Raw genomic sequence first — 144,179 nt, 5'->3', positions numbered from 1 at the left:
ACCCAACAAGTAGTGAAAGTAATCATATCACCAAGTTGAAATTACTAACAACAACATTAAAAGTGGTGGGAATTTGACCCTGCCGGGGGGGCAGATGAATCTCGCAGGTCAAGACACCACACAATTTGGGCACTATCACAGAGAAATATGCCCCCTCAGTCCCTACCCTGCCTGCCTGACTTTTGATTCGTCTTTCTGCTCATTGGCTGGGCATCTCTCCATTTGGGGACCTCCCATCCATTTCTCCGCAGTGTTAAGAGGCCCACAACTGTACAAGAATTCCCATCTTTCGATGAGTTGCACAAAAGGAAGAATTTTGTGCAACTTAGGTACAGCTTTTCCCATCACAGTGTCAGAAGCCAGCACCTGACTGAATTTTCCATTCTGTGTGACCTGTAAAGGTTTCGGACCCTCGCTATGATCTGGGACCAGACTGTCCATCCTCTGTTCCACCCCGGAAAGTAAATCTAATGCCGTTCTGACTATAGTATTTGCCGAGGCTCCAATTCGTAAACCTGAAACCAACCTTTACAAAAGAAAACATTTCAATTGAGACATATGTCAACTCAGAAATAAGCCCAGTTGATTGGCTCCCAGGTAAGTGGGTATAGGGTTACAGTCTTAATATCTCTCTCTTTGGACATGCTAGCCTTAATTGAATTGTGGCTTCTGTCTTGTCAAGCTTGGACTTGCTTCTCTCGCTATGCAGTCCTAAGCTAAAAGCTCCATTGAGCTCAGTTGGGCTTACTCGTGGTAAGGAGTGGAGCCTAAAGAAACTTGCCAAGGGGTTACACTCATGCAAAGTGTTCTAGTTTGATATTGCAGTTCAGTTCTTGCAAAGATTACCTTGCTTCTCCTAGTTGCAAATAAATAATAGTTCATGGAATTGGCGAATCAACACTTGCTAGCACTGGAAGAAAGCTCTAGAACAGGTTCTCAATTCATGCGGAAGCCGTGATTGGCAGATGTCCTACCTGAACAGAAAGTGTGCACCTTAAGGCATGGCACTTACAGTCCTCTGCAATACTTAGGAATTCCATGGCTGGCTTGAACAAAGTTCCCTGGAGGTTGAACATTTTAAATAGTGCCTTTGGAATGCTATTATGAAAGACCCCGAATCATGCCAGAGGAAGCATTATCTTTATTTCATAGATGTGCAGCAGACGTACAGAGATTTGGAAATGACACCGGAAGCCTTTCGGAGAGCCAGAAAGTAATGAAGGAAAAGATCTGGCAGCTATCCCAATGCATGAGTACCATATGGCCGCCATCTTGCGTAAACTTTTACAAGCCTGCCTCTCCCCACCTCATCTGTCTTCTATTCCTGTTCCATATCCCTGTTTATACCCCGGATCCATGTTTATGTGCCTTGGTACCATCTGGCTTGTGCTCCTGTTTGAGATTTACAACTTTGCAGAGACTTAAAAACTAGGCTTTTACAGGAAAACTGGATGCCTTTTGCCAGTGATGACCACAGAACGACGCCCTGCAATTTGGAGGTGCTTCTATTTGATTGAAACTCTGTTAACGCTGGAGAACAGCAACCCTCCTAAAGTCAGGAACAGCCAATTGCCCCAATGTTTATTTCTCTCGCATTACTCACTGTTCCCTGGAGTAGAATCTCCAGTTGTTTGTCCATTGATAGCCATTCGAAGCTTGCTTTGGCCTCCTACTGCAGCTTTTCCTTTTGGTGTTGCTACCTTCCTCCCACCCTAAAGTAGCAAGATGGCTTCAGTCCGTTTATCACTGCTTCTAATACTTTGAGTAATCCCGCCCCCCCCCGCCCCCATCCTGGGCTGGTAGGTTTGCCAGGACGTAGGAAGTCATCTTCTCGAGGAAGACACATTGGTTCATTTATTTTGATACCAGCTACACAAGCTTTTCTCAAACTGGCAGCTTGCAGATGTGATGGACATCAGGAAAAACTTCCTGACTGTTAGAGCAGTACAGCAATGGAACCAGTTACCTAGGGAGGTTGTGGGCTCTCCCACACTAGAGGCCTTCAAGAGGCAGCTGGACAGCCATCTGTCAGGGATGCATTACGGAGGATTCCTGCATTGAGCAGGCTCGATGGCCTTGTAGGTCCCTTCCAACTCTACTATTCTGTGATTCTATGATAACTCCCATGAAGGAAGGTGTAGTCCTACCACATCTGCAGGCTGCCAGGTTGGAGGAGGCTAGTTTACAGTATCTGGTAGGGTTACAGGCAGGAGCTTTCCCCCGCCTTACCTGCAGATACCAGGGATTGAACCTGGGTCCTTCTGCTTGCAAAATAAGTGCCCTGCCACTGTGCTAGGGCCCTTCCTGTAGATCCTTCCCTGGAGTGTCTGCCTGCATCTTTAAGTTCTCCCGAGTCAATGGGTGAGGCTTTCCTGGTATTCATATCTGTGCCGCTTTGGTGACTCAAATGGAATAATAGGCCCAGCATGTGTGCGTCTTCTCTTCCCATCCCCCCCCCGACCCCATCCCATGCCCGGGGGCTCCTTTGGCAGAGCTGTGCAGAAGGCAACCACCCACTCGCTGAAGTGCTTGCCTCCAGCGAGGAACATGTTCTGCCCGTGCTTTCTGCTCTTGCCAAGGATAATTTGCCAGCTGGAGTTGAAGGAGTTGAGTGTCTCCTGCCTAGCTGTGGACAGGTTAGAAGCTGGGAAGAATTTTCAGTGTTCCCCCTGGTTCGCCATCCAGCCGGCCAGCGTAAACTGTGCTTGTTCATCTGGCCCAGGGATAGACAACCTGGGACCCTCCAAATGTTTTGGACTGCCATTCTCATAATCTCTGGTTGTTGGCCGTGCTGGCTGGGGACTGTACTCTAAAACATCTGGAGGTTGCCACCTGTCTCTGATACAGCACGTAGCTGATCTGATGTGGGTAGGAATTCTTTGATTCAGTGAGAGCTCCACACGTGCAGGAAGTACTCTTTGGCATTGAAGGGGATGGGATCCACATCAAGCGAGGCTTCAAAGAGGATCCAGATGGTCTCTGTGCAGCGGTGGAATGTTAACCTGATTGTCACTATGGAGAAGGCAGCCTAGAGGTTTGTCTGGTGCCTACTCTCTGGTCTTTTCGTTGCAAGGTTAAGACTCCCAGGCATTTAGCCTTTAATTTTTATTTTTGATTGATTGATTAGCCCTCTTTCAGAGCAGGAGACCTCCCAAGGTGGCGTACAGCAATAAAATGCATAATAAAAACTGATGCTATAATAAGAACAGTAAAAAAAAACACCCAACAACAATAAAGGCAACAACAGCGGCAAATATCCCCCCCCCCCAAAAAAAAATCAAACACCAGCATAAGATGAAACTTACAACAGACAACTGCAACTGCAACCTGGTTCAATAGCACATAATCTGGGAAGGCCAGAGTAAAGTAGTGAGTTTTCAGGGCCTTCTTAAAAGCCTACAACAATATGGCCTGATGGACCACTGATGGCAACTTAAGAACATAAGAAATGCCATGCTGGGTCAGACCAAGGGTCCATCTAGCCCAGCACTCTTTTCACACACTGGTCAACCAGCTGTTGGCCAGGGACCAACAAAGCAGGACATGGTGCAACAGCACCCTCCCACCCATGTTCCCCAGCAACTGGTGCACACAGGCTTACTGCTTCGAATACTGGAGATAGCACACAAGGGCTAGTAGCCATGGATAGCCTTCTCCTCCTGGAATTTATCCAACCCCCTTTTAAAGCCATCCAAATTGGTGGCCATCACTACATCTTGTGGTGGTGAGTTCCATAATTTAACGATGTGCTATGTGAAGAAGTCCTTCCTTTTATCTGTCCTGAATCTTATTCCGGAGGTGTGGGGCCACTACAGAAAATGCCCTCTTCTCATGTCAATGCTGTATAACATTTTAGTTGTTGTTTTAAAAAATGTTAGTGTGTGTTAAGATCCTTGCCCAGAGAGCTTTGTGAACCGCCCAGAGAGCTTCGGCTATTGGGCGGTATAAAAATGTAATAAATAAATAAATAAATAAATAGCATACCTGTTGGGGTTCCCCTCCCCACTTTTTTTCTCTAGTTGTATTCTGTTTTAAACACTTTAATGTTTTATCTTATGTTTTATTTTATTATGCTGTTTTATTTTATAGTTTTAAGTTGTGTTTTGTGAACTAGCCAGAGAGCTTGAGCCATTGGGCAGTATAGAAATTTAATAAACAAACATAGAACACCAGAGTTGGAAGGGGCCTATAAGGCCATTGAGTCCAACTCCCTGCTCAATGCAGGAACCCACCTTAAAGCATCCCTGATGGCAGTCCAGCACTGATCTGTGAAGTTGCTCCAAAGTATGCCTCGTTTTCGCTGAGCTGGTAACCTTTGTATAAATGAAACAAAAAAAAGTCTTGTAGCAACTTAAAAGACCAACCGATTTATTTTGCCTTTCATAGACTGTCCATTGCATCAGATGCATGAAGTGTATGAAATTGCACGAAACTGGTAGATTTATATGCACATACTGGAGTGGAGTGGGGGGATGTAAACGGGGGCAGCATCTTAAGCTGCCCATACACCAGTGGGACCCACTGCTAGCACAATGGGAAGCTAGTGGCTTTAAAGGCAACCTGAAACGAGCAGAAATGCTCATTCCCAGAACAGCTCAGGTCAGCAGAGTTTGCAGAAGAGAGCTCTGCTTACTTGTCCAGATTCCAGAAACAACCATTTATTTATTTATTTATTTATTTATTTCCTTATACTCCACCTTTTTTCCTCTGAGGAAAGCCAAGCAGTCGTACCTCCTCTATTATTATTATTTACATTTATAGCTTGCCTTTTTCCCTCCAAGGAACCCAAGACGGTGTACATAATCATCCTACGCTCCATTTTATCTTCACAACAACAACCCTGTGAGGTAGGTTGGGCTGAGAGTCTGTGATTGGCCCAAAGTCACCCAGTGGGTTTCCATGGCCGAATGGGGACTAGAACCCAGATCTCCTGACTCCCATTCCAACACTTTAGCCACTTCACCACACTGGCTCATGTTATCCTCACAAAGGCCCTGTTCGGAAGACAGCTTAAACCACAGTGGTTAAGGCTTTTTTGGTTAATAAAGCCTTAATCACCGTAGTTTAAAGTGTCTTCTGAACAGGGCCAATAACCCTGTGAGGTAAGCTGGGCTGAGAGTCTGTGACTGGCCCAAAGTCACCCAGTGAGCTTCCATGGCTGAGTGGGGACTAGAACCCGGATCTCCCGACTCCTAATCCAACACTCTAGCCGCTACACCACACTGGTTCTCACATGTTTCCACTCCTATCCAGGGTTGTGTTTAAAACTGCCAGCTCCTGGTGGTTGCCACTGGCATGGTGGAATCAGCAGTAGTAGCAGACCCGTTGGCTACTGTTTTGTGTTGTCAGAGGGAATTGAAATGCAAATTGTGCAGGACTGTAACACTTCAGCCTGCAGTGGAGGGTGGGGGGGAGAGGGGGATACCTGCATGTGGAAATCCAACATGTTAAGAGCAAGAATTCTAGTCAGTGGAGGCTTTGATGTCAGTGGGGCGGTGAATCTGTTCCGGGTTTCAGTCAGAACTCCAAAGCCGCTCTCCGTGGTGCTTCGCCACTGGCCTCCACTGATTCTAGTGTAGCTTTCTCCATTACACATTTTCTGTTTACAGGGAAACTTACACAAACACATGTGCACCCACATATGACGGAGCATTTTATTCAAGCAACCCACAACTGCAGATTGAAGTGATATTGTGCCAGTTGGAATTTTCCCACCTCCATTAAAACGGAGCTCTTTATTTCAGGCTCAGTTCAAAGTGCCAATGTTGAACTTTTAAAAAAAGAAAGAAAGAAAAACTTAAACATTAGCCTCCTCCCATATAGATTTGACTTTCTGACGCGCTCTGGTCTGAAGGCTGCATGCAGAGTGCTCTGGCCTTCAGAAGTCAGCTCACTGGGATGACTAGTGAAGTTTTCCCAACGGTCCTATCTGCTCTGTGAAACTCTTGGTCTGCTCACATACGGCTTTTAGGAAAATGGTGAAAGCCTTTTTATCCCTAAGTGCTTTTACTGCGGCTGAGTGTTTGGCCTTTTTTTTATTCCGCTCTTTCATATCTTGCTGCTATCTTGCTATTTTATATATTAAAGATGTTTGCAATATGGTCTTAATTTTCTGCAAAAAATTTGTATGATGGGTGGGGTTTAGATTTTTAAATGAAATTAAATGATGTATTTGGGCACTGAGAGGTGTTTGATTTTTAATGGTGCTGGCCCGTATGAATGGCATACTGGAACATGAGTGTGCTCTGCAACAAAATGTTGCAGTGTCTGCCCCCTCTCCTAACCAGTGATGCAGCTAGAAATATTTAGACTCTAGACTTAATAGTCTTGGTAGGTGGGTGGGGCTTTAGCCAGCCACGTGTATTGCATCAGTTATGTGCACAGCTGTCATTTCTCTTTTCTTCCCCCCCTCCATGCTTTACAAATTTATTTATTTATTTATTTATTACATTTTTATACCGCCCAATAGCCGAAGCTCTCTGGGCGGTTCACAAAAATTAAAACCACAAAAAACATCCAACAGGTTAAAAACACAATTACGAAATACAGTATAAAAAGCGCAACCAGGATAAAACCACACAGCAAAGTTGATTATAAGATTAAAATACAGAGTTAAAACAGTAAAATTTAAATTTAAGTTAAAATTAAGTGTTAAAATACTGAGTGAATAAAAAGGTCTTCAGCTGGCGACGAAAGCAGTACAGTGTAGGCGCCAGGCGGACCTCTCTGGGGAGCTCGTTCCACAACCGGGGTGCCACAGCGGAGAAATTTTATTATTTATTTTATTTATTACATTTTTATACCGCCCAATAGCCAAAGCTCTCTGGGCGGTTACAAGTGCTTCCATGTTCCTCATATATATTAGAGCAAAATAAACAAGCAAAACTCTTTGCCAACCAGGATTTAAAATAAAGAAATACTCTGAGCGTGTGCAGTTTTTCATTTTAAACCCAAATTACAACACCATCGTGATTCCAGGAATAAAATGGAGTTGTATTTAACATCAGGACAGCAAAACCAATCTATTTGGAGAACATGCCCCATATTGTAGAAAAGGGTAATAAAGTTTTAAAAATAATCAGGTGAGTATCTGTCACCATGTACTTGCCTGGCTGGCCATTCCCTGACTATTGGTTACCAGGCAGATAGTTGTTTATTCGTTCAGTCGCTTCTGACTCTTCGTGACTTCATGGACCAGCCCACGCCAGAGCTTTCTGTCAGCCGTCGCCACCCCCAGCTCCCCCAAGGTCAAGTCTGTCACCTCCAGAATATCATCCATCCATCTTCCCCTTGGTCGGCCCCTCTTCCTTTTGCCTTCTACTTTCCCTAGCATCAGCCTCTTCTCCAGGGTATCCTTGCCTTCCCCAAAACAAGACCTGTGCGAGCGTTAAGATCATCACAGGAGGTCTTGCTGGTTGTACAATGACATGCAGATCACGATCTTGCAGTAACCAGGAAGCGGGCCTTCTTTGTGGTGGCACCTAATTTATGGAATGACCTCCCTCCTGGTATTTAGGAGCCACCAGTTGTAGCATACTCTAGACACCAACTAATGGCCCATTTCTTTACCCAGGGCCCATAAGTTTGTAAGTATGTGTTGTGGTTTTAATTTAGTTTTAATTATATTATTAATGTTTTTCCATAAAAGCTTTAGTAATTATGTATTTTAATTATATTATAAGTTAATGTTTTTAATTTTCTTGTAAACTGCTCAGAGATTTTCATATCGTAGAATAGTAGAGTTGGAAGGGGCCTATAAGGCCATTGAGTCCAACCCCCTGCTCAGTGCAGGAATCCACCCTAAAGCATACTTGACAGATGGTTGTCCAGCTGCCTTTTAAATGCCTCAAGTGTGGGAGAACCCACGACCTCCCTAGGTCATGGGTCCCATTGTCGTACTGCTCTAACAGTCAGGAAGTTTTTAAAGATGGACGGTGTTATATAAATCTAATCAGGGCACAATCCTATAACGTCCCATTTTGGTTCACTTCTGTTGTCACCCACCACCTGAATTCACTATTAGAGGGAGTGATTATCCAGGATACTCTGGAATGTACAGGAATTGCATGCAGATATTCAGGGGGTTTCTTTCTTGACCAATTGACATGGAAAGGGGTGTCTCAGTGCAGAATGTTTCGTAAACCACTTATTTTGCCCAGTGGAAGCATACACACCCTTTAGTGTCCAACGAGGCGTTCAGATGGGGCATGGAGGAAGAGTTGAACCCATGTTGTGATTTCAGAACATTGTGGTCGTATTGGAAACTCTTTTTATTTGTGAAGGATTTGACTTGTTTAATTTTAAAAGATACCTGTACGTTAGAGCTAAAGGCAGACAAAAGACCAGGGTTTCCGCCTAACAAATTAGAGAGAGAAGGCCCAAACCTGTAAAGATTTTTTAAGGCCCTGCTCCAAGCTTGTCTAAGAACATGAAAGGGAAAGGGGGATGCAAATGGCTCATAAGAGATCTTTGAGGATCAAAGCTGCCACTGAGTTTGGCCAATGGAGGGGAGGAAACATTTCATCTGATCTTATTCTGGGCTTAAAGTAGGGCAGAATGTTGGAACCTCGTCATGATTTCCATGTTAAAAAATAATTACTGGAGGGAGGCGGATCCTTCTGACTGTTCTTTTATCTGCCAGTCATACTGTGTCCTTCATGCAAAAGGCCAGGCCAGGATTTGAAATGAAGAGAGGTCAGCCTGTGAGCAGAGGGCTCATTAGTGTTCCTTTCATAGACCGGAACAATGGACCCTGGCGTTGTCTTCTCCCACCAGCTGACGTGCTTAAATCAGAACAGAATCAGTTGGATTCCTCTCTTGCACATAGTTTGGAACCTAGTTTCCACTAGGAAGGGGCGGAGCACCGATTTCCAGCTCCGAGGTCAGATTGCTGCCTCCAACTTTGGATGTGGGAATCCAAAGCATCCTATGGCCTCTCAGACACTGTTTGGGGGTGGGGGTGGGGCAGTAGGATTGCCCCCTGTGGGGGGGGGTGGAAAGAAAAAAAGACATAGGAAACAGGATGGGAAAACACAGGATGTTTACAAATGGAATCATAGCATAGTTGGAAGGGGCCTATAAGGCCATCGAGTCCAACCCTCTGCTCATTGCAGGAATCTACCTTAAAGCATACCTGACAGGTGGTTGTCCAGCTGCCTCTTGAATGCCTCTAGTGTGGGAGAGCCCACAACCCCCCTAGGTAACTGGTTCCATTGTCGTACTGCTCTAACAATCAGGAAGTTTTTCCTGATGTCCATCTGGAATCTGGCTTCCTGTAACTTGAGCCCATTATTCCATGTCCTGCACTGTGGGATGATCGAGAAGAGATCCTGGCCCTCCTCTGTGTGACAACCTTTTAAGTATTTGAAGATGTCATCTTCCCCCATAAAATTGAGGCAAGAGTGGTTTTACGATAAAAGCCTCGTCTAGAAGCACCCCAAGTGAAGAGCAACACAGGACATCACTGTCAAATTAGGCTTTGTTTGCTGAAACTTGTCTTTCACCTGCATTTCCAGGAAAAGAGAAAGAAGGAAGAGTGAAAGGCCCTTTACTGGGTTGCAATTTGTTCACATCTTTGGATGGAGCTGAAGTGTTCTAACTCCGACTCAGCTGTTTTCCCCTGGCACGGTTCACATTCCTGGCTGTTCTCAAACAACATTCAGAAGCGCCTTGCCAAAAAGCAGCATTTAATACAGGTTCTGAACAGTGTGGGAGAAGCAGAAAGACAACATCTGGCATATATTTTTTTCCATTGTAAATGACAAAATCCTAACCTATTCGTGTGTTTAGAACACACTGTGATTTTGCACCATTGATACTACGAGCTTTTTCCACACAAGGCATTTGTAGTGCACTTGTCATTCGAGACACACGGTTGTTTACGGGTTCTTTAGATGACACTGTGACCCTCCTGTTTAAAAAGAGAAGTGAAAGAACACTTTCTGCAAGTTCTTTTTAGAGCAGGGAAAATGCGGTAATTATTTCTGGCATTCCGCTATATCATCATGCCATCTAGAGGTTATAGAGTGACCATATTTGGGAAACTGAAAAAGAGGACACCTAGTGTGTGTGTGGGGAAGCAGCTTTCTGAGTCCTGCAGAAAGTACGTTATTCCCCCGCCACCTTAAAGAACCCGATTGGAGTGGAGGAGGGGAAAGGATTTCATTCTGCACCACCACCATCCACTCCAATTGGGCCCTTTTCTATAATGTCCACGAATGACCCACTTTCCCCTTTAAGACCTCAATTGGAGCTCGGGGTGGGGGAATGATGTGCCTCAAGAAAGCATGTCATTCCCTCCTGCCATGCTAATGGCAGCCTTAAAGGGGAAGGTGTGTCACTCCAGGACATTATTGAAAATTATAGAAAATCCCCCCTGACACCATGGAAAGAACAAAAACCAGGACAAATCCGGGGAAACCCTGACAGTTGGTCACCCTAAGAGGTTATGTAGTAGGAAAGGAAACACTCTTTGTGTAGTGTTCAGATCTCAATTCTGCAACAAACCCAAAAGTTGATAACAGCGGATTAACAGCCTCGTGCAGGAAAGCCCAACGGCTCAATTAGTTTTTTCAGTGCCTCTCTCATTATATAGAGTGGGATGCCCGCCCCAGCTGTATTTATTTGCCAGGTGGCTACCTGTTGGGTAGCAATGAAGAACTACGGTTGTGCATTGGTTTCAAAAAAATGAATGAAAAATGAAACAGCCACCATTCATTCCTTTTCATAGTTAAAATGAATTCAAATTTAACACCTGAAAACAAAACAAACCTGCCCATTTTTAGCTGCTTTGCGACAAAAGGCATTGCTTTGCATTTATTTATTTATTACATTTTTATACCGCCCAATAGCCGAAGCTCTCTGGGCGGTTCACAAAAATTAAAACCATAATAAAACAACCAACATGTTAAAAGCACAAATACAAAATACAGTATAAAAAGCACAACCAGGATAAAAACCACGCAGCAAAATTGATATAAAATTAAAATACAGAGTTAGAACAGTAAAATTTAAATTTAAGTTAAAATTAAGTGTTAAAATACTGAGAGAATAAAAAGGTCTTCAACTGGCGACGGAATGAGTACAGTGTAGGCGCCAGGCGGACCTCTCTGGGGAGCTCATTCCACAACCGGGGTGCCACAGCAGAGAAAGCCCTCCTCCTAGTAGCCATGTGCCTCACTTCCTTTGGCAGGGGCTCACAGAGAAGGGCCCCTGTAGATGATCTTAAGGTCTGGGCAGGTACATATGGGAGGAGGCTTGCATTGACAAAATAGGCCAGAACTCTGTATCTCCCCAAAACTAAAACTGGCATGGAATCTGCAGCTTAGATTCATAGAAAAGATACCAATACAAATAAAGGGGTGGTGGAGGAGAGAGACCAATTACTCATTGGTTGCTAGGCAATGCCTACTGCCTCCACTCTAGCCACTGGTGGAGTCAGGCTGGCACTACCATTAGGCCAACTGGGCAGCTGCCTAGGGCGCAGACCTCAGAGGGGCGCAGTACTGCCCTTTAAGGGTCACATTTTTATACAAATTAGCTGTTTTAAGAAAAAATAAAATAAAAGGAAAATATAATAGTTCAGACACTCTTCTTGAAGAGTTGAATCAAAGTTGGCAATTTGGGTGTGTGCGTGCAAGTAGCTCGCCTTGCCTAGGGTGCAAAATAGTCTGGCACCAGCCTTGGGTGGAGTGGTTCATTCCATTAAACCCTGACCTCCCAGAGATACCCGAGAAGGCTTAACATGCTTAACCCTTATACGCACATGCATCTCTACCCCAAATGCCTCCCTCCAGAGTTGTTCTTCTGTCGTTCTTCCAACAGCTTTCAATAGATCATCAAGAGTCCGGGGCTCACAGTTGTTTAAATAATAGCAGCACCATCACAATTTCCCCATCTAAATTAGCCCGCTCAATTTCCCATGCACAATTACCTGTAAGCCCCATTGAACGCTGTGCAACTTACTTCTGAGTAAACCTGCATGAGATTGGGCTATGTCGCTTGTGAAAGGGGATCATGTTTTAATGATTCTGCGAGATAAATGCATCTGATACTATTACCACCATTATCCAAGGAACTCGTCAGAGTCCTGCTATGGAATGACACTCTGCTCTGATTGGCTGAAGCCTTGCGTGACTGACACCTTTTGATTTCATGAGCTTATTCTCAATTGGTGTTTCATGGAATATTTGGCCTTACATTTTCTCTGTCTTCCTTTCTCCACATTCTTAAACTTTTTATTATTCCAGTGTGATGGAAATGGCTAAAAGTCAAAGGATCTTAGAGGGAATCTGCTTAAAGAGGAGAGAAGGTATCAAACCATGATACAATGCCCCACTTTTAGAAACTTTTTTCTTTCTTCTATGCTCTCCCAAGGGTGTTCCGCAACCATTTTTAATGAAAAGAATGGTTGCTTAAAAGCACGATCAAGACATTTTCACTGGCTGTGCTAATGCTAAGAACGCGTACGATCGGGGTGTGTGTGTGTCTTTCTCTCAGCTCCCTTTTCCGAGGGGAAGCAGCTTTACATCTTTCATTCTTCATGACATGCAATTTGCCTGAAGATATTTAAAAAATACGAAGTTGAGGAGGAGGGATCATGAGGCTTAGGAGGGCTGAGAGGTTAAAAGCCCGGTTTACTGGCCTAGGAGCTGTGGAAAAGGATCCGTAGAAATTGTGTGTGCCACCAACAGAATTATTTACTCAAACACATATAAATGCAGGAAAATGATAAAGAAAGGCCCATCCCTCTTTCTTCCCTAGTCAGTGATAATAAAGGCTTGCATTCCTGTTCAGAAATAAAGTAGGGGAGGAATATAACAGGCCACGGAAACGCTGCTCATCACAACACAGAAAGTGTGAGCCTTCGCTTTGCATTGCTGTGATCACGTCCGACCTACTTTCCCAGTCTCCGTTGCTTTGCACCCTCCCGGATCTTTCTAGCACTTAAAATGACCAGAAAAGAGCCATTCTTGGGTGTGGGGGTGTTTTGTCAGCCTTTCCCCCGCTTTGGGTGCATCACATTCTCCCTCCCATGCCCATCAGATGTACCCACATAATTCCCCTTTTCTTTTCCTGAGCTTCCCCCCACAACCTGAACTCTCGTATTTTACTTGCAAAAACGAAGAACGCAGGTATTTAAGCTGTGCCTGGAACTGGTACCTCTCCACTTAGCAGCTTGTGGGGTGAGTGGGAAGGGAGGGGTTTTGGTGCAATTGTGTAAATCACAGTGGCCAAAAATAAGAGCCCACGTGCGCAGGTTCAGATTCTCACAAGTGGCACCTACACACACACACACACACACACATATGGTTGGCTTTTTAATTTTTTTACAAAACCCCAGGTCCCAAAGATGGGGCCACGGATGTGGTCAGGAGAAGGCAGAGGCGGAACAGGACCTGGGGTATCAATTGGGGTGGTTGTGGAGTCGGTATAGAATCTGGTGGGAAGCGATGGGTGAGACGTATCAGAATCTGGACTGGACTCATTTTTTTTTCCAGGACCCAGTTCCATTTTATGCTTGTGTGTATATTTCCCTCCTCCTTTGATATTTGATATTCCTCATATGAATCAATAAACAATAAGCTCCAAATAACTATTATTATTTTATGACAAGAGTTAGGGAACAAAGGCCCGGTAGACCCTCTTGCTATGTGAACTTCTGTTAAGCTACTGAAGATAACTCTCACCTGGTACCTATGTTTACCTGGGTTCCCATAGCAACTACAGATCACAGATGGGACTAGTCGTTCCTTAGCAACCATCCTTTGGTGACGACTCATAGTTCCACCTCTTTGTCTCCACTTCTAGGACCTGCTTGATTCACAAGAACGACTTTGGAACCTCAGTGGAGACCATGGAAGAGGGGTATATTTATGAGGAGGCAGGAGGCAGGCAGCCACACACAAACATAGGCACAAACATAGGCTCTATAACCAACACAAAGCATCTTGGCTTTTAGGCACAAGTCCGTACCGGGAGGCTTGCTGCATCCTTGATGCTAGTCCAGGCCACATACGGCAGGCCTGTGGGGCTCTTCTTGTCCACCTCTGGCAATTGATCTGGAGCTACTTCTGTCTGGTGACTCTTGGACAGGCCTGAATATATATATATATATATATATATATATATATATATATATATATATATATATCTCGCTTAGGTATGTTTCCATAAAGGCTTCAGCTGATACAGGTTGCTAAGCAACAGTAACAACATGTAATGTCAGCTGATACAGGTTGCTAAGCCCCTCGCCCGACTCCTCCGGGCTTTCCAAGGTAATTCTACCCTCCTTTCTGCCTCTTCGATCCCCACCCCCATGAAGGGGGCAGCGCCATGGTCCGGAGCATGAGCGAGGCATGGCTGGGGCCCTTGGTGGCCGGGTGGGAGGCCGCTCGCCTGCTGCGAGCCCAGGCCCCAGCCTAATCTCATGTGAGCTAGGCAAGCGGCCCAAGGCTGATATGCTACAATGGCGTATGTTACGCCGGGTACAGCTAGTGTGTATGTCTATCTATCTGTCTATCTATCTGTCTATCTATCTGTCTATCTATCTATCTATCTATCTATCTATCTCCATTCTTTATAATCATAGCCATGCTTTACCCAGCCAGACATTTTGTGAACCTGGCCAGGCAATATCTCTACCAGCCTAAGAGGCCAGTGGCTTGCTTCAGTGCCAGGAAAAGCTTGAGGGGGTTATTTTTATATGTTATTTATTACATTTATATGGTGTCCCATAGCCAAAGCTCTCTGGTTTACCAAGATTAAAAAGATTGGATAAAAAAGACTGAACATTAAAAATCAATATACAAAATTTAAAAACATAAAAAAAGTTAACATTTAAGACAAATTTTAAACGCTCAGCTAGGCCAAAGCTATTGTAGTCAGTTAAAACTCAGTATATGCTGTTGAATGCCTGGGAGAAAAGGAAAGTCTTGACCTGGCGCCGAAAAGATAACCATGTTGGCGCCAGGTGGGCCTCATCGGGGAGATTGTTCCATAATGGAGTGCCAACAGGAGCCAGAGATGGCTCATCCCTTGATCCAATCGATACAGGAACCAGAGGAGATGAGCCCCATTCTACGATACCTGAAGTACCCCGAAGAATTTCCTATCTTGCACCAACAACTACTGTTGTTATTGTTTGGGGTTAGTGATGGTCGTCTACCCTAAGGATGTTTGTCAGTTGGGTGGTATATAAAATAAATAAATAATTCCTCTACACCAACGTACAGACTTCATAGAATCGTAGAATAGCAGAGTTGGAAGGGGCCTACAAGGCCATCGAGTTCAACCCCCTGCTCAATGCAGGAATCCACCCTAAAGCATCCCTGACAGATGGTTGTCCCTCTGTCAGGGATGGATCAATGGAAACCAATACGACTGCTCAACTAAGATGTCTTCACTTGAGTGACAGACTTAGGAGGCGTTTCACCATTCGGTAAGACATAAGCAGGGCTGGCTCCCAAGTTTTGATGTGTCTTGGGCAAGAAAACCTCCATAGGCTTCTCACCGCCATTGTCACTGGCTGCTTTTGTTCCTCACCCTCTTCCCCATCATGGCTGCCACTTGCTTGCTTGGCAGGCAGAGACGCAGTGAGTAAGAGGCAGTGCCATCTCCTGCTCCTCACCACTACCATTGCCTGGTCCAGATCAAGAGGCAGGTGAACACACAAGTTTTGATGGTGGAGCAACTCTGGTCAATGGGGCCTTCAGGGCTGTGGACCGTTGCCAGGTGCCCCGCCAAGCCTACCCTTGATGCTGGCCATGGGCACAAGAGATCTTGAACCAGGAACTTCTGCAGCCAGCTCTTTCTCTGAATACACCTTCGGCGTTCATGCAGTTCTGAAAGTTTTGTAGTCAGGACAACAGATCCCTCCTTTGAACGGATGGCATTGATGGCCTGAGGAGAGCTGCAGCCCAGCACGCCTGCAGAGCACCAGGTTGGGACAGGCTGGCCTAGGGCATGATTGACTTGCTGAAGTGACCCTCTGAGAGAACTCTAAAACAGTGGAGGCTGGTGGCTCCAATTGTGGTGGGGCTATGAATCCATTCTGGGTTTATTATTTATTTATTTATTTAGAATATTTATATACCACTCCCCATTGAAAAAATTTTGGAGCGGTGTACAAGGTAAAATGAAAATAAAAACAGAATAAAGACAGTTAAAACAAAATTTAAAAGAAGCAATAACAGTAATCCAAGGCTGCATGTTAAAGAAAGGCTTCTTGGGATAAAGATGTTTTCAGGAGGCGCCGAAAGGAGTACAAGGTTGGCGCCTGCCTGACCTCCAGAGGCAGGGAATTCCACAGGAGGGGGCCACCACGCTGAAGGCTCTTCCCCTGGTGGATTCCAATCGGAGGATGGATCTATGTGGAACCACCAGGAGCAGGCCCTCAGATGACCTCAGTGACCGGGCAGGTTGGTAAAGGAGAAGGCGCTCTCTCAGGTATCCTGGTCCCAAGTTGTTTAGGGCTTTGTACACAAGTACAAGAACCTTCAACCTGGCCCGGTAGCGAATAGGCAGCCAGTGCAGTTCCCTCAGCAGAGGAGTTACATGCTGGAAAGGGCAGCTCCAGACAACAGCCGAGCTGCAGCATTCTGCACTAGCTCCAGCTTCCGGAGCAGCTTCAAGGGCAGCCCCACATGGAGCGCGTTGCAGTAATCCAATCTTGAGGTTACCAATGCCTGTACCACCGTGGCCAAGCTATCCCTGTCCAGGAGAGGCCGTAGTTGGCGAACCAACTGACCAACCAACCTTTTCACTCAGAACCAGCCAAAGCGCTAAAGGACCTATTCAAGGTGCTGATCCATAGCTTCAGAATAGGCTCAGCGCCTTGGATACCTCGTTTAGAGTTCTGACTGAAACCCTGGGTGGATTCACAGCCCCGCCAAAGTCGAAGCCACTAGCCACCACTGACCTAAAGAACTGTCTGTACGTGACACCGTTATGTCATCTCTCTGCGTGCGCGTGTGTCTAGAAAGCAAGGAGCACAGCTGTGAAACACGAAGCAGCGTTCTGCAAACTCCTGCTCCTAAGGGTACATGTACAAACCAATCCAAATAGCAGTAAAGAAATAATTTCTGGCAGCCCCCGACGAACCCTTGATTGTGCTGAAACAACGAGGACACTGTGGGGAAAGAAACGGAGATTGTCATGTAAATCGTTACGGAAAGGATACGAACAGCTTGGCCACCTGCTTAATTTTGGGGGTGGGTGGGAGCGGTGAATGAGTCATTTTTTTAAATAAAACACAATACCTCCACGTAGCGCTTCTCCGCCTTCCGGTTCAAGGCACTTGAAACATCCTGCTTCCTGTGGTTTCGTGCCATGTGCCCAGAGCCATCGGTCGGGATCAAAGGGCGGGTTTCCTGGTGGCTTGGATTCTGTTTCCTCTCCATCCGTGGTTTTGTTTTCGGTCTGTCTGCCCACCCCGAAAACACGGAGAGTATCTTGTGCGGCCCACAACTTGCCTTGCATCCTGCCTGAGTTAATGCTTCCACTTGCGGATTTCACAGCCTGTGGCCAGGCAGCTTCCTCTGTGGCTGATTGAGCGCTGAAGGACTCAACTAGAAGAGGAGGAACAGTATTGCAAAGAAAAAGTACCAAGCAGAATGGTGGGCTGGGAGGCTTGCGCTGAAGTTGCTGTTCTGGGCTGGCCATTTATGCTGTTTCTATTACACCTGGCCCACAGAGAGCATCTCTGTTGTGGAAGTTAGTACTGCGTAGCTCATGGCCTTCCAGTTTCATCATATAGAATGACCAGGCTGTTTTACTTTACAGAGGACACTCCTGTATCGGATGGTCTATCCGAGGATTTAAGGGCATAATCTACCTGATGGAATGTCCAGACCAAATCCGGTTGAAAGATCAGCAAAGAACCAATGGAAGAAGGAGAGCAGGTGCTTTGAAGTTGCCCTTCAACAGTGTGGACAATGGACTGAAAAGGTGCACAGCTAACTGGGCACAGTCTTCCCCACTATGGCGAGATGTATTGTTTTTCTATGTCAATTATAGTAATTGTTTCTTAATTTGCATCAGTACATATCAATTAGCATATGGAAGTTTAGTTCAACCCCGTGTCCTCTTTTTGGCCTCTATTTTCAGTAGTGTGTAACTGGCCACCCTAAACTCCCACAATCCCTCCCTATTAGCTATGCTGGCTAGGCTGATGGGAGTTGTGGTCCTCCAGATGTTTTGCCTTACAAGTTGCCGACCGCTGTCATAAAGCCCGCACGGCATCAAAAGAAGAGATGGCAGCCATACTCCCTTTAGGGCAGCGGTTCTCAACCTGTGGGTCGGGACCCCTTTGGGGGTCGAATGACCCTTTCACAGGGGTCGCCTAAGGCCATCGGAAAACACATATTTCCGATGGTCTTACGAAACTGTATTGACTGAACTATGTCATGTATCATCTTTTGTATTATTAAAGCTATTGTTATGTATTATTTTCATTAGCAAACTATCCCATGACAATGGATCGTGTAGAGAAGAACGAAAATAATTTTATGGTTGGGGGTCACCACAACATGAGGAACTGTATTAAAGGGTCGCGGCATTAGGAAGGTTGAGAACCACTGCTTTAGGGGCTCAGCTGGGACCAGTGGCCATTTTGCTGCCAATCCTCCCAGAGCAATGTCATGCAATGGCCGTAGACCTGGAATGTGGTTGTTTTTCTCTTCCTTCCCTGGCCTTTTCTTCTCCTGCTTCATGTCTATAAATGTGTAAGCCCAGGGTGACAGTGCGAACAATCTTTTTGGCCCACCCATGCACACACACAGGAACATAGGACGTTGCTTTATACTGAGTCAGACCCATGGTCCAGCTAGCCCAGTATTGTCAACACTGACTGGCAGCAGCATTCCAGGCAGGGGGGAATCCACACGTCGTACTCAGGGTGCTTCCATGCGGCCCCAGTGCACCCTGAAAACGATCGTGTAGCTTGCCTGTAAAAGAGACGAGAAAGAGGCATCCTTGCCGCCGCCGCCGCCACCCACCTCCCTCCTCGCCGGCTGGCTCGGAGAGCTCGGCAGAAGAAGGCGGGGTGGAGAGCTTCTTCCGCTCTCCACCCCGCCTTCTTCCGCCAAGCTCTCCTTGCCGACCGGCGAGGAGGGAGGTGGGTGGCGGCGGCAAGGACACCTCTTCCTCGTCTCTTTTACAGGCAAGCTACACGATCGTTTTCAGGGTGCACTGGGGCCGCATGGAAGCACCCTGAGTACGACGTGTGGATTCCCCCCAGGATTTCTTTCAGCCCTACCTCGCAGTGCTGGGGATTGAACTTTCTGCTTGCAAAGCTCCCACTGAACCTTGGCCCCTCCTCCACACAAGAAGTTATCTGCTTGAGTAGAAACTTGGTTTTCAGAGCATATGCAGATTTCAGTGCAGAGAGGATGGTCTGAGAGAGAACATATTTGGCCTCTTGATTAGATGTTCTTGGGAAGGCAAAGTTACAAATTTAATGGCAGTTTGAGATCAGTAAAAGCCAACCTCTTATAGACTGACTTTGGTTTTATCTAATGAGATGATATCTCCATTTCTGATGTCAGTGATCTCGCCAGCAAATCAGAAGACTCATTAGCAGGTGAACACGGAACTTACATCTCAAAAGAGCTAGACAGTTTCAACCAGGTAGGTTATTATAAAAAGTGCTTAGAGTGCGAAGGGTCATCATAGAACAATACATAAGATCTGGCTTATTCAGGCTTCCAAGCAAGGTGTTGAAACATAGACACTCTAGAAGGCACTGTTGAGCTACATCAGCATATAAAGGCTTGTCACGATTCCCCTTTAAAAAAATGTTTTAGGCTGCAGCCCTTTGCACAATTATTTGGAAGAAAGTCCCACTGAAAGCCATGGGGCTTCTACTTAACACATATTGGTTGGGGCTGCCGCTTTGATTTTATGCATATCCAAACCATTTATCTATTTCTTGACCAGGGCCAGCCTTAGCCTTGCTCCTCCCAGTTGAGTTGACTTCTTTCTTGGTTTAGCTTCCCCATTTCTGGTCAACAGCTACCTCGAGAAGCACTTTGAAGCTGGCGTTGGGCATTCGTATAGCACACTTCATGGCTCTACAGCGGCTGCGTTCAGACAAAACATAGTCAGCGGCGGGGTAATAATCAACTCGGTGGTTGTTTATCTAGGAGGCACTCCCCACACAACGTGGATTAGGTTCAGCACTGAGTTGACTATTAGTCCATGCTGAGTTGACTCATTCATCCGCCACTCAGTCCTCCCACTAGTATCCCATCAGCCACTGCTGCCAAAAATCTATCCCGCCAGCTGGACTAGAGCGGCAGCTGCCACTTTGACCACTCTTGCCTTGCAACTCTGTGGTTGACGAAATAACCATCGGTGTCCTTCACATAACACAATAACCAATGGTGGCTTAAATAGCTAACTCTGCACAGCGTTGGTTATTTGTGTTGGTTATTTTGGCCAAATAACCAATCACTGGTTAAAAAAACTCCCTCCACACAACACAGTAACCCATGGTGGGTTTTTTTTTATATAATTTTTTTTAAATGTTGAATACATATGTATTGAGTAAATATTAACTATAAAATATCATACTACAACATAATCATTCTTAACATAAAAGTGCACCCCCCACCTCGGGATCTATTCCTGATTCCAAAATCTTATCGTTTCTTCTGCTGGCGGTTTCCCACTTCCCTTAGTAAACACAAATATTAGGAACTGTTTCCAGATTCCTTCAAACTCATTTATTTTAGTTATGCCTTTTCTCCACTTAATATTACAAGTCAGTTTATCATTAACAGCTATATCCCATACTTCTTTATACCATTCTTCAATAAGGTATTCCCCTTGAATCTTCCAGTTCCTAGCTACCATCAATCGTGCTGCAGTCAGCAAACTCGATATCAACTCTTTAGTTTCTTTTCCACATTTTATATCTTCAAATAGTGACAGTAATGCAATCTTTGGTGTTTGTTCTATTTTCATTCCCACTATTTCTTCAATTTCAAAAAACACCATCTTCCATAATCTTTGTACATATTTGCATTCCCACCACATATGTAAATACGTTCCTTTCTCCCCACAACCTCTCCAACAATTTGCTGAATGCTGATCATTTATCTTATTCAATCTAATCGGGGTTAGGTACCAACGCCACAAAATTTTAAAATAATTCTCTTTTATTCTCACTGACATACTTCTCAACACTCTTTGTTTCCACAGTCCCTCCCAGCTCTGTCGCCCTATTTGTACCTTCAAATCTGTCTCCCATACCATTTTCCCTGAACTATCCCCTAACTCCTTTTCTAACAATATTTTATATATTTCACTCATTAACCCTTTTAAAACTATACTTCCTCCTTTACCTTTTTCCTTATTTACTATTAACTCTTCAAACTTCGTCATTTCTCTACAAACCCATGGTGGGTTAAATAACCAACCGTCAGCTATTTAAACCACCATTGGTTATCGTATTGTCTGAACCCAGTCAGTAGTACCATCTTGTCCAAGGTATTACCACCATAGAGCAGTGTCTTCAGGAACCCTGTAGGTGATGTGTGGGCTCAGCTCCAACTTAGGAGTGTTCCACAAACATCCTTTTTCCTGCTGGCCTTAAAGGCATCCCAGGTCTTACCTATGGCCGATTCGAAATCTCAAAGATGTCTCTAAAGGCCTCCTCTCCCATTTCTCTATTCAAAAAGAATGCCCCCCTCCCCTTAGACGTGTATTGCCGTAATCTGTGTGCCTATTTAGCATTTTAAAAAGAAAACCGAAGCCTGGCCGAAAGGAACGTCCCGCAGTCCTAAGATACGGAATTGCAGCAGCACAGGAAATGCTTGAAGAACAGTTGCAGGGTGTCAAAGAAGATAAATCAAAAGTCAACAATCAGAACTGCAACAAAGGAGCTGATATGAAAAATTAAAGGCTTTGAGGTTTTCCGTGGAAGAGCTTTCACTGCAAATGCACAGCACTGACATAATCTCCTCCTAGTTCCTCTTAAACCATTTGCCTGTGATTAGGAATCTGAGGGGGAAAACTAAGGCAAAATGTATATTCTTCTACACTGCTAGGGTTCGTTCTTCAGTTTTTACTTTTGCATGTTGGGATAATAGTTCCTAAGCGTATGAAACATATCAATGCAGCATAATAAGAGGCAGTGATGTGAAACCTAATAAGCCTTGCAGCTATTATGGGTTTCTTGGTTTAGCTTTCTTCCTCCTCCTCCTCCTCCTCCTCCGTCTTCAGAATGCACAGTGTGGAATCTGACATGTACGTACGTACGTACGTACGTGTGCGTGTGTGTGTGTGTGAGAGAGAGAGAGACCCAGAACCTAAATACATTATTTATGAGCCAACGACAAGGCCTGGATGTTAACAAGGGCAAAGTTATTTCAAGGAGAAAATGGCTCCCGTTATGTGCCATCAGCCGAGCTCTTTCGGAAAGAAATTGGTATTTCCATGACACTTTTAGACAGTGCAAAACCAGCCCAAGTTATCATCAAGCCCCTGAGGCTAAACGCCGCGCTTATCTGGGCTGCTACTGCTGCCTGTGAGAAGAAGCAAACGGGCAGAGGGTCCTCGCCTAGTTTTAGGGGATTTTTTTTCCTGCTCAAGCAGCCACTCTGGTTTATTGAATGAATCTGTGAAGCTGCCTTCCAGTGAACTGGGCTAGGATTGCTTCCAATTAGGATGGCCACTTACAAATCAAAAAAGAGGACATGCATCACTCAAAAAGAGAATACGGATCACCCCCCCAAAAAAGGACAAAAGAGGACACTGAACTGCATAAAATCTGCATTTGCTCATTTATATGTATTGATGGAAACGTTGAAATTATAATTTAAATACAAATATAGTACATCGTGTCCTAAGTGTGGAAGTGTATAAGGGAGGGGCCATAGTTCAGTGTGACAGAGCACAGGCTTTGCTTGCAGAAGGTCACAAGTTCGCTGACTGGCTTCTCCAGGTAGGGCAAGGAAAGAATCCTGGCTGAAATCCTGGAGAGCTGCTGCCAGACAGTGTCGACAATACCAGGCTAGATGATCTGACTCTGTATAAGGCAGTTTCCTAAGTTCCTATGTGACCAGATGCCCTGTGCCCCTTGCTCAATTTGCTGTCCAGCTGACCTGTGGGTGGGCAGCTTCAAGGCTGATTTTGCCCTTAAGAACATGAGAAGAGCCCTGCTGGATCAGACCAAGGGTCCATGTAGTCCAGCACTCTGTTCACACAGTGTCCAACCAGCCATCGGTAGGGATGAACAAGGAGGACATTGGTGCAGCAGCACCCGTCCACCCATGTTCCCCAGCGACTGGTGGACACAGGCTTACTGCCTCAAATACTGGAGATAGCCCTTCCTTCTGATGTTCCTTTATCTTTAAACCAGACTAGAACTGGACAGACCTTCAAACCAGATCTGGGGGGAGTCTACACACCGTTCCGAAGGCGCCCCGAAGCCACTTGAGGGCGCCCCGAAAACGCTCGTGTACTATGCACCTTAATCGTCCCCAGAAGAGGAGGAGGAGGAGGCGTGCTTTGGCGTTCCGAAGGGCGAGGAAAGGGGGTGGACGGCGGCGGCTTCTTCCGTAGTTTGCCTCTCCAAGGAGTTTGCCTCTCCAAGGAGCGCGCGCGGGGGAGATCCCCAGCCACAGCAAGTGGCTGCGTGGAAGGGGGTGGCGGAGGAAGCAGGCTGGAGACACACACACGGACACACGAGGCAAACTGTTGCTGGCAGCAGAGGGCGAAGGGGAGGAAGAGGCGGCGGCGGCGCGCGCTGCATCCCAGCCTTTCCCGCGGGGAGGGATTCTTCTCTCTCTCTCTCTCTCTCTCCTGTCTTCCTTTGAATTCCGCGATCCATTGTCCTCCTTGCTCTCACTCAGGGCTGCTCAGGCGACACCGACACCGACACCGACACACACACACACACACACACACCTCCTCCTCCGCCTCTTCTGGGGATGATTAAGGTACATACTACACGAGCGTTTTCGGGGCGCCCTCAAGTGGCTTCGGGGCGCCTTCGGAACGGTGTGTAGCCTCCCCCTTGGACTGCTCTCTGTAAAAGACGACACGGGGCCAGCCACCTCCATTGTGACCAGCCTTGCACCTCTGCATTTTACAGCCCAGAGAAATTTAAAAAGGAAAGCTTTAGCCACCACGCTGCTCCCCACCAGCAAAAGCTCAGAACAAACTCTCGCAACAAAGCAGACCAGCAACAAACCTAGTTTGAATCTGGTGTGACTTGATGGGGAATGTTTTGTCCTCGTCAGCACCGTTCTGGATATACTCTGGATTTACTCAGAGCTTCGAACCATTTCATTAGGACTGATTGGAAAGAAACATCCTCTGTGTCTTGTTCCTGCCTCTCCCCCTTGGCGCAGTCAGTTTGACACTGGCTCATTGATTCCACCTCAGGCTTCATTAATAGTTATTGCTTTCCCTTAATTCTGATTTTACAGTTCTTTAGTGAAGATGGCTGTTAACGCAGAGAGACCCCATGAGGGCTAGCAGGAGACGTTTTACAAATAAGGATGAGGAAGTGGTCGAGATCCTACTTGCAGGCAATGCCCAGCTCCAGGTCTTTGAGGGTCCTTGGGCAAGAGTTTCCCAATGACCCCCCTTTCTCGTCAGTCTAGGTTCTTACTGCCATGTTCACCAGCTGCTCTTCCTCTTCCTCCTCCTCCTCCTCATTGCTACCACTAGCTTGCTTGATGGGTCAAAAGCCAGTGAGCAGCTGGATCGCCTGCTTTTCCTTCATACTACCACCTTTGTCTGGTCCAGAGCAAGAGGCAGGTGAATTTAGTCTAGGATGAAGTAGGCACAAACCTGAACTCCAAATAAACATGCGTCAGGGAAGCTCGGAGGACGGCAACAAGGGAGAGGGCCTTTTCAGTGGTGCCCACCCCCACCCCCAATTATGGAATGATCTCCCCGATGAGGCTCGCCTGGCACCAACACTGTTATCTTTTCAGCGCCAGGTCAAGGAAACAAAGCCCTATGAAGAGAGACTGAAAGAACTGGGCATGTTTAGCCTGGAGAAGAGAAGATTGAGGGGAGACATGAGTGCACTCTTGAAATACTTGAAAGGTTGTCACACAGAGGAGGGCCAGGATCTCTTCTCGATCCTCCCAGACTGCAGGACACGGAATAACGGGCTCAAGTTAAAGGAAGCCAGATCCCAGCTAGACATCAGGAAAAACTTCCTGACTGTTAGAGCAGTACGACAATGGAATCAGATACCTAGGGAGGTTGTGGGCTCTCCCACACTAGAGGCATTCAAGAGGCAGCTGGACGACCCTCTGTCAGGGATGCTTTAGGGTGGATTCCTGCATTGAGCAGGGGGTTGGACTCGATGGCCTTGTAGGCCCCTTCCAACTCTGCTATTCTATGATTCTATGATTCTATAAGACTTTTCTCTTCTCCAAGGCAGTTAACAACATATGCTGTGCTTTTAACTGACCCCAGAATAGTTTGTTTTAAATGGATATTGTTGTTTTTATGCTTTTGATGGTCTTAAGTTTTTATATTTGTTTTTAACGTTCCCTGGTTTTAACTGTTGTAAACCACCCAGAGGGCTTCGGCTATGGGGCGGTATATAATAGGGTGACCAACTGTCAGGATTTTCCCGGATTTGTCCTGGTTTTTGTTCTTTCCATGGTGTCAGGGGGATTTTCTATAATTTACAATAATGTCCTGGAATGACACACCTTCCTCTTTAAGGCTGCCATTAACATGGCAGGAGGGAGTGACATGCTTTCTTGAGGCACATCATTCCCCCACCCCGAGCTCCAGTTGAGGTCTTAAAGGGGAAAGTGGGTCATTCGTGGACATTATAGAAAAGGGCCCAATTGGAGTGGATGGTGGTGGTGCAGAATGAAATCCTTTCCCCTCCTTCACTCCAATCGGGCTCTTTAAGGTGGCGGGGGAATAACGTACTTCCTGCAGGACTCTGAAAGCGGCTTCCCCCCCACACACACTAGGTGTCCTCTTTTTTGGTTTCCCAAATATGGTCACCCTAGTATATAAATGTAATAAACAAACAAACAAACAAATAAACAAATTGCAATGAAGAGAAGGAGCAAGTCCGGGAAGCTCTTGTCAGTGGGCCCCAGCTGGAGTGTGGGCCCTTGACAGGTGCCCAATCATGCCTACCTTTGACGCTTGCAGGGGACAGCCAACAGGGCCAGCATGAGTCGCAACATCTTCAGATAGCTGCTGGGGTCCAAGTGTAGCCCAGTGCCTCTTCTAAACACACACACACATCCATAGCCCTGAAGATTATTCGTGGCTGCTGCTTGTAGTGACGTCTGCCACAAACACCAGTAGCTGGGGAACATGGGTGGGAGGGTGCTGTTGCACCATGTCCTGCTCTGGGTCCCTGTTCGACTGTGTGAACAGAGTGCTGAACAAGATGGACCCTTGGCCTGATCCAGCATGGCTCTTCTTATGTTCTCATGACCCCTGTGAACCCATTGTAGGGGCGGGGCTATCAGGTGTCCTCTTTTACAGAAGACTGTCCTCTATTTGAAGGCATGTTCTAATATCCAGTTTAAAGATAAAGAATCTTAAGAGCGTTTGCCCATCAGCAGTGAACACCTAGCTCGAAGGCAGAACCAGCAGGTACACAATTTCACCAGGTCAGTCTTCCACAGTATGGTGAGATGTGCTGTCTTTCTATTTAAATTGCAATAATTGCTTCTCAATTTACATCTGTACATGTCAATTAACATACGGAAATGTTATGCAAATCACTAAGTTCTTTTATCCTTTTTTTTGGGGGGGGGAGGTGAGGCATTTCTTTTTTGGTGATTCATAAGTGGTACCCAGCACCATGTGTTGAACCCATGACAAGCTTCTGTAGGCCTTTAGAGTTTCGAGAACGCAATTTGTAAACAACATGGCTGTAAAAATATTTATTTATTTCATATCTGTACTGCCCAATAGCTGAAGCTCTCTGGGAGATTCACAAAAATTAGAACCATAAAGTACAACGTAAAATATAAAATAGGGAAGGTTAAAAAAAAAAAAAGCTTAAAATTAATCCCATATCTTTATAGCTTCTTTGGAGATGGGATCATATAGATTTGTGACTCTTTGTCTAGTGTTTTTTTAAAGTGGAAGGGAACCCTCTGAACAAAAAGTCTAAAATTATTCCATTTAACATTTTGTATCTTGGTTCACCATGATGTGAGAGAAAGAGCTATTGCCTGACAGAGAAATATAAAGGGTCATGATGAGAACTGTGGTGTCATCTCCCAGGTGATATAGCTGCAGGTGAACTTTGATGTTACATGCTGTAACTTCCAAGGTACAGCTGATTGTACTGTTTGATCAGAACGTGGGAGTTTGATGGCGGAATCATTCTAGAGCGTCTGGTTGTCTTTCTTTTCATTGCTTTTTTTTCAGAGGAGCGGAGACAAGGCTGATATTAAAGACATTTGTCTTCGCCACTGTTAAAACCGTGTGTAGAGTCACAACGCTGCTCAACACATCTGTACGTTGCTTGCAACCTCACTTCCATATGGGAGGACATGGAAATATAATCTGTGCAATCGGAGATAAATCTTTCAAAAACCGAAGTAATGGGCCTTTGAAAATGATGCTTTTATTATTTCAGCTTTAGATTTCAAGTGATGAGCAGGAACAGGATGTATCAGAACACAGTGCTTTCTGTTCCTCTACAGCAAGTCCAGCCTATAACCCTTGCATCTCACCTGCCCAGGAGATGTGCTAATTATTCCAGAAGGGAGAGATGCAAAGGCCATAGTTCAGATGTGACATTGCTACGTAGGAACAGGAAGTGCTAAAAATTCATGCAACTGGAACCAGAAGTAATGGCAAGATAACACCCAGAGCCCTCTGAGACAAATGCCTGAAAGCATGTGTGATCGTATGCATACATCAATGAAGCACAGGAATGGGGAATATGTGGTTCTCTAGAAGTTGTTGGACTGCAATTCCCATCAACCAGTGCCTGGTTTTAAAGGAGAACCTAGATAGAGTGGTCATTATGGAAACCTAGTGGAATGGAGAGAACCTGTGGGATACGGTCATCTCTGGATATAAACTCTAGAGGAAGGACAGAGAAGGGCGTACTGAAGGAGATGTTGCTCTGTACATCAAAGAGGGAACAGTATCGAGCAGAATAGAAACCCTAAAAGGGGCAGACTTGGGGAGTGATGGGGGTGACAAAACTAATTTAGTGATAGGAACATGCTATCATAGGGTGACCCTATGAAAAGGAGGACAGGACTCCTGTATCTTTAACAGTTGTATTGAAAAGGGAATTTCAGCAGGGGTCATTTGTATATACGGGGAACCTATTGAAATTCCCTCTTCATCACAACAGTTAAAGCTGCAGGAGCCCTGCCCTCTTTTAAATCTGGTCACTCTAGTATAGCTCCTGCAGCTTTAACTGTGGTGATGAAGAGGGAATTTCACCAGGTTCGCCTCGTGTGGCGCAGAGTGGTAAGCGGCAGTTACTGCAGCCGAAACGCTCCCCACGGCCTGAGTTCGATCCCAGCGGAAGCTGGTTCTCAGGCAGCCGGCTCAGGTCGACTCAGCCTTCCATCCTTCCGAGGTTGATAAAATGAGTACCCAGCTAGCTGGGGGAAAGGTAACTGTGACTGGGGAAGGCAATGGCAAACCACCCCGCTCCAAAAGTCTGCCAAGAAAACGTCAGCGAAAGCAGGCGTCCCTCTAGGAGTCAGCAATGACTCAAGTGCTTGCACGAGAGGTTCCTTTCCTTTCTCCATATATATGACACCTGCTGAAATTCCCTTTTCTACGCAACTGTTAAAGATACAGGAGCCCTGTCCTCCTTTTCATAGGGTCACCCTATGCTATCATCCCCCAGACCGAAAGGCTCAGGGTGACCTTGAGATGCAAAATGAAATCAGGGAGGCCTCCAAACGAGGAAGTATTTTAATAATGGGTAACTTCAATTACCCCCGTATTGACTGAAAAAATGCAGATTACAGCCTTGACAAAGAGGTGTTGCCCAGGACCTAGTAAGACCTGTAAATGTTGTTGAACTAATTGGGAACAGTGACCACAGTGCTACCCTGCATGCCACCTCCTCCCTCCCTCTGTACCCACCATGCCATCCAGAGACACCCCTCTTCCCACAATGCCTGGTTCTAGAAGGACTCCTCCCCGCTTTTTTGGGGGATCAAGAATATACAAGCAGGTCCTGTCAGCTGAGTACTTCAACCAGACAGCCTTTCTGCCCGGCAAAAATGGAACGACCCTTTAGTCTGGCACTTTGGGGCCATTGAGGGAGTACAATCCTGTCTCTGCAGAGATTTGGGCATTGTGCCATTTTTAAAAAATGGTTTCGAGCCTGGGATGCAAGGTTTGGGTTTTCTATTGAGGCATGGAGCCAGCTGCTGGGAGAGATTGTTTTTTCCCTGCCAGGACCTGATGCAATCCATTCAAGCCAACAGCAAGGCTCCGATCACAGCACATGCCCCCAACAAAGGAAAACATGAGTACAGCACTACACGGAGGCTTAAGGGCGCATTAAACGCGCTTAGGGAAATAATCCAGACTTTTGCCGTTCTAGGGCCCTTTCTACAACTAGGGATTATCCCAGGAAAATGGAGGGATCGTCCCTGCCTGCTCCTGGGATCCCCTGTGTGTCATTTGGATGCACAGGATCGATCATGGGACGATCCCGGGATAAATGGCTGGTGTAGACATGCTCAAGGGAAGAGGCGGGGTGTCAGCAGGACAGGCACGGCGTCATGTGAGTACCTTGCTGCAAATCCGCACACCAGGCATGGCAAAAGTGCACTAAATCGCTGGTGTGATGGAGCTCTCTGCCTAAAGAGCTGGACCAACTACTTTTCCGGCCAACACAGCTCTTCAGACCTTCCACCTTGACAGGAGCCACAGCAACGGCAGTGGCAGCAATGGTGTAGGTAAGTAACTGGGTAGGGAGACAGATGCGGTGGGCAGACAGAGACAGATAAGGGGGTGATTGGGCAGGGACACATACAGGGGGAGGGGGGAGACATGGCGGGCAGAGGGGAAGGGGTAGGGGAGACAGAGAAGGTGGGTGGGTGGGTAGGCAGGGGGCAGGGGAGACAGACACAGGTGAGCAGGGGGAAGGGAGGGGTGGAGTGGCAATGGTAGCAGAAATGGGGTGGGTGGGTGGCAGCATGTGTGCTTTCTCACCCCAGGCAGCAAGATAGCTTGGGTTGGCATTGCTATTGGTGATGACCTCTAAAACCCCTATATGCTCAGGACTGGGCTACTTGAAAGCTGTCCTGCTCACATACAAGCCTGCCTGGGTTTTAAGATCGTTGGGGGTGGGACTTTGCTCAATACCACTGACTTCAGGGGCGTATTTGGTGGTGATGCAAAACCGGGCCTTCTCAGTGCTTGCTCCCTGGCTACAAAACTCTGTGCTTAAGGAGGCTCGGTTGGGTCCGTCCCCGCTGTTCTTCTGCCCACATACAAAGCCCTTTTTATTCAAAATGGCCTTTGGCACGAAAGCTGGTCTGTTGGGTTTAGGTGTCATTTTTATTCTGTTCTTGTGTTTTTAATTGTGTTTTAATATATTTGTCTTATGACTGTTTCATTTATTTATTAATTTATCCATCCCACGTACCTGCTTCCCTTGGATTATCCCTGTAGCGCTAAGCTTTCGCGGTTTTTGTTGTTTTTGCTACCGGGCGACAGTGATCCTTTGCATCCCAGGAAGTGAGTTTAAGGGAGGAAATGTAAAAAATTAACGGATGACCCAATTCAATTCAAATTTGGTATGCTTAAAGCTCTCCCTAACATCTATTACTGTGCCAATTTTGGTGTCTTTATCTTTAAAGCTTACGCAGATGTAAGCATTTCTTTAAAATCCTGCTCCTGCGCCCCAGCGGCGGCTCGGAAGATATGCTCAAAATGTAGGGGCTAAATACGGCAAATCTTTTGGCTTTATGGCACAATTAAGGCAGGATGCATGGGAGTACTTCACAATCAAAGCAGATTATAAGGTGGAAAACTTCTGAGTCCTTTGCATGCAATTCGCAGTGATTGCACAGTATAATGCTGGTGTGATCAAGCTCTTTAGCACATGCTCATGATTGGCCACTCACAGATTTTCACGAGTCCTTTTCACAACACCATCCGCCTCCTGCGTGCCTCCTGCTCCTTCTGCTTGGTTTTCCATCACAAAAAAAGACCTGGATAATCCGATTCTTTTGGCTGTGGCGAAACGTGCTGCCATTTCGTGCTGTGTGCAGGAGAAGCAGGGCCACATCGGCGTTGCTTGCTTCGTCTTTCTTCCCTGTGTGAAGAAAGAGGAAGTTGTTTGTTCCTATTGCGGGACAGGAGCAAGAGGCAAAGTGTCGGAAGGGAAACACGATTCCCCCCCCCCGCCCCTGTCTGATGACGCTCAAGGTCTGACGCAGGGCAATTCGGCTCCCAATGTCATTCCTTAGCTTGTACACGACATTAGCTCAAACTTCACTAGTGCAACCCGACGCATATTTCCCCTCCTTCTGCTAAAAACAAAACAGTCACTTCAAGTCAATTTGTTGTTTGAAGCTTTTAAAAAGGACGTCAGCTACACTTAGCGTGAAGTTGGGGCTGAAGTGAAAGCTGGATGGGTGCCCAGTCCAGTCAGCTGGAAATTACATCTTGCATAGGAACCTAAATGTCAGCATCAACAGTCCCGTTTAACAGCTGGAACTGTGTTAACGCCCTTTATCCCTGCCACCTCTTCCGTGATGCTTCTTCATTTTCCTACAGATATGACCGTACTTTCCTTCAGATACGATTAATCATTTCTGGGAGCGCCACTATCTAGGGCACGGTCAGCTATCATTTGGAATTTCAGATGACACTTAAAAAGTATAATAACAAGTAAACAAAGCCCCGGGAGAAAAAATGTATCTTGAAATGTGCAGTTATGGTTAGTAGCGCTGAGTAATTAACAAGCCAAAGCAGCGAGGAAGGAGGCGAAGGGTTTCTAGTTCTTTTAAAGATGCTAAAAAGAAAATGGGCCAACATATTTAGAACATGGGAATCACTGGGATAAAATCAGCCTTCACTTGCATTTACTCTATCCTGATGGAAGTAACGGCGTTTGTTTGAGTTTGCATTTAGACTTAACAGAACCGCACTACATTGACATGCATGGTGCAGTTGTTCCTTTAATTGCCAACAGGTGGTGCTATTTTTTTTAACTCTGCTATATAGAGCACTTCAATTAAAGGAACAAGGTAGAATAGAACATTCCGCTGGGCTAGAAATGGGGGAGTGAGGCTAAAATGTTGAAGGAATGGAGAGAATGATTGGGGGGTTGGATTTTATTTTATTTTTACTGAAGATGGTCAATCCAAGGTAGATATTATGGTTAACCTCTCAAGTTTAGAGAATTGGATGTTCTATAACTGTTTCTATCTCTGGCACTTAAACTCTTTAATCCAAATTTACTCCTGATTACCACTGTTGATTTCAGTCACTTTATAAAAGAAATAGCTGACATTGTCATACGAATGTGAGGACTCCGTAGGAGCTGTTGCCCAAAATGCATGAGATTCTGTCAGCGACTGTGAACATAAGTGACTTTTTACGCTGTTTACTGTGTCAACATCAAGCGGCGTGTTGAAAGCTTTGCGCATATTCTCTGTGATATAAAATGCCATTATTTTTGCCACAAGCAGGCAAAAGGGAGGCTTGTTCTCGTTGGTTAATGCTGAGCACCGAATGTGAAATGCAGGAGCTCATTTGTTCGTGTTTTTGAAGTACCGCTCCTTCATCTTTGAGAAGACAAAGTTGGCGTGGACGCAGGTCACCTGTTTTCTGCCGTCACTGGATGATAAATAGCTTAGCAGAACGTAGCTGCTGTGCCTAGGACAAAACTTTTCAGATGGCACCAAGGTAACGCATGTGGACAAATATCATTGGAAGCGAGAATGTGAGTTTGTCTCCAAAGCAGGGCAAGCTGTGCTGAGGACAGACGGGGAGAGAGAGAGAGAGAGAGAGAGAGAGAGGAAGAGGGAGAAATTTTCTCCGGCTCTCTTGCACAGACGGTGCGGAGGTGGTGGTGGTGGATGTCACCAGATTGAGAATGTCCACCTTCAACTGCATGCATTTTGCAAAAATGTTTGATGCTGTAACTCTCTAGCGAATCAGTCATTTTGGAAATTCTTGTGTAGTGGCATCACTGCTTGTGGACTTTGTCGGTTTGACATAGCCGCTCTCAAAACATCTTCCAACGAGACACACAACGGCACTTCAATTATTTTGCTTTACTTTTATTTCATTATATCTATACTTGCTTTTCTAGGTGAAGCATTCAAAGCGTCGTGTTCTCTCCTGTTCCCTCTGCCATTCACACGTGTTGGCAAGCTGGCATGAGACACTCACATCAGTGAGATTCCTTTTATTGAGGACATCACCCCGTAGACAGGCTTAATGGTTGCAGAGTTTCCAAAACACTCTTATTTATTTATTTATTTATTTATTACATTTATATACCGCTCCCATAGCCGGGGCTCTCTGGGCGGTTTACAGAAATTCTAAAATTGAGGTAAAAACAAGTATACAACATTTAAAACTCTAAAACACAGAACATACACACATAAAGCATTAAAAACTGATTAAAAACTAAACATGTGGGTAATTAGGATGTGCCACCATATGCCTGGGCAAAGAGGAAAGATAGCAGCGTTGGTGCCAGGCGAGCCTCATCAGGGAAATCATTCCACAGTCTGGGGGCCATCACTGAAAAGGCCCTGTCCCTCGTTGCCACACTCCGAGCCTCTCTCGGAGTAGGCACCCGGAGGAGGACCTTAGATGTTGAAGGTGAAGGATGGTTAGAAAGCTTTAGGCTCTTTTTTCTGAAGCGATCCTTAAGGCAAACACTTGGAGAGGGTGTGTGTGAATAGGGTACGCCAGTAACAGCTTTGAGTTTCTCAAGACGCCGCATACGCTGGCACCTCAAAGGGACATGGCCAATCTCCTAAAACAAAGTCCCAGGAAAGGTTGCTCTGAGCCACCAGAGCCGGGCAGAGAGATCTGTCACGCATTTTTCAGTCTCAGCCTGCCACTACTGAGCTGACCCCGTTACCATGACTTTAGGAAAGGTTAAGCCTCATGCCCAGGAGTCCCATCTTTCTGCTAAGGACTGGGAACTCCTTGCCACCTGAGTCTGGGCATGAACACAGAATCCACAGCATATGCAAGTCCAAGACTATGAAAAGCCTCACTACTTTTCATGGCACAGTTCTTAGAAATCCAAAGTCCAAATAGCAAAGCATCCATGTGCAGAGTGCTTTCAAAGATCCAAGCAGAGATGGAATCCAAAGCAGGCGTTGCATCAAGATATGAAACCTAGCAAATCTTTGTCAGCTTGCACCAGCATATAAGCCACTTGACAGACAGGCCCTCTGACCTGTAAACCATGCCCACGTGCTAAGAGGGCGGGATGTTACAACCCACTTCGAAGAGCGGCCCCCACCTTTTCCAAAACACTCTGAAGTTCCCAGAGAACTAGCTGCTTCAAGGCAGAGATAAAGGAGTGAACAAGCTACTTCTATGGGAACTTCTAACAGAGATAAGCTTGCAAGAAAACATCTGGCATTGTCAAACTATTTCCCAATAAATCTAACCACTAGGTACAAGGCCGGGCTTGTACCTATACCTGGCACAAAGTGACTAACAAATTTCAAACATCCACATATAAAACATAAAACTTGTGGAAGGCACGTTCCTATGCGCTTTTAGATCAAAAAAGGGCCTACAGCTGCTAGTATCTGTCCAACCAGCCATGCTGGCTGGGGAATGCTGAGAGCTGTAGGACTTTTTTTCTCTCTGTCCAAACATGTATAGGATTGCAACTTAAGACAGTTAAAATAATGTCAAACATACAAACAGTATCAGAAACAGAGAGCAGCAGCTTTAAGAGGAAAAACAAGAAAGCAACAGAATTTAAATACAACCATCAGGGCTGCTGAAATAAGTGAGCTTAAACTGTCTTCAAAAGGCAAATAAAGAATGGAGCCTGGAGTTAGTTTTAGATGCTACCACTGAAAAGGCCCAGGTTTTTTTTTCATCCATCGGCTGTACATCTAATGGAGAGGTGAGCAACTTGTGGCCCTCCAGATGTTTTACTCGAAAAAAGCAGGTGGGTTGTCAAGCTAGGGTGACCTTATGAAAAGGAGGACAGGGCTCCTGTATCTGTAACAGTTGTATTGAAAAGGGAATTTCAGCAGGGGTCATTTGTATATATGGAGAACCTGGTGAAACTTCCTCTTCTTCACAACAGTTAAAGCTGCAGGTGCCCTGCCCTCTTTTAAATCTGGTCACAGTATAGTTGCAGTATAGCTCCTGCAGCTTTAACTGTTGCGATGAAGAGGGAATTTCACCAGGTGCAACATGCATACAAAGGACGCCTGCTGAAATTCCCTTTTCTATGCAACTGTTAAAGATACAGGAGACCTGTCCTCTTTTTCATAGGGTCACCCTATGCCAAACACTTGGCAGGCTGCCACGTAAGGAGCGACCATAGCTCAGTGAAAGAACACATGCTTTGCAGACAGAATCGCCAGCATTTCCAGATTGGGTTGGAAAAACACCTGCCTGGAAGCCTGGAGAACCCCTGAGAGTCAGTGTTGACAATACTGAGCTAGATGGACAGATGGTCTGGCTCAGGCCATGGCTAGACCTACCGGGTCTAGTGTGACAGAGGGGGAAGGATCTCGTAATTTTATGATCACGAGAGCTCCCCCTCTGTCTACATGCGGTACGTGACGTCCTGGGAGGAAGAGGACGTTGTGGTTGCCATTTTGTTTTTTTCTTAAAGGGGAAGGAGCAGTCGAGCGCAAAAGGTAAGTGTTATTGTTTATTTACCAAAAAAAAACTCCTGCTCACCCCACCCCACCCCCGATGGGCACAGAGCTTCTGAGGAGCTCTGCACCCCATGCACGGTTCCCAGCTCCTCGCGGTTACTCACGAGGAGCCAGAATGAAACTGTGATGCCCGCCCACACATCCCGCGGTCTTGGGATCATCCCAAAACTATGGGAAAAAGTGGGATTAAAGGCTATGCTGATATCCCGGGGCAAGGGAGGGATCATCCCTCCCTGCTCCTGGGATCCCCTGTGCGTCATGTGGATGCACAGGGACAATCCTGGGGCAATCCACGGGCTATCAGCAGGTCTAGCCATGGCCTCAGTATAAGGCAGATTCTGATGAGCCTATGTTCAGATCAGGTTGGTGAGCTGCTATCCATCCATTTAACAGAGGGATCACTCAATTAATTTAGGTTGCTCTCACTTTTTCATTGTTCCAATCTTAAGTTCAATTGTCTTGAACTTTTAGAATTTCCTCAGTCTTAAGTTCAGTTTGTTTGTTTTTTCAGTTTGCGTGAAAATTCATTCACATTCTTGTGGACATTTCTCTGAATGCATGCATTTTTGTATTGACTTTTGCCTAATATATGCCTTTTTGCCTACAATCTACTGTAATGCATTTTTGGACATCATTTCCCCCTTTATATGTGCGCTTTTGTACCTATTTTTCCATTGGAGAACTCTGTTGCAAAATTCAGAGAAGTGCGAATTTTGAAGAAGAATGGGCGCTTCAGTTTGCATACTGGTTTGAAAGTGTGAAATCAGGCAAATGCAAACGGATCGAATTTCTCCCCAGACCCTATGACCTCCATCCAGCTTGGTGGATCAGAAGTTGTGTTGAACAAACCGGCTAATTTTAATAGGTGGCTGAGCTTATAACTCCATGTTACTTCAGTGAAGTTTGCATACATGTGTGTAAGCACACTCAAAATATATGAGCATCAAGGCTGTGTCTAGTGCTAAATTTGATCCAGGGCTCAGTCTGAAGCCAGTTTTAAACAGCAGCACAGAGGTCTAGAACATGTAAAGCCGCAATAAATAAAAGTGCCCCTGAGTGTGTGCAGAGTGCCTTTCTTTCACCACTAGGGTGGACACTTGTGAATCATTAATAAGGAGGACACACATGACCAAAAAAGGAAAGGGGAAAAAAAAGAAGATACCAATTTGCATAAATTTTGCATATACTAATTTATATGTATAAATGCAAATTTAGAAGGAATTATTATAATTTAAATAAAAATATATAGTGTGGAAGACTGAGTAGTTGGCCCGTTTTTCTTGCCCAGACTGTTGCCCATGAGCTAAGTTTTGATGGACAACTTTAAAGCCCTTTTACTCTTCCTTCTGTTATTTCTTTAAACCAGACGTGAACTGAACAGTCCTTCAAATTAGAGGACGCCTTCAAAACAGAGGACAGTTCCCTGGCAGCCTTTCAAAGAGAGGACTGTCGGCTCCAGCATTTCTTTTTCATAAATCTAAGCAGTGGTAACTCACAAATAACCCCTACAATACATCGATCATTGCTTGCTATTTGTTCGCTTGAATTAAGCCTCCATCTGGCAAGTTCTTAGATGTGAAATCTGGCTCTGCCTTCTGGTATGAAATGTTTAAACAGGTTCCCCACCAACATATTGTGTTGGGAAATATAACGATATCATTATGGGGTGGGGGTGTAATATTTTAAAACCAAATAGCAAGGGGATGGGAATGTGAATTTAAACACAGCTTTTAAAGGGGCAAAATGCTCTTAACATTGCATGATTCCCCTCCTTGCCTTTTTGTAAATATGTAAGTCATACGATGAATATAAATATATATATTTAGAAATACCAAAGTTACAATCCAGTAGAGTTAGGGAGAAATACTAGGAAGTAAACCACATTGGGTGGGAATTATGTCTGAGCAAACATGCTTAGGATAAGGTTATAAATCCATAATACTTTTTTGTGCTGAATTTTAAAGTTATGTTTTTCACTCATTCCCCTCTTTTTTCTCCTCCATTGGTTTTTATGAGCATTTCTCACTTCTATCCCGGGGTTATTTAAAAATACCTTCTCAGTGTGAGGCAGGAAATGACTTGTCCACGCAATGAAAGGTTTCTCTCTACCCTTTTTATATTTATCTATCGCCTCCTCCACCAACCTTCTTTTCCAGCCACTGCGTTCCATTCCCCCTCCCACACAGCTTTTAGGATTTTTTCCTTCTTTAGGTACTGGTCATACTTCATCCTCACTGGACTATTTTGGATCCCCCACCCTGATCCCTCCTAAAGATTTTTTGTGTGTTTCTGCAAACTTTGTGATTACCTTGTTTATGCTGATTCCTCTCACTTGTGCTTAGTTGCCGCCATTTTAATGACTCAAAAAACTGAGTCAGAATTAGAATATGGGACAGCTTTCCACAAACTGGTACCCTACACATAGATATTGGACTGTGTGATGTTTTACTGTTTAGAGTTAAGTTGTAAAGTATAAAGTATTAAGAATGGTATTTATTTATTTATTTATTTATTACATTTTTATACTGCCCAATAGCCGAAGCTCTCTGGGCGGTTCACAAAAATTAAAACCATCATAAAACAACCAACAGGTTAAAAACACAAATACAAAATACAAAGCACAACCAGGATAAAACCATGCAGCAAAATTGATATAAGGTTAAAATACAGAATTAAAACAGTATAATTTAAATTTAAGTTAAAATTAAGTGTTAAAATACTGAGTGAATAAAAAGGTCTTCAGCTGGCGACGAAAGGAGTACAGTGTAGGCGCCAGGCGGACCTCTCTGGGGAGCTCATTCCACAACCGGGGTGCCACAGTGGAGAAAGCCCTCCTCCTAGTAGCCACCTGCCTCACTTCCTTTGGTAGTGAAGGGTAGAGTTTAAAAGGTAGTACTTACAGTGTGTATGTTGCAGGTTGGTAAGTATGAGTCATGAAAGGGTTAATGAGTGCTGGATGGAGGTGAGTGTTGATTAGATGTTGGTGGGGAGTGCCTGGATTGGCTGTGTGTGAGAGGGGGAGGAGTCAGAAGACTGAGCTGAATAAAAGAGGACTGCTTCTGAGGCAAGGTGTGGAGAGAGAAAGCTTTGAGTTAAGAAGGGTCTGCATGTTTTGGGTAGGGTGACCATATGAAAAGGAGGACAGGGCTCCTGTATCTTTAACAGTTGCTCAGAAAAGGGAATTTCAGCAGGCATCATTTGTATATATGGAGAACCTGGTGAAATTCCCTCTTCATCACAACAGCTAAAGCTGCAGGTGTCCAGCCCTCTTTTAAATCTGGTCACTCTAGTATAGCTCCTGCAGCTTTAGCTGTTGTGATGAAGAGTGAATTTCACCAGGTTCTCCATATATACAAATGATGCCTGCTGAAATTCCCCCTTCTGTGCAACTGTTAAAGATACAGGAGCCCTGTCCTCCTTTTCATATGGTCACCCTAGTTTTGGGGGATTAGAGTGTGGGAAGAGGATAGTGTAGTTAGAGTGAGAAGAGTAGGCAGGAGGACTACTGAAAGTTATATTGTGAAACATTTAAGTGAATGAACCAAAGAAACCATTACGCTCTGTGCTTGTAACCATACGCTTGTAACTGAAGGAAACCAGGATCTACACTACAGCTTATAATGGTTTATAATGGTTATGACAACTGTTCAGGCCCAGGACACATTACAAATACCATGTTCATACCGTTTTTAAAGTGTTATATCCTGCTTGGTGTAGATTGGCCCTTCCTGTTAAATAAATATCAGTTAATTAATCCTGGTGAGGACAGTGAAGTACGTAGGAAAAGGTCCGGGTGAAATCTATGGTGGCAGCGGAAGGGAGAAGGTTTGGGTAAAGGTGTTGATCTGGGCTGCTGTGGGGCCTAAGCTGAAGCAGGAGTGCCACAGAGACAGACTTGGCATCTATAGCCCTAACTTGTGCACCTGAGCTGGGTCCTTTGGAGTTGCAAAAGTAGTGAAGTGATCCAGGAGGATACCCAGTGGAGAGTGGACGTCTCTCCCATGGCAGCAAGTGGATCAAGAAGGGTCCTAGGGCCAAGGGAGGCCGTCACAGACTGCAACTCCCATAATTCCCTGCCAGCAAGTTGCGAAAGGCTGTGATATAGCACAACTCTACTTTATATAGAGAGCCTTTACGCTGGCATTTTTAAAAACCAGTGCTTTCGGTGCCTATGTTGCTGCTACAGTTCCAGGGAAGAAACATTGCTAAAACATCTTGCGCTCAATGTGACCATGAATTAGGCATTGGTCGGGTCTCCACCCCAGAAGGCAGATCAATGCCAGGTTGTATTGTAAAACCAGGAGACTGAGTAATACATTTCACATAAAGGGAACATTAAACTTTAATTACAGCTTATCTAAAGCTACGCTTAGGCGGTTGGCTTCTTTCTTTTCCTTTTCTTTTTCCTGTGTAATATCCCAAGCTGTATAATTTGCGTATGTACACACTTCTCTCTATAAATATACACAGTCATCACACACTTCTAAAAGGAGTGTATGTGTGCTAAGAAAATACAGCCGACAATATAGTTCCGAAGAACTAAAGTCTGGGTGGATTTTTTTTCTTCTGTTCCTGGTTATTTAAAAGGCGGTGGGCAAGCTCTCTGAAGGATATGAAAATTAAAAATCATTTGAAGGAAACTTGTGAAAAGCTCTGGTTAAGGTTGCATCCCAAAAATCCCAGCTATGTTATGTCAGAACGTTTAATTTGCAAGCTGCAGTTTAATGAATGGAAAGATATGGCATAAGCAGGAAGCAGAGGGAGCCTGTGAAAATAAAATTCCAATTGCCGGGTTGGAAACTGAAACCTCCACTAATATCCCAGTGCGTCCAGTATATAGTGTTACAAGGAGGCATTCAGAGGATCAAATTCCCCAGCCATGAACCAGTTACCACTTCATACCAGTGATTAACTTCTAAAATCAGACAATCCAAGGCTGAAGTCTGCCTAGCATGCACACTCTAAGCACTGTTCTAGGAGTGTGGTTATGCCAATGTATATTATGTTTTAATTCAGTTTTATGTATTTTGCCGTTTGCTGTTGTTCCCCGTCTCGATCAGAATGGAGAGGCGGGTAAGAATTATTATTATTATTATTATTATTATTGACGTTTTCATCTCCACCAGGCCTTTTGTAAAGCTAATGGGCCTTTATCGCCCAGTCAGGAGCAAGCTACCCCAAAGAAAGTAAGGTGGGTAGCTAATAAGTAGAGGGCCTTTTCTGTTGTGGCACCCCAGTTGTGGAATGAGTTTCCCAGAAAGGTTCCTCTGGTACCTACGACGGACTCTTTTCCGTGAAGATCTCTCCCCCACCCCACCAGGTATTTTAGTTTTTCAGTTTCTGATTTAAATCTGGTACTGTATTTTAAATCTTTGCACTGCTGCTAGGGTTCTATTTGTCTTTGGTTTGTTTGTTTTATACTGTAGTTTAAGATTTTTATATTGCATTTTATCGCATTGTATTTTATTATGTTAATTGTTGTGAACTGGGCAGAGAGCTTCGACTGTTGGGCAGCATAGAAATGTAATAAATAATTAAATAATACTTTGCATTACAACAGGGAACAATATATTGTTGCTGGGAAACCCCCCACCCCTCCCCCACTGCTAAGTACAGAGGGAAAAGGGAAGTCTAAGGGAAATGGGAGATGACATCAGTGTCCCGTCTGATTAAAAAGAAAAGAAAATAGTTGCTGGAACTGCAACTCCGTGAGTCTTGGCTTCACTGAAACACTGCCAGACAGTCTCCCGTCCAAGAATTGACCAGACCCAGGCGTTCTTAGAACAAGATCCCTGTTCATTTGCTTTCAGATCATGCCCTGGCCTGCTATATACAACTTAATAAACATCAGCTTTCACTCATTGTTCGCGGGGAAAGCTGTCTAATATTTTATTTTTCGTTTCCAGTCACAGCGACACACCGCAACCAAAACTTCCTTAAAAATAATAAACCAGACATCTTCTCTTAACATCACCAATTCAAATTTGCCCTAACCTTTTGCAATTGCCCCCCATTTAGTTTTTGCTGGTTCCAGTTTCCGAAGCTACTTTTACTATCGTTTAACCATCCTGAACGAAACTCGCTGTTAAAGCATGTTAAGGATTCATTTGGCCCGAAGTGTGAGATAGTAATTGCAAAAAGGGGACAATCATGCTTGTTTATACTGGATTAACTGTTCTGGAATAAAAAGGTAACTAGTGAATGTTTCCATCCTCTTAAAATATAGTAAATTAAAGTAAAGAGACATGGGGACGAAGGACTATTTGAGGTCTGAATTTCATCTACTCAGGTGGCCTTTGTGATTCTTAGGGGTATTTGCAAACGTACAATTTCTAGGAAGGCAATTATTATTTTATTTCTTGAGGTTTTATAAAAAGCCAGTTGCTATTTATATCATGTATTTTGAACTCAGCTGTTGGTTTATGTCAACATGCAGCATGGCGTGAAAATTCCCAAAGATGAGTGTGAATCCCAATGAGATCTCTGTTCTTTTCTTCCTTCCTTTCTTTTTTCTTTCTTTCCCACATAAAATAGAACAAGCTTTGCTTGAATGTAGGCCAGGATGTAATGTAGGTGATGTAGGGAGTACAGCTATTTCGCTGACATTTAATAGCGGGAGACTAAGAAGAAGAAAACAAATAAAAAAACCTCATATGTAGCAGCTGATTATGAAGAACAATTCTGCGATCTGCACTTGGAAGTCTTTGAAAGAGTTTTTCCTTTTCATTTCTTGGTGTGTTTTTTACCTGCAACATCAGTCTGGCAAATGAACCCTCCGCCCACATTACAACATTCTTATACAAGCTGTGTCTGATCTAATCTTATGTACTTTGGCCACATGTCTTAGAAAAGCAAATATTCCCAAGGCAATTGAAATATTGAATGCACTATATGACTGTGTAGAAGCATTAACTAGTTCATAAAGGGGAGTTTGTGAAGTTTAGCTTATATTTTGTTGGCGTTATAATGGAGAAAAGCAGGCAACGTTTTTATTGCAGTGGCTTAATATGGTAGTAAAACAGAAAAGAAAGTCCCCAATAACTGTTCAAAACAAAGACTCCAAGTGCAAGAGACGTTACAGAACTACCCTGGACCAGTAAAATAATTTTATACAACACTTCTAAAGTATTTGATAGCACAATCCTACTAATTCATTTTATACAATGTTTGTAAGTAAATCAATAGCACACAAACAATCATTCCAATGTCATAACAACCAGTTATATCAGTATATGGAACACCGGTGTATTCCTGTTTCGACTATACATAGTCTTCATCAGAAACTCCTGTAAGGGATGGGTGAATGGAACTGGGGCTGGTCTGTCTTTTAACGTGTTAATTTTATTATTATGGTTCATAGGAAGAGGGAGATAAGAGGCCCAGCTGCATGGGGGAGAATGTTGCAACCAGGAACCGCCTGAGGCATGTCCGCTTGGCCTTGAGAGACATTAACATCTCAGGCGGAGGTGTGAAAGATCTACGTATGAAAAGACAAGGGGAGGGGGGAAGGAGTTGGAGAAAAGAAACTATAAAGTGTACTTTGTGGGGGGAGTTCAGTGCGACTGGCTGACTCCAAGGCTGGGTGATGTATGAACTGTAGTTTTTAGGCTTGCTTTTTCTGGGTTCTTATATATATGCATGTTTTAATAGTTTTTAGTATGCTAATCCCATGTAACCTACCCATTTCCAAATAAATGGTCCTAAACCTCAAAATTGTGAGCTGTGAGCGTTTGTTCTGGGGATCTGTGCTAAATCCAGTCTAAGGGCCGGCTTTTGCTGGTGCGTGCTTCCTTTACAACTCCTATAGACATAACACACTGTAATAACTAATTATAGTAACTGATAGTGTTGAAAAATTGTTTCACTTCCTGAATAGGCAAGGTGTGCGGTGTTTGTGTTTACCCAATCTTACCTGTTTTAAAATATTATTTTATTGAAGGTAATTTAAATCTCTTCACTTAAGGTGGCTGGTAACAAAGTAATCAAATCAGAAATAGAACAAGATACAAAAAATTGAAAATAAAAAGTTAAGGGGTCATATGAACTCCCATGGAAAAGAATTCCACAGCTCTGCTGCTGTCACAGAAAAGATCCTCACACATAAAAGCCAATTTTGCATTACCTTTTGTTGGAACGCAGAGATGCAGGATCCTTGCCAATGGAGCACAGCTAGGTCAACTCAAGAAACATTAGGCTGGGTTTCCCTTGAGTCAAGTTAATCTGCTTTATTAATTAGTTTTTTTTAAGGATTTCTTCCCATGCTTTTAGTTTAGGATTGAAGTGCAAAAGGAGGACCTCAGCAGAGAGGCATCAGAGCAGTTTTCCATTCCTTGCCCTCTTAAAATATTATTTTTAATTAAAAAAGCTTGAAAAAAGTTAGGACGCCAGGTTTTCCTTCCTTAATCTGCCGCTGATCAGTAGTTCGGTGGGCAGTAGGAGGGTGGGGGGGAAGAATTGATTCCTGACCTTGCCCAATCTTCTTCTCCTTGCACAGAACTTTACCCTTTCCTCTCTCTTCACTGCGAGCCATTTGCCTCGCTTTTTCTCTCCCTTTTACCCTCCTGCCTTGCTATTTCTCCCTCACTCCCAACCTTTAACTTCGCTCTTTCTCTCTCTTCCCACCTCTTTACTTTGCTGTTTCTCCCCCACTCCTAGCCTTGCTCTTTCTCTCACTATTAGGGTGACCTTATGGAAAAGAGGACTGGGCTCCTGTATCTTTAACAGTTTGATTGAAAAGGGAATTTCCGCAGGTGTCATTGATATGCATGCAGCACCTGGTGAAATGCCTTCTTCATCACAACAGTTAAAGCTGCAGGAGCCCTGTCCTCCTTTTCATATGGTCACCCTGCTCACTATTTCCACCTCTCTCTCAGTCCCTAGCCTTTCTCTTTTTCTCTCCCTTCCCTGCCCCTTCTCTCATTCTCACATGTATGCATGCGCGCACGCACACACACACACACACATACACACACAGAGAGAGACCACCTTCCCAGCTGGGGCTCTGATGGCAGTGGAAGGAAGTAGGATTGTCAGGTGGGGGAACAGAGTGATAGGTAGTCAAGGTAGGAAAAACTTTCTTTCTTTCTTTTGGGGATGGGGTCATTTTCCTTTCCTTGGGGGCTGTATGTAGATAGGATGAGAAGAGCAATGCTATATGTAGGTCTACTCAAAAGTAATTCCGATTGCGTTCCATGTAAACACGCATAGGATTGCAACCTGCCCTGGGGTCAAGTATGTGGGGAGAGCCAGTGTGGTGTAGTAGCTGAAGTGTTGGACTGGGAGTTGGGAGATCCGGGTTCTAGTCCTCACTTGGCCCTGGAAACCCACTGGGTGACTTTGGGCCAGTCACAGACTCTCGGCCCAACCTACCTCACAGGGCTGTTGTGAGGATAACATGAAGAGGAGGATTATGTACGCCACCTTGGGTTCCTTGGAGGAAAAAAGACGGGATATACGTAAATACAACAACAACATAATAATAAAGTATGTGGATTGGCTCTGGAATTCAGCCATCATGTGACTAACTACATCCTTTGTGGGAGCCATTTTGTGGTGGTGCCCACAGCAGTTTCTCAAATTGTCAAATATACCTATGGGGATCTCTCTGTTACAATTATTGCACAATGCTAAAATACAGAGTGGAAACACCCTGCACATTAAATATTCGTTGAGGCTGGGCATTCTGTACACTGAGGATGACTCAGAAAAACCTAGCGCTTCTTCCAATTTGAGTGGAATGGGAAATACCCTGATTTAAACATTGCCAGGAGCTGTTGTCAGAGACTGCTAAAATACTTTACATATGGTAGAGATCCAAACAATAAGTGGCAATCTATGAAGCTATCCAGGTACCAGTGGAACTGCCAGTACTATACAAGGTCAAGCTAACTGTTGACTCTCTGAACATTATGCACAGTACCTTGAAAAATGTTTCCCGTAATTCTGGTCATTGAGAGGCCCAGAATATAACCTGGATTCCCAGGTTGTGTATCCTGACTCTTCTACAAGGTTGAAAGCTGAGATTCATATTTGTTCACCATCATGGAGCATCATATTGAAAGAATGCTATGGCTAATTTGCATAATATTTGCATACTTATGCTGGAGGCAACTGCAATATGACACATGAGCCATGTACATTTGACTCTGCTCTGTGTCAGAAAACAATTTGAAGCAATTGAAATGACATGTGTTCAGAAGCGTGACAAGTACCCTCCTCAACTGCTGAATCTTCCAACCGAGAGCTTTTGTATTGCTAATACTTAATAGGCAAAGTCATACAGTAGCTAATCAAAATCTTGAGAAGTTTAGGAATCGTTTTATTCACGTTTTTAAAAGATGTTGACGGCTAGTTTTAAAATTGATTAGAAAGAGTAAAAAAGAGTTAGTGATGTGATTTATACTTTTAAAACAATGATATTTAAGGTTTTCGGTATTTCATGGTTAGTCTCTTGGCCAGCTACTGTGGTCAGAGTTTGCATAAGGCTCAAAAATAATTTTGAAAGATTAATGTAGTATGCCTTTTTACCAATATGAGCAATGTTCAAAAGTACATGACAACTCCATGTACTTTATATTTTGCAATATTTGCCAGTTTGACCATGTGATAAAAGCTTTGGCCATTCATTAAAGTTCAATGTTTGCATTTTTTAGAGGAATGGGGGGAAATGTGAAAGTTTTTAGCAAATTTTTTATCTAAGAGACAAATTATTCTAGGATGTAAAAATCTTCAGTTCAAGAACAGAATTAAGTTGCTTATAAATCTACTCATGCGCCCAAACACCTGGAAATTAGAACCTAAGGCACTTTACTGCACAATGTAAGCCATAAACACATTCTACAGTTTCACATAGTGTACTCACAACTTAATCTCCATTAATCACCCACACTTTCCTTTGGTCTTTCAGCCAGAACTCTCCTCCTCTGCAAATTGGAGCAACCCTGAAGCTCAGCATTTACGACAGTGGCTACTTAGCTGCTCAACTTTCTGTATATGTTTTTAGTTGGATTAAAACGAATGACATGCAATAGTAGGGACAAACCACACAGGAGGGTGAAATAGCTTATGTCAGGGGTCCCCAACCCCCGGGCCACGGACCGGTACCAGTCCGTGGCCTGTTAGGAACTGGGCCGCGCAGGTGAGCTGTTTTCACCCCCCACCTCCACCCCAGCGTACCTGGGCGCGGGGCGCCATCTTGCCTGCCCAGCCGAAGCGAAGCCAGGACGCTGGAGTGGGGGGCGGGGGGGGGCTTCCCAAAACCATCCCCTCAACCCACCCACCCCGGTCCGTGGAAAAATGATCTTCCATGAAACCGGTCCATGGTGCCGAAAAGGTTGGGGACCGCTGGCTTATGGCACTCGGAACACATATACTCCATGCCTAATTTCAGAAAGCTTAGTCACATATAACTATCAGGCCATATCATGGAGAATACAGTTTGCCTTATCTGGCTTATCTGTACAGGCACTCCTGTCTATCATACAAAGCTATTAGTCCGTTCATGCATGTGTCGGAACACCTGAGAGCTAATACAGAGGAACGGGGTTCACACACATAACTGACCCTCAGTGTCCCCTTCTGACCTTTGCTCATTCAGTGAAAAGGTCTGAGGAGAGTTTCTAAGGCTGCAATGCTACAAATCATTGGAGTTGGAGGGCTTTTTCTGTCTAAAAATGCATAGGATTGCACCCCGTGTGGTGATGATAATTATAATAATAATAATTTATTTCTTACCCGCCTCTCCCTCTGGATCGAGGTGGGCGACAACACGAAATACAAAACACCATAAAATACATTAAAAAAACATATAAAACTAATAAATTATTTCCTAATGTCCCCATTACTTCAGAGCTCAGACAATTCAATCACTGAGAAAGTGGCCAAGTTTTTGAACTTGGCCATTTCTATTACATCCTCTATGATTACTTGTCCTTTTAATAGTTAAATGTACGCTCAGTCCTTTTGTTTGTAACTTTTATTGGAATGGTCTATTGACTGCAAGAAAATTGTTGTTGTAATACTAGGGTGATCCTATGAAAAGGAGGACAGGGCTCCTGTATCTTTAACAGTTGCATAGAAAAGGGAATTTCAGCAGGGGTCATTTGTATATATGGAGAACCTGGTGAAATTTCCTCTTCATCGCCACAGTTAAAGCTGCAGGAGCTATACTAGAGTGACCAGATTTAAAAGAGGGAAGGGCACCTGCAGCTTTAACTGGTGTGATGAAGAGGGAATTTCACCAGGTTCCCCATATATACAAATGACACCTGCTGAAATTCCCTTTTCTATGCGACTGTTAAAGGTACAGGAGCCCTGTCCTCCGTTTCATATGGTCACCCTACTTCATCGCCACAGTTAAAAGTGCAGGAGCTATACTAGAGTGACCAGATTTAAAAGAGGGCAGGGCTCCTGCAGCTTTAACTGTTGTGATGAAGAGGGAATTTCACCAGGTTCCCCATATATACAAATGACACCTGCTGAAATTCCCTTTTCTATGCGACTGTTAAAGGTACAGGAGCCCTGTCCTCCGTTTCATATGGTCACCCTACTTCATCGCCACAGTTAAAAGTGCAGGAGCTATACTAGAGTGACCAGATTTAAAAGAGGGCAGGGCTCCTGCAGCTTTAACTGTTGTGATGAAGAGGGAATTTCACCAGGTTCCCCATATATACAAATGACACCTACTGAAATTTCCTTTTCTATGCGACTGTTAAAGGTACAGGAGCCCTGTCCTCCTTTTCATAGGGTCATTCTATGTAATACATTATTAAAAGGCATTTTAAAATTCAACTGGGTAGGCTTGTTGGAAGAGATCAGTCTTTATGGCTTTCTTGCAGCCACACTTCTAAATGTAAAATAGGGCAAAATACTGTTGAGGCGAGTAAACTTCATGTATCAGACTTGACTGATATATGGGTTGTTTACAGTTGTTTTGTTGTTTATTTTTTATTCTTTTTGTAGTTTGTAAACCCCTGTGAATGTTGTTTGGGTTGAAGATGTAAGTAGATAAATAAATGTTACATAAATAAACAAAGTGGGGATAAACACGCTAAAAGTTGTGGTAAAATTATCCTCGCGCATTAAAAAGGACAAAAAAAAAAAAAGGCTATTTCTGAATTAAACTGGAAATCGTGTGTGTGTGTGGAAATGTTTGCCCTTGTGAGAGGAGCTACGTGATTGGCTGGCGTCGGGCTGACAGCGTCTCCCTCGCACAATTTCCAACCAATCCCCCTTCTCCTGTCACATTAGGACACCCTCCGTGTTTCGAGGAGGTTTGCGGCTTGCGATCGTGTGAAAAGGTTACGCGTTGGGTATTATCAAGGGTGTTTTGGGGTCACTGAATGAAAAATCTTCCAAGCTAATCGCACCCAGGGAGGGTAGCTGGAAGTCGAGCCCGACCAATCCTCACCGAGGAACTCCTGAGGGAGAAGATAATTCTCACTGCGCATGCGCTCCTTTCCCCTTGACTGTGCGTCACTCGCTCCCTAGAGGAAAAACACAACGCAGCAAGCGCGCTCTGGGCGCATGCGCGCGCCCCTTTACACTCTCAAGACCCTGTCAAGGACTGTTCGGAACAGCTCCACACCGCTCTCCAGTTCCGATTGGTCATTTGTTATCCGGTGTACGCCGCTCTGATTGGGGCTGCTGCCCTGTCAAGCAAAAGCACAGGGATCCGCCTACTAACATTTCGCTGATTGGTTGGCAGCTTCCTCGCCTTCGGGTTGGATCGTAAACGCCTGAACTCCCGCCTTCCGCCCTATCAGCTCGTGGCATCGCGGTCTGACGGCGTGAAGAACGTAACAGGCCGAGCCGCTCCCCTACTGTTAAGTAAAATATAGTCCCGTGGCTGGCGGCGCTTCGAGAGGAACAGAAGTACATAGAAGAGCGCCCGAGGAGGCGCGCGGGGCTCTCACGTATCCTTTTCCCACCCGGCCTGCCGTTGACTGTTCCCGGGAAGCGGTGGCGGTAGAGCGGCGGAAGAGCGGCGGAAGAATACGAGAACGCGGGGTTGTGAAGCACATTGCCCGCTTGAAGAGACGTGAGGGGAAGGGGGGGGGTAGTGGAAGTAGTTCCGGCCGCGCCTTGGTCGTGTCGCCTAAAAATAGCGCCCCGTGGATATCCGTGCGCCGGTGTCAGTGTCTTCGGAGGAGCCTCAGTCGGGAGGCGGCGGCGGCAGCAGCAGCAGCTGCGGAGGAGGGGAGGGTGCTGACGGGTGAGTAAACTACGGGGTCTGAGGGCTTCTCTGTGAGGGAGGGGTTTGTTTTTAATTAAAAAAACGGGGGGGGGGGACGGAGGAGGAGGAGAAGAAGCCAGAGGTGGTTAAGGACTGGCGGGGGGGGGGGGGGGAGAACCGTCTCCCCCCCTCATTTCCCTCAGTCTTTCCCCCCAAGTTAGGACGGTGATGGAGTTAAAAGAGTGGTTATTTTTTTTAAAAGGTGGGGGTTGTAGAAGAAGGTCGCCCCCCCTCTTTTCCTTTTCCTCCTCCTCCCCCCAACTTCTAGCCCAGACAGTTAGAATTTTGGATAACAATGTGGATCTAGGAAGTGGAAAAAATATATATATTTATACATAATATCTATATATAAAACAGTTTAAAATTGCACGTGCATACGTGTGTATCTGTATACACGTGTTTGTGTGTCTGTTATGTTTATATATAAGTTGGCGTAAACAGATTTTTATGGGGGGGGTGTATGTGTGTGTGTGTGTGTACACAACATAATTCTTTGAAGTGGTGCACATCTGTGCCAGGATTGGGTTGTCACTTTTTGGCTAGCAGAGTTTGGGTTTGCAAGAAGAGAAAACAATGGCTGAAGTAGGATGTGGTGCCTTCCTTCCAAGGATTGTGCTTCTTTCTCTCCCTCTCCCTCCCCTACACTCCTGGCTTCTTTTCCCATTGAATTTATTGGGTGGTTCGGAGAACTGGGTTTTTTTGTTTTTAATTTATTTCCTGCTTTCCTCTCCAGAATTGGACTCATAATGCGTTCGGAAGGCAGCTTACGGACGCATTAAGATATCAAAAAGATACTCTTATTTTCCAATCTCTCTTCTTCTCTCTCTCTCTATCTTTCCTCCACTACTGCCTGGTTTGGTGGAGCTTGTTTTTCTTTTCTTTTTAAACGTGGTGAGGTTGTGGAGTAAAAGAGACTTTAGGGAAATGAGTCTGTGTAACAGAGAATCCTCTCTGTGATGGATCTTGAAGGCAAGAAACATTTGGGGATGGTGGCAGGGGGGGGGGAGAGGAAGGAAGGATGTAGGCAGCATTCTTGTTGACAGAATCATGTTCCCTCTCATAGACTGTTAATTCCCTCACATGCTGTCCTGAAAATATTCTTTCTTCTTTCTCCTCCTCCTTCCTCCCCCAGTACAGCATTAGTGTGTGAGGTTGAAAAGAGTTAGTTATGCATTGAGAAGGTAAATTATGGGAATATGTGGTTTTAGAAACCTTGCTTAACTCCATTATTATTTTGATAGCTGTGGAGTGGAACCCTTGGATGCTGAGAGTAAAGGTAGTGGATAAGAATAGGGAAAGGAGGAGTTTAAGTTGGGCCAATTTTCATTGTGGAGCGAAACCTTGAATTTCTTGTACCCTTAGAGTGTGTGTGAGTGTGTGTGTGTGAGAGAGAGAGAGATATGGTTAGGCGGGCATCTGTAAATCTTGCACAGGAACAGAATGAAGTGGAGGAAATGAGCAGCAAATTAGGGAAGACACTTTTTGTGTGTGTTTAGGATCCAGCTAACAGCTAACTTCATTATTAGAAATCTAATGGAAGGCATGTCTGTCTCATCTGTGATGGGTAGAGAAGGGTTACATTGCTTCTTTTGATTTTGTTTAAAGTTACGAGAGACCAATGGCAGGTTTTGGCTGGAAATATTTATCCACATTCTGTAAGATCAGTACATATACCTGTTTTAGAAGGAGCTGTTGGGAAGACTACCATGGAAACAGTTTCTCATGCTTGCCAGACAACGCTGTATTTCAGTTTCACTGCTGTAAAATTTTTGGCTACTGTTGGCAAACTTCAAAGGAAAGATTAAACTTCAAAAAGGCAAACTGTGTTTAAGCTTTATTTTGACTGCCACGGAAGGAATAGAGTTTACGAAGAAACCGAGTTATTTCTATCTTAGTGCAAAACAGCAGTACCTGAGGTCCGTACTGAGGTTAGCTCTGCCTATAAAGTTAGACTTTTCCAATGCACTTTTCCTGTTTATAGATTCACGCTGCTGATGATAAGGGAACCCAAGCATTTTAGTTCTACTGATATATTAGTAGGCATTCTTCTCTTTGTGTGTGACATATTGTGATTGTTTTTGTTGTTTACTATAAAAATCGGTGTGGGAGACCTGCAAGGCGTTGCCATGGATGGTCTAACTAAGCATTTTTTCGGTAAATTTCTTAGGGCAAGTTATAGGAAGTGCATAAAAGGGAAAATACTTTTTCAGTCATTGTAACAATATTCTTTTCCAAAAAACCTGTCCTGTCAAAGCAGAAAGCTGTTGTACATCATGTTTAGTCCAAAATCTTAAGCAGCTAAACTGTATGATCTATGGCTTTCCTAAAACCCATCAGGAGTGATGTGAAGCACAAAAATTCAAGTACGTGGCTTTGGCATTTAAGTATTCCAGTGTAATTTTTATTAATGAAATCTTGAGAGGTATCTTGCTATGCTTTCTAAGACTGCTAAGGGCACAATCTATGCATGTTTTGATAGAAAAAAGTCCTACAACTCCCAGCATTCCCCAGTCAGCCATGTTGAGGAATGCAGGAAATTGTAGGACTTTCTTCTGTCGAAACATGTGTAGGATTCCACCTTAAGAGTGTGCTTTTTCCATCTTAGTGGCAGCTGGTTTTTAATACGACGCTTAAAGTAATAGCAGCATTTATTTTTATTGGCCAGTTGTGGCTTACAATATTCTTGTTTGTTCTTTGTCTGGGTGAGAACTATAGGATTTCTTTTTCAGTAGTAAGTTTGCTCATTTTGAAGTTAGTTACTGATATGCAGACTACTGATGCAGGCAAACTATTTTAACGTGGAATTTTTAACCACTCTAGAATGGGTCGACACTTATTTAAAATGATGGTTCCAGTAGAATCTAAGCAACAGTAATTGGATGACTAACTTAGATTTGGTGCTGTAAATCATTTGAAAACTCAGATAAGATGTTGAGGGGTAAGACTAAATGGTGAGAGTACACCTAGAGGGCTCTAAGCTCAATTTCAAATATATTCATTTTACAATGCTAATACAGATTCTATTGCAACGTTCGGAAAATGTGTTTAAGGATTGGTTATCATGGGTTGTATCTGTTGGTCCTACTTAGAGTAGTCCCATTGAAATGGATGCATGATTGCCTAACTGCTGTTGGCTCAGTGTTCATGATTTAGGTATAAATGATGCAAGGAAAACGGTGTCTGAAAGAGGGGGAAAGTGGCAACAGGAAATGTAAAGAAGTGAGGTGGCATGAGAAAGTATGCTCAAAAACATTTTTAATTTGGACTGTACAGAAGATGTACATTTAAAAGGTGGCTGTGATTTTGTAAAGCTTGAGACTTTGGTCTGAGGACCATATTAAATTAACACTGCTTTTATTGGTGCCTCCCTTTTTCTATCAGCCATAGTTTTTATTAGTACTCTTAACTGTTCAGGAGACTTAATCTGAAGATTTAGTTTAAGGTTCGTCAGTCAATGGTTTAATGGGGCTTTTTGAGGAATCACATTTGTATATTCACATGCACAGAATAATGCTATGAGAAAGACTTTTCCCCCTTCTGCAGTGCAACACTTGTGTCTCCAGTTCTGTGTCTCCTTAATTGCCACTTTCCATTGTATCTCTGAAAGAATTGGTTTTGAAATGTATATTATTAATTGTTAAATGTTGGCATGCTAAATAGACTAAACATTCACACTTCCTATATTTAAAACTCTTGAAAGATTAGTATGCATGTTGCTATTGATTATATTTGATTCACATTTCCATATCTTTCTGTAGCTGTTTAGCCAAAACTGTACATATCTAATCAGACAACTAATTTGGGTACGTGAGGAATCAGCTATCTTGAGCTGCAGGGCCACTATTTAATTGTTTATAACAAATGCCTATAACTTTTCTGAATGTGGTAGATGCTAAACTCCAAATGGATGGATTGCAATTAATTTACACTACTTGTGTTTTAAAACAGCCACACTCATTGTTTCCATATCTGTCATAGGGCATGTTCAGATGGCATGCTAAACCATAGTTCTTTGTTCCCTCTGCCTTTGGAACGTATGATTGTGAGGTGGAACTCAGAACCTTTCACTTCCATTTCATCTGAACCTGACAAACTGTGGTTAGTAGAAACAAGCCAACTTCAAACTTTTATGTAGCTGACTTGTTTCCACTAACCATAATTAAAATTAACCTCATCTCTTCATGGCACAGCTCGAGGAGGAACAAGGAGGTAGCATGCAAGGTCAAGACTTGCAGTTCATGGAACTGTAGTTCGTTGAGACATCTGAATGCAACCATGTAGTGCCATCAGTGTGACAAAAAAGTGTTAATGCTTGCTAAGGTAAATGGAATTTTGAGGCTAGTAGGAAATACCAGAAAAATCTCAAAGCGACCTGAGTGATTTAAGCAAATAGCCAAATTTTGATCCCAGTTTCCATCACTTAAGATGTAAGGAATGAAATTGTCAGTAAGTCAGTTAGTTTTATCTTAATTTCTCTGGGTTAGCATTTATTGAACATAAATCATTATAACCCGTTCTTCAAGCAGAAAGGCTCCCAGAATGCTTTAAAGATTACTAAAAACTAGACAGTCTTTGCCCTCTGGTTTACAATCTAAAAAGATAAAAGGAAAATGGGATGGGGTGGGAAAAGGAAAACAAGAAAACTTGGGCACTAATTCTTAATGTTCTATCATTCTTATAATGGCCGGCTCTGATGGAAAGAGGCTACCCACAGTTTAAAAACAAGCCTTGGCAGGACTCCAAGTAATATCCTGTGATCTTGGGGCTTGCTGGAATCTTGTGGTATCTTGTTACACCCTCCTGTGGAAAAGGCTCAGGGAGCCCAGGTGATACTACCAACAACAACCCTAGAGTTGGTGGTCATATTGTTCTTCCTCACAGGGTTGTTGGTTGTGATGGCCTCTTTGAGGAGCAGGAAGGGCCCAGCCCAGTTAGTAAAAGCAGCAGCAAGTAGAGATGGTAGTTCTTCTCTGCTGCTTCACTTCCTCCATTGTTTATTTATAAAACAAGTTAGAAATCCTCCCAAGTTTGAAGAATAATTTATTATTTCACAAGATTTTTCCTTAATGTGTTGTGATTTTATCTGCATCACAGTTGTCCTGAAAATACTATAGTTCATATAGGGCTTGTTCAGACAACATGCTAAGCTATGGTTAGGCTGCTAAGCCTGTTGCAGCAAATGGTTAGTGAGCATGTTTAAACCGTAGTTACGTGGTTAGGAATGGTTCACACGACATGGTAAACCACGATGTTTAGTTCAAAATGCTTAAACACTTGGCTTAGTGTGTCATCTGAACAGGGTCAGTGAAAATAGTTTGGATGATCTCCATAGACCTTTCTCTTTCCTCAAATCCTAATCCTTTACCCTAGTTCTCTATGCCAATTCACCTCACAGCCTGTCCCTTTAGTTCATAGTCATATAACATTTTCCTTGCATATCTTTGTACAGATGACATTGAAAGGGAACTAAATTTATGTTTCGCATTATGGCACATATCTGTATCAAAATGGCTGAAATTAGTGAGACTTTCCACAACATAAGACTTAAACTTGAAGACTTAGATGACTTAGATGACTTAGAAGACTTAGAAGCCCCCATTATTATTTTTATTATTTTGAAGCTTAATTACATTTCAAACTTGTTGCTAGCTCACATATAAAAAACAGCACCACAACGAACTGCGTTGTCCAGCAAATATCTGTCTTAAAGTGCAAACCTAGGCATGTTTTGATAGAAAAAGGTCCTACAGCTCCATGCATGCTCTAGCCAGCTATGACCGGGGCATGCTTGGAGCTGGACATTTTTCTGCCTAAACATGCATAGGATTGTGCTCTTAACTTCTTAATTTAAAGCCATTTGAATGTGTTGACTGACCTCAGGTATAGCAATGAAAACAGACCGAATTTCTCACCTAAAGATTTTCTGTTAAAATAAGTCCAGTGATTCTGAAATGTACACTTTTGATCTGTTAGATTGTAACTTGGTGACTGTGAGGAAATAATAGATATGTTTAGCTTTGTGAATGCTTGAATATAAATTATTGAGTAGAATAATTTTAACATTAATGGATATTGGATGCCTACTTCTTTGGTCTTGTCTGCTGGAAATGTTGCTAAAGGACAGTTTGTATTCATATGAACATTCATAAGTGACAATCTGCTGTTGAACCAGTTGTTGGGATTATATTACCAAGTGGAAGAAGTTTGTTCCTCTAACTGTCAAAGTGTTGTGTCATCATAATTGCTGCCTGACCTTTTGGCTTTGAGAATGAGTGTGGGAGTTCCCAGTGTTTGGGGATTAGTGGGATGAAGGAGGAGGCAGAACCCTGCGCTCTGGGGATCAAACTTGTGTTGAAGAGCAAATTACTTGGAGCTAATTAGTCATATTCATGAACATTGCTGCCTTCATGTGCACTCCAGACTCTGCTTTGGCGGAAGAAGTTCGCTGTGCACATATGTAAACTTTTCTTGAAATGAATGGTGATATAGTGCAGCTATATTAACGTTCCCTCCTGCTGGTTCAGGGAAGTGCATGAAACTATTCGTTTGGATAGATTTGCTGAATGTATTGCGGAAAAATACTGCTTAGATTGAAACTATAATAAATTTTTCCTATGTGAAGTCTGAAAGAATATGAAACTGCCATTCAGTAGATAGCATATTTTATCCTTTGTGAGGACTCTTAATTCACTTGTGATTTTATCTGAAAGACTTGGTCATAGTTAACTATGTTCTATACTCACTCTGTCTTCCTCACACCATCTTCAACCCTGTACACTATTATAACCAGTTTGTTATAAGATATTACTACTTCCTAAGTTTTCCTTAAATAAGATTTCCTGAAATGTAGTACTTGTGGATGACTGTCTAATTTAGAACTGTGTCTGGCATAGTATCCAATGAATGAGTAAAATATAGCAACAGTTGAAAACAAATGCTGCATCATAGCAATCTTATTCCTACGCCTACTGCGTAGAGAAATTACTATTGGTGTTCCCACAATATTCTTGAGCACATGCTTCATTTCCTTTTCATCTGTATTTTTTTTTAATGAAGTCTCTTCTTGAGATGCCAGATTTACTTTAGCAGTGGTAATCCTACTATTTGGATTTTGTCCATCTGCTTATGTTTGGAGTTGAAAAAGCTTTGTAATGATTATACTTAGCAGGAACATTTCTCATACAGGCCTTGTTTATGCCCATCTCTTTGCGCTTTGATATAAACAAGGTGCAATAAAATATGGATTTTCTTAGTTGGGTATCATAAAGTGAAATATCGACTTGTGAGGTTCAGCCTATAGAGGCTGACAATTCTGGTAAATCTGACAGCTGAAAGCCAGCCCTACTGCCTTCATTGGTTTCATTTTCGGTCATGTTACATTGCTGAGACACTAATAGAAGGTGTGGCACAATGTGTATAAAACACTTCTTTAAATAGTGTCATTCAGTTGCACTTGTTTGGAATTCCATACTGGTTGCACATAATAGTGTTTACTTTGATCATTGAAACCTGCAATGGGGGATCCACCCTCTTTGTGAAGTATATATCACAGAATTGCATACTTAACCACAGTGGTCTCAATGTTACTATATTGTTTACCTGTGGATCATTAGGGGTACCCTTTCTTGTCAAATTTGAACTGGGCTGGTTTCTGAACCTGGAGAACAGAAGATAGGGCTCTGCTCCTTCAATAACCTTGGCAACAAGAAAATTATATAGGTCTGAAGTGAGGCTCCTGTTGCTGTGTTTGTAATTTATTTGCATACTTGAGCTCATGGGATTGGGTTTCTAGATTTCTTCATCCAGCACTGGCTTTTCCTGGACTCGTACAGCTCAGTACCATCACTTTTACTCAGAAACCAATCCCACTGTGTTCAAAGGGGCTTAATCCCAGATAAGTGTGCACATGATGGCAGTGTCAGATACTGCTTTGCACACTTGTTTCTGCTCTCACGTCACAATACAGATGGTGTTTAAAAATAAAAAATAAATCTCTGTGTATGTTGTGAACTGCCCTGAGCTCACAGAACACTGTATCTGTAAGCACATGCTTCATAGTAAGCTTTCTTCTGAGTTTGGCTGACATTGCTGCAGCATCATTCCTGATTAATGGATTTAGTACCTTCACAATTGATGTACTAGTGCAAGACAGACTTGTGTAGAGCTCTGTGGTTTCTTTGGATTGAGGTGGGGGTAATTTACCTAGTCTTCCCATAGGTGCACATGGTTTTAGATGGCCTTGTTTGTTTGTCCAGCACGATTGTGGGATGACTCCTGCTTTTTCTCACCAGCTCCAGGCATGGAGCTGGGACCTGTTTGGCACTGTGCAGTTGAGTTGTGATGGGCGGCAGAGATACCCCCTGAATGTTGAACAATATGTGTACATTGAAAATGTGCATTAAAGTGCATACTTTTGAAAAATGTGCACAAAGACACTTCAATTGTAGAAGAATGTATACATTTCAAAGATGAATATATTTGGAAAAATATGCATGGAAATACAGAGAAAACACCCAAAGATCACAATCTGATACAGACAGGAAACAAATCAAGTTTTGAGATGGAATTTGGAGATCTTCAATGAAATTAGGTGTTGCTTGTATGCACATCTCTAGAGCAGGATTGTGGACTGTGACTATCTAATGATGTGAGTGGTTGTAGTGATATTTTGGAAACGAACAGATTGGACGTACTTGAAAGTTTGAGCAAAAAGTAACCGATCTAATTTCTATGAGATTTACATCATTTTGCCCCAACATAGCTGAAGTCACTGCTTTCAGATGAAGAAGCCTGCACCACAAAGAGGAACCCATCAGAGCAGTTCTAATATTCTTGCATTAAAAATGCAAAAAAAAATGTGCTTGATCAGGACCTATGAAGAACAGTGTCCTGTTTCTGGCAATTTTCTAAATACTTGTGTAAGGATTACCCTTCTCTCAACCTTTTATATCTATGCTAAGATGCCAGAGTTACTCCAAAGCCATAAAGTGGATAAACTGAGTTGTCTATTTTTGAGAACTCATCTCAGTTTTTAAAAGGGAAGCCCCTGCCATTGTCAGTTTTGGTAGAAAACACTTTGATGGGTCAACTGAGTTTGCATGGCAAAAATGGTTTAATCTGATGACAATGTTCTACTGTGGTGTCAAAAAGGTAACTGTTCCCTGTTAACTTTATGGAGTTAACACTTAATTTCATTCTGTCATATCCCCTCCTAGCTATGTTTTATAAATTTGGTCCTGACTGATAGTGTTTTAGCCTGTCTTCATGGATGTGTTTATCATATAAATGCATTTCTACTTCCTGTATCAAGAGATAAAGATGTGAAAAAATCAAGCTGAACTGACCATCAGAAATCAACTAAATGCAAGGTTGATACCAGTAATTTAAACATAGGCATACACTGAGGAAGTTTGCATTGGCTACAATGCATATGTTATATCTTGCTAAGCAGTGCACTTAGGACTGTACCTATGGGAAAGACAGCAAGTTGTTAGTCTTGCAATCTCATTTGGGTCCTGAATTGCTTCCAAAACTGAGCACCCTTCTGAAGAAAGTTGGAGGCCAATGCCCACAACTGTGCTGAGCTCTGAAAGCACTCCAGATGCCTTTGTAGTTTGGGATGGTATCATTTAAGACCATCCCCCTCCCTTTATGGGAGGGGCATAGTCTTTAGTGGGCACAAACTTTGGCAATGAAGATCATCAAAACATGAGTACTCTTGCATTTCTCTAATACATATGGTTTCAAAAGGAGTCAGTGTAATCATGTTCCATTGCAATTTAGAGTTGCTTGCGTATAAATGTAGTTTGAATCAGGATGTGACTATGTATGTATTAAAAGAAATTAGTGTTAGTAGGCAGGTAAGTTTATACTAAATAGGATTAAGTAATATTGGGCCATTTCCATGGCTGCATGAACTAAAAGCTCAATCATGTAAGATGTAGTTTTTCAGTATCTGAATAATAGCCAAATTTCTTAGCATCCTTTCATAGATTCAGTAATATTTTGTCTGTGCAAAGTAACTGCGAAGAGTATGTTAATATTGCACTTTGAATATAATTTTTGGTGTTTAATGAAAACGACCACAATGAAATGCTTACAATTTTGTATTAATTTGTTCAGAATGGACCTGTACTAACTGGTGCATTGGGAATAAAAAAAGTTTCTTAACATCTATTGAAACAAGATTGTTGATATTGTATGTAATTAAGTGATGAAAATATTCCTATTGGTTTGGAAAAATACTGACATTCTAACGTTTGCTTTTCTGATTCAAGCAGAGCATTAGTATGTATTTTGATGTGTGTATGTGTGTGTCTGCTTCGCTACATGAATGAATGTCTGATCATTTGGGTATATTTGTATCATCTCTTTCATTTAGCTATCATCTGCTTATATCTGCCACTGTTTACTAATTTTTTATAGTACAGTATGCTTCATTTAAGATTGTTCTTCAATAGTGTCTTTTCTGTTTCCTCACACATACTTCATGGTGGATCTCTGGATTCCATCATTGCGGGATCTCACATGTGCATTCTTTTTTTCTTTTCTTTTTTACAAAAATACTTGTCCAGAAATACTTCTGAAATTATATTGAAATGAGGGCAGTACTACACAGATGTACTACTGTTAGATGCTTGGGCTATGGGAAAAATGGGGCTGTTGAGAAAGGGAGTGGAACAGGAAAAGGAAGCCACTTGGATCTTGAAGGAACATGTGGCTGGTTTAGTGGGGTTCACACATGGTAGGGTAGTGCAGTGTCACCCTTACTTCCTCGAGAACTTCCAAGAAGGACTAGTTGGACGAGTCTCATAATGCAGTGTGAATCTGACAAATAGTAGATCGTATAAAATGGCCATCATGAACACACCCTGACAAGATATATCCTGTGAGAACAGTAGGCCAAATAAGTTTTCCAAGGCCAGAAAGCACTTGGTTTTAGGCAAGGATCCAGAATTGTTAGGAGCCTTTCAAGTTAAGTTATGCATCCTTTAAGAAGAAGAGATAAATATTTGATTTTGTGTTGTAAATGTCTATAATCTCTTCCTAACACCCTGCTTCTAATATCGCCTGCCTGTAGTGCTCAAACTGTCGCCACATTTGCATGCAATGATAAGCCACAATTCCAGAGAATGCAGCTTCTCCTGCTAGTGGGTGCAGCTCAGCTACTTGGAATCAGAAAGCTTAGCATGTTGTCTGAACTGGGGCTCCTGAATTATTCCTCCTAAACAAAACAAGCCTAAGAACAAAAGCAAATCCTGATTTGTGGTTCTGGTTGTAAGGCTAGTTTTACTGCATTAGTGTGAAGAAGTTTCCAGAACTGAGCAGAGCAATATTACCCCAATTTTTTAATTGCAGAATATACAAAACTAGACATATGAATAGCTTTTCAATGTGTAATGATGTAATATTGCTTGCTACTTCGTGTTTTGTGAAAAGGAGGGAATATGCATGTTCCAACCTACAGTTTTAAACACAGTTGCAGCTGGGACTGCACCTGCATCTTGGACAGAGCATTACTTACCACATACTGTCGTGTGGTTTTAAGTTGTCAATTCCTGTTTGAATTTTTGCTCTTTCAAGAGAATAAATTAGAGAAATGTTTTGAGGTATTCCAGTAAAGGATAACATCAAACTCACCTTGTGAAACTAGGGTTTTCTGTACATATACATGGACTTCAAAGTGAAGTAGTTTACAAACAACTACTTTAAACATTTAAAGAAAATAATCTTAGTAGCAATTGTTCTAACTAATAATGCAGTAAGCACAACAATCCTTCATAATCAGTGTGGTATAAAAATCATTCAGTATCTTAGTGTTTGTTTCAGTTTTTTGCTTTACTTTCCCCACACATCCATCTGTGTTAATATTTCCAAGAATGTCGTCTAGGGAAAAGTACCTGCAAATGTCAGAGTAAGGCTTTTTTTGATAGAGTAGGTTTTTGAAAACTTCCTAAATGAATCTCTTGTTAGCTTGAAAGCTATTTTAAAAAACTCCTTTCTTACAGTCTAATCCCATGCATGTCTATTCAGAGCAAGCTTATTCCCAGGTGATAGTGGGTAAAGAATTGCACACTTAGTAAAATTTCCTTACTAGCTAAGATGAGAGATATTTTCCAGTACTTGAGATCTGCAACGCCAGTGCAATCATAAGATGATGCCATGAGCCCTCCATTTTAGGATTTGGTATAGCCTGTTAATTGTGGTGGTACAGTGGACCCTAATGAGCATTTTAACTTTTTTTTGGTCTAGTCACCTTATCATGGTGCTGTCATGTCAATCTGCAGGCTGAGAGGGGGCTGCAGATTTTGTTTGGTGACCAAACATTACTTTTATGATTGGTCATAATTCAGTTTGAAGTGTAAACTGTAACATTGTTTTCTTAGGGTTACGTTTTAAGCCAGGTTATTTTTAAAATGATACTTCATATAAATTGATTCAGAGTTGGGGGGAAAAAAAGATTTCTATAAAAACAAAATCACATTGTTTGGTATCTATCCTGAAAGTAAAGTGTATATATTTATGTTTGAATGCAATTTATTGAGTTTAGTCATGGACCTTTGTGTCATATAAGTGAATTCTCAAACATGTGTTGTCAGTATTGGTATTGTATGTCCTCTAGTTTTTTGGGTTTTTTTTGGCGTTACAGACCTCCAAAGCCTGTTTGTCACGCATCCTGAAAACATGTCATGGAGATCCATGGTGGTACTCCCCTTCTTCTTTGCTGTTCTTTTTTCTCCCCCACCTCCTTATTCCTGCTTTCAGGCCTGAAGATAAATGAATATCATGAACCAGAAAAAGTCATCTCATTTTTCATTTGGGAGTGCTTTAACTATCTATTTGATTTGCAGATACATGTTAGGGCTTTAGGAATCATTGCTCTAAAGCAAATTGTGTGGGAAAGCAAATTATGTAGGGAAATTGTGTGTATTGAATGGATACCTTTCTTGAGATATTATGGGGGATGGCTGGTGTTTGTAGAATTGCCTGTGCTCCTCAAATGTGGATTTATTAACCACAATTTTCTGAACTACTATTGATATTTATTATCAAAATGGAAGCTAATTCAAATAGACTCCAGCTAAAACTAATATGGAATTGCTTTCACATGGCTGGAAGAATATTTATTCAACATCTCTCTCCATGTGCTTCAAACAAGCCTTAGACCAGCTAAGAACTAAACCATAAAATCTAAACAAATAAAACTGAAAAAGCATAAGTAGTAGATTCACAATAGCAGCAGATTCCAATAAAATATCACTTGAGTCTACAACAAAGCTAAATTTCCCCCAAAATGCTCACGGGAACAATATAGTCTAAACTGATGTCCTAAAACCAAAGTAGATCTGTCAAGCTTCGCTAGCGAGTTCTGTAATGAGGGCACCACTATTGAGAACACAATGTCCAACGTTTGACTGGTTCAAGAGGCAAGACTAAGATTTTGAGCAGGGCACCATCTGATCACCTACATGCGCATGGAAGTTCATATGGGAGGAAGTGTTCTCTGAGAACCTGGCCCCAGTCCCGTTTGGGCTTAAAAATTCAAAACCAACATGTTGAATTGTGCATAGAAACAAATTGGGAGCCAAGTAGATCTTTCAGCACAGGATTGTACAGTCGTAGTTGACCCACAGCAATAAATGGTCCATTCCATTCTGAAGCAGTTAGAGTTTCTAGGCCGTCTTCAAAGGCAGTCTCATATAAAACATGTTACAGTAGTCCAGTCTGGAAACTTAAAGGTACACAACAATAAAAACTGCATATTTTACAAATGAGATGTCTTAGTTTACAGTTTCCAAACTAATTAATACTAAAGCAACTGTGGTTGAGGTCAGTGATACATGTATTTATGGGTTTTTTTAAAGTGTGCAACTTTGCAGTAGCTAAAAATTATCAGGATATGATTTACCACATTTATTTGACTTACATTTAGTAGACACATGTCATCTTAATTTTGCATGCTGTATAAATATCTCTGATTTTTTTTAAATGGAAAATAATACTTGAAGACACTCTCCCTCTAACTTCCAAAAGTTCAGTGAGAGGTGAAAATGGACTCTTCTTACATAGAACCCTTCTTGCCTTCCACTGTTCATGCAGAGGTTTGCGGCAGGGGCATTGGCCATGATCCTGCTCCCCCAGCACACACCGACAGAATGTGAGAATGAATTACAACTTTATAACTGCCTAGTTTACTGTTATTGGATGCATTCATCATGTACTAGTTAATTGTATGAAATAATGTTTCTCCTTTTTTTAAAAAAAATAATAATTATAATCTTCTACAACGAAGTACAGAAGAGCAAAATTTTCTACTCCACATTAGTTAAGTGTAAGTGTGGCAGCAGATCCATGTTAGAAGTGATTAACTGATACAAAAGAGAGACTGCTAAAATTAAAGTCATTGACATTTAATGGAAAGAATAAATCTTAACCATTTCAAAACAGATAAGACTTAAAAGTAGTGTGCTCCTATTCAGTTATTTATTTATAATACTTTTATATCACTTCATATACTAAAATCTCTTAGCAGTACGCTTTAAAATGCAACATAGCAATATGGAAACAAGATAAAATCAATAATTTAAAACTTTAAGAACATTTAAAAACATTTCATCGTCATTATGATAAAATGGCAGGGCGGTGTCACAGGTCAGGAAAAGCCAATGCAACTGGGTGTGTTTTCAAGAGGCATTTAAAGCTTGCCACCATTTCTGTCTCTTGAACCACTTATGTTACTTGCTTTTGTTCATTTTAAGTTATACTTGCATTCTCTAGCCCCCATTTTTTTTGCTGATGCAGATTGAAATAGTAGACCAGTGCAACTGGCAGCTGTTGCCAGCCAGTCATTAATAGTCACTGCTTCAGCTGCTGTAGCTCGTCAAACAAACAGTGCCAGCCTTGGATCCCTTGGCAGTGGCTCTTCCTCCGTTAGGGTCAGTTTGGCAAAAGCCTCCCACCTGCAGTATAGCCCCACTATCATCTGTTTCTAGTGTCCGCTCATAAAACAAGATGTTGGGAAATGCAGGTATTTTTACCTCTTACATTTTAATGCATTTGTATAAAGGTTAATACTGCTACAAGTGACATGTTGAGCTCAGGCTACAAAATTCAGTTCCTGGAAACATCCATTTAAAAACCCTGGCAAATTCTTTTTGACAACCAGAGTGATGCAAGTTTTGAAAAAACATTAGCACTTCTAGCATTAAGCTTCTAAACACTAGTTTCTGGGGAGCATGGATGGAAGGGTGATGTGGCACTCTTTTCCTGCTTGTGGGTACCTCGTTGACAGCTGGTTGGCCACCATGTGGACAGAATGCTGGACTTGATTGACCCTTGGTCTGATCCAACATGGCTGCTCTTACATTCGCATAAAAGGTGCACAAGTAATTTCGTGTAGGATGGCACAGGGAGAGGCAGGGAGCCGGATGATGCTGTAGGAGACATTCACAGACCCACTGTGCTGTGTATTTGAATAGGTAGGAGACTTTGGGATGGGGATTGGAAGAGTGCCCTGTTGGTACCTTTGATGAGCATTTGTTGCACCTCTTCTATGAGTAGATAATTTCACAGTAGCCTAAAGAGTTGGAAGAAGGACAGGTTTAAATGGCTAGGCTGACTAAATTGCAAGTATATAATCTGGGTTGGTTTGTAGATCAGTCCATTTTTAATGCTTAGTATCTGCTGTCAGGGAAAAAAAATTTCCAACCCAATCCTATGATGGTTTACTATACATCCCACATAAGTGTGTGTAAGGCTGCAGTTTTAATAGATATAGATGCCTCCTTACAAAGGTGAGCTAATTTCTTACCGTACTAAGCACAGTTCTAAAATTGTTTGTGTAAGTATTGCCCTCTCTTCTCCCACTGCAAGTCCTTTACAGGTGACTGAGGAATTGAGTTATCTAATTTTGTATTTAGAATTTAGGAATTGAAACATATCCTCAGGAATTGCCTTCATATCCAAGGTTAGGCAGTGAAATGTGCACATTGCTGTTACTGTGATCCAATTTCTTCTAAAGGTGTAATACCATCCTTTCCTGTTTACTGAGAACATAAATGTTTTTTTCAAAACTTGTATAACTCTGGTGGTTAAGCATGCTGTCCTGTCATTGCGAAACAGAAGAGCTTTTTGCCAGTGCTGTATCTGAGAATCTTAAAGACAGATCTTATCCTAAGAGCAAAATTTATTTTGGATGTTGTTTTTATCAGCTGTCAGAGGTTGATCACATTGATGAAATGCTCGCAAGGCTTGAAGCTGGCAGGCTAATGCTCCTGCTGGACTTATGGGAAAATGCTTTTCACATTTGCAGTTTACTGTCTCAATGTTAAAATCAATTTTCAACACATCCAAAAGGGAAAAAGACTTGTCTGATAACTTAATAGTAAATATGCTTTCACTTAAGAATAGCATATTTTGAACAAATGTCATTTCATACATAATTGCTTCAATCAATGCTACATTTAGTTTAAAAACAACAAGACCAATATGTTTATGGAATTCTAGACTGAGCAGTAAGCCACAGCAAAAATCTTTAAACTTATGGCTGTCTTGCTGAGATCTTTGTTAGTTTAAAAACATAGGAACATAGGAAGAAGCCTTATTCTTAGTCAGACAAGTGGTTATTGTTGACACTGACTGGCAGCGTCTCTCTAGGGTTTCAGGCAGGTTTTTCCCCAGCCCTACCTGGAGATGCTGAGGATCGAACCTGAGACCTTCTTCATGCAAAGCATACATGAAATGCATGAGCTGTATCGCTGAGCTACGGCTCCCTGCCTTGATGATTTTACTCTTTAAAATCTGAGAAGACTTAGCTAGTGATATGTTGAACTGTACTAAAGAAAGTTGGGTGAAGTGAGGCACAATAATGAAATTAGCATTATTTTTGCTGTAATGTCTGATTTTAAAGTGTCAAAAGTTTAAATGACTGTACTGTGAACTCTTTCAAAAAGTCAAATAGGTAATATTAGAGAATTTAAACTCCTTGAGACTCTGTTTGGATGCCACGATAACACATGATGGGTTAAAGTAGCCATGATTGCTTATTTAACTTATCATGGGCTACTGTGTCGTCTGTTGGGAGTTTTTTTTTAAATCCACAATGGCTTATGTGGCCAAAATAACCCACTCTGACAACCCACAGTCTGCAGAATGGGTTGTTTAACCCATCATGGGTTATCTTGTGTGGCAATCACAGTGGGTTGTTTTGGTCTCCTACAGAGTTACTGCCAGTCTCCTTCAGTTTCCATGATCTGCCTAGCAACTGATTGTGCTTGCAGCCCCGCCCTAGCCCTTCCCGTGTTTTGGTTGGGTGGTGGCAGCTGTGCAGGGTTGTCATTTTGCCTTGTGTATATCTTTGCCTGGGGATGCTGTGTATGAAGTTTTGTCTCGCGCCTGCAAACTTTCATGAAGTTATGGCCACCCCCCCCCCTTTTGGCAAAAAAGTGCTTTTGGTTATGTGGCTTTGTCAGTGCACAGGGTTTTGAATGGGCCTTGTATGCATCCCTGCTAGGAGAGGCTGTGTAAGAAATTTGGTCATGATTTTGCAAACTTCCAAGTGTTTATTTGCACCATACCCTTTTTAGTGCACCCATGGTTTTCATTCCATTCTGCACAATTGAGCAGGGTTTTGGTGGTGCATCAAATGCCTCCCAACTAGGGGAGGCTGTGTATGAAGTTTGGTCTCAATCCTGCATACTTCCAGCACTTCAGAGCAACCATCTCCTTGTCGGGGTGATGCTGGAAGCACTGAATTAACCTTTCCCCGCTCATTGAGATATTGTGGAAGGTTAAAACAGGCTGCTGTGATGTTGACAATGGGTGAAACGGTGCCACTGCTGGGGCAGGAAGACTGGGGGCAAGGGGCTTATTTCTCTGTGTGTGTAAACAATAGTTTATTTTCAACATCATGGACGTTACAGCTTAAAGTGATGTCCGAACACAATCTAGAGATTGTGCATGGAGAATCTATGTTTACCAGCTTGATAATAAGTTTGAAGTTTGTTTAAGATTCCAGCTTGATACGACTTTATATTATTTACAAGTCAAGGGCATATGCAGCAGAACTTGTCACAGCCCTTTTTGAAACTATGGAAGAGAGACTAATTATAATGTACAGCTATAAAGAATTACACAATATCCAATTAATTAATAGATTCTACTCCTAACTACACCTGTAAAGAAATAGATAAAATATGCTAAATGTACTACCTTCTGCCAGCAGTCAACAATGAAAATTCTTTGTATGTTTTTGTTGGTCTATGTATTTTGTAAATTAATAATAATAATAATAATAATAAGATTCTGGCTTGAACCGAAACTGGTAAACATAGCTTCCCAATTGGGATATTAAGAGGAAATTACAGTTGTCTGAATACTTCCTGGTTTATCATAGTGCATGTAAAGGGAGGACAGAAGGGATGATATGTAAATGGAGCACATGGGCAAGAGGATTGTGCATATCTTGGCTTAATAAGCTCAGAAGCAAGAGTCAAAATGCAGCCATGGTGTGCTTTGTTTTGAGTGGTGTTGGACTAACTGATATGTCCTTAGTTTCTTCTCTGCAACCCAGGAGGAAAAGTATTAATTTATAGTCTTTGTGGCATTTTACACATGCAGGTAATGTTTGTCTTTAATATGTAATTTTGAGGTAATAATTAAATCTTTGGAGTTGAGCCGTTTTACAGCTTGAAATCAGGCAGGTAGTCCAATTCTGTGTGCTTACTCAGAAGTAAGTCCCACAGTTCAATGGGTTATAAAGGTAAGTGTGGCGAAAACTGCAGCCTATTTAGCTTACAAATTCTATTAATTTAGTATAAATAGGCTGTGAACCGAGTGCTCTCAGCTGAATTTATGAAAATTTTCATGCTGTTGCCATGAGGGCTATATGACTAATAATCTCGATTGCTGTTTTGAGGAGGCAGTGGAAGGTAGGGAGATTCAATCTCCCTGTGGCCTTTAATATTCCCTTTGCCACAGATGTCCCAATTCCTCTTCTCTTCCTTTCACCTGGAGGAGAGGGAACTGATGTGAAGTCATTACCTAGCAACAGCCCTGTGGTTCTTCCTACTGTTTCTAGATGTAACAAGCAGGAGTCCATTTTCTGTCTCCTTTGTATAATATGCTTCCTTGCTCTCCTCCTTGCTCTCAGGACTGACAAATGGGATATTACCTGGTCTTACATCTAATATAAGCAGCTAGGAAAAGTAAAGATTGATGTTAGTGTTTCAAACTGTTGACCTATTTCTGCCTAGATGAAAGATATTGCCTCATTGCCTCCAACTTCCTAGTATTCTGTTTTGATGCTGCTCAGCCGGAGAGTCTTTACATACAATCTGTATTATTATGGTAGGGCTGGCCCACTTGAAAGTAAGATTAATTGAAGTTGGTTGGACTTGAAAGCTACATGTTTAAACACTAGGGTGTAAGACTGCAGGCTTAGTTTACTGTTGTGTAAACAAGAAAATGCTGTGTTTTGAAATATGAATCAGTACTTCAAGGACAATTAAGAAGAATAAGTTTGCGCTTGGAACAGTCATTGGTATATTATTACTTCTGTGTTCAATTTGCTATACACAAATTGAAAGTATTATTTTTTCCTCATTGTTGCAGGTCATACTCGGAATTCTTGATGATGATATGCCCTTTAGAGGCAAATTGAAGTGGGGTGTGACAGAGCCAAGTAGCTCACTAAATAAGAGGCTATTTTTGCAGCTTGAAACACCTAAAAATAAGATGTACACTTTAAGCATTGGTATGCAAGGTTTAGTATTTTGGAGTTCAGTGTGTGTAATTGACTAGAGTGACAGTCATGGCAAGGCTACACACACACACACACACACACACACACACACACACACACACACACACACACGACCTTGCTCATGGCCACACCTTTTACTTCTCTTGGTCAATATATTGGATATTTAACTGCCCTTGAATTTCAGATGTAGTATTTGGCCAGAGGAACAAGAAAACTAATAAAGTAGAATAGGGTAGAGTGATTTGTTTTCTTTTCTCTCTCTCTTTTTGTCAGTATATGACTAGGTTGTAAACCCTTCAGATCCTAAAACTGCACACTGAAAAATGCAGCACCTTTTCACTGTAGTATTATGCAACTGATATCCTTCTTGTACCTCCTTCCCCCTTGCTTAGTTACTTAGATGAGCACGCTGAAGATACGTGATTGGGTCTATCACTTTTAGCCTTAAAAGCAGCTGTGGAAGGAGCAATGGCTCTGGGAAAAGAGCCCCGTTGGATGAGTTTGGCATACAGTTTTCCACAGTGGTCAATCAATAGATTTCTCCTGCTGTTGTTTCCTAGTGACTGGTGTTCAGGTATGACGCCTCTGATCTTGGAGGTAGCATATAGCCAACATGACTAGAAGCTATCGATAGCCTTATCCTCCACTAATTTGTAAAATTCCCTTTCAAAGCCATTCGATTTGGTGATCATCACCACTACTTGTAATGAATTATATAGTTCAATTGTGTGCAGTGTGGAGTACTATCTCCTTTTGTCTGTCTTGAATTTCTTACTATGCAGCTTCATTGAATGACACAAGTTTCTAGTATAAGAACAGAGGGAAGCAAATTCCTCTCCTTTTCCACATGATTCACTCTATCACACTCCTTACTTGTTTCCCCCTCTAAATTTAAAAATCCCCAAATGCATCTTTTCCTTGTAGGGAGTTGCTCCGCCTCCACCCACCTCCTTATCATTTTAGTTGCTCTATTCTATACTTATTCCAACTCAACAATATCCTTTTTGAGTGATCTCAGCTTTACCTAGTATTCCAAGTGTGGTCACACCATAGATTTGTATAAAAGCATTGAAATATTAGCAGTTTATTTTTGACACCTCATTTTCATTCATTTTAAAATAACCATAGAATTCACCTTTTTAACAGCAGCTACACACTGGGATGACATTTCATTGATCTGTTCACCATGATGTTTCCTGGTCAGTTACTTCCAGTTCAGAAGTCAGTGTATATGTGGTTAGGAATGTTTACCCCAAAGTGCATCACTTTACATGCACTTGTAGTGAACCTCATTTGGTACTTGATTACTTGTCTTCATCCACTTTGGAGACATCCTTGGCTTTCACTATCCTGAATAATTTGGTATAATCAGCACTCTCCACCAACTTTTGGTGATTTATGAACAAGTTAAAAAGCAGTGGTCCAATACAGATCTAGAGGAAACACACACCCTACCATTGTGAGAACTTCCCATTTATTTCTGTTCTTTGCTTCCTGATCTTTAACAACTTGCTGAGTCATAAGAGGACCCCTCTTCTTATCTCATGACTGCTATCTGTACGCCACCCTGAGATCCCTGTGATATAGGGCGGGATTTAAATGTTTTAATAACTTAAAAAATAAATGAAATTACTCAGGATCCTTTGATGAGGGACTTCATCAAAAGCCTTTTGAAAATCTAGTACCCAGTGTTATAAGCACTGACTCTGATCAGCATGCTGATTTACCAGGGTTCAGTAGACTCTTTACTTTGGAATAGAAATTCAAAGCACAAAATGGAAGAGATGCAACTCAATTTCACTGATTACAAGTATAATGCCTTGTCCCATAGGGCTACACTACAGTGCATTTGCCCAAGACTATCATATTATACACTTTAATTGCCTAGAAGGCCTGTACTACAAGAGGTAATGATGAAGTGATGATGGTTCACTGCAATCTAACTGTATACATTCAGCAAAGAGATTGCCCGTGCTTTCCAGTCTTCTGCTTCTGGCAAAAGCGAGATCTAAACCTTTTCTAGTCAGTTCAGGGCAAGGCTTTTCTGATGGAACAGGCAGACTGTCCTGAGATCAGTTGATCAAGGAATCTCTTCAAAGACCAAAGGTCTTAAGATAATTGTGTTGTTTTCTTACTTCCTTATTGTCTACCCTAATTTTTATACGATGTTCAGCAAAGCCAGTATATGGAGATGCAAGCCACTGCCTAGGTTAGAGAAGTTGAACCCCTAGTTTACAGGTCTAACATGGCTCCCAGTCCACGAGGGTTCCCTTTCCAGGTCCTGCCTCCCCACAGGATAGGATTCCCCAGTATTATCTCCGATTGGATTTTCTCGTTTGTGTGCTGCCCTCATGTGGATAGCAAATGGTGCCTAGAGGAGATGCCCAATTTGCCTGGCACATGGAGGAGCTTTGCTGTTAATGTCATCAGCAGTTGAATTATATATTTGTCTTATCAAATCAGCAGATGTTCATCCCCATGTAAGGCCTGATTGCCAATGAAAGCTTTTTGCGGCTCTGTGGGCACACAGCATTTTCTAGACAGTGCTGTCTTTACAGTCAGAACCTTATCTAGGCCTTCAGTATCTATTTGGATACTCTTAAATGCATGCTTGTTAGCACTCTCAAAGAATCAAATGTTAGTGAGACAGGACTGACCTTTGCAGAAGCCACCATGATTCTTCTTCAACGTGAGTTCTTCTGTAAAGATGATAATTTTATCTTTAATGTTTTCCAAAAATTTACCCAGAACAGACATTGAGGTAGCTTGTCTATAATTTTTTTAATCTTACATCTCCCTCTGTTTCATCATTACATTGTAAGCCTGGTGATAGGACCTAGATACTATTGGACCTAGATACCGTATTTCTTCGATTCTAAGATGCACTTTCTCCCCCCCATATAAACGTCTCTAAAAATGGGGTGCGTCTTAGAATCGCGGGTGCGTTTATTATTTCTTAGAATCAAAGCTTTTTTTCTGTTGGTACTGAAATTAGTGTGCGTCTCGATGGCGTCTTAGAATCGAAGAAATACGGTAGCCTAGATACTTGTATGGTACCTAGAATACTATAGGTTGTCTAGAAATAACAATGTGACCTCTTCATAATTTGAGTCTGTACATATTCTGTATACATTTACTTTATGTAAATGAGTTAATCCTTCCACAACTCAGCCATTCAGGTTTGAGTTGCTGATTTTGAATTATGCTATCACCTATTTAAAGAAGAGTGTAGAATATTTCTGCTGCTTATTATGTGTGCTAACGCATTTAGTCAGTCTAAGCAGCAGGATTATCCTTGGAGTTTGTCTCTGGTCTCAACTATAGATTTGAACGGCTTGTGAAATATTCTGAATGCCACAGAAGAAAACTATTCTGAGAGTAGAAGTTACTGCAGATTGTACATGCAGTCAGGCATCTAATCCATGTTGTATAGGCAGTGACTCCTTGTCAAGAGTTGCTGCTTTTCCAAGGCCCTCTGGGATTAGGGTGGTATTTATTGAAATATTGATCTGCAATGGTTGCATCAACACTGTTGGCAGAGGACAGTACTTTATACTGAAACAGGAAATCAAATTCCCTGAAAGAAATGTGTACTTCCTGGTTTTCACTTCAAAGTGTTTAACAGGGTTCACAGCTTGTATTTTTGAGGTGACTAGAATTGATTTGGAAGTAGTGCCAGTATCAAAGTCTGTGCTGTAGAATTGCATTTGTGCATCTTTGTAAATCTAAAACACATTGGTAGACCATATGTGAGTGTGTGTGGGGTGGTTGGTTGGGGTAAGGGCAGTGTATGACTGCATTGAAGCCAACCCATCTCTGCCTGAAGAGACTGTTTTAATCTGAATGTAAAGCAGTCCTCAACATATCACACAGGTACCTCTTCATCTGTCAGAAAAGTTTATGCGGTAAAACATGTTTGTTAAACCAGCAGACCTCACCCAGCCCTAAGACTATCCTTTAAATACAGACTTGCATTACCAGACTATGTATGCAGTCAGCATCTATCCCAGTTTTTAATGATTTATTATAAATGTAATGTGTGTATGTTCATATGCACAGAAAAAACCTAATGATGCACATCTTGTTTGTACTGCTTTACACTCTATACAACACACATTTTTCTCTTTCCTGACGACATCTTTCTCAGTAACATTAGCTCAGTGCCATCTAATCTATTCCCTCTCAAGCACACATTTTCTCCTCTATCATATTTTGCCTCTTCTCCGTTTCACTTCACTCTGGTCTCCTATATTCAGTTGCTCTTTGCTACAAGTTACTGTGCCTATTTATTAATCAACAGACTTGTGTTGTGCTAGTTTTCTACCCTCTTGGTATCTTTCACACAGGCAAACCACAATTTTGTACTTTAGCACCTGTGCCTCTGTGGTTTATCTTTGTGGTGTGGGAGTAGCGACTCTATGGCGCCAGCCCACCCCTATGCTGAAGAGGAAGCTGGACATACCAGGTGCAGCTGCCGCTGCCCAAAAATGACATTGCTGAGCATTGATGGACTGTCGCTAAGCAGAACCAGGGCTAGGATGACCTCTGAGCGGAAAAGGGCTCAGAGACACCATGAGAACTTGGCCAGGGAGCTGGTCTGGCTGAGAAGCAAGACTCTGGGAGCAGAGTGTTAAGTAGTTGTCAGGTGGGGACAGTGCAAGAGGGACGAGGGTAAAAGGAGGAGAAGAAGAGTGCGGCAAAGAGGCTGGGAGGCTGAGTGGAGCTGGCCACTTGAGTCAGGAGAAAAGACAGGAGGAGGCTCTTAAAAAGAGTTCTATACCTGGGCCATAGATTCCCATGGAGCATGGATGATGTGGAGCTGAAGGCATTCAGGCCCTTGAAAAAAATAGGGCTGACTTGAAGGATTACGTCAGGGTGTGGGGAAACAGAAGGAAGAAATAGCAAGGGAGAAAATAACACAGTAGGGCAAAGAGAACTGCTGACATTCTAAAAAGACCCTTTCCTGACAAACTGCAGCACTCTTGTGTTTGGGACTTTTTTTCCCTGTGTCAAGAGTAAGATGAAGACCTTTGGTGTAGAGCTGCCCCATGTCTAGAGACATGTCTTGCCTTTATCTTTTTTGCAGATGACTTCCGCGGTGCTACAGTTTGTATGTTCTTTCAGGACCATCCTTCGCTGCACTTGATCTCAGCCCGGGTTCAGCCTTAGCTCATGTGAGGGACCAATATAGAAGAGGATACTGCTGATTGTGTATAGGAGGCATGTCCGTCACCATTTAATTGCATAGCTGGAGCCTACCCCAACCAACAGGAGGACAATGCTTGCCTTATAAAAACCTAAGGGTGCTTCCAGACGAGGATTTTATTGTGTGATTGCACTGCCCACTCATGGAACTTTACAAAGGGCAAGATGACATCTTCCATTTGTAGCTCCTCTGGTTTTCCACTGCTGCTTCTGTCTTCTTTGTCTTGTCAGAAAAAAACTGTTAAGGAAGAAAACACAGAAAACCTGCAAAATGCCCTTTGATTGTTAGCACCGTCTGGAAGCGCCCCAAATGCCATGTAGGGAAGAAGAAAGATACACTTGAGTTACACTTCAGTTGAGGTGAAACACAGTTTCCCTGCTTTAATTTTACATACGGGGTTAACCTTATGGTGTGCCTCCAAATGCAGGAAGTGAGGGAGGTAGTTTGCGAATTTGCAGATTTCGTGGCAGGTTCCTTATTAAATCCTGTGTCTTGGTCACCTTTGCCTGGCCTAGCCCTCTATATTACCCAGGATGCCTAATACCATTAGGATAGGAGCAGGGTTCTCTGTTCAAGTCAGCAAGCAATGTCGGCTCAACATACCTGATTAGTTAAAACTGCACTTTTGTTTCCTTTCCTGTTTGAACGTTAAGAGTTCATCTACTTCTGATAGAAAAATGCTTCTGTCATGGACAGATAGAAAACTCGTTTTGGAATTGCACAATTCTTCCAAAATTAGGCTTCAGCAAGTGTATGTACCTTGTATACTGCTCCGAAATTTTTCAATGGGGAGCGGTATATAAATATTCTAAATGAATAAATAATAAATAAATAAATATGTACTTGCAGCATATTTGGCATCAGTTGATTCGTTATGGAGAGAGATACTTGAAGATGAACTGGTTCGAAGATTACAAACTCCTGCAGTTTTTATTGAAGGCTATTTACTGTTTTACTCTGTACAGCACCATGTACATTGATGGTGCTATATAAATAAATAATAATAATAATAATAAGTTGCAGTTTCCTTATACCATACGCATCTCCAACATGTATAATTAGTCTCAATGCAAGAAACTCTTTCAAAAATGTCAGAAACTGATTGTTTTGGAATGTCTTGAGCAAAGGATGCTTTGTATAAGTGGTATTTATGTTCAGCCATCAGTAGTGCTAGTCATGTCAAGGACACATTTGTGCTCTTCATGCATACAAAGCTGTATTTTACTTTATGGGCCAATGATAACAGTACTAGTGTCCCTGTTATCTGTTTTTGTTTTGTCTTGTCTCCTGAGCATTTTAGTGATAGTCTAAAAGAAGTAAGACTTGGATGTCAGAGGAATATTCAGACGGAATCTCTCGCTCCAGTGATATTCTTCTTATCCATTTTTAATGCTGCATCAGAACGTCACAGCTGTATCCTCAGTTGAGGGTGAATAGAATATGAAATGCAGTCTGTGACTAATCCCCTTGTGCTGTCACTGTTTATTAAGTCTGAGATGGATTGTGGTGTGCTTGCACTACTTTCCTGCATGTGACTGAAAGGTTAGGGTATTTTGTGACAAGAGGCTCAGAAGACATAGGTGCTGATTTCAGTAGGCCCTTTCTCCCTTTCTAGGAAAGCTTTAAAGATGGCAAGCTCATAAATAACCTGTTTTTTCAACTTTAAAAAAAATTGGGATCAGGGCTCTGTGATATTTGCCACAGCCTTGCCCTCCTGGGATGGGAGGGATTAGCGTTTCTTGACTACACTGAACTTGAGGCCCAGTGTGACTGTAGAGGGTAAGTTAGTTCTTGTTCTCCTTCCAGTCTCAGCTGAGGAACAGGATGAGTCATAACATTTGTGCTAGCCTTAGATGTCCAAAAAGCAATATGTTTCACTGTCTTGTCCCAAAGGCTCAGTGCAGCATCAAAACAAAGCAAAAAGGACAATATTTCCAAGAAAGATATCAATATCAACACTCCTACTGTAAGAGACTTACAAGATAGCACTGGGCCAATTGTATACATACGTAAATTTTATTTATTTATTTATTTAAGGATTTTTATGCCGCCATTCAGCCAAAAAAGGCTCTCACGGCGGCTTACAAAAGTATTTCTTGACAGTCCCTGCCCACAGGCTTACAATCTAAAAGACATGACACAAAAGGAAAGGGGATTGGGAGGAAGGAGGAGGAGGAGGGGGGAAAGGAAAGCAAATTCAGGCACTACAATCTTAGTTGCAAAGTTCAGCAGTTACAGTTGACAGCAGGAGGGAGGGGGCTCTCAGCTGAAGCTGGACCCAGGCACGGTGGAGAGGTGCCTGGCTGCTGCTTTCTCCCTCACTGGTGGCCTCTGCAGTTACAGTTGACAGCAGGAGGGAGGGGGCTCTCAGCTGGAGCTGGACCCAGGCACAGTGGAGAGGTGCCTGGCTGCTGCTTCCTCCCTCACTGGTGGCCTCTCCAGAGACAGTTGGTAGCAGGAGGGAGGGGGCTCTCAGCTGGAGCTGGATCCAGGCATGGTGGAGAGGTGCCTGGCTGCTGCTTCCTCCCTCACTGGTGGCCTCTGCAGAGACAGTTGGTAGCAGGAGGGAGGGGGCTTTCAGCTGGAGCTGGAGCCAGGCATGGTGGAGAGGTGCCTGGCTGCTGCTTCCTCCCTCACTGGTGGCCTCTCCAATAGTAAATCAATTATTTCTATTATAAATTTCACAAATAATTGGCCCAGTGCTATCTTGTAGATCTCTTACATCAATACAGCATCAGACACTCCAGGTGCCTGGAAAAACATGGAGGCATCCCAGGTACTTGAAACGCATGAGGACTGACTGCTGCTTTTTTAGTGTCTCTGATGTGGTCAGACTATGAGGGAGAGTCCCCGTTCTTCTGTAGGCTCAGGAGAAGGGTCTGCTGTGTTTTTGCCAGAGCAGAAGTTGATTCACCAGTAGTAGCATGGCAAGTGTATATTTGGACCTGGATTTAGGATCTAGCAAACATTTTCTTGTGTCCAAGCCTTGACTATATTTGATCAGCATGCATGCTCTTCTATCCCATTGGGAATAGTGAAGTTGAGAGGCCTAGGAAGGTTCATTTGTTGAGATGTCTTGGATATGTATATTTATATTAGCATGCATATATGATGATTTAGTGCGTTCACTTGCTTTTATTTTGGTTTAACCAATTCATATATCTCTTACACCTACGTTATCATAGACTCAGTTCAGAAGTTGCCACGCCTACTGATTTCAGAGCATTAATGGGATAGTCCTTGTGTTTCATCCCATTCCCACATGCAGATTCCCTCTTCCCCCTTCCTAGCTTTCGCTCATCAGTTGAACAGAGTGCTAACCGGAATGGCATCTGAACCATGCTTTGCAAATGCACTTCAAACCATAATTTGGAAACCAATTCATACAGTGCCAAGTGTAGTTTGCCTGATTCAGATATTATTACAGGCTGTAGTAAGGAAGGGAGCGAACAAACTAGTGACACGGTCTTGGTTTTGGAGGATTGCAACATGGTGCCTGATTTGAACCATATTTTCGTAGTTTGTAGCTGCCGCCTGTTTCTGGTATCCTCTAGAAACCACAACATTTACTCTGTACTATCCTATGTGTTTTCTTTTGTAAGCATGAAGTATAGTTACCCTGCTTCCTGTCTTTTCTAACCCAAACCATGCGTTATGAGTACTTAGAATTGGTGCTAGGGGGAAAAAGTGTTGTTTTTGCTACTAAACATGCACGGACACACAATGTAAGAAAATTATTTTGTGTGTGTCTGAGTGGTAAGATCACCCCCCACCCCAGCTTTCCATTTTGGGTTTTTCATCTTGGTTTATTGCAATCCTTGATGTAAAAGCATCCTCAGAAATCATAGCATATATACCTTTAAAAAAAGTGTAATGCAGGTCATGCCCTCCATAAATATGCAAGCTTTTGAGTTTGCAAGCCTTTCTTTCCGTTTATGTGGACTGTGACACAGGATTATGGTTGGAAAAGTGTGCAAGCGGCAAAGAAGTGTTTGGATTAGTAATTGGCTTCTTAGTGATGTGTGAAAACTTGCAAGTTTTTTTACTGTAATGAACATAACCTTGGATTTCTCAGCTATTTGTCAGTCCGTATGTTCCTGTGAAATAGTCTATTGGGAAAATGGAGTGCTGCTTGGAGAAGTCTCAGAATGGATTTATTTTTAAACAGCATTCAAAAGATGTTAGTTCTTGAATAGCAGCTTGTATTTGAGCCCGCACTATTGCCAGGGGAGAAGGCAAGGAAGAATAAGACTCAGTTTGCATGTAATGGGCTGTTGGGAGTGAGCAAGCATGCTGTCTCCTGCCCACTTGCTGCTTCATTTCTGTTTTTGAGAGGAAAGGTTTTCACCTATGGTTTGTTGTTTTAACCCATGATTTGTTGTTGAATCTTGGGTTGTTTACCAAAGTGTAATGAAGTGGAAGCTGCTAACGGGCAGCAGGCCGTGTGCTGTCTTGTGTGGCCCCAAATTACTATGGATCATTTAACCCATAGTTGGTCATGACATGCAAACCAGTCTAACTAAAAATAGAACAAGACCCAGAAAGTTTGTGTTGCAGTTTGCTTTAGTGTTAATAAGAGGCTTGGTTTTGTGCTGAGTTTCATCATGTTTGTGATGAAACAAAGCTGCTAAATATTTTGATTTAGGACGTATAGAACGTAAAGGAATTGAACTGATAAAAGATTTAAGAACAAATGTGTTCTACCTATAATGAGGAATTGTTGCCACTGAAAGACTGGCTTAGGTTTTTAAAAAGGAGCTGTTGGCTTCTGTGCACTCTAACCTTTGGGTGATGCATGCAAATTTTGACATGGCTTCTGTGGTTGAACTGCTTAGACTGACTTCATGATGCAAGTGCTTTAGACAGGGTACAGTGAAAACATCATATGACCTAGTTCACAGAATGTCAGTCTGATTAGGGGAGAAGTTGGTTTGTCTTGCTAATGATTTCTAATGTGTAAACATTAATGATGTGAAATATGTTCTTTTGACATCAGAAACTGATTGTAATTTGTTTTTCTTTCCATTCTAGGTTTTTGTGAAGACAGCACAGCGCGTGGTGTTGCGTGCAGGCTTTAGTCGTAGAAGAAAACCGTCTACCATGTGCTAGGATACGAATTTTGGATTCTTTCGCTTGTGTGTTTCTGGATTATAAAAAAGGAAACGGTGAAAATGGGGAGAAAGAAAATACAGATCACAAGAATAATGGATGAACGGAACAGACAGGTGAGAAATTATACCACCTTGGGAATATGCTTACTATACATTAATTTCTTTAAAAGTTCTGAGGATATCTCTTGTCTTGTAGCTGCAGCCAAGCCCTGCTCTTTCTCTAGACCTTTGCCCTGTGAGCCTAGCTTGGAAGTGTATGTTAAAGAATCTCATTAAGCATTGGCTACTAAATTCGCATGATATGACAGCCCACCACCATGGGTTATTTAACCTACGATGAAGTTCCGGGGTGTGTGGGGTGCATGCAGGTGCCATTTTGCAAATCTAATTGGGGTTGTGTTCTCTTAATATGGATCTCCAATATTCATATACACTTGTGTTTCTCCAACATCCTGGACAGAAACATTTTAATAATTTTGGGATTATTTATTATTTATTTTATTTATTGATTGCATTTTTTTTCCGCCCAATGGTGGTTCACTGTGATCATCCTTTTCAAAGGTGGTAGTCATAACTTTTACCTGCATCTTTCTCCTTCTTTTTAGTTTCTTGGTAATCATGTGCATAGTAATATTACCTGGAGACATTGGCTCTCTTTCTTTTTCTCAGCCTACTTTGAGAAAGTTTGATGATGTCTTTTACCATTTCAATCTCAGTGGTGGCAATTGTGTTATTTTCTTCCCCTTATATACATTTCCAAAATCCATGTTGCTGTAATACCTTTAGGCCAACCAAAAGATCACCAGAATATTGTACAACCTTTCCCATATCTCTTGATCAGGCAAGATGTTATAAAAGGCAGGTAGGGTATTACAGCAAGATGGATAGTCAACACGGCTGCCTTTTTATTTTTGATGACAGTTGGAGAATACCATATTTAGCCATTCTATAGCAGTACTCTACAATGGAGGAGGATTCTATACCGCCAGAAGCTCAGATTTTATTCTTTGAAGGTTCCTCCCCGCCAACGATTAGGTAATGTTACCCAAATTGACTTTTTACCTAGATCAGCATCTAAAATTATCTTATGCTTTGTTAATATAAAGACTGTCTAATTTTTCTTTGCGGTCTACTGGCAGAAGGAGCCTGTGTGCTTCAGCCAGGATGGAAAACACTTCTGAGAATAGCTGGATTTTATGTCCCCCAAAATGAAGTGTCCAGCATTCCCCTCCCCTCTTCTTTCCAGCATTACCTGGGAGCAGGACCTTCCTCTACTATCATATTATTTCCTGACCCGCAGACTCTTCCTCCCACACAACACCTTGGGACTAGTCTGAACTTGCAGACAATGTGACTTCATCTAGTCACCCTTTCCCCCCTCTCGGAATTTCCACCGTGCCTTTTATAACATCTTGCCTGATGAAGAGATCTGTGGATCTCAAAAGCTTGAATATTTTTTGTGATCTTCTGGTTGGCCTAAAAATAGCATTACACCACCAACATGGATTTTGGAAAATTCTTATGGTCTACATGGCCACCTTTCCTTTTTCTTGTTTTTGTTTTTTGTTCTCCTAAGTACAGTTTCTGAAGAAGGTAGATATACATTATTGTAATAAATAAATAATCGCATTTTGCCTCAAATAGCAAACTCCTCATTCCTTTTCATTTATAAAGTGTCTTCTAGACTATAAGAGCTGGTTTGTATGCCTCAAAGTTAGCCACTCTAACTAGCTTTGGCTATTGGGCGGTATAAAAATGTAATAAATAAATAAATAAATATTTTGCTTGTGTGGATTTGCCCTTATAGTCTGGAAAGACACTTCACAAATGAAAACATGGCTTATTTAAATTGTGGCTTGTTGGAGGAGGAAACCACCCTTCAGTAACCCTAGAACACTCTATGGGTTATTGGAGGGCTGCATGCCAGCTAGGTTCGGACGACAGAGCATGCTGTATCATAGTAGTGTTTATGGAAATCACACTACGTACCTGCCCAGCATGCACCACAATTTAAATAAGCTTATTTTGATTGTGAAAAACAGGTTTGCAGGTAGGGATTTTTTTTTCATTTTTATTGATCTGAAAGCCTCTTTGGCTTGAAGAGTGGGGTAGAAATGCCTTTCATTTAAAAATGCATGATTAATTTGTGGGGAAAAAACTGGATTTAATGGTACCTGGCTCCAAACACTACTCTGTCGATCAAGCAGATGTGGTTGTTTTTCCCTTCTGAAAAAATAAGGTACACATTTGAACTGTTAAAAACATAAATGGCAAAATAAAGCAAATCTGCTAGTGCATGCATGAGAGCTACTGGTTTCAATCTGGATTTTGTTATTCTTAAAGTAGATCCACTTACATTGCTTTAGTCCCATGTCCCATTTCATTTCATTTGATCTGCTACTCTAAACTATGAATAAATTTGGATCCATCCTACTGTACTGGTTGATAACGCTTTCATTTTCACAAAGGCTTCTGGCTATACCTGATTCAGTAAGACTATAAAAAGTAATGCAGTACTAAGTATTTTTCATGTTCCCGGCCAGTTCTGAAACTTAGCAAAATTATATTTAAGAATAAAATTATGTGCTTTCCTTTAGAATCTTGAGAGATGTAGTGGTAGCGCTGTCCTCTTACAAACTATTTTTACTACCATATTTCTTCACTTCTAAGACACACTTCCCCCCCCCCCCCATATAAACATCTCTAAAAACGGGGTGCATCTTAGAATCGCGGGTGTGTTTTAGGGTTTTTTTTCTGTTGGTGGTACTGAAATTAGTGTGCGTCTTACAATTGATGGTGTCTTACAATCGAAGAAATACAGTAGTAACATAGTGAGGAAAGTGAATATTTCCCTTCAGATAGGATTATACCTAAATTCACCATGCTGTATACAAAGTAACTGATAATCTGGGGATTATAATTAACATGAGACTGTCATTGTAGTGGTAATTAGGAACTCCTGTCTGCTTGAATGAGCTGTAGGCCATTTATATAATAGAGCTAGACTGAATAACCCGTTGTAAACTGGCTATCAAAGGGACCCAATGTCAGGATCATCAAATAGTCTCCTTTGTTATCTGTTAAGGAATGATAGGGAAGCACAAATTTACTTTTTCTACATGAATGGAAGTGTACAAATATGTTTTGCAAATGAAAAATGATTGTCAGTTCTTGACTGACTTAATAAAATTCTGAGACAAGGCTTGTCCTTAATTGTAAGCACAAAGTTACAATCATCTTATCTGTTGCTGACTTGATGATGTTGTAGATAGTAGAAAAGAAATTTGCATAGAGCATGGGTGAGCAATTTGTGGATCTCCAGATGTTGTTGGACTGCAATTTAGGGATGTATGAGAAATCAGTTTCAGTTTTCATCAGGATTTCCCTAGTTTGTTCCTCCCAAACTGAACACTAACACTACTTGCACATTTCCAAGCTTGCAATGTGATTCATGGTCTCCCAAAAATGTGTTCAACAGCATGCATACATTTGAGAAATGCACATGAAAAAAGTGTACTTTTGAAAAATGTGCCCACACACACTTTAATAAATGGGAGAAGAATACATTTCAAGGAAGTGCACAGTTGTGGCATAGATTTGGAAAAAAATATGAAAAGGTGCACAAAGGTTCATGTGAAAAGAAAAATGAAGATTTCAGTCTGATATGGGCATGAGACAGAATGAGTTTTGAGGCAAAATTTGGAAAACATTGAGCTCAAGTTTGGCTTGTACACTCACCTTTGTTCGCATCAGTCCTAGCCATCATTGTCAGTAGTGAGGCATCATGAAACTTGCTGCCCAACAACATCTGGAGGGCCACATTATAAATCAAATTAAATCACTTTATTATGGTCCGAGACCAGCACATACATTATAAATTATTCATGGTGTGGAGAATGTGGAGAGGGAGACATTTTTCATGGGTCATCCCCTGAAGCTGATTGAAGATTCAAGACAGATCAAAGAAAGTATTTCTTCACACAGCGCATAGTTAAACTATGGAATTCACTACTACAAGATGTGGTGATGGCCACCAGTTTGGATGGCTTTAAAACGGGGTTGGATAAATTCCTGGAGGAGAAGGATATCAATGGTTATTAGTCCTGATGGCTAAGTGCAACCTCCAGTATCAGAGGCAGTAAGCCTGTATACACTAGTTGCTGGGGAACATGGGTGGGAGGGTGCTGTTGCACCGTGTCCTGCTTGTGGTTCTCTGGTCGACAGGTGAACAGAATTCTAGATTAGATGGACCATTGCTTTGATCCGGCATGACTCTTCTTATGTTCTTACATGCTGTCCACTCCTGGCCTAGGGAGATGACATAATTCAAAACGAAAAACACACCTTTCCTCAACATAGCGTGTCTTCTCAGCACATACAAACAAAAAGTGTCAGACACTAATTTTAAAACAGCCACACCATGGGTAAACATCTGGGGTGAGTGAAATTGAGAATTCACAGCTCATGGGGATAATGAAAAGTTCAGTCCTTGTATATGTGATTAGAATCATAGAATTGGAAGGGACTTTGAAAGTCACCTGGTCTAACTTACTGCTGAAAACAGGGTGAATAAGAAGCCATGCTCTATTTGACCAAGGGTCCACCTAGTCCAGCACAATTCAAAACCAAGAACACACCCTTTCTCAACACAAGATTTTCTTTATACACTAGTCCTCCTGCTGCTCTGGGAAGCCCACAAGTCAAACCTGAGTGCAACAGCACTACCTTGCTCAGGTTTCCCATCAACAGATATACAGACACAGATTGCCTCTGATACTGAAGTATTATATAGCCTCATGCATAGTAGCCAGTAATAACCCCTATCTTCCATTAATTTGTCTAATCCCCTTTTAAAGCCAGCCGAATTGATGACCAACACTACATCCTGTGGAAGTGAATTCCATCATTTAACCATGCATTGTGTGAAAAAATTCCTTTTATCTGTGTTGAATTTCCTATCATACATTTTCATAGGATGACCCCTGGTTCTAGTACAATGTAAGGTGGAGAATAATGTCTCGTGGTTCACTTATGTCTACATCATGCAAGTTTAGCATCCCTGGCAGATGGCTATCCAGACTCCTCTCCAGCAAGAGAGAGCACACCACCTCCTGAGGCAATCTGTTCTATTACGTCTGCTTCCCTGCAGTTCCCTGCCTTCTTGCAATTTCCATCCATTGGTTCTAGTCCTACCCTCTGGAGCAACAGAGAACACATTTACTCCATCTTGTGTGTGACAGTCCTCTAGATACCTGGAGACAGCTATCACATCTCTTCTCCTCTCTAGGCGAAACATACCCGGTTCTTTCAACCATTCCTTATAGGATTTGATTTCCAGAGTCCTCACCATTTTGGTCACCCTTCTCAAGGACATGTTTCAATTTTTCAGTACCCTCCTTAAAATGTGGCACCCAGAACTGGACAGAACTTGATATATATGTGTGTGTGTGTGTGTGTGTGTATAATGTTAAAAATGGGTTGCCCCATTAATCAGGGGTAACCTTTAATTTAATAGTGATTAATGTTTACACCTCTTGTAATGTCACTTTATTAATTTTAGTATACTTGCATTTTGCCACTTCCCAGAGAGGGATAGGAGATGGGTCCAGTGGGCATTTAAAATTGAGAGATCATTTTATTAAAGATGAGATTCAGATATTCAAATTCCATATTGAGCCCTGAAGCTGAAAATTATTGTAGCTCACGCTTAATTAGCCACAAGCATATTTGACAACATTTGTTGTTTATTCGTTCAGTCGCTTCCGACTCTTCGTGACTTCATGGACCAGCCCACGCCAGAGCTTTCTGTCGGCTGTCGCCACCCCTAGCTCCCCCAAGGTCAAGTCTGTCACCTCCAGAATATCATCCATCCATCTTGCCCTTGGTTGGCCCCTCTTCCTTTTGCCTTCCACTTTCCCTAGCATCAGCCTCTTCTCCAGGGTATCCTGTCTTCTCATTATGTGGCCAAAGTTCTTCAGTTTTGCCTTTAATACCATTCCCTCAAGTGAGCAGTCTGGCTTTATTTCCTGGAGTATGGACTGGTTTGATCTTGCAGTCCAAGGCACTCTGAGAATTTCCCTCCAACACCACAGTTCAAAAGTATCTATCTTCCTTCGCTCAGCTTTCCTTATGGTCCAGCTCTCGTATCACTGTATTTCTCATACTTGTTATCATCTGACTCTGGAGATGTTTTATCCTTAATTTTTCAAAGGGGTTATTCTGCTTTCACCTGTTATCAGTGCACTAGGTAGAACTGGCCATACTGCCCTACATTTCAAACTTGGGTATGGCAAACCAGATGTTTCAGTGTCAAATGTATCACTTTAGTTTAGGCAAATCTCCAGACAGCATTAGCAGAATGGTTTGACATACACTTCATCTCAGTATAATAATACTACACCTCGGGCCATCCTTGCAAGGTTTTCTGTGGGTGGCTGTCCACCTTCTGCTTTGCTTATCTACATTGCTCCTTCTTCCTGTCCTCCTACCAGCTGCTAATCCTCTCCCTGCTATCTAACACCATCACCGCAGCAACCGCTGCTGCTTTTGTCTTCTGATCCCATATCAGCCGCCGAAAGTCGAGATTGCCAGCTGCCTTTACTTTGCACATACATCTTTATGCCTCCAGAAAGCCAAAAGACAAGAGAAGTAGGACTTGCCGTTGCCATAGCTGTGTGCTGTGTTTCCATGGTACACTGCAGCCTTGTTGTCTTCCTGCTCATCTTCAATCTAGAAGCTGCAAGCGAGCCAGGGCTCATGCTCTGCACTGCTTCAGAAGCATCATTCTAGTGGCTGCCAGTTCCAGCTTTCAATCGTTAGGATAGGCACCCAGTATGTGGTAGCATGAATCTACTTGTGCATGACTGCAGTTTTTAGTGTGCCGTTGGAGAGTGTGTGTATCTGTGCAGGCCAATGGGGGATTTGAATGGCCATGTTGTTTACATGATGATTTTAGTTAATGTATGGTAGCCAAGTTGATTATGGCTTGCTAGCTTGTGGTGAGAAGTTACTGGATAAGACTCCATTCTCTAAGGGCAATAGTCACAAAGCAGATGATATGGGGTAGGGAGTTCCCACATAAGGTGCTTGTCACCATGTGAACAGGTTTTAATCTTGCCACCATGGAGGGTCCTCTTTCTGACATCCTGTGAGGTTAAAACAGAGATAGATCCCTGTACATCACCCCGAGCTCTTTGGAAGAAAGATGGTATAAAAATAAATCTACTTGTGGTAGTGAGCAATATTTGGATATAGAAATGGAGAATACATTCTTGCAAATATTCTAGTCTGCTCTGCGAAGCAAGGGAGGAAATGAGGAGAGGAAGGCAGTTAATGTAGGAAGTGCCAAACTTCTCATCTGACAGGATTATACTTAGGTTTTTGTTTGCAGCCAAACTAGACAGTATGTGGGAGATGTGCAAACAATTCGTTGTTTTTATTGAAAAACAGCACCGCAGTCTGCAACTTCTTTTTTTTCCTTTTATGATTTTGAAATCTCTCATTCCCGGCTCGCCTCCCAAACCTACCCTGTTCATGGGGGAAAGCATAGTGGGTCCCCATATCTCTTCCTCTTTTAGTAAAAAAGCCTCTTAGGGAGAACAGTATTTAGCAGTCAAATGGTAGGAGGGGCAAGGGTTTAACAACCGCTCTGCTCTTTTGCTAAAATGGGTAGCTTTCTGTGGCTGCCTTTCAGTTTGAAAAAATGGGACCGGGGGCTGAGCAGGGGGGAGGCTGTTCCCATGTCTCCCCCTGTATCTTGTAATCTGGCCCTTAAACAGAGTAGTAGTTACCCTCTTTGATTTGATTTCTTTTTGCTGTCACCGAGGGCAGGTGTTAGATGAATGTTGCATTTTCTTCCTTTTTCACTGTTAAAAATGTCCTGACTCTAGCTCTTTACAGAAGTACCATTTTAGTATTTGCCTAAATGTGGTCTGCCTTAATAAGCTACTTGTATTTACATGCTTATACTTCTTCCATGCTCACAGAAGTTTTACATATAAATATAATAAAATGTTTTGAAAAAAGTCCCCCCAGCCTTTTGCCTCCGTCAGTGTGTTTCACAAAATCAAGGGCTGTATTTTTAAAAATAGGTGCTTATGGCTTAGGCTGTGTAGCTTCTTGAGTAATTTCCTATATCCACAATAATGTACCTTTAGGAATAATGTTTGTATCCTGTTTTCTATAGGCAAAAGTACCAATGCTACTCCAACAGATTATTCTTGGTAATATACAGCAAATGGATAACAACCAGTTGGATTGCTTCATCATTTGGAGTCCTAATGCATGCAGCCTAATGGAAAAACCAATTCCATCTGTCCTTAGAGCAATGCTACTGGTGTATTGACCTAATTGTGAAGTTCATTATCTGAATCGCATAAAATTGTTGAACTAAGAACAATAACTAAATCATAATGCTTCTGATCAATGCTTACTTAGCTTCCAGAATCTCTTGGTCTTGGAAGACGTCTTATTTTCACATTTGGATTCACATCAACAATTCTTAAAAAAATGAAACTTTTCAGTTACTTAAACTATGTTGATGATTCAAACACCTAAGAATAATATTGATACCTCAATATTTCAGTAAGATATTAACAAGTCTTCAGACTGCTAGCAGGGCAGTCACATACTCTCAGCCCTCCCTCCCTCACAGGGTTGTTGTTAGGATAAAATGGAGAGCAGGAGGATTATGTATGCTGCCTTGAATTCCTTGGAGGAAAAAAGGTGGGATATAAATGTAATAGATAAATAAATAGATAAATAAATAAATAAATAAATTCACTTAGACTATGTGTGGAGAACTGGTCTTTTCCAGAGGCAGGTGAACAGATAGAATGTCTTTTTTAGAATAATCTTTGGAACTGTTAATCATTCATCATGATCATTTCTGTGAGCTTCCTAAATTATGCAGATGAATTCCTGAAAAGTACTTGGTAGATTAGACATGGTTTAGCTCTGTGTTTGGCATTCCTGAACGTTCTTTTTCTACTTACAGTATCTGGTAGACAAGATTCCCCATCCTGTGCAGTCTGCTATAGCAGAATCTCATCTAGGAATGTGTTCCTAATAGGGCTGTGTGAATTTCCTTTCTGGACACACGCCAGATTTGTGCATATCTATGCACTTTATTCTACTCTTCGTCCCACTTCTTTCATATGTTTGGCCAATGTCCCAGAAGGAAGTAAGAGTGAGCACATGGGTGGCTTCAGATAAAGAACCACTTCATAATTCTTTGGTTCATGCTTCTGCAATAGAAATTCTGTGGTCCTTTGGGACCAGTCTGGTTGTGTCTATCTCTAAGAGCAGTTTCACACGCCTGTTTTTACAATGTAATAGCATTTAATAATGACTGTCCTTGGCTTAAGCAATTCTCTCACTTCCTTAGACGATGGGTATCCTTCAAGCAAAACAATATGCTTAAAGGCAGTGTTGAAGCTACATTCTTCCATTTTTTCTTGAGCCAAATGTCAGGCTTGCTTTAGAAGATAACATGTAAGAGGAAAAGCTGCTTGTTTGCCTCTCAAATATACAACATTGTTTTGTTGTGCTTACAGACTACGAGTAGGTTAAAATCTACTGGGCTTCTGCCATTCAACCAACTCTTGAGTATTCCTTGTAGCAAATACCTTTTCTTCTCCTGAGTCACACTGACCTTGTTGCATGTCCAGCTCTGGAACTGGCAGCCTCGTTATTTATGCTCGTTTTGCTTGGCCAGGGTATCTATAGTGAACTGAATGACCTAGGAGCTCAGGAACTTTCTGCCTGACCTCCTTATAGCATCATATTGTTGCTGAAGGCATAAATATGGGATGCAGAGTGATGGCAATGATCAGTTGGAGAGGGCAAGCGACTTCTCACAGGAGGCACAGGATGTTTCATGTTGCCCTGACTTTGTGTCCTGAGGTGCTTCCAGGTGAAGCTTTTATTGTGCAAACATCCTACCTCATTCATGGAACTATGTGGGGTCCAGATGTCATCTTCTATTTGTAACCCTGCTGTGTTTTCCAGTTGCTTATTCCAATTCCATCTTTTTTTTCCTTTGCAAAAAAAGCTGTTAAGGAGGACAAGTCGAAATGTCTTTTATTTGGTAGCACTGGGACCTGTCTATGTAGAAGGACTGCTGGTTTCCCAAATCAGCTTTTCCTTTTCCATGTATATGTGAGTGACTCAAGAAGCTGTAGTCAAGACCTAAATAAATCTTAGTTAGTAAGTTTCTGTACTACCTGGACACTAATTTTTGAGTAGATGCATGAAAAACTTGGAAAGTCACTGTAATAAGTGCATAGAACCTTGTGTCAGTTTAATTTGTGTTCATAATCATATTATACCTAGTGGTAAAATAGCGGAAGCTATCTAGAGTAAGTTGCCAGTGTGAAAGATAGTTTGCCTATTTCTGTTCTTGAGTATTTAGGAATCATTTTAGGAGTGCAAGTACATATCTGCCATATGGCAAGCCAGGTTTGGAACAGAGCAGACTTTCAAAAGCATTGTGTTATTACATCAGGGTATGTTGTTGGGAAAAGAAGTGAAGAATCCCAAAACCTTAAGGGCACCTAAAAGCTCTTTGAATCCTAATTCTTGTCCCCATCATAATTAATTGCGAGAAACCCTATTTCTGAAGACACAGACTACTTAAACTTGCTATTCTCTATTATGTTTAACGTTTGTCCAGTTGGAATGAGTATGCACTAACTGATATTGATCACCGTTAAAAATGTTTTGTATGTTTTTTAAAATGCTTCCCCCATTTCTCTCTTGCATAGGTGACCTTCACAAAAAGGAAGTTTGGATTAATGAAGAAAGCCTATGAACTGAGTGTGCTTTGTGACTGTGAAATAGCACTCATAATTTTTAACAGTTCTAACAAACTGTTTCAATATGCCAGCACGGATATGGACAAAGTTCTACTCAAGTATACCGAGTACAACGAACCCCATGAGAGCAGAACCAACTCAGATATTGTTGAGGTAACAAATTGTAACAATTAATGAATCTTACCACATTTAGTTCCGGAAAAGCCAACTATACCTGTCTGGACATTAACTTAAGTAATGACAATTAATAGTATTTATTCCAAATTATACATTGCCTTACCTAATATGCTTGAAATGGCTATCAAGCCATGGGAGCTGTCCCTGAAGGAACCTCGGCCTAAGCCACATAGGACACGGCTTAGATCTAATTGACCAAAATAAAATTTGACTGAGCAGTTATGTTTTCTGTAGCTAAACAATTTGTGTATGAGAGGTTTTGTTAATGCTTCTTTAATCTATGGACAAGAGTATTGATGTCCAATTGCTATAAAATTGAAATTCTATTTAAGACTGTACTTAACTTCAAGAATGGCAATAAAAGGAAAGTAGTCAAGTGTGACACATGTGGTTCAGCTATAACATCATCAAGTGCCGGGGTAGTTGTGCATAGTAGCTTGTTTTTACTGTAGCTTTATTCTTGCTGAGTTGATGCTGAATATGACATGTTGACCTTGATCTACAGAGGTGCTCTGTGCTTGTCAAATTTGTTTTTGACAAATGTGGTTGCACATTTTTTGAAACAGAATCCTGTTCAGTACATCAGTACACTTTTAAGTGTATTTCAGGTTTGTGTTAGCATATTTGCATATCTAAAGATAATGAAGATATACTCAGGTATATGGCTTTGGAGGGTGTTCTCATTATTCTCTTTAGGAAATAGGGACCCTTCAACATCTTGAACTAAAATCCTTCTGCAAATATGAGATGACGTTACCACTGGACTTTAGGTATTATTGACTCAGTTTAATTTAGTCCCCCCCCCCCCATGTAGAATCATTGTAAACAAGTATAAAACATGTATATGCACTTTTAAATGTGGTCTCTAAACACATTTTAACAATATGGTCTTGCATTTTCCTATACACTGTTTTATAGCAAGTCAAGTTTAAAGGCAGGATTTATTATAACCAATTTCATCATCCAACATGTCATTCCACCAATTGCCTTTTGTAGTCTTGAACCGTACTATTCTGCTGAAACTAACTTCAGTCAGAGATTGCTCACTTACTCCTATTAGTATGTGCTCCTTTGCATTTAAAGTCAGTTATGGCTTGGCTTATAGTATTGTTTCTTAAATTAAGACACAGTTTATTAATTGTGTAGGTGGTGAACAAATTTTGTTGACCCTCTACACATTGCACCTTTGATGTCCCCCTCCAGCTCTAAGCTGGAGACAGGAGGTAGAGTCTTGTTATGGCTCTCCATTTGTGCTCAGCAAATGAAGAACCCAAAGAAAACCCAAGTTTCAGCCAAATTTTGGGGATGAGGTTGTTTTCCTCTCCTTTGTAGCTCCAGAGTTCGAAGAAAGCCTCAGGCTCTCCTTGATTGCCAGAGACTAGTTACCCCTTTGCCATGGTGAAGCAGGTGGGCGAGATTGTTGAACCTTGGTATTGTTTAAAGAGTATCCTAGCCACAATTTAATAGGCAGAGACGCTTTAAGGCCACACTTCCTGCTTTCATATTTAATGGATCCATGCAAGTAAACTGTTCTTGCCATGGTGCAAATGGAGCAAAACTACGTAGTTACTATAATAAATAAATCCAGTTCTTAACTTTAAAATGGATTATTGTTTTATAGTTACTAATCACATTTATAAATAAATCATCAACTGTTCTCTTAAATTGAATGTCCTACTTGTGCAACAGGAATCTATTGGTTATATTCAGCCCATGAAAATTACTATACATCTCTGGGCGGTGTCTCTTTCTTTTTAGGCAAGTAACAAATGGTTTTCCAGGTGAGGATGGGTGGGACAGCTCTTAGCCAATGTTTTGAATAATTGCTCATCTTCAGGTATTTCTTCTTTATTTAGTTGGCAACTGTGTAGAACTATAAACATACTTGAAGTTAAACAGAGCTGGCCAACTTCTGTTAAGGATCTTTTCTGTATCCTAGAACTTCAGTACATGAAAGCATCTTACCCATGTTATCCTTTTAACAAAGAAAATACAGCTATTACCTGAATTTGTACTAGTTCAGTGAAGTTCTCTCCTCCTAAATTACGTCACCTAATGTACTGATTCTTAAATCATACAATAACTCATACTGCAGTTTGTGCATTGTTTCCATCTGTCTCTTTCTCTGTTGCCTGCTAAAACATAGACCAGAAGGCTTAGTGATGGAATGGAATGTATTCACTGTTAGTAAAGATGTAAAAACCTTAGCACATTTACTGTTTGTTGGTGTTCGTTATTTGTAAAATCAGTGTTAATCTTCTAGTATGGTAGTAGTGTTTAACTACCATTTAAAGTGGGAAAGGGTGAAAAATGAGGCTAGAAGTGCATCTTCCTTTGGATGTAGAACCTCTTTATGTTATTACGTCAATTTGCTACTGTGTTAGCGTCTTCTAGAATATTGCTGAATACGTTCCCAAAGACTTGTAAGTTAAAAGTTCTCCTTGATATTTTTGGAGAACTTAATGGGTGTGTGTGGTAAGTGATTGGCATGGCTTCTGCGGCTGTTCCAGCCAATTATAGTGAGTGGATGAAAACGGAAGTAAATTGCAACACTTCACTGACCTTCAGCAAGCCTTATTTTATGTAATTGTATAGTTATATTTCACAGCTTGTGGCATTGTGCCAGGAGCAGGAGCAAACTTGCCTCTGGCACAGTGATAACCTTCAATACTCTGACATGAAGGATTCCATACAGTACAGAAGGTCATACATAGCTTTTTGGGACACTGGCCATTTTGGTTGAAGCACGGAAGTCAGTGTTTTGAGTAGTCCTGTTACTCTCTATGTTAAAGATCAAAAGGTTGCAGGAAAAAGAGGATAAAAGGCACTATACAAGCAGCGATTTCCTAGTAATAAAGGTGTTAGGTAGGGGGTTTCCCTGGGTGCAGGTAGATCTGGAAGGCTCTGCTCTGCTTACCAGGGTCAGGATGGTGCTTTAGCTGCCAAGACATGGGGCACTATTTATCACTGCATTTAAATCAGATTGGTAGAAGAAAGGTATGGAATATGTTGTTTGTAAGTGTTTGAAATATTGTAAGGGGTAGTTAGTACAAATGTTTAAATGAATATTTGGTCACTCGTGAAGAGTAAGTATTTCTTCCAGGTGATGAAAGGGAAGCCTTTTTAATTAACTGAGAGATGGTTGATTTATTAAGATTTTTTGGTATCCCATAAATAATAAACATATGCATGTGTGGGCAGGCAGGTGAGTAGAATATTTTTTTGGCAAGATTGAGTTAATAGGAAAGATTTTTATTTTTGTAAGTTCTTGTTAGGAATTTCCCAGCTATCTTTGCTGTCTCCTAGTAATTGAGTTGAATAAGCCGTGTTTAACTACAACATTTCAGAAATTACTAATGCAAGGATCTCACTTTCATTTATTCCTGCTAGAATAAATCTATCTATCTGTTATACTTTGTATCCAGCATTTTCAGTCCCAGTGGAACACTAAGACACCTTACAAAAATAGTTTTACACCAAAGATACGCAAGGTGTCATCATCATAAGAAAAAAAACCATATTCAGTGGCACACCTCTTATTCATCCCCCAAATGCTCGCTTAAATCATCAGATTTTTGTTGTTTACTGAAAAGTGAGCCAGCCGCTAATGCTCCTGTCTTGGAAGGGTGTCCCACAACTATAGCACCTCAACTGAAAAGGTCCTGTCTGTTGTGTCCACCCTACTCACTCACAAAAGCATGAAGAAGGGCATCAGATGTTGATGAGAGTACACAAGGAGGTACATGGGCAATGAAGTGGTTATTCAGGTATTCTGATCTCAAACTAGAGCTTTAAAGATCAACACCAGCATCTTGAATTGGGTCTGGAAACAAACTAGTAGCCAATGTAACTGGAATGAAATCCAGTCTATAAATTCTGAGAAGTGAGCCCTAGTTTCAAATCAGTCTGCTTAATTTTGGACTATTTGAAGTTTCAGAGCACCACTCTTCAAGGACAGTCCCATGTAGATTGTTTTACAGTAGTCCAGCTTGGATGTTACCATAGCATGAAGAACTGTGACCATGTTAGGTGTAGATTAAAATGATCAAACTAAAGTGCCAGTATCTCTTATGTGGTGTTTTTTTTTAATCTTTGGTGCATCTAAGTTATTTGGAAGCTGAATGTATGGGTTGATAGAGGATTGTATGATGCATTACAAGAGGAATGCTACAAAACGATGTAAACAGTTTAGTTTTATTCTTGAAGAGTCGCAGTATAGCTTGGAAGCTCTGAAATTACATGTCATTCCCTGCTAGTTCTGTCCTCTTCTATTAAGAGAACACTGATTCAGTATGGTTCCCTCATTAATTTAAAGTGACACAGTTCAGGTGATTGTCTAAAACGTGACCTACCTTCCTTGTTTGTCTTGTGTTACCCTAGTAAATGGCATCTTTGCTAGCTTCCACACCTGGGAGGGAGAGCATTTTCAGGTCTTTAAAAAAAGTTAAAAGTATAATGTAATCTCTTGAAATCCATGCAGACACTTCGCATTAGTGATTATTAAGCTTCATGGGCCAAGAGTCTACCATCTGGTCTTCAGTATTGACAGGCTGCTATGTGCTTTCCATTGAGGTCCCCTAATGTATTTATTTCCAGTAGTCCCCAAATGTATTTATTTCCTGTCTTCTAACAACAACAACAACAGTTTCCAAGGCATTTTACGGATGATAAAAATGTTATTATCCCACCCCCACCCTGGGAATAAAACAGTATAAAACAGTTTAGAACAAATTCAGATCAAGCAACAGTCAAAATAGAGAGTCAGTGTGGTGTAGTGGTTAGAGTGTTGGACTGGGGCTGGGGAGACCCAGGTTCAGGTTACCACTCAGCCACTGGGTGATTTTGGGCCAATCCCTGACTCTGCCCCTAGCCTATCTCACAGGGCTGTTGTGAGGATGAAATGGGGAAGAGGATCATATACTCTACCTTGGGTTCCTTGCAGGAAAAAGTGGAATATAAATGCAATAAATAAATAAATAAATAAATACATGCTTTCAATTGAAATATCTAAACACATGGCAGGATGATTTTTTTAATGCTATTTTGAATATAGGCAGCATATAAATTGAATAAATAAAATAAATAAAACACAGAGCAAAGAAGATCATATGAGAACTATACTGAATAAGAGAACACCTAGGTGGCACTGGTCACGTTCCATCCTATGTGGAAGCCAGCTTTAGATCAACTAATGTAATACCGATGCTTCAGATAAGAGTATCTCCTCCAGCTCTTTGGACCCTGTTGAGAAACCACTGACAATTTATATGACTATTGAGCTGCTTCGTCAGCATGACACAGGAGATATGATCTTGAATAATTAGTACAGGAGGTCGATAAACACCCTCTCATCATGCTGCCCACTCCTATAAAATTTGTATATCAAAATACAAATAAATAATAGTATTTACACCGGGTTTGAAAATAGTGAACTTTAAAAGAAATTGTAATATTAATAGGACATGTTTGCCATCAGATGGCATGATGATTTGAAATCATTTGATTCCATCCTGTGCATGTGTAAGTTATCTTGGTTGCTCATACTTAGAAGGCAGGGTTCAGGGAGAGAAATGGCGAAGAATATGGTCATTCAAGTATACCTAGTCTCTTACCACATGATTTAACTCATACATTACACTTAAGAATAGCTGCAGCATCTGAATTATTTGTAAATACCGATTCTGATCCACAGAGAAACTGTCACAGCTGCTGTACCCTAAGTAGCCTGAGATACGTGAGGTTGAGATGAACATTTTACATCTATATAAGATGGAGGAATATGCATCCTCATCTACATCATTCAGGATTAATCTCTGTGCTCTTATTCATATGCACATCTTGCATGTAGTTCCAAATTCAACATGGTAATTGACATGTGTGGAAGTCCTTTTCTGCATCTGGGATGCCCATGCTGGATTAGGGCAAGTGCATTTAATCTTGTTTGAGGGTAAAGGGTGGCCATCTTATTTATCAGAGGCAGTATCCCTATGTACACCAGATGCTGGGGAACTTGGGAAGGAGAGTGCTGCTGCATTTATGGCCTGCTTATGGGTTTTTCTTGGGCATCTGCTTGGCCACTGTTTGAACAGATTGGTATAATCCAGCCTGGCTCTTCTTAGGTTCTTATTTATATTATTTTCTATGCTGCCTTTTTAAACCAATTAAGGTGGTTTACAAAAGAGCCAAAACATTAAAAAAAAAACCAACCCCGCCATATATTGGATAAAAATGGTAAAAAAATGAGTAAAATAGTAAAACAATATTAAAAGCTATAACAACAATTTAAAAAGCCAAGTTAAAAAGATGTGTCTTGACACCCTTCCTGGACACAGAGATAGTGGGCATCCTAATGTGTTTATCTCTTTTTTTAAAAAAAAAAATCAGAATTGTTGTTGAAGTAAAATCTTCATTGTCATTCCCTAAATGGTATAGAAACCTGTTTTAAGAGTGTATAACTTTAGGATACAGTGACCTGAGTTAATTTCCACATGTAGAACCACATGCAAAGGTGCACCATAAGGAAGCAGGTGTACGTCTGTGAACCAGATGAATGCTGTACCTGGGGGATATGAGCTACACTCCAGAGAATTTCAACAGGGATGTTGATTACTTTAGCTTCTAGGTGTGCTGTTCCTCTTGTTTAACATACCTTGTTTTTATTGCTTGTTACAGGTGGAAATGAAATGAGAACCCACAATTTTTATGTCTCACCCATATTGTGAAAATACATGAATGAACCTCCATGCTCTTCCAGGTGCTGTAGGCAGGCTCCCCATCCCCAACTGTCATTTGTCACATGTGACAGCCATTTGGAGTCCCTAATTGGCTGAAAGTGACCGCTATTAGAGTACTAAATTATTTGTTGTTTTGACATCAAGTGGTTGTGTCCTTTGAGCATTACCTGCCCATGCTCAATTGAACAATATGTTTTAAAACACTGTTAATCTTGAATTTGCATGCTATTCAGCAAGAGAACCATTATGCAATCTGTACAGAGATCTGTCTTTCTATGAAAATGTCCTGCTCAGAAGGGAAGATGATTAAATTATGAATAGTTCAATATATTTCCTTACAAGCGCTGCATAAAATAAGAGCTTTCAGAACTTTCTGGTCTCTTCCAGGTCCAGAGTTTGATGACGATGAGCCAAACCATGGCACCTTCCTTTATCTGTCCCAATAATAGAAATTAATAAGGCAGAAGTGAAAATGTACACTGATTAATTTACATACCACATGTCAAATAGCCACAGTAGCATGTTAGTTTGTACTATGTCTTATATGCAACTGAAATAATGAAGTAACTTCTCCATTTGTCATGTAAAACTGCTGTGGTCTGCCTTTGAAATGTGCTGAGGTGAGGGGCAGGGGCCTTGTCTAATCGTTCTTACACAAATTGCTTTTTGGGGGGTAGCAGTATGAGTGATTTTAATGGCGTAGCGCACTGGTGGTCTTGAAAGAACAGATACATCTAGAAACACCTCTTGGTCAGTTACTGTCATTCTGAATTACCTACAGGTTGGCAGATGGAGAATTTCCTGAAGCACAATAGTTTAAATATAGTAACTGCTTCAGGGTGACGAAAAAGTTGCATGTTAGGACAAATCCATTTTTTAATTTGCTTGCCTCCAGAAAAAAATGGAAGGTGCCAGGTTTTCCCCTTATCCTCAAAAGAAACTGGTTCTGCAGAGTTAAAAGTGTCAGTAATTCTGACATTGAAACCAACTGTTGTGTTTTCTGTGGCCAGCCTCCAAAGAGCTACTTCAAGTGTGCCTTGGCCCTAGGGGCTTATGTACACCTACTGTTTTTATACTTATGAACAGTGAGTCTCTAATCTAGCCCATGTTGCAAACTCCCCTAGGCTTCCTCATCCCAAACAGCGGAGCTAACTCAGTGTTTGGAAGAGAAGGGGAAAGGAATGAATTGAAAGGGAAGGATTTTTTAAATTACTTCGTCCAGTTCACATAACTCATTAGGATGTATTATTAATTTATTAGTCTGTGTTTGCACAAAACATAGCATGAAGCATATCATGCTAGCAAAAGCATATCTCGAACCTGGTGATGGTTTCATGTCAAGCAAATGTGTAATGTGTGAAGTGGCCCTTTATCTGCCTACTTGATGTGATCCTCCTTTTGTGTTCTGTATCCCTTTTTTTGGCAGAAGCCAGGAAAAGGGACTAGGAGCTAAAATATTTGGCTAGTGTGAGGGTAAAAATGACTTCCTTTATACCGATAGTAATGCTTACTGTATGCTTTTATCTGTATGCCTCCCTCAGATCTTATTGATATAGGGCGGGATATAAATGTTTTAAATAAATAAATAAAATAAACACACACGATTCCACAATTCAATGACTTAATCAATCATTCTTGAGACTTTTAGGAGCCTGACATTTTGATTCTAAATAATTCTATTTAAAAACCATTTGGGGCCTTGACAGAATTCAACCTTTCGATATCTGAAATGTAATTTGCAAACTCCTTTGTTACTCTGTAGATGATGGTGAAAGAACCTTTCCTTCTAACTATGCCACCTTCCCCTTTAGCACTCCAGTAGGCTAGTTCACAGTAAAAGTTGGAAAATAAAATGCTAGCATGGTGACATCACACCCACCCACACCTCCTGCTTCCCCCCCCCTTCCAGACTGGCCACCACCTCTTAGCTACTGAAAACTGGATGTATTTATATATGTATTGCTTGCCCTTAAAGCCTGCTCTCCAGGGAACTTTGAGCAGCTTGCATATAATTCCCAGCTTGCTTTAGTCACCCATACACACAAGTCTACAGTCAGATTGCTTAGCTTCAGCAGTAGAACCACGTCATGTGCGTTCAAACCATTTTCTGAGCTGATTATTAAGCAAAACCATGGTTTTCTTGATTACTCTCTAGTAGACATAGAAGATTGGTTTGGATACACATTTCTACTCAACGGTTCATTGCTCTTATGTGCAATTGAAGCAGCAGTTTTTGGTGTGGCAGAAACCTCTCCTGTCTTACATTATTCTTTTGCTCAGAACATCCATGCAAATTATACCCCTAAGGGAAAATTTTGAATACCAAACATTTCTCATAATTACCAGTTACTTTAACGATATAATACAATTTAATATCTTAATAAGTAATTGATCATTTTATTCTGCTAAGTACCATAATTAGACCGATCTTAGCCATGTTCATGACAGGGAGTCACTTATTTCAGTGATCTGCGAATAAGTGTGCTTAGGTAGAATTGTAGCCTTAGAATTATTATGTTCAGCTTGTAAAGGCATTGTAACAAAACATCCTGCCATGACTGGGTCAGGCTCAGTCCATGGAGCAAATACATTCTTCAAAGTCAGAAGGCAGACAGAAATCAAAAGCACAGTATTACCAGTTGAGAAGAATAGCTGTCCATGAGCAGGTCTGAGGCAGAGCCTGTCTATCACAGGCAAGCAGTCCAAATCAAGCACAATCCAAGGGACAGGATCTTACCATGAGTTAAGGTGTTAGCAGCACAAAAGATCAGTCCAAAGAAGAGTCAAGGTTAGGAAAACTAGGTTACAAGGTGCTGGGACTGAATTAAAGGTGGCATTCCAGCAAACAGTGGGTCTCAATTGAGAGTTTATATAACTAGGTTTCCCAGTCCACACCCATGTACATGTGCAAGCTGTTACTACAGACTTCAGAGTCTTTCTACTTCCAAGGATACCCTTCCTCTTCAGCAGACATATACTCTAGGAGCCTGGTTGCTGTGGGTCTTTAGTAACTCACTTTGCCTCTTGAGTGGTGGCCTGTGCATTCCACCTTCTGGCATTGGCATGCTCTAGGACTGAGTGGATGCTCAGCCTTCTCCTCTGACTCCACAGGTGAGGTACAGCCTCCAGGGACCCCATTGGAAGATCCTGAGGGTCCACCGTTGCAGAATGGCCCAATATAGCTTCTCCACAGCTGCCAAAGGTGCCTGGAATATTATTAGACCCACAGGGTCATTAGGCTTTGCAATGTCAGGGTTTTCATCTGAAGAGTTATCCTATCCCAGATCTGGTCAGACATGACACCAAATAAGGCATGAGATCAACTATGTTTGTGAATAACAGAAGCTCAGCTAGATTTTATACCACAGGCCAGGAAAGAGAGGACCTAGTCCAAGAGATCACGGGCATGGTTAACAGGCAGTGTGTTAAAAAAAGCTATTAGAGAAAAGTAGGCTTCCTTTAGAAATTGAAAGTCTAGCCTAAATGAGAACAAGCAGGAATACAAACTTGTACAATGGAAATGAAAGCAGACAATAAGGGATGCAATAATATTTTGAGGAGCATAAGCTAATAACATCAAGGCCAACAATGAAGAATTCTTTAAATACATCAGAAGCAGGAAACTGGCTAGGGAGGCAGTTGAATCATTGGATGACAACTAAGTTAAAGGAGTAAAATTATCAAGCATATAGAAGGACAAGTCCTGCTGGAAAAGGATCACAGCATGGCTTTTGTAAAGGTATATGTCCTGTCTGACTAAACTTTTAGAGTTCTTTGGGAGTGTCAATCAACATGTGGACAGGAATGATTTATTGGACTTCCAGAAAGCCTTTGCCAAAGCCCCTCACCAAAGATTCTGATGCAAACTTAGTCATGGAATATTTTTCCAAAGTATTTTTTTATGTAAACTGCTTAGAGATATTATATTAACTGGTATACAATTATTGTAAATTAAAAAATGAAGTGATCCACATTGGGGTAGAAAAAACCCAACTTCATGTGTACACTGATGAGATCCAATCTGGCAGTACCTAACCAAGAAAGAGTTGTGACAGATGGCTCAATGAAAATGTCAACCCAGTGTGCAGCTGCTGTGAAAAAGGCAAATTCCATGTTGAGCATAATTAGAAAAGGAATTAAAAAATAAAACTGCCAATACTATGGTGCAACCACACTTAGAATATTATGTGCAGTTCTGGTCATTGCACCTCAAAAACAGTAATGCAGAGTTAGAAAAGAACAACCAAAATGATCAAGGCATTGGAGTAACTCTCCTATGAAAAAAGATTAAGATGTCAGTGACTGTTTAGCTTAGGAAAAAAGGCAAGTATGGAGGATATAATAGAGGTGTAGAAAATTAAGCATGGTGTGGAGAAAGTTCAGAGGTGCTCTGTCATAATACTAGGACCTGGGATCATCCCATGAACCTGATTGGTGGGAGGTTCAAGATAGATAAAATGAAGTACTTCTTCACACAGCACGTTGTTAAACTAGAGAATTCGCTACCACAATATGTAGTGATGGCCACCGACTTGGATGGCTTTAAAAGGGGATAGACAAAATCATGGAGGATGAGGCTGTCAGTGGCTACTAGACATGGCTGTATATTACTTCCAGTATTGAGTCTATTCAGTTATTGGGGAACCCAAGTGTGTTGCTGCTATTGCACTCATGCCCTGCTGGTAGATTTCTTATGAGCAGCTGGTTGACCACTGTGTGATTCTGCTGGACTAAATGAGCCTTTGATTCAGCACAGCTCCTGTGTTCTTAGAGATATAAAGGAATGCTTTACTTATTTATGAATTTGATATCCCACCTTTCCGTCAAAACTGGTTCTCATGGCTACTAAGCACAATAAAATGCAGATAGATGCAAAATCGTCATCATCAACTTTATTACGGTCACCAACCAGACTTTACACATACAAGAGAGTAGGGCAAAATTACATACAGATTTGAAAAGTATGCAGCAGAATCAATTCTGGAGAGACCTTATTCTCATAGCATTCAATTCCCCACCCCCCGAAAAACCTCAATTGTGTCTCTGTCCTCTGTGGCCCTGAAGCAATGAAGAAGAAGTGCATTAATTTCTAATCTGATCTCAAGTAATAATTTCTCTCTAATCTTTGTATAAAAAAAACAGAGTAAAACGTGGTTAAATCATGGTTAAACCATAACATAAAAACGAATGTATTAAAAGACATAGCCAGGAACCAATCAGATTAACTCGCTTCAACAGCAGACCACCTTACATGCAAAAGGCCTGCCTCAATATAAACATCTTTGCCTACTGGAGGTAGGACAAGACAGTGGGAGCCAACCTAGTCTCTTTTGGCAGGGAGTTCCAGAGACTGAGAGCAGCCACTGAGAAGGCCCTCACATCCCCACAAGCTTGCCTCTGATAGTAATGGGAACAAGAGAAGCACCCCCCCCCCATTTCTTAAAACTTGGGCATGCTGGGTTGATCTTCTCTCCACACACACACACGTACGTACGTGTGACTTTTAATTGGAATGATGCCACATACTTCCTATGTTATAATAACAAAAGGCAGCTGTTTTTTGAAACTTGCAAATGGAATTGTGAAATACAAGCCCTTACGTATTCTTCAAATGAAAGTCTAGGTAGAACATAAGTGTACTTGGAAATTAATACCCAGACTTGAAAGTTAATCTTTCAGTCTCCTGAATATTGAGTACCTAGAAAGCCAAACTACATATTCTGGTCACTGAAAACTAGGATTGAAACTTGTTCCAGCTGGCATTATATCAGGTTGTTTTTGCGAATCCCGCCAAATTGTTGCTTGACATTAGGGATTACAAAATAATGTAACAGATTGGTTATCTGTTTTTATGCGCTTGTTCTTTTGTAGTCAGCATGGTGACTTTTGTGCAGGTGTTAGGATGTAGAAATACTTTTGGAAGAATGCCAACTTGCTTATGCACATAATAGAATGATCACTTGTGTTTTACTGCAAATATGACTGGATAGAGGACTGTAGTCTAAGGCACTGATAACTAACTTTTCCTCTACAGTCCTAGTGCTGTGATGCAGGCTTATGAGTTATTGGTTTGTCACCAGGTGAGCTTTATGGCTGAACAGGCAGTTTGTCCCATGTTTCAGATATCCATATCCAATGTATATTGCACCATACTGGCTATTTCTCCCACATGGTCTCTGAGCAGTACCACAAAAGGAATCACAGAAATATCTACAGCTTTGGAAGAGTGAGGAGGTCTTTCACTTCTCCCTTTGAATGCCATCTTTGGGTGTTAGTTCCTCACTAATTCAATTCTTTCCTTGCTACTGTAGAGTGAGAACACTTTACTCCGTCTTCTGAGGTTGAGCAATAATCAGTTTTCTGTATGTATTTCTCATTTCTACCTTCTACCATTACTTGCTTCTGGAGCAATGATCCTCAGGTTGTCTTGTGAATAACACACAGCAGGACCTCTTTTGCTGAATCTGAAGGTTGTCTTTGCTGCCTAACATGTTTAGGTAAACCCCTCAATGCAGTGCCATGAACTATCTGCCAAAAATGTACTAAACAGGCTAGCACAAATAGGAGAATCCTGGCTTAAATCTATCTTTTTGGAGAGAGAGCTGGCAGCTATAAAAATGTCCTTCCACTAAATCTTAACTAAGTCCCTGGTGTTGGGAGGGACTCACCCAAGAGTCGCGGGGGCTTGGAGTCCACAAAATGGATGGCTCTTGTCCTTCAGGTGCCTTGGAAGAAGGCCTACAAAGGGATGCATAATGTTTAGTTAAGGGAGCAGATTTTTAAAAAGCTAGCCGTAATATGAAAGTGGCTACAAAGACTGCATGAGGCCCTAATTCAGCAGGGTTGACACCCCCAACCCCGATGGACAGCAGTGCACCAGTGAAAGTACCAAACATTTCTGTTGAGGAAATTACTAAAACAATAACTAAACACACATCAGATTTGATGGAATGTATGCCTGTGCTAAAAACAAAAAAGCCCAAATAACGATCAGTATACCTAGAATTGTTTTGGAGAGTGATACAGTGCAAGTTTTGACTTCCTTGGTTGATCATTAAAGAGGCCAAGGGAGCATTTATTCAGGATATCATTCCTCAGCCTCCTTCCTCTTATACAGAATGATCCCAATTTAAACCCTTTCCATCTGGCAACATTGCAATTCGTGCACTTTTTGGTAGTACTCGCTGTGCCTCCCTTGGTTTCAGCATACAGTTCCAACATCAGAAGACCAAGTGACATTAATCATTCCATAAAAACACATTGGACTCGACCACACATAATTTTTTGCTTTCATCGCAGGCCACTTCCACCATCAATTACCTTTTGGCAACCAACTTGCAATTTTCAGAGACAAGTAGTTCGATATTATCCGAGAATCTACATTTGTGGAGAATGGATTTGTGATTTCAAGTGTTGACCTTGACTCAAGCTGCTCCATCACCCCAATTGATAGGTATCAACCCTCTTGCAAAAGGGAATCATAGAATCTATTCTGCTTTGGACAGCCCACTAGAAAGTGGTATATAGATCTATGCAATAAATAAAGAATTTATTCTTTGTAGATGACAGCAGTTTCGGGGAGCAGCCCATTTGGACTGACAATCTCTCAACAGATTCTTACTGATATAGGGCAGGATATACATGTTTTAAATAAATAAATAAATTCATTTAGATAGAAATAGCCACGTGGGATCAGTAGCTACCATTGTCCATCTGTTGGGGAAAGATGAGCCCTTGAAGTCTTGTGACCACCAGAAACCCCAACCTTGCTCAGACTTGCATATGGAGATGGGTGTTTTCAATTAGGAGTCTTCTGGTTTGGACCATACACATCCCCAAGGGTGTTTGCAAAGTGTGTGGCTGCCCACCTCTGGGAATTTGGCCACATAATTGTTCCATACGATACTTTGGTAATTGACTCATTGCAAACTCTTTGTAAGCACAGCTATGGAGAATGATTGTTACCACAATTATCATGTTGCAGAGCCTGGAGTTCTACATCAACTGGAAAAAACACAGCACATCTTGTACATGGGCACTGTTTAGAACAGTATGAATGCCAGGTTGTGTTTACCGCAGGAATGGGCCAGTACTTCCAAATTTCTAGTGGTGGATTGTGTCTGCCACGTGGGGTGGAGTGTGGGAGCAAGAACTACCCATGGGTTTTAAATGGCCACAGCTTTTTTGGGTTACAGCTCACAGACCTTGACTGTTATAGGGCAAGGATCCAGACATCAGGCAGCCTGACTGCTGACTGATACCACCACCCACCCTGCATGCTGGAAGATTGTTGTTGGGGGTGGCAAGAATCTCATGTCTACTATAGTGTGAGAACAGGTATTGTAGGCCATTCCCATGACCAGGATGCATGTAAGGCTGGTGTGGGGCCTTTCAAGCAATGCCCCTAGTTCCTTGAGGGGGACCCTCTGTTGAGCAGGAAGCTCTTCACACGTGGAGCGGAGTTTGCTGTGAAATTGCTGTTATTAAAGGTTATAGAACAGCGAAACTGAATAGCAAACCACAAATATTGCTGTGAAGAAAGCAACAACCACATGCTTTACACACTCCAGTCGTGAATGTGGATAAAATTAATTCCCAGCCCTGTCAACTGGTGGCTAACCTTTGTCCATTACAAGGTAATGAGCACTGAACCAGTGGCAGAGAAGTAGTCAGTAGCAATGTGGAAGCCCAGAGTGAGGCCTCCTATTTTGCCCTAGGAACAAGCCCGAGGGAAAAACTTCCTCTCGTGTCTGTTCTCTGGCCCCCTCCCACCGCCCGGTGCAAATGATGGACTCCCAGGGTAAAGCGTGGCCTGTGGCCTGGAAAGATGGTGTAGTAGCCAAATATGCAGCTGGTTCTAAGGAGCAGGATCCTCTCGCTCCTTCCCAACCCAACCCACATAATGGGGAGAAAGAGAAGAGGCCAGTAAGCAGGGATTCAGGGTTTGTCAAATTTGAAGCCTGCAAATTTGACACACTCTTAGGATTGCAAAGTGCAGAATAGTGAACTCTGTTTAACTCTACATAAGTTGCCCAGCGAGCTTTTTGGCCAAGTGGGCGCTTGAACCCGGCTCGTCCGGGGTTCCAGTCCAACACCAACCACTTCACACTGTGTCCCTTTCAGTTTATGACAGATGCTGCTTGTGCCATTAGCTTCATGTTATTTGGGTAGCCTCTTTAAGGTTACAAAGTGTTGATGCAGAATATGTTCACTTGATTCACTATCTTTAAGCTTGCAGTTCCATTAGGGGTAAAACATTGCAGGTGGCCATTTTGATCTCTTTTGGGGCGGGGGGAACCCACCAGTAGCAGTAGGGTGATGAAAGAAGCAGGTGTTACAAGAGTGGGATTATAGAGAATGTTCACTCGATTCTACTTCCTCCACTGACAAAGAGCTCTTCAATCTCACATCTGTGGGACTACAGAAAGGCCAGAAAGGAGAAAAGCAGAATTGCACTTAATTGTAACAAACGTTCTTTGAGCACCCACATCCTCCTTCCCTGCTGCAAAGGCTTTCATGGATAGGATAAATATGCTTCCTTGGCGTTGAATAAACTAAGCTGGTGAGACATTAACCTTGCTCCTTGACTAACATGTTTGGCACCCAAAAAATGCTTGGCAAGGGATGAGGAGGAAGCACCCTGTCCTCCAAAAACTCTAGAAGCTTCTGTGCTAGCATGTGCACAGAACTTGCTAATGTGACTGCTCAAAGAGCCACTTGAAGAATAGCAATTGTAGGTTAAGTGCCACACTCGTACTTGGGTCAGGTGCAGCTTTTTTGCACAACATGTTCTGCATGATTCAGTCAAGCTTCAAAAACTAGTGCCGTACTGTAACTGCCAAATTGAATGCATCACGCTATTCATAGGCTTGAAAAGGAGGCCTTGCGTTCCAAACTGCATACAGTTACTTAAATACAGCGACAAAATCAGATGAAAATAACATGAGATACTACTGAAAAGATTTGTTAGTCTGAGGCAGGTGCAGAAATCAAAGGATCGCGTGCCCTGTTGCTGACCAAGAAAAAGATGAGCATATCCAACTACCCTGACAAATTCAGAGTTCAGAAAAGCACCGTGTTAATTATCCTTCCAAGTAGCCTTTGTAATTCAGTAGTGTGACAATTTGCTAGAAACAAGGTAGTTAATAAAAATATTTGGGTTGGTCAATTGACATTAGTCTAGCATGTTGCTGACCACTTGCTATTCCTTGTGGCCTGCAGTCCCATAAGGTGCCATTCCGCAGGACCTATACAGCGGCATGCCAGCAATGGCACTGCTTACGTGGTTGGCCCCTAAGTCTTCTGATCTCCGAGAGGAAGTTCCCACCCCCAGAGTGTGAAAGTGATGCCAATACATATAATTATGTGTGACTCACAGCTTGTGATGGGGAAGGGCCTACAGATTCATTCACAAACTTACCACTTCAAGCTTCCCGGATACACCAGTGTATATTTTTAGCATGGGGAGAAATGGGTGGGGGCTCCTCTCTGGCTGTGTGCTGTGCTTGGAGGCACTTAGAAGCCCAGAGTCGTGTGGGAGCACCACTCTTGCTTCCTCCAGGCTTGAGAGAATGGTTCAACTTCTCTCTGAGCTTGAGCTGGATTTTGGAGGCACTTGAAAGCCATGAGAAGTGGAGCTCACCTTGAATGCCATATTGGGCTTCATAGGCACCATGAAGCAAAATGATTTTGCTGCATCCAAAGTCTCTGATCCCTCTTTTCTTTCCCTGAGCCTAGACAGGGGCGGGGTGGGTGGGCGGCATACGCACTGACTAAACTCACATTGGGCCTAAGAGGCACTCTGACAGCACCAGAACGTCTTGCCTCTGAAGCACGGTGTGGCACTTGCGATGAGATCTCTTCTTTGCGCTGAGTTGGGGGAGAGGCAGGGTTGTGAAGACCACAGATTTTACTAGCTGACAAAATCTAGTTGTGGCGATAGAAAAAGATAACTGGTCTCTGTAAAGGAAGGGTCAATACAGACTGATGGAGTCTGTATTGTTTTAGGGAAAACAATGCGTTTTGTTTAAGGGAAAGTTCCAAATGTCTACCAGGTTGTAAAACTTGAAAATGAAAGCACGAGGAGATGATTGTGGAATCGTTTTGCATGTACATAGACAGTTTCCGAAGAAATAGGGGCTTTTCTCCGTTTTGCGCAAGAGCTGGTTATCTCTGATATTGTTGCCTGTGAGAAAACATAGCCTGGCCAGTCTCCACATATTCTGTCCAGCCTTGCTTAATGATTACAACATTCCACTTGTGCGCCTTTTGACATGCAGAAATAACAGTTTTACTCTTATGGTACTTGATAATGATAAAACAAGTGCTACTCTTATCAGAGTTAGGCCCGCAAAGTGACATTTCCCTGTGTGAGATTAGGAGGCCAAACTTTTAGAGCTCAACACAGACTTTGACTTATTTATCAGGATTGGGGAACTGTAGCTTTAAGCGACATGAGAGTGACAAGAACTTGGTTTGGAATGAAGATTTCCAGAATCTGAAGTGAGAGATAATAAGACCTTTTCCTTCCTCCTGAGTCAAGGCAGGGTTAATTCCATTCTTAAAATAACTATTACAAAGAGAGCAAATATCTTTTTGTTCTGAGCTTAGAAGTTTCAGACTGGTGGGATGAACTCATTCCAGCTCTTTTCTATGCAGACTTTTTTTAGTAAGACAAAAGATTAAACACTTATCAGTGCTTCTAGGTCCCAGTGGAACCTAATGTGCATGCACATACACACATACACTTCAACTCATTTATTCCATTTCTATAGTGCCCAATAGCCAAAGCTCTCTGGATGGTTTACAAAGATTAAAACAGTAAAAATACAACCTAATAAAATCTCTTACATACAAAAATATAAAACAATTTTACACAATAATAAAAATCCCACGAGCTGTTTAAAATCTTATCATATGTCTGTCAAATACCTAGGAGTAGGGGAAAGTCTTAATCTGGTGCTGAAAAGATGACCATGTTGGAAGCAAGTGGACTTCACTGGGGAGGGTGTTCCATAATTGAGGGGGGCACCACTGAGAATGCGCTCATTGCCATCCTTCGAACAGCTCTTGTAAGAGGGTTTCTGATGATGACTGTCACAGTACGGGTAGATTCATACTGAGAGAAGCATTCCATTACGTATTGTGATCCTGAACTAAGTAAAACTTTGTAGCTCAAAACCAGCACTTTCAATTGGGCTCAGAAATGTACAGGCAGGCAGTGCAAGCAGGCCAGAATTGGTGTTATATGTTCAGACTTTCTGGTTCCCACTGTTAATCTGGCCACTGCATTTTACAAAAACTGCAGCTTCTGGACTGTTTTCAAAGGTAACCTCACATACAGTGGATTGCAGTGTGTTGGAGGTTGTCAGAGCATAGACTATTGAAGCCAGTTTATCCCTGTCTAGATACGGATGTAGTTGGACCGCCAACTGAAGTTGGTGCAAGGCACTCTGTGTCACTGAGCCCACCTCAGTCTCAAGTGGCAATGATGATTCCAGAAGAACCCCCAAGCTATGAACCTGCTCCATGCTCCATTAGGGAAAGTGCAGTCTCATCCAGTACAGGTTGTACACCATCATAAACACCTGTGTGCACACAACAGTCTCTCTCTCTCTCTCTCTCTCTCTCTCTCTCTCACACACACACACACACACACCGATTGGAGTGTGTCTTGGGAATGGTCAGGAGCATTGCTATAGCCTCTGACTTCTATAAACCTAGTTCTCTCTCCCCCCATGCTTACTGTGTACAATTTTTAATGTAAATAATTTGCTTTTTCTAGATATGCAAGTGTAGAGTGTTGAGTCATGTTGGGCAAAATGTGTGTATTCTGGTATGAATGCCATATGCTTTCTGAATCTATTTATAGTATTCAATAATTTATAAAGGTTAAATGTAATCCAGACTGCTGTAGTGTTTAGCATTTTCCCTGCTGATATCACAGTGTAGAAGACTGGCAGGCTAGCCTTGTTGAAGGTTTAGGAGGGTTAGCTGCTTTCAAAGCGTTGGACAGCAGGGCCATGTATGGTTAAGTCCATATAAGTATCCACCTGATTGGTTAGACAGTAGAGATAAGTGCTGTGACAGGTGTTGGCGAAAGCTACACCTGTTTTCCCTGTGCATGCTGATTTAGTGGGAGTTCTAGGCACTGTATGTGGAACACACGACACTATGCCAAGTAACCCGAGAGGGAATTATATCTTAATGGTGCCTTGTGATCTTTACACAATTTGATTGTGTTACGTGAAATGTTGAGGGTACGTTGGTGCTGCTAGGAAAGAAATTAAATTAAATGTTGCTTAAATGTACCACGGCACCTAACACTTACAGTTGTCATGGGAATGCAGCTGCCTCACAACTTGATCTGATTCGTTCTTCTACCTTTTCCTCAGAAGTAAATTTACTGCAGGTGGATATATAGTTGAATACTTGTGCTTGAGTTTTAATTCTCATTGTCATATTATCTAGTGTGTTTCAAAACTTCCAAGGTGTTTAAGCAATCTGTTATTAGTAAATAGTTATTGCTAAGAAAGTACAAGCCATAATGGAATACAATCTACGTAGGCTTGCTTGAAAACCTTGAGAGTGCAACTCCTCCTTTTGGGTTGATAAAGTTCAAATGGTTTTGACAAAAGTCTCTTTCCCTGCACCTTTTGCAACAAAATGTTATGGTTATTAATTTAAAAGGTGGATGGAATGGAGATGTTCTGCACCTTTCTGGAAATTCTGGGTGCCTATTCATTACTACTCAACCAAGTGCATTTCTGGTTTGTAAACCAAACTCGCCAAATTCATAGAATGGAAAGAGAAAATGATATGAGACCAGAACATAACTGTCCCATCTTTGAAATGCTAAAAACCTGTAATTCTCTCGGAAGTCAGTTTTTAAGCATTGCTTAGAATGGTGGTTTTCAAACTTTCTAACCTCAAGAAACTCCCCCCCCCTCACTGTGGTTCTTCTTCGGAGGAACACCAGCACCTTGCAGGGAATTCTAGGAAAACTTAGGTCAGGGGTTGGCTGACTTCAGTCTTGATTGATCTTCTTTTATCTCTCAAACTAGAATGTATGTTGAAATGTGTTTAAATTGACAACATAGAAGTGTGTTCTAGGGTTCAATGTGCATATTACAGAGGATCCCTACCCCCCACTCACGTATGTTGGAGTGGAGGAAGGGCAGGTCAATAGAAGTTGTTCAAGTCTTTCTTTTCTGGCACAACCCCAACTTTCTGGTTCTTAGCTAAAAAAAAACACCCTTGCTAATCTACTTTTTTCACCTGCTCACATGCACAGTCTTCCTCACTGTGTGTGTGAGAGAGGGAGAGGGAGAGGGAGCTCTAAAAGAGTGGTTTTTGAGCTCCAACACTGCCAGAGAGGAAAGAATTAAGCAGCCTTGTTCTGTCCGTCCGTCCGTCCTTCATTCCAAAACTCAGACTAGTTTTTGCTTTAAATAAAAGCAAAGAATAACACGGAGCCCCTTGTAATGTGAATTTCAGGTCTCAGGATCTCTTAGAAGTAAAGTCTTAACACAAATTAGTTATGTGATCCTTTGTGTACCCTGCACAGTGGATTGTGGCTACCCACCCTTGTTCTAGGATACGTTCTCAAGGAACAAGTGAACCTAGAATACACACAGAACTCTTTGGGGGTTATGCATTATCCCAGGTGAAGATTGGTCAAGTTAGCCAAGCTTTCTTTCAGGAAAGCATCTGCAATTCCGTTTTCACGTCAAGGATCCTTTAAGGCTCCCAAATACTCCCAAGCCTCATAGAAACGTTTGAAAATCACTGTGATGGTTATACAGGGGGGGAAATGGTATGTGTGTTAAGAGGGCTGAAAAGTCTGTGCTCTCTTGATGCAAGTTTGCGGTTTAAAAAACAACATGGCAAGTTTAGTATTGTCTGTGTGTGAATTTTCCAATTGTATTTCAGACTTTAAGAAAGAAAGGCCTTAATGGTTGTGAGAGTCCTGATGCTGACGATTACTTTGAGCACAGTCCACTATCGGAGGACAGATTCAGCAAACTAAATGAAGATAGTGATTTTATTTTCAAGCGGGGCCCTGTAAGTACTTTTTTTACCTCCTACTTTTTATTTGTTGATTCTTTTTATTAACTTCATTATTTAGGCTCTGAACAAGAAAGAAAACAGAGGGTGCGACAGCCCGGACCCTGACACTTCATATGTGCTCACGCCACATACAGAAGAAAAATATAAAAAAATTAATGAAGAGTTTGATAATATGATGCGGAATCATAAAATCGCAGTGAGTACTGTGGTATGGCTTGTGCTTTTATTACATGCATGAGAACATTTAATGATACCTCCTTAATACTGAAAGCTACAATAAAGATAATATGGCTATTCATGATGATAAAGGAGAAGTACCCACATAAGGTGCATATATCTGAGACAGAAATCTGGTTGTAAGAAACCTATTATGTAAACTCTGTGAGTGAGGCACTTTGTGGGCTGTATATCTATATGGGAGAAGGCAACATGAAAAGTCTCTCATGCAGTGAGCTTCCTCAGAAGTTCTGCTTTCATGAAATAAGTTCCTAGTCCTCATCAGTGCCTCCAAAAACATAAATGTGTGCAGTGTCTCTTGACATAGCTGATATAAAACAAGGCATAGTGTAAACCTTTCAGGGCTGGGGAAATGCATTGTATGTAGGTTCCCTCATTTTCTCAATAAATCAGTTCTTGTCATCTTTTGTCATGTATGATCCCAGTTGTATGTTTTCGTTTCTGTGGGGAAAAAACCCAAACGCTATTATATTCTCAGAAACTGGGATTCCTTGGCACACAATTCAGATGTCTTTGAAGTCAAGTGCACACAAACTGTAACTCTGGGGGAGTTAGACAGTCTGTACCTAACGATGAATTGTTACAGTTCCCCATTGAGAAATTCTTTGAGAGGGATTGGAATCTCTTAACAGGATTCTTAACAAGATTACAAAACTAAATTCCTTGGTTTTGTTTGGAGAAACCATGACAAATTGATTCAAAATGTGTAACGTTGACAAAGTCCTAATTTGCTTTAACTTCATTCCTAGATTAGTACCCTACATACACAACGAAATTATTTCTGTTCTGGGCACCTGTGCCTGACATAGTTGCCCCAAGAAGAGACTGATTATTCTAGGCATTTAATTGGGTAGGACCAAACCAGCTATAATTTATTATTACATTTATTATTACAGTTAAAACAGTGAACATTCAAAACAAATATACAAAAATTTAAAATCAACAAAAGCATGAAAACAACAATATCCATTTAAAACAATTTTTCTAGGGTCAGTTAAAAAAATCAGCATATGTTGTTAACTGCCTGGGAGAAGAGAAAAGGCACTAAAAAGATAACTATGTTAGTGTCAGGCGAGCCTCATTGGGGAGATCATTCCATAATTGGGGGGCCACCACTGAAAAGGCTCTCTCCCTTGTTGCCTAGGTTGACCCTATGAAAAGGAGGACAGGGCTCCTATATCTTTCACAGTTGCATAGAAAAGGGAATTTCTGCAGGTGTCATTTGTATATATGGAGAACCTGGTGAAATTCCCTCTTCATCACAACAGTTAAAGGTGCAGGAGCTATACTAGAGTGACCAGATTTAAAAGAGGGCAGGGCACCTGCAGCTTTAACTGTTGTGATGAAGAGGAAATTTCACCAGGTTCCCCATATATACAAAGGACACCTGCTGAAATCTCCTTTTCAATACAACTGTTAAAGATACAGGAGCCCTGTCCTCCTTTTCATATGGTCACCCTATTGTTGCCATCCTCTGAGCTTCCCTCGGAGTAGGCACTTGGAGGAGGACCTTAGATGTTGAGCGTAGTTTACGGGTAGGTTCATTCCGGGAGAGGCATTCCGTCAGGTATTGTGATCCCAAGCCACGTAAGGCTTTCTAGGCACCAGCACCTTGAAAATTGTTATGATTGAGTTGTTTGCATGGAAATAAATTCCATTGCAGACTTTCTTGCAAGTAAATGTGTTTAGGGTTGGTGTGGAATATAGCTTTAAAGAGATGCGTCCTATGAGAGCTTATTTGCAATGGGAGAGGGTTCTCTGTCAAGCAGAACTTCCTTTTCTTCTTCGTGGTCTCTGTGCATCACACGTATGGCCTCTGCGCCTGCGCGGAGACCTAAACCGGAACCTCTACTAGCTAGGTAAAACGTTTTTGGCAGGAACCCCTCCCCCACGCTACTGCGCATGTCCTGGAGGTTCCCGCCCTTACCTCAGTTCTTCGTCGTCCGCCATTGTGCTAAGACCTAGAAATCATATGATTTTAAGGTTTTTTTAAAAAAAGGCTGTGACATATCACTGTCTTACAATATGAATTTTGAAAGGAGTGAGGTACATGAGTTGCGCTTGGTAAGGCAAAATTCTAATTCATAATGACATGTTGCTCAGATAGTGATATACAAAACTGTCACGTTATAATGAATTGTTGACCAGTTGAGCTGTGAGGAAGCTGTCGGGTCTTGTCATTTTATATAGCACCATCCAAGTAAACAACACTTGAAAAATTGTAAGAGGGCATTGCAATCCAGAAATAAACACAAAAGACACAGCAAAGGGAAATGGAGGCAGGTGTAATTAGAGGGAACGAAGTGCAGTTACACGTACTTGGTCTTGGTTACAGTAGGGTATGGGACCTTGTGGCCATATGCTTCACAGAAAATACGGTTTTGGAAGAGTGATTTGAAGAAAGAGGTGGCACAATATATACATGTACTTTTTTTTTTTTTAAACCAAAGTTGCATTCTTTCAAATGCAATCTTAAAAAAATAGGGGGAGGGTGGAACTAATTGTGCATTAATTTAATTTCCCAATTTTTTTTGTTACTTGAAATATATTTAAGAGGATAGGTTTTCAAGTGAAGACTATTATAATAGCAGCTGCTCCGGAAGCTGGAGCTAGTGCAGAATGCTGCAGCTCGGCTGTTGTCTGGAGCTGCCTCTTTCTAGCATATAACTCCTCTGCTGAGGGAACTGCACTGGCTGCCTATTTGCTACTGGGCCAGGTTGAAGGTTCTTGTACTTGTGTTCAAAGCCCTAAACAACTTGGGACCAGGATACCTGAGAGCGCGCCTTTTCCCCTACCAACCTGCCCAGTCACTGAGGTCCTCTGAGGGTCTGCTCCTGGTGGTTCCACATAGATCCATCCTTTGATTGGAGTCCACTAGGGGAAGAGCCTTCAGCATGGTAGCTCCCCTCTATGGAATTCCCTGCCTCTGGAGGTCAGGCAGGCTCCAACCTTGTACTCCTTTCAGCGCCTCCTGAAAACGTCTTTATTCCAGGAAGCCTTTCCTTAATACAGCCTTGAATCTCTGTATTTGCTTCTTTTAAAATTTGTTTTAACTGTTTTATTCTGTTTTTATTTTCATTTTATCTTGTACACCTCTCCGAAATTTTTCAATGGGGAGCGGTATATAAATATTCTAAATAAATAATAAATAAATGATGGCGACATAGAACTACATAATGTGTGTAATTCAATTTGCTTTGGAACATTTCAAAATAAAAAGAGTACTTTTATTGTGTTTCTCAGAGTCCCACCACCACCACCACCACCTAACAATCTTCTTTATCTGCATGCTTAAGTAATCTACGATACAGTTGTGTTTAACTATAAAGGTATAATTATTAAAAGTTCGTGTGAATATTACAGGTGGATACCAGTAACGTTTTTCATTTTTTTACTTGCAATATTTTGTAAAACATATCTCCATGTGATGAATTTGAAGTAATTAACTGTAACTCTTAATTATTTCTAACCAGTTTTGAGAATGCTGTGTGGTTTGTACGTAACAAATTATAGTATTTTGCATTGAACGTTCTCTATGTTGTTTGTACTGAGACCTTTTTTAAAAAAGCAAAAAGATGGTATTCTAACATTTGATTAAAACTTGAGAAAAAGGTAACTCTCTAAATCTGGCTCACATGATTTCCTCCCCACTCTTTTCAGCCTGGGTTGCCTCCGCAGAACTTCTCAATGTCGGTCACTGTTCCTGTGTCCAGCCCCAATTCTTTAACCTACAGTAATCCTGGGAGTTCCCTTGTATCCCCAGCATTGGCAGCAGGCTCTACTTTGACCGACACCACCATGCTGACCCCTCCTCAAGCCTCATTGCATAGAAATGTGTCACCTGGAGGTCCTCAGAGACCACCAAGTACAGGCAGTGCAAGTAAGAATTTATTTCTGTAAATAAATGTGAACACATTTTCACACTTCTTGTACTAACTTCAATAACCAATGTATCAGATGGATTGAAATACCTATTTTTCTCTTCCCTAACTAGGTGGTATGTTGACCACAACAGATCTCTCAGTGCCAAATGGAGCTGGTTCTAGTCCAGTGGGTGAGTTGGAAAGTTTTGTGATTTGAGTGCTGTAAGAGGCTTGACCAAATTGGAGATTTAAGAGTGAGATGAAGAAAGCAAAGTTACATGGACAACCACGAGCTGTTTCCTTCAAGACCTACTCTTCTAAATTGAAGGGAAAGCACATTTGCTGATCCTTTGTTCTAGCTTTTGCTTATGTTTGCAGCCTGCAAGGGTTTCTTGAATGCGTCCATTTTTAGTGTATCTGAACAGATACAAGTGTAAATATTTAGAAAATAGGGTTACTGTCAATTTTAACATCTGTAGTTGTAGTGAAACTTGATTCTTGGTCAGTGAGGGAGTGGTGCAGGGAGGTTAGCTCCCTCTTCTGTAGAAGGCAAAGCCAATCATGAAGAAGATGTGTCCATCAGGAAAAGGAGGACACCCTCTCAGTCTTAAGCTTTCTTGGACAAGGGTTAGTCCTTGGACAAGGGTAAGAGGATTTTTTAAAAAAATGTGTACTAGAGGTGGGGTTAACTTTTATACATTATATAGAAAAGAGCAGTCACACAAAAAACAAAACCCTGAATCTGTAGGCTTGCATGCTAGCTTGACTTTGGATTTCCCCCCTTGCACTTGTTGACAAGCTAGGGAGGTGTGTGCTGCTTGCTTCAGTCAGTGTGGAGGCATCTGTGTTCCAGTTCTCAAATTACTGGAAGATGGCATGAACACCTGCTGCCAATATTACTTGCCCACTCCCAATATCAGTTGGTGGTGAAGGATCAGCTAGCCTGGAATGGAGAACATAGGTTTTTCCCTCCCCCTGGGAAAGAGATTGATCTTTCCTGTCAGTGGTACTAGAAAACTAGGCCTTGATTGTAAATATAAAACTCAAAGGTCTGGAAGTCCTTTGGATACAAAGACAGGAGTGTATGTCAGTTTGAAGTTATGGCTAGCACACGTAGGTTGTGGGAAACCGAGCTCTTTGTGCTGTAACGTTTCCTCTGCTACTCTGCAGAACTGCTCAGCTTTACTGAATGTTTAGGCCTGAACTCCTGATATAAATGAATTTGCATTTGAATGACATGTTCAGTGTTTATGAATTAGAATATTAGTAATAATAATGGTTAGAGTTCAGAACTCGAGTATTTATATAACTTTTGGGTAAATGTAAAACAACCCTGGAATGTTGGTCAGTATTCTCATATTGCAGGAGGTGGGGATCACTGAGATGGAGGCTCGTTTCGGGCATTTTAGTGATTTTGTAGTTGAGGTAAGATTTCAACCAGGGAGTTGGGAGCTTCTCTGTTAGCCCACTGTATTACACCTTCTCAGTAGTGTAGTAACCATTTGTAGAAGGTCACTAAACTGTAGTTTAGAAAGCCTGGAATGAGTGTGAGGCCCATATGCCCCCCTCCCAACCCTTCCTTTATGGCCATGCCAGTTCTGTCTAGCTTAAGCTATAGTTCTTTGTTAAGTTCAAACTGTAGCTTAAAATTTTGCTTGGGTAAACTGCCATTAAACAACAGATCTTCATTTCAGGAGTAATGCGGAACGGTAGTTTAAGCTAACCAGGATCAACAGAGGGAGGAGATGAGGAGAATGGGCTTGAGTGGGCAGAAAGGGGCAACCTCGTCACTTCCTGAATCTTCATCTTTTGTACCAGTGGTAACTTCAAATGTGTGATTGTAGCTCTTGTAGTTGGGACTCGGTGAGAGGAGTTCGAACAGTAACTTCAAAGGCATTCACGTTATGCTCGTGTCCAGGTTATTTGAAAGACCGTATTCTCCCTTATGAGCCTGCCTGTGCTTTGAGATCTTCTGGAGAAGCCCTTCTTTCAGTCCCACCATCTTCACAGGTGCGCTTGGTGGAAACATGGGAGAGGGTCTTCTCGGTGGCTGCTCCAGTGCTTTGGAACTCTCTTCCCAGGGAGGCTAGACTGGCTACCTCCTTGATGGGCTTTCAAAAGCAGACTAAAATTTGTTTGTTCCAGCAGGCCTTTGGAGAATAATCTGGCCCTCCATCTATGTGAATGACTTATAATTTTGTTGTGTATTTTAAACGTTGTTTTTCCCCCCAATGTATGTTTTAAACTTTGTAAGGCTGCCTTGAGGCCCAGTATTGGGCAAAAGGCGGGATACTACTACTAATAATAATATACTGTGCTACTGATTTGTCAGGGCGCAGTATTCTGCCAGGACACTATGACTTGCCGGTTACTTAACTGACAAACTGTGGCAGGTGGGAACTTAACTTTTGTCATCCTGAAAGTCTAAACTGCATCCCAGCAAATGCGTTCTGAAGGAGGACCTACTTAAATTGGAGCATAGACTAAAAGCAAACCACAGTGTGTTCCTTTATTTGCGAAACAAGTAATGTTTCAAATCAACTTGTAATTCTTCATTTGCAGTTCCATATTTTCTCCACTCTTCTCTCACATGCTATATTTCAGCACGTGGATCAGACTAATTGTCACCCAGCCAGAGTCCAGGTATGAGAATTAGGTGTTGAAGACCTGGGCCATTGTGTCTGTCACACAGTAGTGGGACTCTTAAATGTTAAATTTGAGTTGTGGGGTTTATCTGCTTCTTTTCTCCATTTCAACTCTTTCCTCCAGCTCATTCCCTTGCTCTCTGTCTCTCTCCGCCTTTGTGCTGGGTGAATTTAAACTTTTTCCTCCTCCTTTGTTTTCCCCGCCCTTCTCCTTGTAAACACAGACGCTTTTGAGCTAGGTTTTAACTTTCCATAAACATGCTGTATAAAAATTATACAGATTAAAAACATAGTTATTATAGAAGCAAAACCAGTTAACTCAAATACTCCTTGGAAAGGAGAGGTGCCTTTAGAAAGCAAGGAAGTGGGGTGCATGAAGCTTTTTTGGGGGATATTCCAAAGCATTGGGGGGCACAACTGAAAAGGCCCTGGCCTCCCTGCAGGAGTGGGCATCTATGAGGATGGAATTTGAAGAAGTGTCTTGTGGATTTGAATGGCTGCACTGGCTCATATGGAGAGGAGATATTTCCAGCGAGATAATTAGGACCCAGGCAGTTTAAGGTTTTCAAAGCACCTTGAATTGGACCCAGAAACAAATTGGCAGCCATTGAAAGGCTCTTCCCAGGGATGATTGCTCAGTATCACCAGATGTCATAGAAAAGCTAAAATAAATGGAGAGGGTGGGATGAGATGGGAGCCTGATAGACAGCTGCCACATTTGAAAGGCAAATGTGTCCTAGTTTGAGGGGGAGCTAGCTCAGCATTTCACATGATTGCTATGTAAATAATGTTAATGTTCCAGTAAAATAAAGGTAATGCACAGAAAGCTAGGGAGGTAGACTGCAAAAGGAATAAAAATGCACAGAGAACTCTGTCCTGGAGGAATATCAGCTAGTGGGCTTCACAAGGTCCATTAAATAGCAAACCTCTCTGAATGTTATTCCGGTAATGGATTTGTAAGAGTGTTTTTTTTTAAAAAAATTGTATAATAAATTGCCTCTACGCTTTTTTTTTACACTGTATTTCCCTGAAATCTATTGGCTGAAGGGTGATACACAATTTTTAGAAATACATGTCCAAGGAGATATATGCGACATAAAAGCTAACCAAAAATTCCACCACACAGAAACCCAACATTTTAAACTGGAGAATGAAAACTTGATTGCCGTAGCAGACACATTTTATCAATTTAAAAAGCCTGATATATAAACCTGAGAGTGTCAGGTTTACGTCTGTCCTGTAAATAAACATAAGGAATTTGTTGTGAGTTGTAGGATTTGTGAAAGAGAATCATTTGGAAAGAAATAACTATTTGCAAGTCATGCGAGATGTAAAACGTATTTGAATAAGAGATACGTAGCCTGGTAGTTGTGGGAATTGAGCTCCATGTGAACATAAGAACATAAGCCATGCTGGATGAAACCTAGTTGCACCTGGTCTAGCATTCTGTTTATGCAGTGGTCAACCAGCTGCCTGTGAAAACCCACAAGTATGGCATGAGTGCATTACTACCCTCCCACCCATGTTCCCCAGCAACTGGTGTACATATGTGTATATACAGACTCTGATACTGGAGGTAGCATATAGCCATCATGATGAGTAGTCATTGATAGTCTTATTGTGCATGAATTTATCTAATTCCCTTCTAAAGCCATTCAAGTTGGTGGCCATCACTACATATTGTGGTAGCAAATTCTATAGTTTACGTAGGTGCTGTGTGAAGAAGGACTTCCTTTTATCTATTCTGAATCTCCCACCAGTCAGCTCCATGGGTTGACCCCAGGATCTAGTATTATGAGCGGGGGAGAAAAATGTGACCCTCACCACTTTCTCCACATGCATAATTTTGTACAGTTTTTCCATGTCTCTTCTTACTCACCTTTTTTCTAAGCTAAACAATCCCAGAGGTGTAACCTTCCTTTGGTCGCTCAGGCTTGTGTTCCTCTTGAATCCATGCCTTTGTCTAGAACGTAGCAATGGCAGGAACGCATCTCATCAACTCTATGTCAAGATCTGCAATAACTTCTTTCGGAATCAGACCCAGCAGTAGATATCCATGCCTTCATAACCTGGAGACTAACCAAGAATGGTCTGTATGTGAGGCTCCCTTTGATGATTGTTCTCAGGTTTGAATTAGCACAACACAGGACAGCAAGACTTTGGGGGTGTCTGAAGCAGAGTAAATTTGCATATTTCTCAATATGTGATCCATTATTATTAATATTCACTGAAGAGCAGGTTGGCTGGATAGCATCTGTACACTATGTTCCAACAGCAATGGTTCTTGCATCACATTGAATTGCTAAATTTGGGCAACTTTTGAAATCTCTCTGATTTAAACTAGCTTTTGATTGCCAGGAGTCCCCGGCTGTTAAGGCCATGGCATGTTTATGTGAACTGGATACTTTACAGAACAATACATCATCTTCAACCCAAGCTACCGTAGAGACCTAGTTTATGGCAGACAGGCAGGGCTGGGTATAAGTTAATTAATAACGTGATAGTAGCCTTTAAGGATGGGAAAGTCACAAATGTAATACTCTTTCTTTTCAGTCATTTTATGTGGTTATAGCAAGCTTGAAATAATCCAAACCCACATACATGCTTTCAGTTTTTCTCTAAAAGGTTGACATCAATAGTCGTAATTAATTTCAAGATGAACACTGACAATGGAGAGTGCTTTCCAGTCACGTGTCTTCTGCCATCAGACGATGCAGTTTGTATTGTGAAATACAGAGCAGGGGTGGTAGAATTAAATACTGTTGGAAGGGAGGACACTAAAGAAGAAATACCATATTTAAAACAAATTGAAGATGATAGAGTAAATAGTTGAAGTTCTTGCCTTTTTTTTTTTTAGTTTTGGCTTTAAATTACCTCACAGGGCAGCACCTTTTCAGCGATAGACTAATTGCATCAGTAAACCAAATAATCGCTCTTTGGTTTAACCTGATCAGCAAGTTTCTTTAAAATAATAATAATAAAAAAACCAAGTCTTTGACTCATGCCGCACAGTCCAGTAGAGCTGCTCCTTAAATGAAAGTACTTTTTAAAAGCACATTTTTGCAAGTGATTAAAATACTGTCTAGAGTAAACAAACAAACAAAAACTTGATCCCAGTGCAAGACAGCAATTCCACTTCTCAAATGCTTTTCCAGATGTAGCGAGTTCTTCTTTCTCTTTTCATACTTCGATTTTTAAAGTGCCAATTACTGGCTTTAATCGGCATGTGTATGCGTGTACATGTATGCTCATTGTGCTGGGAAGAGGGAGGTGGCATGGAAAGAGTTACCCAAGCTTCACTTGAGAAAGCTGCCTGACAATTACATCATCTTGTAATCATTATCGGCCTCTGGCTCCTGACCTTACGCGAAAAAATCCTTTGCTTTAAGTGCCCTTTCATTTGCATTTATAATTTGATATTCTTGGCTTTCCAAGGTCTGTGTCTAGTAAAGCAGCTTGTACGGTTTTGAAGAACAAAAACGTTTCCCAATCTAGATAGGTGCTCGGGTTGTGAGAACTCCCCTTGAGTGTAGTAGGCACACACAGTTTCTTACCAGAAGAGTAGTGAAGTGTTGCGGGGAGAGGGCACAAGCGTCCTTAAGTTGAGTATAGAGTTTATCCTCTACGCACTCCCTCCTTCCTGTATTGATGCCTTATCCTCTGCTTTCTGGCAGGCAGAGTGCTTCAGATCTGACTGAAGCCCTGCGTAGAAAATTCAATCGAGGAAAGCTTTGTGTGACAGTGCCATTAAAGGGTATGAAATGTTCCCTGAACGACTGACAGTCCCTTGTAAGAAGGGCTTCAGGAAATGACTGTATTGGGTGTGGAAGCAAAAGCAGAACAGCTTTAATACACGAGCTGCCTGCATGCTTGAAAAGAGAAATAGTCTTCCAAGAAAGAGAGAGAGAGAGAGAGAGAAACTAGTGCCCTATACTGATGTAATTCCCATTAAGATAAACATAATTTACAAGTAAATATTCACAAGCACACTGGCTTTGAAGCAACTTCCATTGCAGTTAATGGGGGATTACTTCAGGTAAATAGGCTTAGAGCATGGCCTTTTAGAAGCTTGCGCTAAAAGACTTCTGAATAATATACACACTCCGAGGAGTTGTTTACTATGGCAGTGTTCATTGCAGCCAAATCCAGTTTCTGTTGGGCTTCACTGAAACAGCAGACTGTGGAGTGACAAGAAAACAGTAATGCACAATTAACGTTGTTGGTAGCTTACTCACTGTGAGCTGTAGTATTGGTGATCTTGAGTGCTGCGCATTGGTCTTAAAGGAGTTGACTGACAATAGTGATGTGTTCTGCCTTTAAAGTGTAAAGCTTTCCTAAGTAGATGTAGAAAACTTCTAAGTGAGGCATAAGTTCTTTCCAGCCTTCCCATGCCACCATGTTGTGAGAAGGGATCTGCGGTAGTGTCCACCGCTTGTATGCATTCGCTCTGCAGTGTGGGCAGACCATCTGTGGTGGAAGCCATGTGTTCACCTCATGTCCTCCCTTCAGTGAAGTGCATGTCTTTGTAACCCTAAATGATCCTTCCTTCCCCCCTCCTCTGTAATCTGCCCACCAGTTAGGTGCACATGAGATTGCCTGCTTTAGCTTCCATTTTGTTTCATCGTGCAGTTATTCCTTTACCTTTTATGGCAGCTCACTCATGATTTGCCTATATTCCCTCCTGATATTAGTGGGCATTTGGTCTAGCTGGAGATTCCCCACCCCTGACATCTTTTGCCTTTTGACCTTCAACAGTCTTCTGGGTAGTTCCTCTGCAGACTTCACTATGGTGGATATAACTCTGATGTCAGGTTGCATCACACTACACGTAGCTCTGTAGCTCTGTGTAGCCTTGCCCACAATACCATACGGATACTGCAGAGCTTGAGAGAGAGCCAATGCATACCTCAGTTTGGCATCTTTCTGAATGCCACCTTGAAAACATTCTTTAAGGAGAGGGGTCGTCACTCAGTGGTGGTAGTATGTGTTTTGCATGCAGAGGCCCTGGGTTCAAGCCCTGGTCAGAATATGCAGGCATCGGTTAACTGGACCAGTGGTCTGTCCTTTTTATGTTTGCACAAATGGCGGTGATCACTGGGTGCTTTGCAGTGTAATTCCTCTCTCTCTTCTAGTTTGGTTCTGTCAGTTCATTTTGTAGAAGGCTGAAAGCGCAGATGGGGTTGGTTGGATACTTAACGTCAACTTCATAAAAATCGTTTGGACATGTTATGTAAATACTGCCTATCCGTCAACTGTGTGTGCCAACGAGCCTTCTATGACTCTTCAGTTTGGGCTTGGATCCCACAAGCTGAGTTTTATGTTTCTTTGTTTTTTGTAGCCAGAAACAAATGCTTGACCAGATTCCCATCTTTTTTTTCAGCCTGGTTACAATTACTGCGTGTTCTTCCACATGCGAGAATATTTACAGTTTGTGCAGTGCTGTTGCTAAGCTACAGCCATAGTGCAATTGTGTTTCCGAAGGACATTTGCACATTGCTTTTAGAAAACGACTAGGGTTTTCACAAATACAAAATTGCAACGATTGAAGCTGCAATAATAATAATAATAATAATAATAATAATAATAATAATAATAACAACAACAACAACAACAACAACAACAACAACAACTTAAGTGCCTAAAACTAAAGTGAAACAAAAAAGAAATCTAGCTGAAAGAAAAATAGGGAAAGAAGAGACATGAGGGCAGATGCTGGAGGAGAGGCCTGCTAGGATGGCATGGCAACATTTAAGTTTTGTGCAATGCAAATATACCTGTGGTTGCTTATTTTTGGTTACACCCCACCGTTACCGCTGCTGCCCTTTTGCATAATTTGAGCAGTGCAGAGTTTTAATTACTCCAAAATTCATTTAAAAATGAGAAAATGTAGTTGGGAGAGGAAAGAAAGACATGGACTGAAGAGCAGAACTGACAGTAGTTGTAAGCAATTGGCTTTTTAAAAGAATGAGGTCTGCAAATTTGCACATATACCCCTCTCCCAGTGCAGTCACAAAGAGGAGTTCTGAAGCTTTCATTTCCATGTTAAATTAACCACAGCTTGTTGTGACATCTAAAACCAGACAACTTGTAGTTAATTTTCACTATGGCTTGTTTGAAGAACCCAACTTCAAACCTTGGTTTGTGAAGCTGGCTTCTTTCAATACACTATAGTTCAGATTAACGACAGTTTTGTGTTCTGATGACACACTAACTGTAGTTGAATGAACATAGATTCCAGACTTGATGCCGTGCTGGCAGAGGGGAGGGGGTAGTACATATGTATTTATATTTATTTATTATTGCATTTATATCCCACCTTTTTTCCTCTTAAGAAACCCAAGGCGACGTACATAATCCTCCTCCTCCTCTCCATTTTATCCTCACAACAACCCTGTGAAGTCGGTTGGGCTGAGAGTCTGTGACTGGCCCAAAGTCACCCAGTGGGTTTCCATGGCCCGGTGTGGGGACTAGAACCTGGATCTCCCAACTCCCAGTCGAACACTTTAGCCACTACACCACACTGGTGTTCAAGGCTCATTGCAATTTGGTCTTGTGAGGCTAAAATAATGTGGTGTAGTTTGAGTATTGGACTGAGACTCGAGACCTGGGCTCTAGTGCCCACTGGGTGACGTTGTGCCAGTCACTGACTCTCAACCTATGCTACCTCACAGTGTTGCTGTGAGGATAAAATGGAGAGGAGGACGACGATTTAAGTCACACTGAGTTCCTTGCAAAAGGGAAAAAGGTGGGATATAAATATAAAAATAAACAAATAAACAAGTTAGCATTATATCTAAATGCAGCCACTCAATTAGCATTATGCGCATGAGGCTTGGGTTTATGCACTACTCCCTTCCCTCTCTTTTGACACATCTGCAAGGAGGAGATAGGAAGCTTTTGCTTCCATTTTCTACTAATTGTATTGTGATTATGATGAAGATATTTAACCTACCTTTCAGGGCAGATTGCTTTCAAGGGCAGCTTACAATTACAGTTTCACACACACACACACACACACACACAAAACCCACATGGTCCCCACCGAAAAAGCTCTATCCCTAATACCCTCCTAGCTGCTGAGCTAGGAGTAAGGTCTCCAACACTGATCTTTAAATGCTTGGGCAGGTTCATACAGGTCTGGAAATGCTTGATCCAGCTTGGCTTCTTGAACAGTGGTTTTACTACTGCCTCCTTGGTTGCTAGAACTACTCCCTTAATGAAGAATTGATCACTTCTCATATTGGTTTGTCATTGTGTACAGTCCTGGACAAACTGTGGTTACTCTTAACTGTTTTAGAGAAACAAGCCAGATTTTGAAGTTGGCGTGTTTCCTTAAACTAACAAGTTTGTCCAGGTTTGGTTGTAATGACAAACCACGGTTAGTTGAAAACAGAAGCAAAAGCATCTGATCTCTTCTTTGTGGATGTGCCTAAAGCAAGGAGAGGGGAATGCATAAGCCTGAGGCTTGGGCAGGCGTTTTGGCATCGTAAGGCCTGCTTTGCATGTAACAACAATGGATTGAGTAATGGTTGTCATTGAATCATGGGTTGTTGTTGAATCATTATGTTTTTGTTACAGGTGAACCTTGCTCTATGGTTTAACTATGGCTTGTTAACAGTGAAGAACCCAGGAAGAGAACCCATGGTTTGTTGTAGGGCTGTAAACTCTGGGTTAGTCATGGTTAACAAACCATAGTGCAGGGTTCGCATGTAACAAGAACCCACAATTTTTTAAAAAAACACCTGATTCAGCAACTCATACTCAACCCATATTCTGGATTGTCGTTACATATGAACCATGCCTAATAGTTTAGCCATGCATCTTGTTCTCTCTCACTGTAATAAAATGTACCTACCAGGCCATATTTTCTGTGAAAGCCCCAGAGAGTATTGGAGGTATTTTTGGTGCTGTTCCATGCAGTATAGAAAGGTATTTTTCTATACTCTTCCCTGCACTGCACGGTCATAACAGAGTTGAGCATGTTCTAGGTCACACTCTTAGTTCATGCACAAGGATAACAAGTCCCAACAGTAATGGCCAGTGTGGACCTTGGCATAGGCTTCAGAATTCAGGAAGCAGGTGTTATTTGGCAGACAAGTTTGATGTGGAAAGTGTTCCCTACAAATAGAACATTTGAAAGCCACAGTTCTATCTTATTAACATATTTAATTAACTTGTCATTCTTAACTTATTTGCTCAGGGGACTTAAGTACATGGAATGGAGTTGCATCTAAATTTAATATGAACTTACTGTAATAAAATAGGACACTGGGGAGTACTCTGATCCATTTAATACGATATTGTTCATGATTGCACCATTCCGTAGTCTATTAACACATAATTCTGTACATGTTTCTTGTTGAAGTAAGAGATCTGATCAGTTGAGTTTTTTGGAGACCGTGTTGAAAAACAGCATAAGTGCAGTTGTCGGGAAAGAGTTCTTTTTATGTAGACTGAGCAAGGTGTAATAAGCCCCAAGAGTTCTGTACAGCACCAGAAATGATTCCAGGCTCTCCTATGCAACTTCCATTCATTTCAGTAAGTCATGCAGAACTCTGTTGTGTTGTAGACAGAATGCTCAACCATTTCTGGGTGATAGGGAAGCGCACATGCACACTCACCTACTTTTATGTGTGACGCACAGTGTCGTTACACCACATCTCTTACAACCTGGCAGGTTTTCTGTTGTAAGATAGAACAGTGGGACCCGCAACAAAAGGTTGCAGCATGGGATGCTTTTTCCCGGTCTCCAGCCAGCCGTGCCTTCTTTCAGGGTATTCTATTCCCTGTCTCCCCACCCCAACCCCCGCAACAGAAAATCAGTATTCTGTGATCATGGCACATGCTCAGTCCTCGTGGGGCTGTTTTTGGGGTGGTTTTGTCAGATGTCATTTAAGGCAAATTCTGGTGTTCCTACTGTCAGCAGGATCTGATGCCTCCTTTGGTGTGAGTGTGAAGGACTGTGTGTCAGACGAGAGTGCTAAAGGAGCTGCAAATACTATGTTAAATAACAGATGGCATTAGAACACTTCTCTAACTGTTGCACCTTCTCAGTAGTTAAATCTGCAACATCATACCCTGGAGTGGTGCCAGCTCTGTATATTGATTCCCTCCCTTCCAGGGAAAGGTGTTCATTTTTCTGCATGTTCTAGGCCAGCGGTTCTCAACCTGTGGGTCGGGACCCCTTTGGGGGTCGAATGAACCTTTCACAGGGGTCGCCTAAGACCATCGGAAAACACATATTTCCAATGGTCTTAGGAAACTGTATTGACTGAACTATGTCATGTATCATCTTTTGTATTATTAAAGCTATTGTTATGTATTATTTTCATTAGCAAACCATCCCATGACAATGGATCGTGTAGAGAAGAACGAAAATAATTTTATGGTTGGGGGTCACCACAACATGAGGAACTGTATTAAAGGGTCGCGGCATTAGGAAGGTTGAGAACCACTGTTCTAGGCTGTAATGTGTATAGTGTCTTTCCCCCTGCCCCCAGCACTCCTGTATAAGCTATACTTCAAACATTCTGGCTTCAAGATATCCTTTCCACATTGGGCCTGTTCAGATGACACTTCAGGTTCTGTGGTTAGTGAAACTGGTTCTCTGGGCTTAGCACTAACCACAGGCCATGCTGTCGCACACAACACTTTAAGCCACAGTTAGAGCTGCTAAACCTGCTGCAGACGGACTGACTGTGGTTAGCAAGTGAGCAGGGTTTAGCTAAACGCATCGCACAAGACATCTTAAACCCTGTTGCTTAACCAACAGCCTTAATCAGCAGGATTTAAGGTGTCTTCTGAACAGGCCCCGTGATTTGTCTACTGCATGTTCTCTGTGAGTTGCAGGTGATTCTGGGAAGTGTTTGAGGGCATGCATTCGCAGTGGCTAGGCTGGGCCTTGCCATTGTGAAATGAGAACAGAATTTTCACTCTAGAGAAGCCTTCTTCAATCTTATACCCTCTAGATGTGTTGAACTGTTGGAGAAGGAGAAGGCTGCCCTAGAGCAGCTGTGGGCAGAGGATGGATCAGGATCTATTGATAGATCTCTGGGTGATTTGCAATAGATTGGCAAGGGTTTCTGACTCCCAATTGTCTAATAATGGCAACAACTAAAAAATGCTTTTCCCGCCCCTAAATTAGGTTGCTGAAAAAGAACACTCCAAGGGGCAGGGAGATGACCAGGAGTGGGGTTTGTATGAAGGGACTTGTGATCTTGGTTCTGGTACTGATCTCACATTTGGGAGCTGAGAACCCTGTTGGTTAATTTTTAACTAATGTCCACCTGCCTGGGCCACCTGGCTCTGTTTGGTGGACCTTAGTGCTGTAGTAAAAGACTGTGTAGATGCTTTAAGCCTGAAGCCTACCTGCCCCTGTCCTAGAGCATATCAACACTCTCTTTTGAAGCTGTGCATTTTAGGGGGCAATTGGTAGTGCTGAGAGAGCTGCCCTTCTGGGAGGTTTTTCTACCATTCTTGGTCATCTTATCAAGGAGCTCCTGATAAGCTTCCAAGCCCCCCACCCACCCACCCCCACCAGCGTTCCTTGGAATGCTGCCGGGTCTGCACAAGCTCATGTAAAAAGCAATTGGAAAAAGATGTCAGATGTACATATATGTTCACTGATGTAATGTGCAAACACGGATCTTTCGGTCTTAAAGTGGGTGTCTTTTTTTTCCCTTCGTCCGCTATTTTAGGAAATGGCTTTGTGAACTCACGAGCTTCCCCAGGTCTGTTGAGCAACACTGGTGGCGGGAATGGTCTAAGCAAAGTGATAACTACAAAATCTCCCCCTCCCCCTGGAGGGGGCAATCTTGGAATGAACAATCGCAAGCCAGATCTTCGGGTAGTCATCCCTCCGTCTAGCAAAGGCATGATGCCTCCATTGGTAAGTTTAATTTCTTGACTTACTTGTATATGCTCAGTGTTCTTAAAGGGGGTTAAAAGTGCTACTGTCAGCGAACCTTTGCCATTTTGTATTGACAAACAGTTGTGTTATCTCAAACATGATTGAAATGCCTGTATTGGAGGGCACATTCCCATAAACCAGCAAACTGGGCTTTTTTGGAACCAGTCCTCAAGGGCTTGCTCTGCAATGCCCTAATAATATGTACACAGTAAGTTCTGAACTAAGAATTCCTGCAGTTATTTGAATGCAGGATTATCCTTGCTCTAGACATTGAACCACCATGTAGCCTTGTGAGGCGTACTTATTCATGCGCTCTTTATGTGCAGGAGCACATTCCCCACCGTTCTCTCCTTGATGGGCATCACGTTCAGTGAAATCATTTGGGGAATATTTCAGTATCTTCTCCTTTCCAGAAGGGACAGTCCTCTGTGGCAGCCAAGCAGAATGAGAAGGAGGGGAACGTGCCCATTAGTCATAGCATCTTTTCTTCTATTCATTTGAGTTTTACCAGAAATGGATTCTTCCAAAGAAGTCTGTGCCCGTACTCTGTCCTCCCTAATTGCTCAGTGAAAACATAATGACAGTAGAAAGCACACTAAGGGTTCAATCCGATGGCAGTTTAAACAGAAAAAGGTCCCGCAACACCTAGCATGCCATTGTCCACATGCTTGTATTTCCCACAAGCTCTGTGTGTTTTGAAAAGGGACTTGAAATAGCTGATAACAAGAAGATACCTGCTGTATCAAATCAGAATTGTCTCTAGTCTAGGGTCCTGTTTCCCACAATGGCCGACCAGAAGCTCCCCTCAAGCCCACAAGAAGGGCAAGAGACACCCTCCCAATTCTTGCCCCTCTCCCCAGCAGCTGGTCTTGAGATATTACTGCCTCTGAATCTGGACATTCCATAACAACTAAAGCCATTCCGTCAATATTGCACAACAAAAGTATTACTTATATTTCCATTTCCCCTAAAATTTACATTTCCCCCACAACCACCACCCCCCCCCGGAAAAAATGCCCTCCATGGTGTCAAAAAATTCTGGAAATTTTACTTCTGTACCCCTGGTTATGTTTTATTAGTCTAAGTTGTATCTCTGGTTGTCTACTGTAAGGTTTATTTTATGCTGGCATTTGCTGGGTTTTTTTTAGAATGTTTACTGCCTTTTGCCATTTTTACTGTGTTTTTACTACCGTACCTGTTTTTGTTTTATTGATGTATGCCGCCTTGAGGGGGCTCTTATCCTTAAAGGAGGCCAAGAAATAGTTAAAATAAATCAATAAATATCACCGCTGACCATTGGCCATGCCTACCCTGTTGTAGATCGATTTTCTTTGTCAGATTTGCCAGCATAGGTTTGTTAATATTACATTGTCATATGTGATGCAACAATACTTATTGGAATCACATTGTAAATTCAAAATAGTAGTGAGGCTAAATTTAGCCAACTCAGGCACCAACATGACTTTTTCATTCTTGAATACAGTACTATTCTTAGTAACGTTATTATTGCTCTTGCTTGCCGAGTACAGTCGGAGGAGGATGAATTGGAGTTGGTGAGTCTGGGTTCCTACTTGGTATGAGACATCAAAATCCAGAAAGCTTTCATGTTAACTCTGTGGTGTAATGTAGACCAATGTTCCCTTTGTTGCAGAGAAAAACATGGCTTGATTTATCACACTCTTCCATATGGACTGGGAGAATATGGAAACGAATAAACCTTAGCCAAAATTACTTTTTTTAAAAAAATGGACTGTATTATCAAGGGGAACATTGGGACAGAACCTCTAACAGCAACTGGCCATGCACATCAGGGAACCTTGAAAAAACGAATTTAGACAATGCCTTATATTGTGTCTCAAACATTGTAGGTTTTTTTTAGATGGGGACTTCACTCATGAAGTTCCGCAAATTGTAACACAGATCCTGTGCTGCTGCTTTCCTTCTTGGAGATTACATCATTCCTGGTGAGGTCACCATTCTAGAGATGAAGTTAATTTCATGCTCTACAAGAGAAACAAACCACAAGGGGTTTCCCTGTTTACCAAAAGAAACGTACAATTGCAAGCTATTTTTTCCCCTCCTGGAAGAAAGTGTGCCGGCCTTTTAAAAGACCTTTCATGGAAGAATTTATACAGTATAATCACTGGGAAATATAAAGCTCTCTCTTTATTGGTCATATAATCTGACTTTCTTTGCAATCCTTCTCAAACGTTAGTGCAGTCATTTCAGAAAGAACGGCATTGAGACGAACTCGTATAAAAGAAAACTGATCTTAAAAATATTCTCATTTAAAGGCAGACTTGTTGCTGATACTGGGCTCTCATTGCATGAAAGCATGGGATTGCTGTGTTGTTGTTTTATTTTCTTTGTCTTGGTGAATGCATCACGTATACTATGTGCGCGCTAAAGTCGAAAATCCTAGCACAAGACATAATGGAGGTTATCAACAAGCCATTGCTTCTGCACACTATGCTAGTGATTATTAAAAAAAACCCTGTAATTTGTTGCACCTGTGCGCAACTTCCTGAGGGAAACATGTCTTTTCCCTAGGAAAATGTAAAGTAACAAGGAGCACTTAGCAGAATTTTGCTAATGAAGTCACTTTTCTCTGTTCTTCGAGTCGGAATTGTATTGCTTGCCTTGTGGTTGGCATCTTGAAGTCAGGTTGCTGAACTCTCCTGTTAGTCTCTGACTGTCTCAACAAAACATTCTTCAGGACCTGTATGCATTATCTTCTGTATAATTATCCGTAAGGCTCAAGGCAGAGCCTTTTCACAGATCCTAACGTCTTCCTGTCGTCCTTTATCCTCTCTGGCTCCCTCTAGCCCCCCAAGATATGCTCCCAAACAACCATAGCTTACCCCTTTCTTTCTTCTTGACATGCTTCAAAATGAATCACTAGGCTGCAATTGGCTGCCATTTTTATTTACTAAGAATGTCTCTGGGCCCCCAGAGACATTCTTGAAAGTAAAGATAATGCGGATGCAGGCACGGTGTTTTGATGCACACCAGCTTCTTGGTTATTTTAAAATGTAGAGGGGGGGGAATAAAATCCATAGAGGGAGCCAAGGAAGGTGTCCATTGGGACTACGCTGGGGACCCCAAGTCTTTCATCTTCATAACTATCCCATGAGATACATCAAAACTATTCCCACTTCATAGATAGGGAACTGAAGGTTTCAAGAATTGGTCAGGGTTTGGTTAAGATGTGACTTGAACCTAAGTCCCAATGACTCATATGAGCAGGATATTCATCTGAGTCCGAGAGCCCCAGTTTAGGTATTTTTCTGTGACCTGTTGTGATGAAAAGTTACATAAATAATGACTATATTCCTTGTATTATTTTGAAATGCGGTTGGTGTGGTGTAATGCTAACACTTCACATTTAACATACTGACTTATCTGAAAGATGGGGTATAAACTACCTTCTTTGCTTATTTATGGGGTTCAAGCAGAGTAGGTCAACTTACTAACATTTGAGTGCATACATATTAGTTTTGGCATGTACCTACATTGCACCCCATAACATACAAGGGAGGTAACTGTGGTTTTCTTCATTCTATCTGTACAATCTGTGTATGTTATATTTATACCCTGTCTTTCCATTTAAAAAAAAATGCCCAAGACACCATTTGCAGTGTGCATGCACAGTGAAATGTATGTGTTCACTTCACATGTTATGGGAAAAGGGCATGTGTGCTAAATCTTCCAATATGTCAAAAGCGTAATGTCAAGTGACTCTCAATTTCCATAGACAAGGACAAAGGCTGGTTTGTAGTAGCATCCGCAGGAGGAGATTGCCCTCTGGTGGTGTGACTACTTTCTGGAGGGAAGTATGCAGCCAGCCGAGGGAAAATGAAAAGACCTCTTCCAAACAACTAGGTCATGTGTTAGTCATTGGAATTGAAGCTAGGCAGGGCTGGTTCAAGCTACTTTATTGCTCTAGGCAAAGATTTAAGTATGCTTCCCCCACATCCCCCCCTTTTTTTTTTTTGATACATGGGTTGGGATTCTATTCTCTCAAAGGGTTGTTCCTGATTTTAGCTCATTTCCCTAGCTCTATAAGTGAATAAAGCAAATGGAAAGGAAAATAGAATCGGGGTGAAATACAGGGGCAAGGCAAAACGACACCAGTTATGTCCGTGACAATTCAAAGTTTGCTCCTGCAGGGACTGGTATATTCTGCTATATCCTGCCCCAGATTCTGGTAGAAGAGGCAGGTATATATATATTTTTCTCTTCACACCCCTCCAAAGTGTTGCAGAATAGTCCCTTGAGTTCTGACCCTCAAGGCAGCCTTCTAACCTACCTATTGCGTTGGGCTGGTGCCAGAGCTAGATTTTCTTTAAAGACGTGAAATTCAGTTGTTTAGACTGTTGCTTCTTTATCCCAATACTGTTTTTCAAAACCCCATCATATTGACAAAAAGACTCCACAAGCTCTGAAACGTTGACCTGAATAAAGAAAGAGAAGCTTCTACAGATGATGACTCAAAGACTAATTCAGGTCAACGTGATTCTCCAAGTTAGCAGCACGTTGTGGATGAAGCTTCATTTAAAGAAAGAGAAGCTTCTACAGATGATGACTCAAGACTAAAATGAAGCTTCATCCACAACAAGCTGCTAGCTTGGAGAATCACTCAGGGAGAGTCACATTTTGTGTGTGTCACTCTCTTTTTAGTGCAATTAGATGGGGAGACAAGGCACAGTGTTTTATTTATTTCATATTGTACTGTTTATGAGCTTTCTCTCTCATGCTTCCAACGGCCCCATGAAGGCAGGTCTTCAAGAAAGGTTGGATGGGGTTGAAAGTGACTGGTCCAAGACCAATCATTGCATTCCTTCCTTAACTGAATCCAGCACCCTGTTCATTGAGTGACATTCGCTCACAAATAGTTTAAATTGTCCTCCCTGGAATGAGTGTATCTGCTTTTAGTTAAATGTTCTACACAATCCATAGGCAAGAAGAAAAGTTCCTCCAACTGCATCTAGATTAGTGTGTGCTTGACTTAATTTTGCTCTTTCTTTTTGGTTTGGTTTTAGTTTTTGTCCACTATATCTATTTTTTGTTAACCATTTACAGAACACACAGCGGTTAAGCAGTTCCCAGTCTACGCAACCTCTCGCAACACCAGTTGTGTCTGTGACAACCCCAAGTTTGCCCCCACAAGGACTGGTATATTCTGCTATGCCTACAGCCTACAACACTGGTAAGCTTCAAATCTGCTGGCTCTGCCTTCTTCCCCGTTTCCTTTGGTGGAGAGAAGCCGTTGAGAAGATTCTAAACCCCCTAGTGCAGCCCCTCTCCCTGATGTGCTAGAGTGCTGCATGCAGGAAGCCATTCATGTGTGGAGCATTCAGGAATACTTCTTTCTTTCTGAAATGTACTAGTGTAAATCCTGTGTCGCCATGGGCACTAGGAGTCCTGCTCCTTTCCCACATTTTTCTGCCCCTCAGTCCTCTCACCACAGAGTTGCAGGTCACAAACAATGCAAATGTGGCTCATGCATAGTGAATCCCACCCCCTCCGAAATTTGCATGTGGCACGGCCCCTCCCTCACGCCTCCCGATTGGCTGCCTCTATCCCTTTCCCCCTCGCTGCTGATGGTGACAGCCTGCCTATTTGGAGTGCCAGTGTCCACACTTCAGCCTTTTCCCTAGCAAAACTACCATCAGTGCGAGGGAAAGGCAACCTGACGCTTCTAGGGATGGGCAACTTATGGGCCTTCAGATGTTTTGGCCTACAGCTCCCATCATCCCTCCACAATTGCCTATGCTGACTAGCACGTCTGGGAGTTGTAGGCCAAAACATCTGGAGGGCCACAACTTGCCCACCCTTGCTCTAACAACTCCCCTCGTCCCTTACCATTGGCCATGTTGGCTGTGGCTGATGGGAATTATAGTCCAAAACATTTGGGAAATACTACTTTGTCTACACCTTATCTCTATGCCAGCAGTACTGGCCTCCTTTGACATTGTGCTGGCACAGCATCCGGTATGCCTTATCCTAAGCGCCTACTTGCTAGCATAGCAAATTTGTAGGGATGAGCTCCTAGACAGATGCATAATCAGGCATCTCAGAGGCTTAAACTAGTGTATCTAAAAGATTCCTGAAACCCTGAAAGCTCCCGTTAAGGTATAATTGAAGGGCTTTGACATTCCTTAACAGCTTTCAGATGTGCATGCCTCTTTAAACCTATGTTTTAAGAAGAATCTGCTTATATATATGCTGTGGTTTAGTGTTCTTGATTTCTCTGTCCAAAGAAACTCTCTTGACCCACTCTCTGATATCCTAGCCAGTAATGCCATGATAAGAAAGAAATCTGAAATATTAATTGCAGCTGTCTCACAGGAACACTTTTTTATCCCTCTTTCCCCAGAGGCTAGGGCATGTATTAAGAAAGCTGTATTGCAAAGTGATTAAGTGCAGAAAAGTGTGTGCAGCTCTCTCTCTTTCCAAATTTGAAGGAAAAACAAGTGATAATGATGAACTGAAATAACTTCCTATGTGTGAATTGGTAGTGATAACTATCTAAGCACTATATCCCGAATTAAAAAATCCAATGTCTAGCCAGTAAATGAAGAAGTCTTCTCTTCCCAGGCATCATAGAAAATGGTTTTCCGCGCTGTATTTATGGAATATGTTTTTCCGTGCTGTATTTATGGAATATTAATTGTACGAAGGACTCTTGTACTTTTAGAGAGCAATCCTGTGGTCCCTAGACAGTGTCTGTGGGCAGGCATAGGATTGTTCGGTTTACTCGTTCTGAGGTTGAAGACAGGGATCCAACTTTGGAGCTAGTAAACTGTGTGTGTCCCCCGCCCCCAATAGTCGGTGTGGAGAGAACTGCACCAGCTACCTCTCTGTGCTCTGAAACTTGAGTGCAGAGACTGGAGAAAGGGGGTGGTCTTGGGAGTGATGAAGGGTGGAGACCGGGGAACCTGTCTTATGCAGCTTCCTATACTCGCCCCAGCTTCCTGCTCTCCCGCTTCGAAGTGCCATGGCTATATGGGCAAAATTGCCCATCTAGCAAAAATGCAGGGCGGCTGGAGCACAGAGGTGCGGATTGTCTCCATGCTCCGTTCACTCTGCGTTAGGGTACTCGGCACCCTCCGACTTTAAATACTCCTGACTATCAGCATAGGATCTCGTCCTTATTTGCTATCTGGTTGTAAGTAGAGATGAGCATGCAGAGAGAGACACAAGTCCTTCCAGTGTTTCAGCTTTCAACTGCCAAGAAATGTGCAGGTATACTTGCTTGAGCAAACATACACAACTTAAATATTGATACGGTTCAGATGACACAACAGTGCACTGTGGGTTAATTAACCTTGTGTGTGCTGTGGTGTGTGCCATTTGCCATTATGAATATGCAAACCCCACCCAGGGGTTGCCATGGCTTGTTGTGTTATCCAGACCCAGGCACTTGGAATTATTTAAGAGTTAAACAATCATTGTATACCTTATGGTCCATTTAGGATTGTTTAACCCTCAAATAACCCTAGCTGCCTGAATTTGTACAACACAACGAGCCACAACAACCTCTGGTTTGGGCTTGCATATTCATGATGGCAAACAGCACACACTGTACTTCCTTGCGGTAAATTAACCCATGATGAGCTGTCGTGTTGTGTGAATTTTGACCCATAGTATTAAACCTGCTGTGGTACTGTTAGCTGAAAATCTGGTGGCATCATGTCTCAGAAACCAATTGCAGATGCGACAACAGCTGCACATAATTTTGAAAAGTGTTGTTGTTTTTCTGTCCTTGAAGCCAATCTCATAACTTTCAAGGGATGAGTCATGATATATTTAGGACAGCTTGCAATCCCTGTGTTGAATACACTTTTCTCAAATCGGCAATTGCTACCTCTGCTGATACAAAATGGGATTTGCCTTCTCAAATCTGATTGTCCAGATAACATCCCTGTTTTGTCTGCAGTGATCCTGTGGAGGTTCACTTTCTAGAGATTGAAAGGTTCTCATTTTCAAACCCATTGATTGGCATCTGTATTTCATAATTCCCTGCAATAGCAAACTCAAGTGGATGAGTGTTTATCAGTTTAGAAATGAAATGGGACCACCCAAAAGTTAAGTGGTAGCTTCTAATATCTGGGAGACTCCTTATGTAAGAGAGAAAGTATTGAGTAATTAAGAGGAGAAGACCAAACACTGTGTAAACCTGAAAATGACTCGACAAACATCTGAGAGGTTCCAGGGCTTATGGAATGTGAGAGGTTTTCTCACTCTCTGAAGGATCTGGAAATCAGCAGACTGAGAGTTTATCCGTCAAGTGTATTATTGAGAGAAATTGAGGAATACTATGTTAGAGTGTCATGAAGTGGGGAAATAGAAGGCTCTTCAAATACTTGAAAGGTTGTCACACAGAGAAGGGCGAGGATCTCTTTTTGATCCTCCCAGAGTGCAGGACATGGAATGATGGGCTCAAGTTACAGGAAGCCAAATTCCGGCTGGACATCAGGAAAAACCTTTTGACTGTTAGAGTGGTATGACAGTGGAACCAATGACCTAGGGAAGTGGTGGTCTCTCCCACCATAGAGGCAGCTGGACAGCCATTTGTCAGGGAGGCTTTAAGGTAGATTCCTGCATTGAGCAGGGGGTTGGTCTCGATGGCCTTATAGGCTCCTTCCAACTCTACTATTCTATGATTGTATGAGAGAGGAAATTAATTTTCTCAAACCTCTTAACAGTTTCTAATGCATATCATAGAAGGGGAAGTTAGGGTTAAGGGTAGATTTGTGCTGCGAGGTCCCTCATTTCCACTGTTATACAGGGATGTTTCTGGAGGAAGGAAAAGCAAAAGGATACCTTTTTCCCTTCCCCAGTCTCCAGAGCCACCCACACCCCTCCCAACTTTAGCTAGATAGCAATGAAATACCAGATTAGGTCTGAGCAGCCAGCCTCAACTTAAGCCTTGTAGTATTACAGAGCAGGGGAAGGTTGGGTGAAATTAAAAAGAAAAGGAAAAAAAATGTGTATTTTACACCCTCCTCCCACTCCTGAAAGTCACCCCTCCCCGAAGAAGCATGAACAGTGTTTAAAGGCTCCTGTTACTGGCTGGCTGGAGCCCTGATCAGAAGCAGGTACTGTGGATACACTGTGATGTATTGTTTGAGTTTCCACTTGGCCATTATATTTTGAGTAGATTATTCAGGAACATAAACGAACAATCGACATGAGAAACACCAGTTCTCTTTGGGCCTTACCTTGAGGGGTCAATTGTGTGAGTCATCCTTAGGGTGTAGTCCTATCCCGATGCTCGTGAGCCTCCATGCCCCCCCTCTGCATTTTCGCTAGACGGGCTTTTTTGCCTGTCTAGCTGGAGTGCTGCAGAGGAAGAGGGAAGGAAGTGGAGAGACCTGGGGATATTCTCTGCCCACAGAACCAGCCCCTTTACCTCCTCTCTGAGGTCGTTTTGCGACCTCAGAAAGGCAGTCAGGGCATTTCTCTCCATGCCTGCTGAGAGTGGTAGGAGGCGTACAGCATGGATTTCTGCTGTGTCTGACCTCAGATCCAAGAATCCGAAATATCCTATGCCTCCCACCCCCCCAACACTGCGTAGGGGCCCTAGGATTGCTGTCTTAATGATATACAGTAACCCAGCCTTTGGTCCTAAGGTGAAGTCTGCAATATTGAGTTCACAATCCTCCAAACAGGATCAAAACCAGGAGAACACCATAGAATGTCTGAAGGAATCCCCATGAACTCAAGTGCTTGACCTCAGAAGAGTTCTGTCCAGTATCCACCATTACTTGAGTTGGTGAAAATGAAAAGTTTAAACTTTCGGATGAATACATGGAATAAAATCATCTCTCTCTTTTCCCCTTGCTCCCTTTTCAGATTACTCCTTGACTAGTGCAGACCTGTCAGCTCTGCAGGGATTTAACTCCCCGGGAATGCTGTCATTAGGACAAGTATCTGCCTGGCAACAGCACCATCTAGGACAGGCAGCCCTCAGCTCTCTTGTGTAAGTAGGAACGCAACACCACCACCCTGCTCCGCCTAGAGGATTGGCAGCCTTGGCTATGTTACACCCAACTGGGCACCTCTTCCACTTAGCCCACAAACGGTCTTCAGGCTTGGCCTTATTTGGTTAAGCACAACACTCTTTAACTTTTAGCTTTCAACGGGTTGGATTTGTGTGCCTTCGGCATCCTCCATGACGATGTTGATTTATGACTTGCGAACTTTTGCAGCTCTGTGAGGTTGGAAAGATTTTTTTGTAGAGAAATCGTTGTCCATTCATTGTCCAGCACCTTCCTCCTGGCATGCAAAAAGCCATGTTTTACTCTTTCCTCTAATTTGAATAAATACTCCAGGAGGAATGAGACTGAACCTGACATGAATTCAAGGTAGAGTTGCCAGGGGCGGTGTGCAACCCGCTGCTCTGCCCAAAGCCTCTGGCACCGAAACGGATTACAAATCTGAGCACTGGAGCCTCTGCTACTGTATTAGAGGAACCACAGCAAGCAGCACTTTGGAAAGTTACAGGAGTTTTTAACCCCTCTACATTTGGGAACAGGGCTCCATTTAACATTTACAAGCTTGTTTTTCTCCTTAATAACTGTTTCAACAAACAGGCTAGAGAATGAGTGGTGCATGGTGTCCTCTGCTCCTTCTAGGTTGGAGCTGCTTCTGGTAGTTGAATAGGTCAGTTACATAGGATTGCTCCAATGTAATGGGTTTTGTAGTGGTTAAAGCAGGTGTAGGCAGCTTTTGGGGGGCCTTGGGGCACATTTGGCAATTTGAGGAACTGTTCTGGCTTAGCACTGCAAACTGGCTGCGTGGACATGAAACCTGCCCAAAGGCCGCAGCACAACTCCTTTGAACCCACAGTTTTCAGTGGCAACAGAAACTGGTGTGTCTGTCTGTCCGTCCATCCATCCTCCCTCTCCCCCCTCTCTCTCTCACACACGTATATATCTATCATGCATACACACACGGCCCTCCCTTCTCCCCACAGCAAACATACAAAATACTATGCTCACTTTTTTTCAGGACCCTACCAAAATCCTGCACCTAAATCCTTTGTGTGTGTCTCACACTTTCTCATGTACAAGCAGCCTTCATCCATTCACACATGACTTCCCTAACCTCCCAGTTGGCTTCCTCTGCCCACCCAACCCGCACCCCAGCTTAATAGGCAGAAGTGAGAGGACTCCTCCCCACCTCTTTTTCTTGGAGGCTGGGCATGCTGTAGAGGAAAGGATTATTCTGCAACCGGCCACCATCTTCATTTCCTAAGGTCTCCAAGCCCCACCTGTGGTCCACGGGCATTCTTGGGAAATGAAGGTGGCAGCAGCTGGAGGCCCTCACCAGCTTGCTGGTAAGAAAATTTGTTATTATTATTTTTTAAAGTCAGAGGGGCAGGGCACTTTGACTGGCACCAAGGAAGGTGTCTGGAGGCACACTGATGCCCACAGGTACCATCTTGCCTGTCCTCGGGCTAAACATCGATGGAAGGTATTGCTCACATCCCAGGTCCATTGTGTGTGATCTTTGCTATTTCCTTTCTCAAACAATGGCACAATGCCGTGATTGTGGCGGTGCCTAGTTACTGACGGTGCTGTAGTATCAACTCCCAGTATTGCATTAACACACCGTGTTGGGCTGGCTCAGTGTGCCCCCAAATCTCAGTGCAGCAGGAGCACTCACTCCATATAGTCTTTCTGTCTTGGAAAAGAAGGATGTGCGAAGTTGCGTACATGCAGTCACATCCGTACGCAGTCTTGAACAATACTACTACTTTTCCTTTCCCCCGCCTTTTTGTTTTGTGTTTGCCTTATCGAACCTCCAATAATAATCTCATTGATGGAGGGTTGTGACTTCTATATTCTAACTCTGTACAGTACTATAAATTAATATTTTTCTTCTCTCTCTCTCTCTCCTTCCACCCCCACCCCGGCTTTAATTTTTACTAGGGCTGGAGGCCAGTTATCTCAGGGTTCCAATTTATCCATTAACACCAACCAAAACATTAACATCAAGTCTGAGCCGATTTCACCTCCTCGAGACAGAGTGACTCCATCCACGTTCCCACAGCAGCAACAGGCACCGCAGCAGCAGCAGCAGCAGCAACAGCCGCCTCAGCAACAATCACGGCAGGAAATGGGACGCTCTCCTGTTGATAGTCTCAGTAGTTCCAGCAGTTCGTATGACGGCAGCGACCGAGAGGATCCGAGGAGTGACTTCCATTCCCCAGTTGGGCTGGGGAGACCCCCAAATTCAGAAGACAGGGAGAGCCCCACAGTAAAGCGGATGAGAATGGACACCTGGGTGACATAAGTTTCCCGTTCCTCCTTCGGTTTCTACTTTTGAGTTATCCCAATGAACAGTCCTGACATATCTAAATTTATAAATAAGGACATGGAAAAAAAATATTTATATGTATATATACATACATGCATATATATCTTTGTATACATATATATGTGTGAGTGTGTGTGTGTGTGTAGCGAGACACAAAAAGAAAAATCAGCAGGCACTTAATACCAACTCCTCGCATAGCTGCAGAGGCCCCGTGGTGGGGTTTTTTAAGAAGAAAAAAATAGAACAGAAAAACCCTTATAGGTATTGATCTAGTCTGGCACTTAACCTGGACTTTGTTTCTTGAATCATGTAACCTGTTTTGCAGAAGAAATGTTGTCCCTGTATGTAATCTACCAAATTAGATGGCAGAACCGTGAGGGCTTGCCTGTAGTAGTGTTCCCGTGTGTGTTTTCCAGCAGCTGTGTGGTTCCCTGTAGTTAACATTACGCTTTGTAGCAGCAGAGAAGTAGAACAAGAAAGCAATACTGTACATAGAATGACCTCTATATTACCCCGTCTAGCATGGGTCTCTCTTGCAAAGGGTGCATGAAGAAGGGCTGGCATTATTTTAAAAACACACGCATACACACACCTGTTTTTGCACGTGCAAAAAATAAATACAGGGGTCAAATAAGATTTTTTTTTTAATCCAAATGAGAGAAAGAGAGAGAGACACACACACATAAATAACGTGCATGAAATATTCAGAAGATATTAGCCTAGAAGATAGTCCATAAAGAAAATTTTAATATATTAAGTTATAATTGGGATATGTTTTAAAGCTCTTTCTTATGTTTCTCCTACCTTTTTTAAAATATAGAAAAACAATTCTAGCTCGTGTATATTTTTTATTAAAGAAAACATACCCTTCTTGAAGACTATATAGAAAGTTATATACAATACTTTTGAACACATTCTGCTATGAATTATTTATACAAGCCAAAGCTGTATGGTATAGCTTTTTTTTTTTTTTGTAGAGTATAGTTCTAACTTGGTTTTTTGACTGTCTGTTGTTTTTGGTTTCAGGGGAGGAAGGAAAAAAAATCTTGCAGGCAGAACCTTGGGGAAAAATAAGCCATGAATACTTATTATTCTATATGTAAATTAAAATTTGAGCCAAACTTTGTGTATATAGCATCTTAAATATATTATCACCTTTTGGTGTAAGTACGTATGTATTGTACGTTCACCAGATTAAAAAGTATATTTTTGTGGATTGACGCCAACTTGAAGAAAAAAAAAGGCGAAGTCCTTATTA

The 144,179-nt window shown here is 42.1% G+C and overlaps 1 protein-coding gene across 4 annotated transcripts; it reads left to right on the top strand.

Moving 5' to 3' along the window:
- Positions 1 to 49,886: 49,886 nt before the first annotated feature.
- Positions 49,887 to 143,754, top strand: MEF2A (myocyte enhancer factor 2A). Of its 4 annotated transcripts, XM_063142164.1 has the most exons (11): positions 49,887 to 50,043; positions 80,064 to 80,257; positions 90,907 to 91,110; positions 112,800 to 112,931; positions 112,996 to 113,133; positions 116,835 to 117,054; positions 117,169 to 117,228; positions 130,380 to 130,570; positions 135,674 to 135,800; positions 140,453 to 140,579; positions 142,534 to 143,754. In XM_063142164.1, the coding sequence occupies exons 2-11, from the start codon at positions 80,204 to 80,206 to the stop codon at positions 142,895 to 142,897; spliced, it is 1,617 nt and encodes a 538-aa protein (XP_062998234.1). In that variant the 5' UTR covers positions 49,887 to 50,043; positions 80,064 to 80,203; the 3' UTR covers positions 142,898 to 143,754. The 4 variants fall into 4 exon arrangements, with proteins under 4 accessions (XP_062998234.1, XP_062998232.1, XP_062998231.1 ...); XM_063142162.1 differs by lacking the exon at positions 112,996 to 113,133; XM_063142161.1 differs by lacking the exon at positions 112,800 to 112,931 and having other exon boundaries at positions 49,888 to 50,043.
- The last annotated feature ends 425 nt before the right edge of the window (positions 143,755 to 144,179 follow it).

The sequence above is a fragment of the Elgaria multicarinata genome, chromosome 16 (genome assembly GCF_023053635.1).
Source record: "Elgaria multicarinata webbii isolate HBS135686 ecotype San Diego chromosome 16, rElgMul1.1.pri, whole genome shotgun sequence".
Classification (NCBI taxonomy): domain Eukaryota; kingdom Metazoa; phylum Chordata; class Lepidosauria; order Squamata; family Anguidae; genus Elgaria; species Elgaria multicarinata.
This window is presented reverse-complemented; position numbering and strand designations above follow the sequence as displayed.

What these genes read in the sequence shown, in the direction of transcription:
- MEF2A (XM_063142164.1), top strand. Translation starts at nt 80,204, where the DNA reads ATGGGGAGAAAGAAAATACAGATCACAAGAATAATGGATGAACGGAAC. An exon ending in AAGGCATGATGCCTCCATTG is followed by an intron (nt 130,571 to 135,673) that starts GTAAGTTTAATT and finishes AACCATTTACAG; the next exon opens with AACACACAGCGGTTAAGCAG. An exon ending in GCCTACAGCCTACAACACTG is followed by an intron (nt 135,801 to 140,452) that starts GTAAGCTTCAAA and finishes CTCCCTTTTCAG; the next exon opens with ATTACTCCTTGACTAGTGCA.